The sequence below is a fragment of the Antennarius striatus genome, chromosome 20, assembly GCF_040054535.1.
Source record: "Antennarius striatus isolate MH-2024 chromosome 20, ASM4005453v1, whole genome shotgun sequence".
Taxonomy (NCBI): domain Eukaryota; kingdom Metazoa; phylum Chordata; class Actinopteri; order Lophiiformes; family Antennariidae; genus Antennarius; species Antennarius striatus.
The window spans coordinates 7,237,850-7,342,216 of NC_090795.1; the positions used below are offsets into that span (position 1 = coordinate 7,237,850).

At 40.4% G+C, this 104,367-nt stretch overlaps 5 protein-coding genes and 2 non-coding genes across 13 annotated transcripts; 2 read left to right on the top strand and 5 right to left on the bottom strand.

Annotated features, from left to right (window-relative positions):
• Window positions 1–37,779: 37,779 nt before the first annotated feature.
• Window positions 37,780–45,646, bottom strand: armc1 (armadillo repeat containing 1). The gene is made up of 7 exons (XM_068304364.1): window positions 45,355–45,646; window positions 44,481–44,689; window positions 43,684–43,775; window positions 41,012–41,204; window positions 40,510–40,626; window positions 40,290–40,364; window positions 37,780–39,782 (listed from the first exon to the last, which is right to left on the bottom strand). The coding sequence occupies exons 2-7, from the start codon at window positions 44,640–44,642 to the stop codon at window positions 39,591–39,593; spliced, it is 831 nt and encodes a 276-aa protein (XP_068160465.1). The 5' UTR covers window positions 44,643–44,689; window positions 45,355–45,646; the 3' UTR covers window positions 37,780–39,590.
• A 319-nt stretch (window positions 45,647–45,965) lies between these two features.
• mtfr1 (mitochondrial fission regulator 1) lies at window positions 45,966–51,881 on the top strand. Of its 4 annotated transcripts, none has more exons than XM_068343734.1 (8): window positions 45,966–46,024; window positions 46,874–46,968; window positions 47,213–47,311; window positions 47,941–48,074; window positions 48,183–48,418; window positions 49,649–49,895; window positions 50,152–50,332; window positions 50,485–51,881. In XM_068343734.1, exons 2-8 carry the CDS (start codon window positions 46,933–46,935, stop codon window positions 50,530–50,532), a joined length of 981 nt encoding a protein of 326 aa, XP_068199835.1. In that variant the 5' UTR covers window positions 45,966–46,024; window positions 46,874–46,932; the 3' UTR covers window positions 50,533–51,881. The 4 variants fall into 4 exon arrangements, with proteins under 4 accessions (XP_068199835.1, XP_068199834.1, XP_068199838.1 ...); XM_068343733.1 differs by having other exon boundaries at window positions 45,974–46,024; window positions 46,860–46,968; XM_068343737.1 differs by having other exon boundaries at window positions 45,976–46,028.
• A 128-nt stretch (window positions 51,882–52,009) lies between these two features.
• On the bottom strand, window positions 52,010–69,793 carry pde7a (phosphodiesterase 7A). 4 transcript variants are annotated; one of them, XR_011039036.1, is made up of 13 exons: window positions 68,714–69,793; window positions 60,039–60,099; window positions 57,065–57,154; window positions 56,302–56,465; window positions 56,125–56,188; window positions 55,086–55,282; window positions 54,795–54,926; window positions 54,605–54,696; window positions 54,357–54,501; window positions 54,168–54,264; window positions 53,986–54,066; window positions 53,125–53,904; window positions 52,010–52,979 (listed from the first exon to the last, which is right to left on the bottom strand). XR_011039036.1 is itself a non-coding variant. In XM_068343731.1 (12 exons), exons 1-12 carry the CDS (start codon window positions 68,849–68,851, stop codon window positions 53,633–53,635), a joined length of 1,530 nt encoding a protein of 509 aa, XP_068199832.1. In that variant the 5' UTR covers window positions 68,852–69,793; the 3' UTR covers window positions 52,010–53,632. The 4 variants fall into 4 exon arrangements, 3 of the variants coding, with proteins under 3 accessions (XP_068199832.1, XP_068199831.1, XP_068199833.1); XM_068343731.1 differs by having other exon boundaries at window positions 52,010–53,904; window positions 57,065–57,151; XM_068343730.1 differs by having other exon boundaries at window positions 52,010–53,904.
• A 6,332-nt stretch (window positions 69,794–76,125) lies between these two features.
• trnay-gua (transfer RNA tyrosine (anticodon GUA)) lies at window positions 76,126–76,213 on the bottom strand. Its single transcript is given in 2 exon segments — window positions 76,126–76,161; window positions 76,177–76,213. It is a non-coding gene; the product is annotated as a tRNA-Tyr (tRNA).
• Window positions 76,214–76,532: 319 nt separating this feature from the next.
• On the bottom strand, window positions 76,533–76,620 carry trnay-gua (transfer RNA tyrosine (anticodon GUA)). The gene is given in 2 exon segments: window positions 76,533–76,568; window positions 76,584–76,620. It is a non-coding gene; the product is annotated as a tRNA-Tyr (tRNA).
• Window positions 76,621–80,177: 3,557 nt separating this feature from the next.
• trim55b (tripartite motif containing 55b) lies at window positions 80,178–84,349 on the top strand. The gene is made up of 8 exons (XM_068303972.1): window positions 80,178–80,456; window positions 80,986–81,155; window positions 81,719–81,899; window positions 82,020–82,115; window positions 82,581–82,814; window positions 82,910–82,932; window positions 83,235–83,359; window positions 83,457–84,349. Exons 1-8 carry the CDS (start codon window positions 80,328–80,330, stop codon window positions 83,642–83,644), a joined length of 1,146 nt encoding a protein of 381 aa, XP_068160073.1. The 5' UTR covers window positions 80,178–80,327; the 3' UTR covers window positions 83,645–84,349.
• Window positions 84,350–85,934: 1,585 nt separating this feature from the next.
• Window positions 85,935–87,246, bottom strand: crhb (corticotropin releasing hormone b). Its single transcript, XM_068304244.1, has 2 exons — window positions 86,916–87,246; window positions 85,935–86,500 (listed from the first exon to the last, which is right to left on the bottom strand). The coding sequence occupies exon 2, from the start codon at window positions 86,478–86,480 to the stop codon at window positions 85,971–85,973; it is 510 nt and encodes a 169-aa protein (XP_068160345.1). The 5' UTR covers window positions 86,481–86,500; window positions 86,916–87,246; the 3' UTR covers window positions 85,935–85,970.
• Window positions 87,247–104,367: the final 17,121 nt, after the last annotated feature.

Sequence of the window (104,367 nt, forward strand, 5' to 3'; positions counted from 1 at the left end):
AGACAATTCATGTGACCACAAGCATATCTTAACTATTATGTGATCTAACGTGTTGTGATCCTATTAATAATCCTGTAGGATCAGCATCACTGCGCCTGCCTGGTAGAGTCAAATTAACATAATCACTGTCATCATTAGCATAATTTTTGTGCCTGTTTGTCCGTGTTATTTACTCTAATGTATAGCAGAGCGGGGACACCCAGCAGCATGCTACTCACTGCAGATAATAGCAGACCACACGTTTTCATTGACCTATGGGAGACCCACACAGTTCAGAGAATGTATGCAGGGTTACACACAACAGCTTCACATTCGCACAGCATGAAACTGGTTGCATCCTGACAGCTTCTATTTTGTTTTCACTTAAGCACTGCCCTCCTCTGACTGTCCAAGGAAATGCATACACTCAATGGCAAGAGCTCGTCATCCCTGCTGGAAGTTATTACATCTCTGTTAAGCAAAAAAAAAAAAAGACTTGAAGATTGGTTTTATTACTTGTGGAGAGTCCACAGACTGGGGATGAGAGAGCCCTCCCCATCCTCCTCCAGCCCCCATCCAGTGCCATTTGTTGTTGGACTGCACCCCTTTGGCAGAGGATAAGAATCACTTCCTCAGAACATGATGTGGGAGGTGTTCAAAGATAGACACTGACAGAAATCTGCTGTCGTTGCCAAAAGCGCTGGCATTTCTACGACACAAGCAGCGACTCTGAGATGGATGTGATTTGATCAAACAAAGTGTGACAAATGTGCGAATTTGGACAAAAAATAGCAATCGGATTAGATATATAAAAACTAGAGGTGGCTATAAACAACTTGGAAAATAATTACAGTGCGTTGCTATGTTACAGACAAAATTTATCCTCAACAGTAAAAGTATATACTCGTTGCAAGCATTGCTTTTTGGTGAAGGTTTTTTTTTTTTCTTGTATTAATTCCAAACTGGACCAGCTGGTAATTAGACGACACACAAAAGTTATTTTCTAGCCAGAAAAAAGATAAATTCTCTCTCTTTTTTTTTGACAGGCTGTGCAAACTAGTGTTGTGTGATTCAAACCACAAGTAGTGACAGCATCCAAGCAAAAAGTAATTAAACCCACGGCAGACTCTAATCAGCATCCACGACCGTCATCAGCGTCTAGTGTAATTTAGTTTAGGCCCTGTCAAGGTGATTTCTCTCTGCTCCATGGCTCTTATAACACCCCCCCCCGCACACACACACACACACACACCCACAGCAGAGTCGCTCTCCCAAATTAATACCTATCCACAAGTGAAACCATGACCTGCAGAAGGCAGCCCCGACCTGCCATCCTGGAGCTCCTCAGTGGACCCACCCACCGAGTGCAGGTCTCTGTCTGCCCCCCCCCACCCCCCTAGACGGAACAAGGACAACAGCTTGCATAGGATGAATGAGATAAACACCGACACAATATGTTCAAGTGTCAGTCTGTGTGGAAACATCTGTGTTTTGTTCGCCTTACTGGAAACAAAAAAAAACCACATGGTTGCATTTAATTGTTTATGATGGAAAAAAAAAAATCATCAGCTCTAAAAATAAAATGAACATTAAGTCAGTGAACAAATCGACACCTTCAACAAGATTGTTCACACTTGTTTTACATAATTTATCCTACATTGTTTCTGGATATGTCTGAGCTGTGAAGGATTGAAGCACAAAGAAGTGAGGAGACTCAAGGCCACAGAGACAATAACGGACCTTGTATGTTCCATCACCAAATGGTTACTGCTTGGTTAGCTGCAAGCTCCATTTTGGGACCTTTGGTTCCCATATTTAATTAAAAATCCATTATCACCTCTCAGCATAGTCAGCAGCACTTCAGCCCATACTATCCAGATCTGCAGTCTTAATTGGTCTTAAAGCTGAATTGCTTTTCATGCAATCCATCTTTGAGATCTTAAAAAGACTTAGACAAAAAAATCTAAATTGTAAATTCTCTTCTTTAAGGTGATTCTTTTCTTCTACAATGTGCATGCCATACAACCTGATTGTCACACTTTAATGCGTATAGATGCTTTTCCCCCCAAACCTTGTGGCAGACCTTGCAGAAAAACTTGTTTAGGTGGTGCATTAATATTCAAAAGGTGATGCTGCCAAAGCACCTTGAGCAGATGCACACTGGCACACATTGATGGCCTGAGCAGGGAGCTGCAGAGGAAACAGTGCGAGAGATAAAAGGGTCTACACAGAGAGAAAATTGAAGGTGAAGAAAAAGTAATAGATGAAGGAAAGAAGTACAGCAAGAACTTTAGATAAAGAATAAAAAGAAAAGAAGAGGAGGTAGAAAGATGAGCTCTCCTTCATTGTTACCTCGTCGAGTGCAGCCAGGCCCCAGCTCCCTTGGCAGAAACTAAGTGGCTTGCTGGCATATGGTGTAACCTCCATTTGAGTGCTAAAAGCTGGATATTGTTTTTGTGGAGCAGATGTTGGCGGGCATGGCGAAAGGCACAGCTGACTGGGTTGCACAGCTGGGAATGGTGTCTGTGACCCACATACAGGGGGAGCAGTAGTCAACTGAGAGCTACAACCTTAATGCAGAGACACGATGTGAAGTTAGTCCCTCTATTGTGTCTACAAACAAAGTCAAAATGAAGCTCAGCGTGTTTTCTATTGCTTCTCCTGCTGTTATGATTAGTCACTGACGTTGGGACACGTTCCAAGTCGCTCCATGACAATGCACTCTGCAGCATTTGATGTAATAATGAACTACTGATAAAGGAGTTATACTTTAAACTAATCCCCACTTATGCTGTATTACTGTGTTAAAGAGGAGCCTGAGTCTAGACACACAACCCCCAAAGCGTGAAGCACAATCAGACACAGGCTGATCAGGCTTTATTTCTCATGTAAGGTCTTCAATTCTGTCTAATCACAGTAGGCTGGAAAACAACCTCACCCCTGCGCGTGCCACCGTAAACCTCAGAACCATCACTTTTTAAATTGGAATTAAATGAGCCTTCATGCCTAGATTTGAGCTAATGAAAACTAAACGAGGACACCTAAGAGGCCTGGCCGACTTACCAAAGCCAGAAGTGTCCCGGTGCCAAAAGTGGACGAATGAAGATTATGTTGAGATTATAATAAGGATGCCAAAGCCATTATCCAGTCTACTTTGACAAATGTTGTGCCTTTCTGTGAGCAGATGGGATCTAGAGTTTGGGTGGGGAAAGTATCCTTCACCCAGCTGGCTTAAAAAGAACAGGATAAACGGCAAGTAGGGACACTGTCAAGACTCCCCGATATTATTACGTCTAATTATTACCTGACTGCTCACCTTAGTTTAATGTATCAACTTTGCCGTGCTTAGTGAAAATAGATCTGGCATCACAAAACCTAGTAGTTATTGAGTGGTTGCTTGTCGTTCGCGTGTACCCTCAAAGCGCATGGCAATGCGTCTGGAGCATCATTCCCATAAGTCAGCTGAGATAGGCTCCAGCAACCCCCATGACCCACAAAAGTGGAGGAAGCAGTAGAGAAAATGAATGAATGAATGAATAAATAAATTAAAATGACACTGCCAGTCAGTGGGGTCATGGAGAGCACAGGCATTCATTTAAAAAGTCATTTGGAGAATAAAGACCTAATAAATGCCTTGTTAGGCCTCCAAACAGAAATAAACACAATCAAACAACTGAGGCTTTGAGTCAACTGCTATCGACCACTACTTAGCTTTTTGAGTTTTTCAATCTGTAAAGCTGTAAAATGCTGATTTCTGTTTACCAGGTGTTGATTAAATATAGCAGTCAGAGGCAAGGAAAAGGGCTAGACTCAAACATCCTATGAGGTTTAGGTACAGATCTACAGTTAACATTGGATAAACACAAGCACCCCCCCCATCCACCCCTCCCCACCCCCTTGCAGACAGATGCATGTGTCAGTTTTAACTATGCAGATGTCCATTTAGAGGTTTGGCCCTGAACAGAATGGCACTGAAAAAACACCTGCAGCAATGTGTGATGACAGAGAAGAGATGAAATTAAGCTTCTCATAAAGCGATCCGGTGTTGTAATTACTGAACAACCACATCTGATTACTGCTCTACTTATTTTCCACTGAAGATATTAAGAATAATCAAGTAGTCAGGATAAAATGCTCAACACAGCTCCAGTGAAAGAAACACTTACTCTTATCGCATTATCACACGCTGCCCTGTGTTTCCTCCTCTTTCCTCCTCCAAAACGACTCTCTTCCAAAGTTCAACCTTCAGATCAAACCAATCCGCAGTTGATAAGTTAGATAACTAAGGAGGTTTGAGGCTAGACTGTTAACATTTAGGTCAAGCAGTAATATTCAGATGTATTCTCATACACGTGGCCACAATCCACATATTATGAGAAGGTCAAAGAGATTTTATCCACTGTTCTGCAGCTCTTAGGAGGCTGAAGGCTACTGCTTTGACAAAAGTTATGAATACAGATCGGACCTTATGACTGACAGGCCTCACTGATGGATGCACCGGGCCTCTGGGACCCAGCAGATGATTTGACAGGCAGATATAGAAACCTGCTTCTGCTGAACAGGTGGATGGGTGAGCAGCAGCTGTGGAGAGAGAGATGTGTAGGCAAGTGAAAACTGTCAGAGTTTCCATGATGTCAAAAAAATGCCAAAAAATAAAATAGTCTGAGATTTACGTACATTAAAAAGTCATACTATAAAAATTAAGTATTTATATCAAAATTTATATTAAGATGTGGTATTATTTCCTCTATGGGTTTCCTTGGATAAGTAGTGTTAAATTCTAAAACATTCTGGGCATCTATTTTATTTTCTAAGGTATTTAAGTGTATTTCAGTGTTTAAGAAAATTATCAAAATAAATGAGCAGCCCAAAAAAGGCCTGTTCTTCCCTAGAACATATGATGACTGAGTACTACATACGGTACTTTGTTGTTACATTGTTCCTGCTCATCACCTGATAGTTACATGCTGTATTTGTAGTTATTCTATACGGTCGGTGTGCCCTGGTGCACCGTGGTGGTGAGCTGTGCTAAGAGTGACATGCTGATTCCTGAGCTTCTGCGTGAGTCAGTCTCTACATTCCACATCACATGCAGGCCTCATATCAGCCTGACTTTGATGGACACATGCTCCCTCCGAGCCTGTCAGGATGGACTTTTGAGGAAATCCAAAAAAAGATGGCACCAGACTCATCAAACCTGCAGACTACGTCTCTCAAAAAATCAGACACGCACTCAAACTTGCGTAGATGTCAAAACATAGTGATATGCATAATACCAGTAGTGTAAGCAATTATGTTGATATCCTGTGTACACTTCCAGACTTTACCACATCGCATGGATGCTGCTGCAGTAACGTTAAAATGATTGTTCTGTTATATCAAATCATGTTTTTGGTTATTAGTTGTGAATAAAAACACGAAAAATCACCTTTTTGCAAAAAGGATCAAATGCAATGGAGAACTTTTGGTTCTGTTATGTACGGTTATCACAGTCAATCAGGTACTGATACCATGCTCATGTTCTCTTAAATATCAATTGGATAAGTTGTGAGTTCAGGACATAAATGCCAGCGAATCGCCCGCAGTGCGAAACTCTTCATAGAGTTTGTGCAGCTTGGTGTCACCCTTGACTGAATCAAGGTCTCCTCTACTGCCCACAGACAAAGAGACCTGCAGTACGTTTGTGTCTGTCGGTTCATCCCATTATATCCACTTTGCTGCTCCCAGTCATCAGCTATGACGAGCCTTCACCTGAGTTGACAGGTGACTGTCCTGAGGCAGCACACTACACAACAGGGGAGCCTTAACCTGCCAACTATCTGTCAGTCCCCCAAAACCAGCTCTGTCATGTCATCTCCTCCACGCCACTCATGGTGACAAATCAAGTTTGTGTCAGGAACCAGTGTTATGAGATTACAATCTAATACAAATGTGCCTTGAGCCAATGAGAAGAACCTGGCAATTATTGCGAGACCAAGATGATAATGTAAATGTTGGCAGGATACATGCAAATAATTACAAATAGTGGATTATTTTCTTAAAGCTTTAAATTCTGGTGTAATTGCTTGTTCTTTATAAAAGAGGGGTGAAGACTCAAGAGGGCACATTTCTGAAAAGATGACAGAATAGAATGAGGCCAAAAAGGATTTCATTAATAAAACATGTAATAAATCATGAAGGCTTGTAAATGAATCCCCTTAGTGAAATAGTGAACATGGAGGCAACTGCTTGATTTCAGAAAATAAATCTCTTAATACAGAATTTGTTATGTTAAATGTTACATGACACTGCAATTTTTATAGGTTAGTTTTTTTCCAAAAAAAAACAAAAAACGGGTTCACAATTTTGGTTGACAAAACTCACACAAACCAGCTCCAAAAACTCACAGCAATTTGAAAAGGGATCAGATCGTACAAGTTTAACACCGATTGGTTAATGTCTCAATCTACTCTCAGTGGGAAGCCAATCACTGATGTCCACATCTCACATCCTCTCAGCCTGCAGTGTCCAGACACAAAGGTAAATATTCTAATTCTTGAGGATTAAATTTGCAAGAAAGCTGCTTTTGACAGATTTTAAGAAGTCTCACAACCTGTGTTCGACCACATCATGATATTATTTTCTTATTCAGACTCTTAACACTTTTTATCTCACTGTAAAGCGGTGAGACTCATGATGTATCTGCTTCCACATGTGATAACATGAGGTGTCGTATTGCTCTACACACTAGTCTTTATAATATTCAGCAGTGTCACCACTGTCAAATATTGTAGTGTGTGCATTAACTAGAGAAAAGTTCTTTCTTGCACCATACGTTTGAATCAACATGATTACAAAATTGAATTTTAAATTCCTCTTCTCTCACCCCAGCACAGTAAGTAGCTGACGAACACAGGATGGTATTTAACAGCTGGAGAACTATATCCCACCAGCAGTGGAAGAAGTGGAAGAATAGTTCACAGAGAAAACCTGTAAGCAGAATTTTTTTCAGCTACTGTTTCAAAATTCAATAATTATCTACATTCTTACCTGTTAAGACCGAAAATACCCCCCCAAAAATGGAAAAATCAACATCTGTGTTCATTTGCATGAACTGACAGAAGCATATTGTATGTCAAGGTATGTGGCTGAAGTCAGATGTATTTTTATCCTCTAAATGCAGATTAAAGAAATATAGGTTAATTCTTTTGCTGTCCTTCCTTTCTTATTAGCCAAAGATTCATTTGTGTAGTGGTAAAGGTTGCCCTGAGCTTGGCCTGTGATCGTACATTCTTCAGTGAAAGGTGGAGGGGAGCCGTCTGTGCCATATGGCTAACGATCACAATAATACATCAGTTTCAGGCATGCTGTCATAATTTATCCTGGAAACGCTGAATTTTTCCATTCAGTTGTTTCCAGTGAGTTGTCGTGACATTCCAAGACCTCATTTTAAAAGTGGCAACGAGGCAAACAGTTCGAACAAACTGCTGGGATTTTACTTGGGACTAATCACAAAGCTCTGATTGATTGAGGCTCTGTTATCAGTGGACACCCCCCCCACACACACACACACACCCATATGTAAATGAGTAACCTTTAGGAGGGCTCCGAGTGGCAGCAGTGGCAGATGGGCAGTAACAGTAATGGGGTGGAGGTTGGCTTGAATAAATATCCCATGGTCTGGAACTTACCTAGTCTCATCAGCATCCAACTAGGCTCCATGACACAACAAAGGAAAGACATGGAGGGTAAACCGAGTCATCAATTCACAGATCAGTCAGTCAATTAACAATATAGTTTGTGATTAATCCTCCTACTCCTAAATGTGACAACTGTTAGTTTAAATGTCAGATTTCAATACCTGACTGTGATAACTGAATCTTGGATTTTTTTATTTTATTTTACTTCTGACAGCAAACTAAAAACAGAATCAAACTATAAATGAGCATTAAATTAAATTAAATTAAATTGATTATGATTAAACCTGCACAAGAGGCTGTTGTTGTCGGTCTCATACCAATCCAATGTATTTTCAAATGAATATCTAAACTTTGTTCTATAAAATTAGAATTCTAAACATGGCTTGCTGATAATCACAACCCTAAGCTATGCATCGGAGCCAACAGCGACTATTACTGCCAATTTCCTCATGTTTTACATATGGAAATTGTTTGTGATCATGCATTTAAATTCAATATATTTACTCAAAGCTATAGACAAAGAATTGTAGAAGTCTCTGTGGATTCAAGTATGCTGTTTTATTCATCTCCAGACACTTAATAGTGAAAGGCTGCAGCAGTGACATTCTTAAGTCTCTGGTATTTAATTGAAATACTTCAGATAGATGAAAGAGGAAGAGGATGACAGAGATTGAATGAGACTAAACTGTATAAATCAGTTCTAGCCCATATTCCTGAAACATTCAGAGCAAATGCAAAAAGGCAGTACAGACTCAGGCCTGTCTGTGAAGCAGAGGTGGAAATGTCCATTTCCCCTGCAGCCTTAAATTAACATGACAGCCAGTAGCTTCTTGCTACCACAAAAGTGAGTGATTAGTATTATCATTTAAATTGTAATTTGGCAGTTAATTAAAGTGACCTTGGTTTCTATTGCTGCATCCGTAAACGGGCAACCAGAGTGTCGTTCTGTCCCTCAGTCATCTGTGAGACCACCGTCACTGGGGCCCGTTACAGGATTAAGTCACCCCAGTGACAAAACCAAATTAAGCAGCTGTCACCACCTACCTGCAGCTCAGAGCTTAAGATGATCAATTTATGACCAGTCGGGGAGTGTAGCCTTTTTCTCCTTCTCCCTCCTCCCATCATCATTTTGTAATTTATGATTTGTTTCAATACATTTTTCCGGAGTGTCATTAAAAGCGAGATGTTAAGAGCACACTGCATGAAATCATTGGCAGCACGAGTTAATGTTTGATGAAAAGTCTGTGACAACGTCTTTAAAACCCAGTGGAGGGTGTTTAACAATTAGTTATGACGAATGTGGAAAATTTGTTTGCTGCATTCTCCAACTTGGACTAAAGCATGCACAATGAATAATTTAACAGAAATGCTAATGTTTGAGATTTCCAATGTATGACATTCCCTAACAATCTTGATCCTGGAGGAGAATACAGATACGGCGGGGGTAAACTGAGGTGACATGCGTAACAACCAGAGACTTTAGTCACTAAACAAACACCAACATGTTGTGGATACATGTTTCATATTGTGATGCTGCCTATAGAGTAAAAATACACACATAGTGGATATGAATTATAAACAAAAGAAACCCCCGTTAGCGATGTTTGACTTGCTCTAATCATGCATACAACATTATGTGACCTTAAAATGGCTACAGCGTGTGAATACTTCATGCTCAGTCAAACCCGACTTTACAGGTTGTGACCTCAGTTCATCAATTTAAAATGCACTGTATCCATAATGCATAACCATAACTGAGATATCTGCCTTCTTTTAACTGTACTGTAACAAGTCGGTGTGTTGCTTGACATAATCGAAAGAAAAAAACAACAACAAGCAAAGAAAAAAAAACAAGTCAGCAACAGAAATCAATACCTATTCTTATAATTGTTAGATTTTGTTGCGATCAATCGCACTTCAGGGGGAAAGGTTTCCTTTTAAAGTCAATTTATCACAACCACGCAATGATGATGTTGCCATAACAATCTTAGCTGTCAATTTAAGTAAAACTATTTAATTCATGGAAGTGTGCTCCCAGTGATCCTGTCTATTGCCATTAGTTGAGGAGGAACAAATAAAAATGTGATTTTTCCAATAGTGGCGGATCAGGATCTGTTTTTCATCTGGATGTAACTTCCTGCCTTTTGCAGACAGAAACCCATTTGAATAACACAGAATCTGCATTATCTCATCTGCATATTGATGACAGTGTCACATCTCTACCCCTATCTGTTGGGACCAAATACTACCCCCATACAAATGTGTATCTTAATCTCCTAGATCCATATTGTGATCTGGGTTCAATCAAACATGATGAAGGAGCGCCATGGGTCATCTATGCCTTGCAATTGTTCCAGTGTGCTTTACTCTTATTTGTACGATATTCACAACATATTATTTAAAAAATTCTAATGTTTTGACCCAAATCCCTCCTAGAAATGTTTTTCAAGTTGTCTTGCAGACAATCAAACATGAGCAATAAGATAAATCAACACCAAAATCATTTGTGTCAGAAGGATGTCTAATATAATACTTTCCCCTCCACAGAATGGACAGATCTTCTGCATTGTTTATTCACTTTTCTGTCATTCCCTTTCTCTTAATGTATCATTTCCAACTAAAGATCTTACCTTAAGATAACTTGCATATAAACTCATAACACTGTAAGTAAATCTAAGTAATGCAGCGCCAAATTTCTTGTAGCTTTCCAACATATGTTTGATGTTGAAACAGGTGGCGGAAGGTGTGAAGGGATGAGAACATGTCAGGCTTCAGTGGTTGGTGGAGGGCCATCACAACAAGCGGCAATGATAGAAACAGGCTCATGCAGGCTGACAGCAGGTAAATTATATGTCAGTGGGGTCTGCATTTCAATTTTTGCATATTTTGAAGTGGCACCAATGAATATCCTACCTCCATGTCTGCCTGCAAACAGATTCACCGTTAACCGTTTCTGATTAAAATGTCAGTAAAGCTGTTGGCTGTTCTCATCTCTTGGGACTCCAAGCCTGTCTCTTCAACCCCCCACCTCGCATCCTCCAAACGAGTGGGGTCCAGCTTGTGACATGGACCACCATTTATCCACTCTGAGAGTCGTGTCCTGTAATAAGCCCCGGCCCCAGAGAGCATTTAGCCTGATAGGAAAAGCCGATTGGGACAAAAGACTCCTGAATCTCATTCTGGCTCCCTCAGGGGCAGGTGACTCCAGAGGTAAACACTTTTTTTTGTGGCGCTGAAGAGGAAAGCAAGTGAAGGCATCCTTCATCATCAGTGTGGTGTTTTCAGCTGATGTTACGCTCCACTCCAGAGGAAAAGAATCCCCAAGAGGTTTTTTTGTCCCCATCATCACAAGGAAATATGCCATCAGTGGGGTAACATCATGAGGTGGACGGATGTCATTGTATACAGTATGAGAGACATGAACTGGTGTCACAAATAAAAGGTCTGTGTTTTATAACACTTGCCCAAAGCAGGCACATGAGGCTGCCGTCTTGTGTGGTTTTGTTTGTTTGAGCCTGGGAAACAGAGGAGAAAGCAGGAAACTTGGAGCGAGCAGCAGCTGTATCCACAGATGCTCAGGAAAAAACATCCTTATTCACATGTTCCCCTCCACTTGTTTGCTTTCTGCTAATTTAGCCCTTCAGCAGATGAAAGAAAAAAAAAACAGTTTTGTTTTCATACTAACAAGCCAATTAACAATCAGACATTCTACTGTGTGCTGCCTACAGGTGGATGTGGGCGACGGTTGAACCAAGTGAGCTACTATCTAATTTGTGTGTTTGAGCCCAAGTGCGTCTGTATATTTGTTTGATAAAGTACAGCTTACAAAAAGGTCAAAATCCTGGGGTGGTACTATATTAATCTGCCAGCATTTATTCCGACCCATATTCCCCTCTGTTTAAGAGTGTTTAATAGAAGTGTACATCCTGAGTGTGGGACAAGGGCATGAGGTGCAGCAGTGAGGTGGAAATTGGAGCAGACAGGACGTAGTGAGACCAAAAGAGCCGTAAACGGTGCTCCTGGCTCCCCAAGGACACTCTGTCACACTGATCATCGATGCCGCGGCTAGGATAGCGAGACGAGAGGAAGGGGAGGAAGTAGGAGGGAGTCCACCAAAAAACATGATGCGGCTACACCTAAAAAACCCACGCAGACGTGAATCTGAAGCTAAACACTGAGCGATTGGGTCATTAGAGACAGTGATAAACTAAAGATTTATGGAAAGTGCCATTAGAAGATATTGCAACATCTGACCTTTACAAACGACTGAAGTGGATGGAGGTGCAGACAATCTGGTCTGATACAGATCGTCTGTGCACACCATTAAACTTGGAATGAGTATATTATGAACGCAACTTGTTTTTTAGATTGACATTTAAAGACAATGCAGGATGTCAAAGTCTAAACAACTGCACTGGCTGCGCATCCAGGTAACTGTTCTCTCTACCACACGACGGATGTACTTCACATCCTCCAGTCTCCTCCATGTTCATGTCTCCAGCGATCTGTGACCTCATTTCCTATGCAGCTTCATCTGGCTTAGTGTAGCGTGGCCCTCGCTGAGGAGCGGTCCAACAGAGTCCCCGGGGTCAGGCCCTCTGTTTGAGGTCCATAGGGACCAACCCCCTACCCAGCATACCTGCTTCAGTTCATGTGTGTCGCTGTGGCTGCCATATGTGAAGCTGTAGGAAAGCAGATGCTGTTTTTCCATTTGTGAAATCAAGTTTTTGGACAACAGTCAGCTATTTAATGGCCAGGATCGGGGTCACTGGGTGCGAAGGGGAGAGGTTCAAATTGTAGAATGTTGAACGCTAACTCTGCAACATCTGACCATCTTTGTGAGGATATGCTGAATTTGCAAAACAGTCATGGTATGGATTGTGTGTTAGTACTTGCATAAGCCATTTGAACACAAACACACACATAAAGTCCTGATGCGAGTCTGTAGCTGAGCAGTTCCTTTGTCAGTCATCTGCTGATGCTGATAGACAATACGGGGGTGAGGATGTGTGTCAGATACAGAAAACCCCGAATGGAATGACAGACTCTCACTGGCCTCTCCTCCACTGCCACCACCTCTCCCTGTCCTTGCACATCTCACCCACGGAAGCCTGGGCAGCCATGACAAGCCTGACGCCCGTCAGTCAAGGACTCACCAATTGCATGGAGAGGATAGCAGCATACACGTCTCCACATGGCACTGCAGCACTGAACTTCATGAGTCATGCACACACACACACACACACACACGCACACACACACACACACACACACACACACACACACACACACACACACACACACACACACACACACACACACACACACACACACACACACACAGCAGGTATAGTGGTGCGGATGCTTGGTAACACGCCTGATGTAAAACCAAATTGCTTTCATCCATGTTTAGGTAACATTTTCAACAACAAGGAGACAAAACTAACAATAATTACATAATTTAAAAACATAATTTAATTATTTCTAATAGCTTAACAGCCTGAAAGCAATAGTCCATAAAGGACCTTGATGTACTGTGTTTCGAATAATAATATTATAATTAAAGTAATGCTGACATCAAGTTTGAAAGGTTAGATTTCACACAGTTAGGTGTCAAGGTGCTGAACAACTGCAGCTACCGACTCCCTCCTGGCGACAAATTTCATTAACAAACTTGATGTATACAGCACACACAGCCACAGTTCAAATGGAGGACATAAATTTCTGCCCGTGGGGTACCGCAGTCACATTACAACTAATCAACTCTCCTTACAACCTTCTGGAGAAATCTTCTTCTCTTCAGATGGGTGGGGCCCATAAACGCTTTATTTTTAATCAGCATAAATTATCAGCATCCATCAGGTGAGGCTCAAATTAAAATTCTTATCTGACAACGCAATGGGAACCGTGTGACTTGTGAATCAGTATGATCTAATCAAATCTTACGAGACCCCAAAGCTAAAAATTCCAGTCAGGATCAAGTCAACAGCCTTTTCTCTCATTTTTGTTACGAAAGTTAAAAGGAAATATTTGAGCCCAATGGTCAACCAGTTCAAATTGAGCAAAGAAATGTTAGTTATCATTTGTTTAAACCATCAAACCAACAAACTTATTGAGAGCAAGCAAGAAACAAGGTTCTGGTTCTTCTTGTTATTGGAGGAAATGCTTTGGTAAATTAATCTATAAGGTATTCTAGAAACACATTCCATCACAGCTTTGATTGACTGATATAATTAATTATTTGAGTAAAGTTATTTGAGCAATCAAGAAGTAAAATGACATGTTTTTCTTTTCTAGCAGCTTGAGATGACATAAATTTCAGTAAAAGTCATCAACCCAGAAATTCCATTTGGAAAAACTGTAGGATTCCATTCTTGCAGCTATTCTATGGTATATGTATCACTTATTTTAAAGAGCTAGATAATTAATATATGACACAAATTAAATTAGCAACACTTTTACTGAAACACAACCCAGAGTGAAAAGCCACTGTTTGGCAAACGTCATGTACTGTTTTTCTACTCTCAGTGGAAAGTCTGTAGTCAGTATTCCTGCGCTGGAAAAATATCTGGAATCAGGTTTGGTCATTTAAATGAATGCATTTACACACGCCAACATGTATGTTAGCAATCCAATATATGTGTATCTTGTGCCAGTACATTACCAAAGAGATGAGATGGATTGCAGGGACCTGCAGGAGCCATCATCCAATGAGAAAATTACTTTACGTTTTCATTCAACATTTATTAATCAGGACAATTTATCAGTAAACAGCCACCCATGAGGGTTGAATGAATGCATTACATTATGTACAAATAACAAGAATGAAACATATCTCGTTTACAGGTCTTGGATAAATAAAACCAATTCAGTGTGAGTGAATATTTTAATATTATTATGTTAACCTTAAAAGAAAGACAAGACCTGTAATGTCCTTGCAGGACGTTTGCCCAGCCTCCGGCCACAGATTTAAGAGTGGAGTCAAACAGACAGACACTACGGATATGAAACCTAAAAGCCTCTTTACAGTTTCCAGTTCAATGTGTGATACTAATTAATGTAATTGATCTAATTATTAGTTAAAGTGCACATATTTAACATTTGTAAAATGTTTAAAAGTGGATGATTAAGAGCACTTCAGGACACCTCTATAAAACATGGGAAGTAAAGAGACTACAATGGAACTTGTCCAATCAATGAAATAAGTGTGGCAATTAACTAAGTGAGTTTTTAAGGCCTCCAGCAGCAAGGAGGACAATTGATTTTCACTAAAAGTACTTAAGGCCCCACATTTCATTACATCTAAAGAGTTAAGGTGGTCAAGAGTCTGAATCCAGATATACAATATATAATAAAAGTGCCTGCAGCTGAATAATGAACAGATGAACTTGTTCATAGAGGAATGTTTAATATGATCAGAAGTTAAAAAAAAAGAAAAAAAGCAAAGGATATATGATCAACTAATTAACTTCTGGAAAGAATTTGATTGAAAATTGTCGTCCTTCAAAAAAAATACAATATCCTGATGACATCCAGAGCTGGGTTGATTTTAGACCTTGCAGCAGGGAGTTTAAATACAAGAAACACATCAAATCAGGATAGCCTTGGAAGCTACTCTCCATGCCTAGATTAGTTTTATTGAACAGATGGCGTTTCAATTTTGAACTTTTGCACTGATGCAAAAAAAAAAAAAAAAAAAAAAAGCTTGGAGAGTCAGGCTGTTTTTCTCACATCACTGACAGAAGCTGCGCATCAGATGAAGGGGATGTGTGAAATAGCATTCCCAAGCCTTTCTATCTCCATGCTCAGGACACAGACAGTCAGATACAGACACAGTGCGGAGGATGGACCATGCTGCTCCATCAGATGTTAAAACAAAAAGATTATCAAAGGGTTCTGTATGAACTCTCCAGGCAATGTATACAGCATTTATATTGTGATGATCTGTATTACATACTGTGTAACAATGAGAATCTGTATGGTTGTGTAAACGTGTAATTAAATAAACAAAGAGAAGCTAATCGCGGGGGTCCTGTCATATCAAAAATAGACCACCAGTTTGTTACTTAATGTCTCTCTGCCACCATCCGTTCCTATTGCCCCACATTAGCAGCATCATGTTCTCAATTTTTCCCCCCCAGTAGAATTGCTAGTTCTGGCAGCCAGCTCACCCACGCCGGCACGAGTCGAGAGGACAACTGGAGAAAGATCACAGTTCAGGCTCAGTCAGACGTAAAATATGGAAATCAGGCGGCGGATGGACGGACCGCTGTGTGTTCCCCCTGTTTCAGCAAGCTGCCACAGTTTGACTGACAAACTGACTTTTTGAGGGGCCCGTGCCCATTCCAGTCAGAGTTTATTGAAGGTGATTTTGATCTCCTCTATGAGGCCGCAGCAGTGGTGCTGCCATCTGTCACCTTGATTGCATGGCGGCCTCTCTAGGGGGAGCGCCATGGCTCCTGATCGTTTACAGATTGCGCTGCTTTCGCCTCCATAAGGGCCACATGCACAGGGCCAGATGGTGAGCATACACGCTTATTATGAGTCTTTATCTCTGTGCAGGAAGGAGTGGAACCATTAGGCCTCCCTCAGGATCTCCACTCCTCTCTGCAGCCATGCTGTTCCTCCACAAATACAGTCCTCTTCCTCAGCTGTCACTGGCCTACGACAACACGCGCACACATGCAAACAGAACCACTTGTCAAAAAAACAAACAGATCTCCTCAAGGCATGTGAAGGTAGTGTTAGTACATCTGCATACACATGGACACACTAACACCTGTCTGCTCCGGGATAAGAGAAAAACATGGCTTGCGTCACAACGTTAGGGAAGATAAGTGTTTGTCATTGTCTTGGTAACACACCGTCATCTAATAGAAATTATGATTTGATGTGTTGCATCAAATGTTATTGACATACACTATTCCAATCACACCTTGGCGCACTTTGTGAACAATATCCTAAAGAATCATGGTAAAGTCTGCGAAACCATGGGCCGGTTGATCCAAACTAATACATATTTCTCCATAGACATCAAGTTGTGTGTGTGTGGGGGTGTTTGGATACTGTCATAACAAGATAATCATAGCATTACATCCTGCAACAAAGTATGTGTGTGGAAATGTCCATTCATGCATGATTCTGATGCAAACAGCTTCAGCCTGGTATGAGACGCTGGCAGGAGGCTGTTGTCCCTATCCCTGACATATGTACTGCATGACCAGGAGGGTGAGGAGTATGTTCAAGCTTAAAAACTGACATGTGTAACGTCACCACGTATTTGTCATGCTTCTTTAGAACCGTAGTTCATTCACATTAATGCCGCTCACTGTTTGGTAAACTGTGTGATTTTATTGGGAGGCAAAATGGAATTCATAATTATTCAGGCATTTACGGTGTAATGCCTTAATGAGCGTTTACCAAGCTCTTCATGAGAGGTAATATCCCACTTGATCAGAGATTAACAAAGAGCATTTCAGTGCACGCCTTAATGCAAAAGGCTTAACTGCTTGAAGCATGGCTCCATTTCTCTCAATTACATCTAATCTAATGTTTGGATTCCCTCAGCAAAGATCCACTACTCAAGCGCATAGCTGACCTAATGAGTGAAGAAACACTCCCTTGCATAAATAATGTCTCAGAATTTTCACTGTAGCATAACCGTTGAATAAAAATTAACATAATTTCTTTTAACCAGTCCTGTAAATCCATCGAGTTTCTGCTTGTTTGTCGAAACACTGAGTTGATATCAGTCCAGCATGCACTCTATTGTCCTTTGCTGTCCCTGATTTTCTGTCCTGAGGCGAGGCGGCAATGTGCGCACTTTTAAGACAACAGCCGGTTATCTGCAAGGGTAAGCCCCCTCATCAGTCTCCAGCACGGTGCACAAACTGACATTCTCTACGCCAGCCTGTGGTCACGTTGCAGCTCAGGGCAAAGCTGAAATGTTCTGCAGTCGCAGTCTGTGGCAACACTTTGGTCAAACTCAAACGAGACAACCTAAAAAAACACTAGAAATACATTTATTGTCCGTTCATTTTGAAAAAAAAAAGTAACCATCCTAGTCCTGCCTAACCTTCTCAACCAATCCATTATGTCATTATCCTTTGCCATTTAACGTGAAAACGTCCCAAAGCACGGAACGCTGCAGTTATACGCTGCAAGTCGATCACGGAGACTTGACAATATCTGACCATCAAAATGACCATGCAACCCCGTAATGTTACCACAGTAACGCAAAAATAATCATTAGTGAAAGAAGGTCAACATAGCCTTCGGGGCATGTAGTACACTAAGCAGCATCTGAACTGAACCCAACCAAGAACAGATCATTGGGATATCGTGAAAAATGCTACAAGCGCTGCCCTCACCAATCCATCACAGTCTGAAGGTGTCACCCACAAAACAGCTAAGCTCAATGGGTTCAAGCAAAACTCACTCTGTAAATGCTGGTACAGTCCAGCCATGTAACAGGTCAGAGGTAGGACCCAAGTACAGCACAGACTGAGACCAGATCAGGAATAGTCCAACAGTTTATTCTGAGGTTTGCACGGAATGGCAGCAATATTCCAGAAAAACAGTCTCAGCAAACAGGAATCCCAGCTGACAGGTAGCAGACAAGGAACGAGCAGGCAGAGTAGTCAAGGACAGAAGGCTGGTCAGATTACCGGGGCAGAGACGAGGAAGACTGGTTGAAGACAGGCAGGGTCGAAACCGAGGAAGCAGTCCGGAGATCAACGTGAGAGAGCCTTGTATGATACGAAGACAATCTGGCAGAGACTGAGAGGAATGGGAATGTACTGAACAGGCAGGTGATAATCAGGTGAGGAAACATAGGTGAAGGTAGTTGCACTGAGGTGGGAGTGGCAGGCAGGTAGAGCTGGGCAGATGAGAGGAAAACCAGGAGCGCATTGTGACGAGCCAAGGCCTTTTCTGTCTCTGCCTGGTCTGCTGAAGATGAGGAGTAACCATAGTGGGACTGACAGGTTTATAAAACAATCAAGAAAACATCGCGATTGATCAGGAAATCAGACTCAGGTAATGCATGTCTAGGAGATATATTAGTGCAACACTGCAGTGTTGCTCAAGAGAACGTAAGAAGAATTCAAACAATGGCAGCGGCAAAGGTCACCTTCCAGTAATGGGGTAGCGTTTCTAACCCCCAGGCCCGACTGAGATTAAATTTCAGACATCACACATCCACTAATGGTCAATTCAAGCAAAATTAAATCTAATCAATGTGAAAAGCATACATTCACACTCTTCACAATATATCAGATACCTGTTTTGGAGGGGATTTGGTGGCCAAACCTCCATATAATTGAAGAGGCTATGCTAAACCCCACCAGAGACATACCATAGGAGCACACCAGAGCTGAGTTACTTAGAAGAGGATTCCTCTTGTTTGCCTTGGAATCAGCTCTGAGATCACGTACACACATACACACCCATCTCTGCACAGACATACACTCACTGTCAGCCTTTTTCACCCTTCTGCATCAATCTGTTCCCAAGCTGTTCCCACATTTTGGTGAATTTCCCAGGCTTATTCCTTGGCACAAGTGGAATCTGGGGCTGATTACTTTACAAGGAACCCATCAAGTCTATCCAGTGCCTGCAAAATATACACACTCAAATCCCAGCCACCTTCCTCTTGCTTCAGTGAGCTTCCTGAAGAAATCAAAATATTGCAAGTGCAAGGCTACACAACGCAACAATATGTAGTTTTGTTATTTTTTCAATAATGTGCACACACGTGTAAGGAATAATGGTCTCTTCACAGATGCACCAAGACATCAGGGCATCCACATAGAAAAAACTAGCAGCAACAAATCCAAAGCTCATTAAAGATTGCAAATTCAAAATCTATTCTGGCTCTCAATCCAGTGCAGATTTTCCCCCTCTTTCTGTCTCATAAATTACAGTTCTGGTGCACTGTGCAAATATTACCAAGCTGTAAGACAGCTGTGCCCCATTAAAATGTGTTATGGTTGCTGATTTCCTACAGCACATGGTCATCTTGCCAAATCTACAGCTAGCAATTAGCGAAGATGAAATGTTTAATTGTGCCTTAATTTTGATAAAATTTATCTGTCATCCATCCTATAATCAGGCATTATGCTCACAAATCAACGTCAGCAGATTTAGGCAGGAAGATTCACTAACCCTGGCAGACATGATTGGATGTCACTGCCCTGCTCTCTCTCTCTCTCTGCTCAGAGCCCAGGAGGAAACGGGATGGTATGCTAATGCTGATGAGAGTATGGAGTGGGTAAATCACAGTTTGATATTACTATCACAGATATTACAGAATGTATTTTATTACCGTGCATACAGCAACAATGATTTTCAGCACGCATGTCCAGCAAAATGATGGCTTTAGGTGCAGTTTGTCTCACTGTGAACAGAAAGCAAGATAGAAGTGTGTGGGCGATCCTGTCAGAATCACAAGACAACAGGAAAAAGGCGTTATGCCGCAGACAAGAGAAGGGCAATAATGGGAGATGGTCAGCAGTAGAGAGACATACAAAATTCTACATTGACTGAGAGAGACTGTATGATTTTTCAAGGTGCTAAACCATCTAGCCCATCCAAAGCACGGTCGTAGGAGCCTGAGGTCGGCTCCAGGGAAATCCAAGGTGAGGCATTGGAGACGACCTCTTAATAGCCCTGACAACAAGAGAGCAACTAAGGCTGAGGGTGATGGGTAATGCTAATATGAATTGTCAGTAATTGCATTATTAGGTACATTTTTTATTTATTATTCTTATTTCTGATGTGTTCGTTATTCTGCTTGAATTTGTCTTTACAAACTGGTTTCAGATCCTATGATTTCCAATAATGCCAAATTTCCAACACTTGGGAGTCTCATTTATTATGAAATGTATCAACTTCTGTAAATTATTTCTACTAAAATAACATATTTTTACATGAAAGCAACCTTGTTGTAAATAATGTGTGTTGGTGATATAGCATGCAATAAGGACAACGGCCGTTTTGCATATTTATGACTAATGTCATCCCTTGGAGAGGCCGCACCCTCCCCAGGGGCATTATGGGTGATAATTGTCATCTCAGTGCAGCCAGTTATTCAACAACAAGCACCGCATGAAACACATCATTGCAAAGGGCCACAACAGGAAATGAGATGTGGGGCAGGGCTCCAGGAGCAGCTCTTTCTAATCACAATAGCCAACTGTCACCCTCTGCATCCACTCGTCTGCCACGGCTCTGAGCAGTGTGGAAGGATTTCACTGCAAACTTTTGAGTGGATCTATAGTGGTAGGACATCCTGCATAACATGTGGCACCCATGATAATTACGGCAGAATTAACACAGGCGGGTTTATGGCCCTTCTGCTGCCAGGAGATGGTTGCCAGATAGACACAGGCCTTGTGTTTGATCAGCATACTTGGGTCCAGACGCCCACCCGTATCTAACACTTCTCACTACAACAACTGTTCTAGAGGAGAGGACCACTTTCAGTAGAGCTGCCTGTCAGCAGAGCTCTCATCCTCACAGCAGAGACTGAATAAATGTTTGGAATCTGGCAAATTAAAACAAGAAGAAGCCAAATGAATATTGTTAATTGTGGACTTATAAGTCGTCCTTTAAACTCGATATTTAACCTTATTGGCAACGAGAAAGTAATCCTGCTTAGTGTTCTGTCCCAATGCCAAAGCTCGTCAGGAAATATGTGGTCTTTAAAAAAATGTTCACTTTTTACGGATTAATTATGATTAGATATTTCAAATTAATTGAGTCGTCAACCTGTAAGATAATGTGGAGAGCAATGCTGTCCTCTGTACGATGTACAAAAGGCTTTCAGCTACAGATTAGATAGCATCATCCCTTTGATGCATGTTCGGGGAATGAACTTGATAACCGGGACCATCAAAGCTTTTGAGTCCCCACATATGGAAACTCCATCTATGAAGCACCATGAGGTAAACGACATCAATAGAGACAAACCAGCTACCCTCTCGTCCTTGATTTTGTGTTTTTTTGTTCTTAGATTAAAGACATTTGCGATTTGCATTTAAAATGTAATGATCAAAAATAATTACCCTCCTCCTTCTGTATTTTTCTCTCAACAAATGAATCGGATTATAGGGCTTGGTGAGCACTGGCTTCTATTGGCCTTGTTGCACTGACAATATTTGAAGTTTCCTGCAGTAACTTCATTAGGCGTATTTTGTCCAGAACTAGTGGAGCGTGCTGAAAATTGCTAATGACAGATGTTTCTCCACACTGTCACACTCCTTGTATCATTTGATTTGGAAAGCAACATACGGTGTTCTGCTCCATCAGTATGTCACAGACTGTCTGCAAACAGCTGGTCATAACTCAGTTCAGTGAAAACCATTACTTTCCAATGAAGTGCTGGACACGTTCCAAATTGGGTTTTGGCATGCCCTCAGCTGCACCCATGATGCAGTGCAGCTTAGGGTTGCAGGTACACGAGGAGAAGAGGAGGAGGGGTGAAGGGAGCAGGTGAAGAGGTTTGCTGTGAGCGCTGTGTATCTCAGCTCTACAGCAGGACAGAACACCAAAGGACGAGTACTGAGAAACACAAAAGGAACAAAGACAGAATAGATGCTGTGAGGGTACAGAGATGAGTCAGAAGTGATTACCTCCACCAAGGAGGTAATCTGTCCTGTGTATATGTGTGTTAGCAAGGTTAAAATAAAACTGCATGTACAAGTATTGTTAAGTGCATCTGAAATGAAATCCAACATGTGGGAAAAAGGAATCCTTTAGAAGCTCACTTGTGGCAGACGTTTGAGATCGGCGCACATTTATTTTTATACTGATGAAGGACACAAGTGCAATCAAAATAACGGCTTTCATTTGAGATATAATGATGATACACATTCGTTTACGCAGAGCTCTGGATCCAGATGAAGTTTACTGGGATCTTTTCTTTTCACAATTGAATTAAGATTATCAGTATTAATTTTCAGATGTTTTGTGATCATTTTGACCGCGTCTGTATTTGCAGACATTGGATCATTCACAACAAAATTTAACATTATTAACATACATTACTGATTGACATAAAATTCATGCAGCTGCCCACAGTCGAGGGTTTAAGGGTATTGTTATCTGAAATTTGTCTTCCAAATGTCTTGCAATGCACATCAAGGTAATCAAAGGTTCTTCACATCTCCAAGTCCCCACAGCTCAACTCAGTTTTTGGACACTGGTGTTTCTAAAACTGCATATATACCTAAATGTGGTCTCCATAAACCATGATTTTTTTTTTTACATGAAAAGTAAAGATTCTGGTTTTTAGGCAACAAAGCTCCGGTCAGGACGGCTGCATTGTGTGCCAGAACATCTCACAGCTCAGCTGCTGTCTGCATGCAGCAGGAGTGGCAATGACACCTTATTCCATCTTTAAAGATAAAGCAAAAAATGATGTATTTTATTCCTTGGCCTCTCAAGTCTTGGTGTTAGTCATTGTTTGGCCTGAATGCTAAAGATCAACAATAATCCATGCTAATAACAATACATTATTTTAAATTCATCACTCTAATTAATTTCATGTTTGTACAACTAGTTTGAAAGTCTAAAGGTAATATGGATGATAAAATGATGAGGACTGTGCTGGGCCACAAATCACTTTTTGGATCAATTGTCCCCTGAATTGATTCCTCCAGAACTTAATAAATACATTAAATGGGACCATCATTACACAAAGTGTTAACAGGGTCCAAAAAAACAGAAACTAAGGGAGCTTCTCAGCTAACGGGCCTCACTACAATATGAACCTCTTATATTTATTGCTTCTATTCTCCAACCTCTGCCTATATCTGGTCTTTTTATCTCTTCACTGATTGTGTAACTGTGTAACTGTTTGGTAGTAAAACTGACAAAACAGAACAGAATCGGATTAATGAAGACAAATGCGTGAACACGGTTGTGTGGTTGTGGCCTTTCTAGTCCCTTTGGATGGTATTTTTGCTGCACAGGCCTGTTCTCTCAATCATTGTAATGAGGCTGATCCCAGTCAGGGCTTTGACAGCTGGGAGACGAGGCTACCCTCCTGCTGCACGGCGCTCAGTTCAGCGCGAGACAAGACCAAAAACGACTGTACTGACAACCGCAGAACTGCTCTTACCAATGAATGTAAGAGCCGGCTTCTGTGGAGTGCAGTCGTGTTGCTGTGAAGTCATGAAGATGTGAAAAATTAAATATCATTTGTGTTTTCATGGTTGTGTAAACACAGAGTGCGTTATCCACAGAGCAATGCAAATTTAATGGGGCCGTGTTTCTGTCAAACGTAAGGAGTTGTGTCTAATTGAGCTTTACTACCTTTACACTGGTGCCATACAGCAGTTCTTATACGTTCTATAGTGAACGCTAACGTATCTACCAATGATAAATGACATTATTTTACTTTTTGTATTGTGCGGATCCTCTCTGACCCAAAACTGACAATTGTGTTAATTGAGTTTGATGAGGTTAGTTGATGTAATTTTATGTGTAACTGCTTTACAGTGAAAGGTAGAGGATATCGCCCTCAGAGTCCTCAACTCAATCAACACTAATGAGTCTAATGCTTCTATGAATTTAACACTTTTGACACACAAAGGAGGATCTGAGAAGGAACAATGAAGCGGTCGGACTGTGTGGATGTGCTCTCTTCTTCCGCTGTATCATGTTAAATCTAATTTATGGAAATTATTTCGTACTTTTTAAGTTTTCATGTGAAAAGGTTAATTATTCATCTTTTTACATTTCTTCTCTTGTATCTATTGACCTTCTCCTGGTCTCTGCTGTTGTCTCTTGTGCCTTGAGTGATCAGATTTCCATGTATAGCATCTCTCCAGTCACTCCAGCACGCGCTGAAGCACTCCTCTGATTTCACCACAAGGATTGTCTGCAAAACAAAAGACCACATTTATCTCTGTAATTGGCCTCAGCGTTTAAGTGGATAATGTGGTTATTACTGCATTCTTTGTTTCATGTCTTCCCCTCCACCGGTCCTTTCTTTCATTCCCTCTGGGTTTTTTTTTTTTTTTTTCTGACGCTGTTGAGCTGGTAAGTTCAATGCAGAGGCACGTATGCACTCTGGAAAGGTAATCTAGAAGCCAGTTGAGCCATGACAAATAGGGACAGCTGGCCTAATTGAATCATTTGAGCTAAGACAGCTCAACTTGGTTATCCCCTCTGCAGCCCACACTGATATTAGTGCGGGAATCATTAGCCATGAAATCATGTCTCTCTCTGAGTGCATCCTTTATGACATGACAGCCAACCCAGCCTGTCTCTTTCACTCTCACACCACAAAGAGCCGTTCATCATAAACAGACGGCGTTGGAGGCAACCAGGACTGATTGGGATGTCTTTTAGTTTGGACACTTGCTCTTGTGAATCTATTTCATCAAATGCGTGTACTGAGATTTGCGGTTACATGGAGGCATTACTGCACTGCTAAATCAAAAACAGGCAGTTTGATTTCATTGTGCTCAATCGGAGTTTTTATCCCATCCTCAAAATGATATTTCTTAAATTGTTGTCCGTGTATTTGTCTTTATGTGATTATCTCCCCAGGCTTTACACCATATGGTGGTTTTAAAGATCTTCCTCCTGTCCTCTTTTTCTAAAGCCCAAACATTTCCATTCCCTTCATGTCACACTTCATGGCCTTTAATAAGACACCATTACACTCATTCCTGAGGACCATTTGTGAATAATGTAATCAGGTGGTCATGATGGGCTCCGCTGAAGAATCAGGAGGATTTGTTGGTGGAGGAGTGGAGAGGTGCTACATAGTCTGAGACACCTCCTGCCTCGTGGCCTGTTCTGGTGGTGCTTCTCTGCAGGACGCCCTATCATACCAGGCGGTTGTTGACTGAGCTGAGAAGGATGGAGCAGACATTTCCACTGAGTGATATTCATTTAGTACAGGAGGGTAAGGCATAGAGGAATATTTAGCGACTACTATTTGGGGTATTTTTTTATTATTCTTTGATATCTCTTTTGTACATGACAGTTGGATGAACCCTGTTTGTTTGTTTGTTTGTATGTTTGTTGGTGTTTTTCTGCAAGATATTTTAAAAAGTTAGCAATTAAATGTGTTGAAAATGTATCCCTGGCCAGGAATGAGGAGGATATGGATGTAGAGATTTGTTCCATGTCTTTATCCATATTTGAAGAAATTAAATTTTATAGTTTTTAGAGCATCATGGAAAATAATAATGATTGACCAATTAAATTTTAAAAAGAAGCATCGACAATTCCTGGTGTTCCACCCACGTGCACAATTGGAGTCAAATCCAGATAATTATCTGAATCTGAGAGATTTGAGCATTTATTTGAAGGGGGGGGCAGTGTGTCTCAGGTTTTAATGGCTTCGGCGTTGGTGGAGATGCGTGCTCTCTGACTGCCTTCTAGTTTGTTTTATGGTTCAAATATGCCAAGGAGCAGAAAAACACTCCTTTTACAGCCACTGTGGGCTCATTACTCTCTTCTCTGGCTTTAGTGTAGTGATGTAGAGCATGAAGCACAGTGACTATGAGTTCAATGGATGATCCTTGTGCTCTGTGTAATAATGGACATCCATCCAAGAGTGAGGATGCCTCACTTAATGGAGCTCAGACTGGGGATACTGTGCAATGTTCAGGCCCATTTCCTTCTGACTCACATTCCACTTGGGTGGCATGACCTCAATGAGACGCCTGCTTTCCCCAGGTGGCAGTGAGCGATGCTCCACCACAGTGTCAGGGCAGGGGAGAGAGGACACCCTTCTTTGCCCAATGGGCTGAGCTGGAAAAACAGACGCCCACACACACTCTTCCACATCTCTCTCTCTCTCTCTCACACACACACACACACACACACACACACACACACACACACACACACTATTCTCACTTGCACTCTTCACGCCCTCAGGGTCCCAGCCCACTTTCAAGGAAATTTCAACAAGAGCAATTATGGGGGGGGTTAGGGAGTGACAGGTCTATTCCAGGTCTCAACAGGCAAACGGAAGAGAAGCGGACTGACAATCGTCTGGAATCACTGCTCCGGTTGAGGTCGGACTAAGTGAGCTGTGTGCCTTCTTCTCTCTCTCTTTTCCCTCTGGGCTTCTTAAGATAAGCGCTGTGGTTCTCCCTGGATGTTTACACATCATTAAGGTTCCCCTGTCTCATCTCTGCTTTGTCCTTTAAAGAACAGACCTGCATTGGTCTGAGGTGAAAGTGTGAGAGAAAGGAAGAGCGCTGCAGAGGAGGAAGCAGAATACTTCAGCTCATGTCAATTTTTTTTCCCCACATAAAATAATGGCAAGTCTTTTTCAAAAGAAAAAAAAAATACAGAACTACTGAAACTTTTGTTTGCAAGTCATTGAGAGAAGAGAAAGTTAAGCACGTCATTTGCAGTTTTAAGAGCTGTGCATATTAAATGATGTACAAAAGTAATCAGTGATTGTTTGCAAACATCATCAACAAACCTTTAAAAAGAACTTCTGACAGAAAGAACAGGACCAGGAAAAGTCTGTTGTGTGGCAGACACGTTAGACAACACTGGTAATGAAGCATTGGCAGAAAGTGATAATTATTTTAATTAATGATAATGGTTTTAATGATTCAACATTTTGGCTAATTGATTATGATTGATTGCACATTACTAAACAAGGAAAGTGAATCAGGGAGGTAATCAGGGAGATGACAGCACAGGTCAACACTACAGCGTGACGGAACATACACTACACATGCTAATCAGACCCAGAGACGGAAAGAGGGAAAGGGAGAGAGAGAGAGAGATGGGCAGATGGGGGACTTGAGTCAAAAGAAGTGAATGGCTTCTCTAGTAAAGAAATTAAGAAAGACAACATTAAGATATTGACGACATGATTCATCTGGTCGCTTCATTTTAACACTATTAAAAATATGCAAATGCAAAATGACTTTCAGATCAGCAGACATTTTATAGAGGAAATGTCTGTGTTTTGATGCAAACACTGGATGCTGGCTGAAGCATCAAAGCAGCAGCTTCAGAATGTTTCAAATATGCATACCAATTTACTTATCAAAGGTCTTTGTGTGCTTTAAAGCACATTATTAGTTAAAGAAACAGGCGGTTCTATGGATGCTCTGAAAAGTCTCTGTGAGTTATTTAAGCTGGATGGAAACATGAAAGGAAATAACATTTAAGAAGAAAATCATTTGCTGCAGCTTTTATTTGTCATTTTGGAGATCGTGAAAATCTTTCTGCTGTCCTTCTTCTAACTTCTCCTCCTCTTCCTCCTGGTTGTCTCCATTGTGCAGATGCTCTTGGAAAGATTTGTTTCTTCCCACCTCACCTCCATCATTAGTTGCTATTGTCCAAGCCTCTGGCTATACCCCACCCCATGCCCATGACATGCAAATCTGTCCCTTTGGTGTGACTTTAGAGCGATGGTGTGCAGTATGGTGAGCCCATCATCCCCCTCCCCTCCATCTCTCCCAGGCCACCTCACCTCCATCTCTTGCTCTTACCCTCTGGAGGGGAGCTACTCAGAGCGGACGGACCGGGTTCAGGTTTAATTAATGAAATGTATGATAATGTGATTTCTTTAATAGAATGACATAGTCTAATGGTGTTGTGTGATTATGATTAATACAGTACTTTGGTGGGAGAGGACAGCAGCCAGAGGCTAAATGAGGACCTTTTCTCTGCAGCTCCGGTCCTGGACACATTTCAGCTCTGCTTTGGACCTCTGAACGGTGCTTGTGTGTCTCTCTTAGTTTAGATACTGACTGTGGAATTCAATAATACAATGTGTAACGTGGTTTATCATAAAGCATCGCTATAAAACGAAACTTGATATGTCCAAAGGTTTTCAAGTACTTTGTTGCTAAGGATTTTTTTCCCCCCTATTATTAAATAATATGTTTACAACGTTAGAAAAGGCTGGCTTGGTTTTGAAAATAATTCCTGCTCATTCCTTTATGCTTAACACATTTTTATGTACTCACTTTGTACACTAACTAGCCACAGCTCTTGCTGGCCAACTGGAAGATATCTGTGAGCGGCAAGTTAGTTACGTTCCACAACCTCAGTCTTGTTTGTCTAAAAATATGAAAAAAACAACTCAAATAAATGTTGCCATCATACAAACACAAGCAAAAGGCATGTTGGATGTACCTCAGCACAAAAAAACCACTGCTCACTGGTGTGGCTGTTTGCCTTGTGCTAACATTACACAGTTTATTTCACTCTATATGGGACCATAAATCCCAAACTGCCCCTGATGCTGGATAGAAATGACCTGATACAAACAAATGAGACCTTAAATATTTTAAACTGAAAGGTTACAGTTTTTAAAAAAAATGAGAACAATGATATAGTCCGGTTATAATTCTCAGAGGATTTGCCGCCGAAAGGGTCACCTTCAACAAACACTGAAATGCTTGACTACCTTGAATCTTCGCTGTAAATATTTATTCTCTTTATGGAATTACAATTACTGACTTCAACCCCAAAACCTGCTCCTATTTTCACAATTGTTTTGCGAACCACAGCGCTGACCCCATATAAAGGTGCAGAAGATTAATGTCTTTGACTGATCAATGATGGCTCTATTTATCTTATGTTTGTAATGATCCCATGGGTCAAAGGTTGCTTTTCTACTTTCAGATATAGGATGGTGAAGTGGCAGTAGAGCATGAATCATATTATCCTTGAAGAAATTAATGTAGCTGACTGAAAGAAGAGGGTAATGGTGTGAACAAAGCCCACTTATTTTCCCATTATAATGGGAGTAACTACTTTGTTTTTATGAGGTGGGGTTTTTGGTTTTTTTTCATTTTCCAAATATTCAAACTGATTTTGTCAAATTGTGGGAGAATGTTTCATTACATTGTGTGAAGAAGAATGGAAGGTTAAAACCTATTAAATTTTAGCTTTTAGCTTGTGAAATAGCAGCAAAAAGCAATGAATCAATATACATCTATGTCAGCCTTCCATCATCATCCACCTGTCTGAAGGTTGCTTGGAGGACAGACGCAAAGCCATCATCTGGAGAAACAGGAGATCAGAGGGAAGTGATTTTCCACAACCGTTTGTCACTCTGATATTTGGTAAATGTGATAATTAATACTGTAATTTAACTAAACCCACTCCACAAGGTCTGTAATTAAAACTGATGTACCTACTTAGCACACCAAGCATCACAGGTGGGCCCAAATTAATCTGCAAATAGAGCTAAATTGCCTGTGCTTAGCATTTTTGTCAACGTCACTCACTTTGGGGGAAATATTGGTAATTAATTCTAATATAACAAAGTCATAAATTTGAGGTTAAATGCAGCCTTGACAACAGACGCCATGACAGCAAGAGACCTCATCTAGATGTCCCAGATGGGATCCAAGACTCTGCTTGCTCCCGAGATCTTGACTGAGACTTCCTGTGACAACTGACTGCTGATATAAAGTCTCAGAGATAGACTTGTCTTCTTTTGCATGCCCTCTCTGTCTTTTGTGTATCACAGTAAATCAAAATGTACAGGAGTAAAAGCTGACTTCCAGTCTACATAATGGAAAATTAAATGATTAGTTCTGGATGGGAAACACATGAATTAATGCATTTTTGACATTGACTTCGAATGAAATAAAGCTGCAGCTCTGTGCAGATCATTTCTGTGCTTTTAAATTGAAAGATAATATATTACAATACATTTAAAACATCAAATAATCTCTGTTAATATGTTCTTTTTACAGGTTTGTACATTTCATCCCTTTGAGGAACTTTTTTTAAGCTTTAGCCATCAAATGTCCAATCATCAACAATCATAAAGATGATGAATTAGCATACGGGTAATGTCAAAAAGCGACGTGCTGAAATTAAAGCTTTAAATAGGATCTTGCTATGAATGCACAATATTCTTCATTGTTCTCCCCTGATTTTGTGTTGTGCTTGGTGCTCAAAGCACAAACTAACATGTCACTATTGTTGACCAAAAATAATAAACTGGATCGCAGTAAAATCAAATAAATAATCACAGATTTATGAATATTTAATGTAGTCGTGGCAAATAAGGCAAGTAATTAGGAGTTTCCATAAATTAGCAAATTGTTATTTTATGTTAATGAGAGATCTTCAGTTTTTCCTATGAATAATTTATGATTCAATTGAAAAGTTTGGGAAGGAAGGAATGAAAGTCTGAACGCAGTGTTGATCACACACATGCGTGTGTGTGCTAAAACGCACAGCTTTCCTTTACTTCCTATTGTTATGTTCAGTTCGTCACTTGATATTTATAAGGCTGGACATGATGGACTTAACCAGTGGATATACAATACAGTTGGGTGTGGAGTCATTATAGAAAGAGAAATTACACTGGCATTCCACTCAGACACCTTCGCATATCCTCTTCCACCAGCTTCTATTCGAAAGGAACAAAGAAATCATGTGGAAAAGGTTTCATCAGCTGTCAAATAATAAAATGTAATTTTGGGACAGAGTAGTTAGAGGGAATATAAGGTTGAGCGTACAGTGAAGACCCCAGTTTATGGGAGACCTGGGAGGGATCCCACTAAAGGGATTGATATGAAGGAGGTGGGCTAGGAGTGGGGGGGATAGGGAGGGCAGTGAGTCAGAAAACAAGAGCAAAACAAATCTGTGATCTGGAACTCTGAGAGCAGCCACTCAGGAGGGATTAATGAGAAGTAGGAGGCTGTGAAATTATGTGGCCTTTGAGTGGGGAGAATGGCCCTACCAGAGCATGGCTCTGAAATGAGGTGAGACAAACTTCACCTGATCCACAATTAATGGCATCATGCGGATGGGTGACCTGGGGCCACAGCAGGGGAGGGCGGAAAGATGAGGGGGGGGAATATCACTATTCACTTTGTAGGAAATTATAAGCACCCTTTGAAAACAGGGCAGAAAACAGAAAGCAGGAGTTGGTGAGGAAAGGAGACGTTTTCACGGAGATGGTGATGGGGATGAGAGGAAAGCTTGTTAGAAAGATTTATGCTTAATATGTACAGACTGTATCAGGGGATGGAGACAATTAACAGTAAGGAAAAACATAAATAAAGAGTGAAAGAGTGAGAGGCAGAGGAGGAAAATGGGGTAGAGTTGATTGCACAGGGGGTGAGGAGCAATAACAGGAGCACAAATGATTAAGTGGTGTTTGGGAAGAAGAACACTTGTTTGCAAGGACAATCTTTCTGTGCTTTTGTTGTCTGCTGGCCGCCTTTATCTTTGTGTAATTCTCCGTCTGATGAAATGTGTTTAAAGAGATGAATTGGGATCGGAGGAGCCGTCCTGACATGATTATGAGGGATTCATCTGCAGCCATCTGCCACCGTTATGAAGGGGGGGGGGGGGGCGAGGGAGGGCGAGCAGAGAGATAGAGAGAATGAGAGAAAGATGGAGACAGGAAGGGTGGGAGGGAGGTATAGACCTTCTGTTCAACAACCCTGCCACAAACCCACCATTACACAGGCCTCTGGCCTGCAGTTAAACATGAAGTCCTGTTTTTTGCCTTAGAATGTGGAGGTGTGGCTTTGGGTCCGATTAAAGTGGTTCATGCAACTTATGCACTTTATTGTTTACATGTGTCAAAAGCCCATTAAAAACCTCATCTGAGAAAGAGAAAATGCTGCCTGGACGCAGAGACGCGACAGCTGTTCAAACTTTACGTCGTGTTCAGGTGTCACGAGATCAAGCTCACTCATTTTTGAAAGGATAGCTTCAGGTGCCGCTGGTATAATCCTGCAACTTGGAAACGGCGCCGACAGACTACATCATATTCACACACCAGTTGGAGGAGAGGGCACAGCAGATGGGTCCATTGCTCATCACAACGTCCACTTGTTCTAAAGGGGAAAGCGGGGGCCTCAGACAGCATGTCTTAAGTTGTGTAATAGTCTTTTAGTGTCTCAAATGAAAGTCACACATTCATTTATTTTTCTCAGGTTGTTTATTTGTCACATAATTTTTGTTGTTGTTGTTTTGAACTGAAAGATTTGTTCACACAGCTCAACATCACCGGGGATAAAAAAAAGGAATATAAATGAACTGTGTAACATAAACCATCATGATCTCGCAGGGAAGAAAAATGCAGGCAAAAAAATTCAAATCTATCAGGTTTGGCGATCTTGAAGAGTATCAGTGACGATTATCTCGCTCTCTAATCTGTCAGCTGTTGCCCTGGCAGTTGGCACAGAGTTGTTTTCCAGTTATAAAATCACAATCTGGGTGATTTGCCTCTAAAAGTTTGAGTTGAATTTTACATTGACAGTTGTCTGACTTTTTATCATCCCTTTGTTCCATGTGTGACAAATCCTCCAGCTCTCCTTTGTGTTAACAAAGCACCTTTTTCATTTTTGCCCAATATACGACGGAGCCATCACTTCATATTATAGGTCAGCGTTACGGTGCTTAATTATACGCCGGCTGCTTGGGGCTCCTAATAACCTGTCATTGAGGGGAATTTGAATGTCAGACCATATTGTTGGGCCCTAATGGCGGCAGGCAGATCCACTGATGAGCCGTTTTAGGACAATTACAGATATTCAAATCACAGGTCTGTGTGTGGTGAGGTGCGCCGCACGCAATCCGACAGGGACTGACCTGCACACACACACTTGTTGTATCTTGACCCTGAGAGGCCACCTCTCTCAACATATAAAGAAGATACCCCCCTCCCACACACACACACACAGACACACACACACACACACACACACACACACACACACACACACACACACACACACACACGCAACCACCACCGCTGAAGCAGTTTAACTGTAGCCTGATAGCTATTATTATCTGCCTAATCCAGATATCAGCGGTTTCATCAAGACGGGAAGATATGCATATCATGAATTATTTTGACACTGGGACCTTTTAATTTTCGTTGGCAATATTTCATCCCACCAATCAGTGCCTGGAGTGGTTGTCGGACGTGGCGGTGTCAGAGGACGAGGCTCCCGCCGGCAAAACCAAATCATCTGGGGGACAATAATGAGCTATGGCCACAATTATGAACTGTCTGTGTGTGCATACATCTCATCAAGGCCATCGTGCACGCTGCTGCAAGAGGGGAAGCACACACAGAGACAAGGCAACGCATTGCCAGGCATGGCACACATTTCATTTGTGATAAACAGTAAAATAATCATCTTGTAGAATTTTTACATTTAGGTGATACCACATTGTAGCCAGTGGGAGAGACAAAAACAGACCTAAATATTGCATTTATTGTTACACTATATTTTTTAAATATTTGTTGTTGTTTTTTTTACATTTTGCAGCATGTATTGGCTTCAAATTACCAACTTTAAAGTTATGTATGTGTACCCTATTATTTTTTGTTTTCTCCATCGCTGCATTTCTGATGGAATATTACACTAAAACAACAGTAGATAAGTAAAGATTCAGAGTATAAAATCTGCTTTTGATGTTGAGTGTTCCATTTTAATGAAATCTGCCACAATACAAGAAAATATTATAATTAACATCTTGATCCAACATTAAGATGTGTCACGTTACTGCATTATTCATAGTATTCAAATACTAAAACATATAATTCTGCGATAGTTGTTCTGCTCCACAATAAATGTGTGATTATTATCCTAAGATTACACGTTACTGTTACTTCCGTCGACTCACGTTAGTATTTGTGCAGGACTTTTACTTTTATTTTGGATTATTTCACATTGAACATGGCAAAAAAAAATTTTTTAAATGAATAAACTCTTCCATCAAAGGACATTTATATTTCACATAAGTATGAGAAATACCTAATTTGAAATGCAATTTAATATACAATAGTGCTTATTTGCAAGAGTACAGTAATAATTGCTCTATATTAGTCTAAAATGTATTTTGTAATATGAGTAAGAGCCATTCTGAATGATGAATACTAATGCATGAGTGATATGAATACAATTTAATTTGCAGTGTAAATTAAGAAAATTAAGGTGAAGACAAAGTTTGTTGATAATGAATTTCTTACTATCACAAAAGGAATAAGAATCTCTAATGTAATTGTTTTATGAATATGCCTATGCATTTTATTTATATATTATATCAGCTTGACCACACATGGAAAAGTGATAAAGTAAGGAAATAATGTACTTATACGATGCATGTCTCAGGAAGATTTAGTGCATGAATGAATGCATTAAGTATCATGAACTCTTATTGCTCACCACTAACAAATGTGCAAGTCACTTATTATTTGCCTGGTTCACACTAAGGCCAATCACATCATTAGTTAAGGAATGTTGATTTATGATTGCCTCACATAAAATAAACTCTAAATTGGGATTCCATTTACATTTTAGATAATTTTATATAATAAATATTACATATATATTTATTTTAAATTACATTAGATCGAACTTGAATGTTGATGCTCAGCGCTCAACAATGAAACAGTTTGGCAAAGAACCAAGGACTGACAAAGGCACTAAGATGAAATAAACAAGTTCATAAATAAATATATATGTGCCTATAAGCCTAAGGTGCCTAAGATGCCATTATCTATTTATAACAGGCATCTGCATTTATATTTGTTATGTACACATTTGGATCTGGAGATGACTGTTTAAACACCCAACTCCACATTCTGATGACGATAGCGAGCATCCACAGAAACTGAGGCGACGCAAGAATCTGAAATGAAGTTTACTGTACCTGGAGGTTTGAGACTGTTGTTGGTGTACTACTGTATGGTACACTCAGAGATTTAAGTTTTTGATAGTTGACTTTGCAAAATGTGCCAGCGTTAGCAGCCATATGGGGGACTCCTTTCCCCAATTCTTTTAGAGGGACCCATGAGGTTAGCCTCTCCTCTCATGTACTTCTGATTTTTGTTTCCTTACATACTCAAAGATGATATCCTCAGGTTGTGTTATATTCTAGTCCACCTCGTCTGTCTATGATGTGTGGAGTGTGTAACTTAATATTTTGTGTCTTTATCCAGCTCCCCGTGGAGTGGATATTATGTGAGCAAATTGGATGCTCAAACAGTCAGTCCGTGACCTTCCCTCATCCTGGATGTTGACCCCCATATAAAGAGAGACATTACATCTCGTTACACAACAACACAGCACCCGCGCTCCGCTCCAGATAAAGAAAAATGTCTCAATTAAATGTTCACAGGGGCCCCCCTGCCAAAGAATTATTACTGCCCTGGAAGCGCTGATCGCTCACTCACACACACTCAAAAGTTATTTGACATGAATTGCCGGAGTCACATCATTTCCTGCCACACTCTGAACGGGATTTACGACTGATCTCATTGACTGGAAGCTAAACCTTCGATAAAATTCCTCAAGAGCCCATGGGGCTAGGAGGCGAACCTCCAATCAGCCCCCCCCCCATGTGCAGATTAACCATGCAAATATACACAGGTGGGAGGATGATACCGACAACACATGTACGGGCTGATATGGCCATGGGGGATGGGGATTGCGCACAAGATAGGCTGAGTGTGTTTTATGTGATGGGCAGATAAAACTGCAAAAAGACGCTTATCCAAAAACCTGAAGTTGGAGTGAAAGTGAAATTATGAGGCTGATTTGAAGACGAGAGAGCCACTGTTATTCTCTCTGGAGGTTATACATTATAAAAAATACACTTATTGGAGGAGTAATATCATTACATGCGACCCCTTGAGGAAAAAATCTTTTAACACTGAAAACTTCTTTTTTCATTAGTGCGTAGGTATTATGGAGAGAGATGCACACAATATTAATGACTAAAATCAACCTTGTGGCTGGTGGTAGTTCAGCCTGCGGTGAGCATGTGGGGTCGCCGTGTGTTGATGGTGAGAATTTGTTCTCAAGCTAAAACTGACCAAATAGGAAATGGAATTAGAGACCCTAGGTCATCTAATTACAAACAAGTGTTTTCATCAGATGCTCCCAGATTAGACTCTGGGCCACACAATGTTTTCTCTTCTCGGGTCACTGTCTCTCCCTAGTGGTGATATGTGAGAAGCTTAGTGAATATTACATTACATTCAAATACCCATACACATACTCGGTCACTGTGTAGTGGTTGGTATCTATAGACGATTTCTGTGGCCCTGCAAGATGCACAAGAGACTAATTTTTAGATTTTGGTAATATTATGATGTATAAATGCAGATTACCAGTCAAATATGTGGGTGAAGAAATCTTTCAATTCAATGGAATTTTAAAACTGGAAAAATTCTTATCTAAAATTGCCTAGTAATCCCACCAATTCCATACAATCGAATTTAAGGTGAGGATTTGTAACGTTTACAGTGATAGCTGTTAATGCAGCAAACATCATGTAAACCGGCCACATTTGAGTAGAGGCAATGTAATGTCAAATTAAATTTTGACATGTTTTTTTCAGACAAATTGAAAGACAACTCGATTATAAACACTTTCATTTAACATACAAGAGAAAGGTTTTAGTGAGATTTTCATTCAGCGTGTTATTCAGCTACCTTCCATCAAAATGATCCACTGACGCAGGGAAGGCCTCCCCCTCAGGCTTGGCACAGCTCATCATTGTAGGCTGTGCAGCAGCAGGAGCAGCGGTGGCGGCGCCGGCTCCAGGGCCTCCAGCTGGAACTGGCTGCTGCCTCTGCTTGCCTACCAGCACCACGGCTGGGGGAGGTGGTGGACCGACCACTGGATTGCCCTGGGGCATCTTACTTATGCACCAGCAAAGAAAACTACATTTCCTGCTACTCTCTGCAAAGAATAGTTCCTGCTTTCAGCACTTCGATTTCATAAAGTAATGTCTGGAACAGTGAGCCCAGTGCATATGCAATATCTGGAATTTTAAACAGAGAAAGGATGGGGCAACTCCACTTCATCATATTTAGGGTAACTGTAATAAATAAAAAGCAACAGGCAAATTCTGAAATCAAGTTTATCTTCATTTGCATTAAGTGTGTGGCAATTTACAGTTTTAAGATTTGAATTACATTATATTTCAATTGATGACAGACGCATGCCTGTGCACACCAGGATACAAATTTGAATCGGTGGTTTTGTCAACTGTACAGATGAGATTAATCTATCAGTAAAGGGATTTTTTTTTATCAACACAATGACATTTCTAAGAAACACGTCCAAGTATTTCTTTGCAATGAGCTGAAACACTACATATTAAAAACGAAACTACACCATGAAATTTAAGATATTTAATCTGTGCAAAATGGACAAATAAAGAATATTAATACTGATTAGGACTGTAACTTTCAACTAATATATTTCAATTAAACTACTGTTTTGAAAGATTATGGTGATCTACATGCAATAATAAAATTAAACGCAAAAATATTGCTTTTCAGTAGAAGAGCTGCAATCATTTCGGATGATTCAGCTCATTCTACCCCTTTCCTCTATCTGTTTGACCTCAACCAACAGTGACGTCTTTGCACCATGAGAACAATGTAAGCCGCCTGGTCAGCACTGTATGTAGTAAGTCCTAATGACACTCACACAAGTCAGAAGAGATAATAGTGAGACCTGGTGTGACTCATGTGGCAGCAAGGGCTACAGAAACGAAGGAAACTCACTACGAGCATCAGCTGATTTCATTTTTCATCAAAAAAATTGAAGAGAAATTACAAAAAAGAAAAAAAATCCTTCACATGTAAGGTCTGAGATTTTAGGAAAACAGGCACACTTTACAAACTGTACACCCTTGTTCCAGTACCATTATCGCTCCTACAGCAGTAGTAGTTACTCCTCTGTGTGTGTCTGTGTGTGTGTGTGTGTGTGTGTGTGTGTGTGTGTGTGTGTGTGTGTGTGTGTTTATGAGCGTGCATGTCCATGAACACGATCTTTCCTTTAAGGACACTGCAGGCTAAACTGAAAATCGAACTGAACAGGTGGGAGATGCAAAACTAAAAATGTAAGTGGGAGTCCAGGTCACATGGGTGAGAGTTTGTGTTTTTACCTTGCAGATGGATTTTTACTAAATCTGCTGCAGAACATTATGACGTGAGTTAGAGGGCTGAAAGCAGAGGTAGCCTAAAGTGTGCAAATAACTCAAGGAGCTGTTGGTCGATGTGCTGCCACAGCAGAACTCACATCTGATTTCTCCTGCATTAAAGCATAATCAGAGGATTGACTAAAAAAACTACACATCGTGAAGAGTGGTAACATTATTCAGCCCAGAAGCTTCTAGTATGCAACAGTCAAATACTTGTGAGCCAGTGGTTAAATGGGCGGCAGCTTCATGCTGGTGATGCCCTTCCATAAACTCAAATCTGATGAAGGCCAGGCTGCCACTGCATGCCTCAGAAGTACACGTGTTACATCTGACATGATTGGAGTTGTCAAATAATTTAAATGGATCATGACAAATAATAAAGTAAGAGGTGAGCAAGGCACACACAATAATTACAGATACAGGCATCAAGCAAGATTGACACAAAGGATTAACTGCATGCTAATACAACCAGAAAGAACATTTGGGGGGAAAAAAAAAATCAGCTAATTTTAGAAAGAGCAAAGAAATTCTGGAAAAAAATATACAAGTTAAAATGGATGGTTGACAGTGATTGCAAATAGACACCAGGATGTTAAAAAAAAAATCATGCACAAGAAACTCCCAATTCAAAATCAGCCTAAGAGCAATTAAATGTGCCTGCTATCAATGCTGTAGTGCACATTTGCATAATGTTATTTGGTTTGGGCTGATTATAAGTCTTCTGTTTATGCCTTCTGAAATACATGTGCGGCTTGTATATAGTTGTGTACACACAACCAGTAGAGGGGTTTGTAGCTCAATATATACAGAAGTTTAAGTTATTGCAGGTTCCACGAGGCAGTCCAGCACCTGTTGGGTACACATGGCCAGGTTCTGTGCTTCACAGAGGGGAGATATACACTTGTCCTGTTAGTCTGGGACAAGGCTGAGAGATGCTAAGGCTGTAGCTGGATGGTACTGTAGAGAAAACTGGAAGAGCTAGAGAAACACATGTAGTGGTCACCAATAAAATGAGCGTGTCAGGAAGTTGGCGGCCGTGCTTAGCCATCCCACGCCATCCGTAATGGAGCCTACACGTGTGACGGCCTTGGCCTGGTCCTGGGATGGACTCTCTTCCTCCGGCAGGTAGTCCGGGATGTCCGTGTTCTCCTCTACCAACACTGCCGCATCCTCCTTGAATGGGACCATCAGCTGCAAAGACAAAACAAAGAAGAAACTGAAAATAGACAGAAATTTCTTTAATTATTATTCACAGGTTTAATCCAGCATAGAAGTAAAGCAGAGCCAGTGAATCGCTAGCTGGAGGCAGACTCCATGACTGAGTCAGGTCTGACCCCTGCTGGCAACATTAGATATGAATATTAGTCTAACTTCATTGCAAATTTACTGAGAAAAAAACTCTAAAATTCTTTAGATTATTGAAAAATTAAACACTCCAATAACCAATTTAGTTAATTTTACAATCTTGAGTCTGAAATTTTGGCATGGCTTTCAAATAGGAAATACAATGCTGTAAATAATGCAGCTACGACTAGTCAAGTGGCAAAACTCAAATAGCTGTCAGGGTAAGGCAGACATGTGACTAGTTAATCACATCAATGTGAGTAAGTCTCAGCTGGAAGAGTCCTAAAAACAGTCCTACAAAGAGCAATGTCAGACGGACAGCTTCTCAGTCCTCCAAGTATTCGCTGCCCTTACCTCTCCTCCATCATCTGTCTTCAACACTTGCTGAGCTGTCATTACTTTGGTGGAGTTGATTGCCGTACCCAATGCCTGTGATAAGAAAAACACGCTTTCACTTGTGATTGCTTCTGTTTCTAACTTTCGATCGAATATGAGTAGAATATTTATTGTAAATTAAAACGGGTGAAGAAGTAATTTCTAATGTTTAAAATGATTCATAATTTTTTGTTTTTACCTCAGCTTTAAGCTCAGAGCGGATCCTGACAACACATCTCTTGACAGCCATCTGGAAAGTGAAGCTGATGACCCCCCGAATCTTCAGCAAAGCCTCTTCACAAAGGCTCCGTCGAGTCTGACATCAGGCAGGAAACAGTTGCCAGGTTTGATTAGACACAAACAACAACAAAAATATCGACTAATAAATTGATTAAGGATACAAACTAGAAGCTTGGCTAGTCCAAGTTTCAGTCATTAAATATTAACCTGACAAATAACAATCATACAAGAATACACGTGTGTCTGCTGTTATGTCAGATCAGATGCAAACATCCTGCCATGCAATGCTCAGGTTCATGCTCAACATCCTGCTGTTCAATGGCTGACATTTAAAACCTGAACCCCCACCCAAGGTGAAATGACTTTGATAGTGACAGGAAGAAGCACACAATGAGATTTTTGTGCATGAACAGACATTTGGTGTGTCTTAGCGTGATGCATGGAGTGCAGCGAATACTTACGGGGTCATCTAGACCGTCAATGTGCAGCACAACCGTTTTAGCCCTCTTGTTGTTGGAGCCCAGGAAGAAATGGGCTTTACGCTTGCAGGAGGCAGCTGCTGCCTCGGCCTGGTCGGCTTCCTCTTTGTCAACCGACTGCAAAATCTCATAAATTTCAGAGGACAGCAGTTTGGTTTCCCCAGGTGATGTACTCCTTTGTTAACAGAGAAAAAACGGGAGAAAATTTACTTGCCTAAATGAATGTCATTTGTGTATAAATAGGTGGTCACAAGTGGAGTTGAAATTATCTTTCATGTTAAAGTGTTCAATGATGCTGAATGAAGGCAGGACAAAAAATAGGAGGTAAATTTAGACTTTACTTTTTGTCCATCGCACTGTGTGTGTGTGTGTGTGTGTGTGTGTGTGTGTGTGTGTGTGTGTGTGTGTGTGTGTGTGTATGAGAGAGAGAGAGAGAGAGAGAGACAGAGAGAGAGAGAGAGAACTGTAGCTATATATTTGTATTGTAAATATATACTGAAATTAGAAGACTCAAACACATTATTGCCACAAAGAGCCAGACTGACTGTCTTGGCACCACAAATTTTCAAGTACAAATCCTTGGTCATTTTACACCAATATTCTTTACACACTTTATACGTTTTGTGTACTAACAGACAACAATGCAATCCATTACTCAACATGTAAGCTCAGACTTATTTATCCTATTGTGTATGCAAGAAATCCTCTTTTTACTGTGCTTTCATCAACAACAAAATCCATATCAGTCCGTGATATTTCAGGGGGCAGCAGCTTTCGTTGAAGAAGCAACATGAGCCCTGGTAAAGTTTCTAATTTAGTGAGGTATCCTGAAATACCCACTTCGGGCTATACCGCCTTACGTGTCACTAAGTCATCACTCCTTCAATATTAACCACACCCGACATGAGCTGTCTGGCATGACTGCCCTCTGGGAGTCTGGTGCTCCCTGACACGGTGCAAAAAAATTCCTACTATGCCTCTCTGGACAACTATAAGCCTTCAGGGGAATCAAACACTTTAAACCCTAACCCCACATTGACTCATATCTTCATCACTTGTCTTTAATAAGAGTCAGCATCATCTTTAGCTTTAGATCTGACTGTGTTAAGGGGAAAATGGTATTCACACCTGTTTGGTGCAACCCCGCTGGACGCTTTCCCCTTAGCCATGTATTCCCACTCTGTCCAGCTATGAGCGACCTAAACCCAAAGTCACATCAACTGTGAGCAGGGAAAGCTGCTGCTGCAGGGCTCCTCTCGATGCCATCCTCGACAAGCTGAAGTGACGGGCTCACCTAGGGCCAGCAAGAGCTTTGCCGCAGGAAGACAAGGGAGGTAGCGGTGACAAAAATCACACAAGTTACACCCAACCCCTTCACACATAGGTCTATTCCTATCAGGGTGCTAATGATGAATAGCAGTCAGTTAATAAAACTGCTACTTTGGTAGGTCCAGCAATCTTGAGCATCTCCTCAGACGAATCTAGTGACAATGCTGTGTGTGCCACCACCAGAGTGTGGTCATCTTGTCGTCTCAGAAAAATATACGATTCATACAACGGTTCACTGCTGACATGGAAAAGCTCTATTATCTAAATAGATCACACCATATTAAAGAGAACTTGAAGACTAGTGACTGAGACCAGAAATTCATGAGGAATGTGGGATGTTTTTTTTAGTAATAAATGAATAAATGAAGCCTGATAACTTTTTCTCATAAGCTTCCATACTGTAATATATACATGTTAATAAAGAAATAAAGGATTCTGATGTTAAGATATGTTTTTGAAAACCACCTGCTGGTCATGATAAAGAATGCAGGTTTCAGGGACTTGTCGACTGAAAAAGTTCATTGACAGAAACCAATACAGAGGTCCTTTATTAATGGCGGGAGTTCTGTTCTAAAAATAACCTGCAACAGGCGAAGGAGTCAGCTTTAATTTTTAAAATTAATGTAGATATTTTAAGGCTAAAAAAACCCTCACTACACACTTTATACACATGTTTTAGACAGGCATTAACATTTTTACACTTTTCTCTGTTGTTTACACGCTCAGGATGCAGAACAAAATGCCCTAATCACAAAAAAAAGTACGCAGAATTGCAGTAAAAAAATCTGCAAAACTGTGAGGCCAGAAAAAGGTGAACCACGCTATAGTGGGGGACCACAGTATACAGATTTTTTTTATGGAACATGAAAACCTAATACCTCAAGCCAGGACATAGACTTAATCAGCACGCAAAAATGCTTTAAACATACCATGTGTGCAGAATGAGCCAACTCTGCAAAACACCCTGCTAACTCCACATTAAAATGGAAAATAAGCTCACATCAGTAAAAACACACAGCTAGTTAGATCACATAACTGCAGAAAGGTGGCGAGATGCATTAAAGTTTTGCACATGACAGCAACAGCAGTTTAATTGTCTGTATCCCAAATGTGATTCATCTTAAATCACAATCATCCTGACACAGTAAATGGAAAAACACAATGTGCTTTGAAAATTTGCAGACCAGCAAACATTGTCTGCTCAGATCAAAAGGTTTTATGTTGAAAAAATAAAAAACAGTGAGCATATGAGTGTGAATGTGTATGTGTGAGAGAGAAAGAGAGACAGACAGAAAAAGAGAAATATGGTGTAGACAGGGACTTGCTTTTGCATGACATTCTGCAAACTCAGCATCATGCCAAGCTCGCCCTTCATCTTCTCCCTGTTGGCTCGACATTCTGCCAGGTAGCGCACGGCCTGCAAGGACAAGGGCAGCTGTTATCTTGCATTAAAAGCTGACAGACTCAGCAGAGGTAGAGTGAAAATGTGTGACGGCAAAATGTTACGTAACCAATATAAATACACACGCACTGCCCCCATGTTTACACTTCATGGGTTAGCATGAAGGAGAAAGTGCTCAGTGCACTGCGCGTAAGAACTATGATAGAAGCTGAAAAGGTTGTCATCTTAGACTTTGCGTTGAGGGTACATCGCAAAAAAAGACAGTAGATATCACCACTGTAAGATATTTTTAAATTCCACCACATGTCACCTTTTGACAGTGACTGGGACATAATGGTGGGAGAAATGGCCATTATACTGTCACTGACACCTGCTGTGACAATTCTGAACCCCAGGGTGGGCAAGGAATTAGAAGGCAGAAAAAGCACCTACAGAGCATTGGAATCCACTGAACATAAAGAAAAAATACAATTTATCTCAAAAATAGATGAATATATTTAAACTACAATATTTGAATGATTAATTTTGGGGCGACAATAATTTTGTCCACAAGGACTTGGCTTGGGGACCGGAGGTTGGTTAGTTGAAAACACAATGGAACATGTGGAAGGCAGCAGCAACACAACATGGGAATCTTAACCTTTTCCTTTAAGCAACAGCAACATTCTGTGGTGTCTTAAATGTAAACACAATAAGAAAGGGTTAGTAGACGTTGCTTACCAATAGCGCAGAGTAAACAACCTGTGGGTTTGGATGGTCCAAAAATAGGATGAGACCTGGCAAACAGCCTTGATCTTCTACTATGGCTCTACGATTCAGGGGGTCTGCAGCAAGATCACGGAGCTGATTCACCACAGTCAGAGCATCCATCTCTGCACTCATGGTGCCTCTTGTGTTGACGTCACACACATCAAACCTGCCTCTTCACTCTATGGAACAAATGAAATTGTAAAATCATTTATCAAGCAAATTTTCACAATTAAATAACTGAAAAATGTCCAAGGTCACCCTAAATCTTTGTTCTTGACAACTAAAAATATTCACTTTGTAATAGTATAAAAGCCCTTGTGTTGGAACAAATACACATATTTAGAATGAACCTTGAAATTGTTAGTCTCATTTTCAAAAATTTTATGAACCATTTACCAAAATTAATGGAAATCAATTGTCACCTGAAAACTAAATAGTCAACCAAGCTTTGATAAAAGTGCATTAATCTTCAAAAGCTGTTGTAGTAATTAATTTACTAACTTTGTACAACATGACGTGGCAGCTTGACATTCTAAGTGCGTGTCAAGCATTGTTAAATTTACTACATTACTACATTTTACTGATTAAGTGGAATTTCTATGCATTTAAACAAGCAATATCCTTAAACGCAGTGCTGGCAAAGTTTCTACTTTTACTGAAATGCATTGATGGAATAGTAATAAATCAACATAAACTAACAGCTCAGTATGCTTTAATAGCTTAAAATAAAATGTATATCATTCAATTACACTATCTTGTGTTAACAGAGGTTTGTTTGTTTTTTACTTAAACCAAAATACCGATTCTTCGTTTTGCCGGAGACACGTACGACCCCCAACCTCACCTCAAATCACGCCCTGTGGTCCACAAACGACACACCAGCTAAACTGGGATAGCTAACGCTACTGAACAATCATGGGATACCTCTTGAACAGTTCTGAGTAAAGTCATGAGACAACTCCAAGCACGCCTTAGTCACAACAAATGTGAAAACAACACCTTAAAAAGAGATTGTTAAATTTAGATGTCAACTTTTTGTAAAATTGCAACCATATTACTTCAATAATGCTAACGGTAGGCCTGAGTCTCTTTCTTTACTATGCCTCTCGAGCTAGCAGCAGCTGTCCAGTGTTTGGGTTTTGTGGCACATCAATGGGTGCACTTATTTTGTTTCACTAGACATCCCGGTTTGAACGAATATCCCTTCAGTTTCTCTGAAACTCAGCCCTTCTGGGAAACGAAGAGATATAAAACGAACGTTCACGGAATTTCTGCTACATGATTGGACAAACACTAAATGATTGACTGATTTTAGATCCAATCATAATGTACTTTTTTCTGTCATGCTTATATATAGTAGGTTTATTTGTCTGTCAATCAACACAATATCCAACGAGGTTACTTCATTTTCACAACCTACAAATGCACACCGTGTAATCCAATTGGCTCAAACTGTTTTCCATAAACTTTCCAGAGTTGGTCGCAGTCTGCTGTTGATGTCCGACGACTTAAAAGTTGGTAAAAACAGTCAAAAGTTTTTCAGCTTTTGTCAGTTTCGGTAAATTTGTCACAGTCACAGCCAATGTTTGAATATGTTTGCGAATACGTTTACGTTTTCAAGTGAAATATTAGGATTGTTCGTCTCTTCGATATACTCTGAAAGTTGGATGTGGTTAGCTAGGCGGCTATATTAGCATCAGGTTTCCACTCCGGTCGTGAAAGTCAAACGTCACTCATTTAATTACATTTACCTGAGGTCATTAATCGTTAGCGTCTCGTTAGCCAACACCTGATGGGGAGTTTTTAATTTGGTTATCGTTGAGAAATTACGTGCATGTAATTCCGGTTACATGTAACCGGAATTCAAAGTCATTTTGTTAATCCCTGTGTTGAATTTCAGCCAAGTTAGTTTACAAAACATCACCTCCATGGGGGAGGTAATAACATATGGCCGCGTCATAATTGGCTGTTAATGATGACAAGAATAAGATGACTCCGTTTTGTTTTTAGAGTTTTAACTATGCGATTTACATTTCTTACCAATTTATATAAGTACTTATATAAGTACTAGTATTTATATAAGTACTTAGGAAACTAACTTTCAAGGCATATTGTGAATGCCACCTTTGATTTACTCATGTCTTTTAAATTTTTTTTACATGTACAGTAACTGAGAAACTATGTGTAGAATCTGTAATTGTCTGTTGGTAGTTGTAGTGACCAGATACTTTCATCGACTGTTAACATCCACTATAGGCTGTTAATCTGTTGTGGATAATCTGCCACAAGAATACACAGTAGGATAAAGTCATTAAGAAATAGAAATCAAATTCAATGTGAATTTTTCAGTCTTTTTCTTCCAGATGATGCCCTTAGTGTTGGGGCATGTGTCTGTCTGCCCTTGTAAAATTAATCTCCAGAAATGAGTAACGACAATGCAAAGATGGAAATGGACCCGGTATGTTAAAGTTTGTGTTACTCACAAAAAAGTGTGTGCAAATAAACAATTTCTTTGACAGATAGATGGATTGATAGATACTTGATTAATCCTGAAGGAAATTTGAGGAGTAATGGACCAACAATCAAATCTTCACTCAAATGAAGCATGTTGACTGATCTTACTCGCTTAATAAATTGAGTGAAATCAATAGAATTTGGATTTTTTTTATGTTTGTGATGTTCTTTCATTTATTGTTTTGCAGGCTTGTGGATCAGCCAAGCCTTATGGGTCCTCAAGAAGTATTGTGAGGAGAATAGCAACTAATCTTCCTCTTAAACCCTGCCCGAGGGTTCATTTTCAGGTGAGGGAGGATCACAGTAGAATGCTTGTTATTAGTTATATATTTAGAATATTTTCTTTATTGATTGTTACACCTGATAATCCGCTCTTCCTGTCTTCCTTTTAGAACTATTCACTCAGAAATCACACACCCTCTTCAACCTGCATTTACATTTTATGAACTATAAACAAGAGGAAGAGGTCATTACATTTTCTTAGCTTCAGAGCACTGGCTATGCCTTTAGTGTCAATAATTCACCAATTTAGATGCTATAATTCAGTGACATGCAAATAAAAGAAGCCTCTTCTGTTTCTTAAGCACTGTGCTTTGTCTGTTTTTCTTACTCTTGGTCTCTAGCTCCTTTCTCTAACTATGGGGAATGCAGTTTGTCTACTTTAGGTCAGTTTCTTCCAGCAACTTTCAACAACCCTGAGATGGTTTAAAACATACTGAGTTGCATTAACCTTCCTTTAGAGTATATACATGTATTTCCTCCTCACTCACTCCTAACTGCCCTTGTTTCCATATTTCATTTCATTAGTTCACTTTATTAGAAGTTTGTATGTAGTGTTGTGATGTTGCTGGGAGTGTACAATTTGCAGTACTTGAATTTATTTTAGATGATAAGCATGGTTTTTCCTTCTCTACAGCTTTATCCGTACTCTAAAGATGCTGGTATTTTGATTGGCACCAGGAGGCAAAATGGTTTGGTGGCCTCTCTTGCTGACATTGCCTGGATCGACAGGGATGAGGAGGATGACGTTGACTCCTTTGGCGGTCCCAGGTCAGAGTAATCCAGTGATCTGTCAGATTTCCTCACCGTTTCCTGTGTTAGAATTTACTTGTACCCTTGACAAGTGTCTAAAAAAGAGATTTTGTTCTATTTGAAAAGGCCAGGGATTCCGCCAGGCCTCATGCTTCGGTCATGCCAACCTCAGCTTCAGACAAAACCTTTAACCCGCCAGAGATCACTGCCAAGCTTACATGAGGGAACTCGAGACCCTCAGGGGCCCACAGTTGCCAATGATGAGGCCATTCAGAAAATCAGTGCCCTGGAGACCGAGCTTGCCAAACTCAGAGCTCAGATTGCTCAGATTGTCCTGGCACAGGAAAAGAGTGCCCAGCCAGGTATTTCTCACTGAGCCTTCAACTGTGTATTTTTTATCATGCTTGCATGTCTCTCCATTCCTGTCACTCCATTCTCATCCTCACATCATCGGAGCTAAACTTGCCAGATGAGAAAACCTCGGTTGGTCACATTTCTTCAGTGTTAAACAATGTGTTTTGCTATGATGACAAACAAAAGGGTTTGTCCACGGAAGCCCTTATTTAAGAAGCATTTCTGTCTGTCATACACTCCTTTTACACCGCTACTTCCAGTATAAACCTAGATTTGCAACAGCACAAGTTGTTCTTACAATATAATTATGAAGGTATGCATTTTTGCGTGTTTGTGACTGTTTAGTTGTCAGTAGAAAACTGAACTGATGTCAACTGTATTATCATTGTAGTTGTGTCAGTAATCTTTGTTGAACATGGTTCCTTGATAGGGATTAATGTCATTAATCAGACACAATCTTAAAACTGCATAGAAGAAGGATGTTGGTGATGAGAGGTGAATTAGATGAACGTGCTTCCTCCTTTAACAGCGACTTTTTTACAAACTGGGAAATACTGATTGTACTTTTGGGGGGGGTTCACAAGGATTTAGTATTGGAGCAAGTAAGCAAGGCAGAAACGGAGGACAGGATGTGTAGTTTTGATGATTTGAGCAACCAAGAGATTTTAAAAGCATCCAGTAACAATTAGCAGCAAAATTGAAGAAGAAAAACAGCTAAAAACGCCTTCAAATTTGGTACACAATGCTAAGCCTGGGAGCTCCTTGCCCTCAAAGCAGAGGACATGTATATAAAATGTCACACCTGACGTAGATGCTGCTATGTTAAACATCACATTGTTTTTCTGTTTGCAGAACAACAGCATGCTATCTAAAAATCACATGCTGGAGGGGCATTATGCTGCTGGTTGTTGGTTTGGTACATATAAACGAAGGTAGTGTGGAGGAGGTTCTATTTTTGAGGTTTTCAAACTCTTAAATGCCCTAGAAAAGTGTAATGAGAAATAACAGGAAAAGTAGATTAACAGTCAGGGTGTAGGGTAATGATCACTGCGTCAGGAAAAGACAAAAGATGCAATTAAACAATTTTAGACGTTTTCTGTCATTGATTTGAATTGACTGCTTCTTCTAGTGGAAGAACATCTGTTGTCCACTAGGTGGCAGCAAAGTTTCATGTTACATGTTACCTCAGCTTGCATGTTTTCATGTTTCATGTTTTTTTCCTCCTTTGTTCACTTCAGCTGCTACCACAGGACCACCTCCACCACCCCCTGTACCCTCTGGCTCCCTGCCTCCCCCTCCTCCTCCACCACCACCACCTCCACCTCCAAGTCTCCATCGGACATTTTCTGCCATTGACTTGATAAAGGAGCGCAGAGGGAAGAAGGCAGGCTCCCAGACACTTTTGGATTCAAAGCCAGTAGAAATGCCCAACATGCTTGATGTCCTGAAAGACATGAGCAAAGTCAAACTACGATCAGTCAAAAGGTAGGCCTATGCTCGAATTGGCCAATGAGAATGCATTTGGACATATTGAAAGCAAACTAAGTTAAAAACCAAGAGTTTTTGGGAGTTAAATGCATGATATAACTCAAGCTGACACTTCTTTGCCTGATATTGTATAGTGTATCTTATCCGAGTGCACCTTCAGTCCAGCAGGTGTTCAGTAGTTGCTAGAAATGGCAGGATGTGTTTTTCCCCCACACACATACAATGAAATGTGTATTTTCTAACTGTGTTGTAGTCGTCCGGTCGAAGACAATGTCAAAGTCAAGTCTGTTGAGCCGGTGGATGCCACAGCTCTAATTGCTGAGGCCTTGAAACGCAAGTTTGCCCACCGCTATCGGCATGACAGTGAGCGGGAAGACAAGGAGAATTTTAAACTTCCTGTTCAGGATGTCAAACCTCACACTGAGGCCCCTCTGGTGAGAGATGTGACTGATTCCTCACTTATTATTGCCACATAATGAACTTCTAATGGACTCTCAGAGGATCAACTGCAAATTCTGAAGTTGAAGAGTATCCCTCATTTTCATAGAGTAGTTTACTTAATTCTGATTTTTGTGTGTTTCCACAGTTTGGACAGCACATGTTGAAACAAACTGGAAGAAGGAAGTTGCTCTGAACAGCTGATCCTGAAGTCCAGGTCCAGATGTGCCTTGGACACTCTAAAGGCTTTTAATACCAGCTGCTTGTTTAAAAAGCAAGGGATTCTGCCTGAACAAGATGAGTCTGCACCAAATACGAGTCATCTAATCCGACGATCATCTGGACCATCTGTTTTTGCACTTTTCTAATTTATATTGGCTTTCTTTTTGTTTAACTGAGTGTTTATTACTTTATTTTGTTGAATAGTCTAACTCAGTGCTCATCCCAGTCCTGAGCAATAGTGTCAGAAGCACAGGCACATGTTTAAGCAACACTACAGAATGTTCTGGGTTTCTGTTCAGTCATTACATATTAATCTAAGTTTGTCAAACCTGTTACTCATAGCAGCGGGTACTTCTGATTTTATGATGTCTGTGAGAAATCAAGTCTTTCTACCATAAAAAGGAGGAACGCGTTGTTACTCCCAGAATATTTTTGCTATATTTTTATATATGTGTTGATGACCTATCGGATAATATATGACAGGGAACCTTCTATTTATGTAATGGTTAAAGCAGATGATCATGATTTTTAACACAGGTAAATGTTTGATTTGCCAGGTATTCGTGTCAGGAGAGTTATTAAGAGTTTTGTTTTTCTAGTTGGTGTCTCTGTGGTACATTTTTGTTACATGTCAATCTTTAAAGCGATTGTACATCTCTTGCTTGTCCAAGTACAAGGATCCCAGCTTTCGTTGGCATTATTTATCACTTTCTTGTGATTAAGGACCAAAGTCATTCCAGTGACGCTCTAAGAGACTGTGTTTCACTGCCAAATACTTTTTATTCGCCCAATTGTTTTGTTTCCCAGTTAGGATGACCTTTAACTGGTGACAAGCAGATTATGCAGCTGTTAAGTAAAATTCAAGGTTATTGGTAGTACATGTGGAATGTTTTGTTGCTATATCAGTACCTTTTATCATAAAACAAACTCAAAGAACTCAAGACTCACTCTCTGTTACTAAAGATATGCTGCATTGTTCTCTCAGTGTCGACAACATGTTGTGCTTGAGAGTTTGAAGTACCCCAAGGGTATGAATTAGGATTTCTGCCAGTCATCTTCATTCATGCCTCAGACTGACTGCTTAGCGGCATATAAGGTTTTAGTAGTGTTATCGATTGTAGTACATAATGAACAGAAGTGGAAAATGTTCAGTGTAGTTGCTGCTTCAAGACAACTCTACTAGTATTACCTTTACAAAACTGAAGGTGAACAAGTGTGTTGGTACTTGGATTTAAATTTATTTGAGGTTTTCAAGAAAAAAAGTATGAAAGTTGTTCATTTAATTTGTCTGATCTCTAAATAAACATTTATGGTCTGCCCAAACTGCTCTGGTATACTGTCTTTTTCTTCAAAATTGTACTTGAATCCCTTCTCCTTCCATGCTCATGTAAAGTAACGTAACACTTGACATTAGGATCAGACTGCTTTAACAAGAAGAAAATCAAAAGATGCACTTGTCAACATCGTTTATTATTCAAATTGTAACTGCAACAGGCATGTATCAAAAAGGTCAATACAGCAAAGCCTTTACAAAATCTGGCTCGACACTTAAGTCTTCCCAAAAATGGCTGTCGCAACAAATTGTAAACAGTTTTATCAACAGTCTTACAGCACTTACAGCAAAATACAAATCAGCCAAAGTAAGAAAAGCACCTTTCGAAATGTTTAAACAATTTGTGCCGCTATACAGAATCAAGGTAGACAAACCAAACAAATGGAATGTAGAAAGTCACTCAACTACTTTGTTTCCAAACAAAAACAACAAGGACAGCCAGACTTGTTCCTCACAACAAAAAGGCAAAGGGATTGGACAGTGCATTCAAAGACAAGCACACCATGCACTTGATGGAAACAGGAGCTGGTTTGGTCACTTAGCATAGTTTGTGCATAGTTATAAGGCATCAATCAAGCAGTCCTTTAGGTTGCATGTAGCTGAGAGACATTCTGCAGAGAGGGAGAGTCTCCTTCAGTAGATCCTTGTCAAAAGTAAATAATAAAAATTAAAAAAAAATCAACCATTACCCACAGTCACCTTCTCTCCCCATCTCTTGTTAAGAAACTTGCAAAACCCTGAGCGAGTCAAGTTGCGTGGAGTGGAGATCCAGGTCAGATGCATGTGCAGTGAGTAAGTGGCCTCCAGACTGGAGGGAAGCTACCAGACTTCAACCAGTGTTGGAAGAGCAAGAAATATCTGAAAGTGGCTGAATCTACAATACCTTTGCAGGGTCTCTTAGAGGAGTCATGAAAACAAAAAATGCACATCCAACACCATTACCGTTTTTGGAGTGCAAGAACACATTGTAGCACAAGTGTAGTTATTTATGGCATCTGGTGTATTTGAATAAGTTTCTGCACATGGCTTCAACAGTGGGATCTTCACATCTGTGCTTTGAAGGCAAACCGTGGAGCCGACGTGATTCACTTCAGTTCAAGGGAAAGAAACAAACGAAGAGATGCGTAAACAGTCTTCGAAGAGGCAGCAAAAGGACTGGGCTTGTCACATTTTTTTGTTGTTTTTCGTTTTACATGAGGAAGAATCTTCAATACAAATGCAACTCGGCTTTACCATTAAGTCTTAGAAGGGTTTCATGTCTGAATACTCCAGTTGTTTCAGTTGATGTAGTTCAGATCACTCTTCAAATCTTTGTTTTCCAAATGGCACTTCAAAATACCAGAAAAAAAAGTCTTTAGTTTATATACTGACTTCCCCTTAAGATTCACCAACGACAAAAAAAGTGGCATGTTGAGTCAGTAATGCCAAAAATACAGTGGACAAATAAATTAAAAAAAGAAGGAAATACAGCAGTAGCCAAATGAGGTATCTATGTATTGCTCTATGCAAACAGAAAAAGAAAACTTAAAACTTAAATAAATTAAATAAAACTGAGTGGTTTGTCAAGATGGGAGGCAAAAGCAACAACAACAACCTACAAAAAAAAAAAAAAACGTGTTAGGGTCAGGTGGGGCAGCGGCTGGGGGCTGCAGGTCGTTACATGCCCCACCCAGCCGCCAGTGTGTCGTAAGGCCCTGAGGCCAGGGTCAGGAGGTCGAGGTGAAAGGGCACACGAGGAGTGTCAGGATTCTCTGCTTCCCTGAGGTATTTCTTTGGAGCTTGTTCCCCCTGCAGTCGTGGAGTTGTTATCGTCTCTTTGAGCGCGGGCTTCTTCAGCGCCGATGCCGTTCGAGCTGGGCTCCGCCTCTTCAGAAACGGAGGTTTGTTCCTGCTGTATGGCGCCCCAGCTGGCCTTGTTCAGCCCCATGTGGCCCAGCATAGTCTGGGACAGACGCGTGTCGGAGAAGCGGGCCCACTCTGCAAAAAGCGGCTCTGCCACGTACGACATGAAGCCTGACGCAGAAGCAACAGGGATCGACAGATTAGACCCAAGATTTACTTAAAGATTAACAAACGTGAAACGCAGATACTTACCTATCTGAATTTTGCTAACAGTGTTGGTTTCTCTGTCACAAAGTGGACTGACTTCAAGCTTGTGCTTTTTCTCATTGTCTCCTGAAAGAATGGATTAACTGGTTTATGAAAAATAAAATTCACAAATAAAAAGAAACCGCAGGAGAATTACAATTTCAGAGCAGTAAAAAACAAAAGACAACCTTGCTGGAAGAACTCTTGGGTCACTTTCTCACTCCACTTTTTGCTCAGCTCCCAGGGTCTGCAGGGGTTACAGATGTCTGCGCACTTCAGCGCCATCTACACAGGGTCGAGGACGAAACAGGTTAAGGGATGGCAGTTCTTCTGGAGATGCACAAGCTGTTTTGGGAGGGATAGAGAGGGTAGCTAACCTGTAGGACGAAGTGACGGTGGTTAGCGTTACTCAAACACAGGTTTTCCTGCTCCAGGTACGTGCGAAATCTGGTCAGGTACTGATTCTGTCTGCTGATGTCCGTTGCTAGGATCAAGGAACCCAACTCCCTCTCCATGCCCAGGCTACGAGGTTGGATAAAAGACAATGATCAGACTCTGGAACTGTGCGGGGAATTTTTTTCAAGCAGTAACGTGGTGCCATTTAATCTATTTTTCGGTGTCCAACCTGTCATCAGCAGGCAAATGGGAGAACAGCCCAGTCTCTCTCAGGAGTCCCACTGCTGACTTCCAGTGGTGGTTTTCCAGAACTGAGGTATGCTGCAAATTCAAAAGGAAAAATAATACAACTTATAATGTTGTATAGAACAGATTAATGAATATTAGGTCAGGCTACTGGACTGACTGAGTGGTTTTACCCTGTAGAGCGTAGCTAGATAGTGGTCAGCTTTGATGAGGAAAGCCTGGTTGACTCCTGGGTGGTCCAGGTCATGTGTGGCGGCTGCAAGGAGTCCCAGTAGGATATCACGGGAGGTTAAAGACTTGGCAAGCTGCACTCAAACCAAGACAATGGCACAAAGATCAAGACACTATTCATTCAAACACAAATGTCTCCAATTGCATGTTTCTGGAAACTTGATACCAACACTTTTGTTTAGCAAAGAACTGACTTAAAAGCAGCTCTCAAGAGCCGTCTGTACACCACCCACCTTGGGTTCCCGCATGTAACAGTACATGGCCTGTGTGACATCTGCAGCATGAATGGCATTGTGGTAGGGGTTGCTGCTGTGGTAGTCCTCCTGGATCATGACCAGGAACCTCCAGAGTTTCACCATGTCCAGCTGGAAGAGCTCCACCAGGCCATACTGGTTTAGCAGGTGGAAGGTCAGGGTAATCAGGCTATTTCCTGGACAAGAACACAATGAGAGCAAGCAATTAGTCTTCCTCTGCTTCATTTCTCTTTTCACTGGCACCGACAAGAATGCATTGTACCAGGAGCATTTTTTTAAAATGTCAGATATCCCCTGTCTGTAAGGCTTGGTCTTTGTTTTGTAATTTCTTGTACTAACTTCACTGAATCTGAATTCATTTCAATTTCTTTTCTTCAACTTCATTGTGCATTATTCCTTCTTTTCATACATCTTCAGAGGGCGTTATCACCTGCTATTGAGTGTACATCATTCAAAGTAGGAGCATTTAAAGAACACACTCTACTCTGATTCATGCCTGTTAGTCATAAATCATGTTAGATCATTCTCTATACGTGTATGACTAAAAGACCCCCCCCCCCGTCTTTTTCTTCTCTGTTGTGCCTGTGTGGGTGTGCATCATGGTTGATTTGGCGTGGGCGTGTGTGTTACTCTGGGAGCTGATTGGCTAAACCCAGGAAGTCGCACTTATTTCATGCTGCGCCAAGACTTCCCAAAACACTGTCACAACACAACATTTTATCTAGAGAAGTACCAACAATGCAGTAGCATCAATATGCTCCCTTTACAACAGGAAGAATCGATCCAGCTGCATTGGAAAAAAAATTGTTGTGTAAAATGATATAAATGTGCTTTTCCACCCTTAAAATACAAATTATACAATCTATATTCATTCAGCAAATCATCTTATTGCCAGTATCCAATAGATGGCACCATTGTAAATGCATTGATTCTACTTGTGAATTCTCACGGTACTGCATCATTTCCATCATCATGACTTTCAAACTACTTTTAACCGGCTTCACCACGTTCCACTCACCATTTGTCAATCTATCGAAGAGGAAGATGTCAAAGTTCCAGTTGTCGACTTTTTCCAGCATGCACTGCAAGAGATCGAAAGAAGAAGCGCAGCATTAGGTAAATGGAACCCCCACACACACACACAGCAAAAACCTGTGCTATTATGAGGTTGTTATGTAAAAGGTGGGTGTTGTACTCTGGCCTGTCCAGTGTAGTCTTCATCCAGGATGTGGAGAGGGATCTGCTGGGGGATCCCCCGCAGCAGCCGGGATGAGTGCAGGTACCTCTGGAAGCTGAGCAGCCTGCGAACCCTCCCCTCAGGAGCAGAGCTCGCCGACGCGGACCCACAACCCAGCCGTGCTGTAAAAACAAGCACACATAAACCGACCTAAGTTGGACCATTTTAAGAATATACAACAACGCTTTTTTTAATTAATATTTTACAACCACAACTTCATTAGGTTCTGAGAAGCATTTGAGTTGCACCATCTCAGTGGGGACCTGACACCAACACGGAGACATACAGTCGCTGCTGACACAGCCACCCACTCGTAAGCCTTTCGTCTGGGATCACACAGCAGACATGCTTTGTCAGTGGTCTCTCTCTCTCGCACACACGCGTGCACAAAAGCACCGTGTCTGAATAAACTGCGACTGCAATCCGGAAACACGTCAGCGTGAAGTACATTACTTTTGGGTCAAAATGTCAACACATTCACACACAGACCACTTCTAAAAAAGGTTTGAAAGAGTGTGAAAGTGGCTATTATCACACGCCTATTCATAAAAAGGTTTTCTTATAAAGATGAATGTTACGACATGCATCAGCCTTTGTCATCATGTGAATGTATGAATGCAGCGCATTCAGTCTTGCTCCAGAGGGACAAACTGTGTGTAGGTACAGTCGTCTTATCACAGAGGCTGGCCAGTCAGTGTAATTAGCTGTGATTCATACTCACTGTGAAGATTTCGGAAGTCAATGCACAGGTAAGGGTGGGAGCTTCTTCGTTCCGGTTCAAATCCAACCTGACTTCTGACTCTCACATCTCCTAGAAGAAATTAGCACTTATTTCCTCAAGATTCATGCTGCTTGAAAAGACGTTGAGTGTGCTTAGCCAAGTAGTATTTACAAATGTCTGCAAGTATATTATATATATATATAGTGGAATTTATCTCCTTAAGTGCCTAAAGGATAGATTTTACCACAGCACAGTGAGAGTAACTCCACAATTAGAGTGGTTGGAATCCTACACTCTTTAAAATAAGCCTCTGTTTCATTAGCTCCAGACAGCTTTTATTTTAAGTTGTCCCTGAAAGCTGAAAGAAAGTCTGGTTTTCTACAAATACTCTTAGAATATAAAGCTCTAACTTAACTTAGTATTCCAACTTGCCTTTTTCTCCCAAGTGAAGTTTGCTTAGCTATTCATGTTTTATGAATTTAGGTTCAGTTTGCTTCCGTGTTTGCTACTGCTCTGTCTATTTCGTGCTGAACGCTTTTAATGTGAAAAATGTTTGACAATTTGAAATGTTTGAGTCAGATTAAACAACACAGTGAATAATTTGCAATAATTCCACAGCAATTAATCACTTGATTTGAAGCCAAAAAACATTTTTTGTTAAACGCTCAAGGGAGTTTTAGTTGTTGAACGTTAGACCGAGCAAATAGCAGAAAATCTAATTAAAATTATTTTTATAACTTCTCACCGACATTTTGAGCATGTCAATACTCAACCCATTTTATATTACATATATATATATAATAAAAAAGATGTATCTCCATTTTACAGTAAAAATAAAAAAAGTAGTTCAACTATTCTTATATCTTTCCAGCAAAGAAAAGTTCTAAAATAAATATTTGCTCATTAATCTTAATCAAGGTAAAAGCTTGAAAGTTGAGAATTTAGCTGAAAGCATGCCAAATTTTACTTTTCCTAAGAGTATGTGGTGCATTCTTTTCCGGTGTGTGTTCATTGGTTATAGCCTGGAGCGCTGCAGAAAAATTGGGAAATGCTTCACGTGATACAGAGCATTGACTTTTCTGTCATGAAACTGTGGTGTCGGTGACGCCTATTATTTTTGGCGCTGAAAGCAATTTAAAAGCAACTAAAGATGGAATTTTGTAAATACTATTTGACTCTGTGCTGACAAATGCTGTCCGGTCACGCACAGTCACACTTCCACATCACAGATAACATGTTTTCAACACATGAGTCAATCAAACAGCTGAACATGCAGTGTTGTATCAGAACGACCTCCTCTGTTGGTAGTCGGAGTCACAGAGAGTGACCTCTGGTCTCGGACCGCTTTTAGGAGTCAGGCGGAGAAACAGGAACAGGCCCCGAACCGGACTAAACAGATGGTGGCTGGTCTGTTTGTGGACTGCAGTCAGGAACGGTGAGAGGATAGCGAGGAGGACAGGATCGTGCTACAACACGGACGCGGTAAAATGCTAGTCTGTCGTTCCAGGCAACACCCTTTATGTGGTAGTGTGCTCATCAAGGTGTTAAACAGTGCAGTGGAATGTTTCCAGCATCACATCTCTGTCATATGTGCATCAGAATTAGAATCAAAACAGTCACACAGGTGTGCTCCCTCAACCAGTGCATTACTTACTTGCAAACTGATGTCTGAATAAAAGACAAGATCCTATCAAAATACCAAAAAACTAAGAATTACAATTCAAGGCATGACGATGCTCAACATCATTTCAGAAAGCCGTTTGGAAAGTTGCTGTGCTGGCTTCAGTCAAACTGTGTCAGTGATATTCCATGTGCAAACATGAATGATGATCAAAAGAAGTCAAACTCATGCACTCCTAGGCTGTGTGTGTGTGTGTGTGTGTGTGTGTGTGTGTGTGTGTGTGTGTGTGTGTGTGTGTGTGTGTGTGTGTGTGTGTGTGTGTGTGTGTGTGTGTGCATGCGCTCCTGTGTGATTAGTGCATTTTGAAAGTCAAAGGGTCCACGTTTCCCCTGCGGTGCATTAGTGCTGGCGCTCTGGGGTGGATGTAGGTCATGTCATTATAACTGATGCGGCAAAAGCTCAGAGTCCTGCTATTTGAAAGCACATCAGAATTAACTTGGCAGACAAACACAAGTCTACATTATCGTGCCTTTCCTCACACCATCTAATATAACACCTACAGACATCGGCACTTTATGACGTATACGACATGCCATCTTGACTTGGCCGTAGAAAGGGATTAAAAAGCTAAAAAGGACAAAAGTTAAAGCTCCTTCAGGCGGTCCGATGAAGCAGCGTAACTGTGACTAGACACACAGCAGCCGTTGACTTGTGATCATTGTGGAGAGAAGATAAACATAGGGCACAATCATGTGGAAGATGCAGCATAATCTCAACAAACACCATCAGTCATCCTGAAACTGTTGGTGATGTTTAATGTTGCTGATCAACCACAATGGATACAACTCCAGTTTCTATTTCTGTTTTCTGTTATCAATTGTTCTAACTTTACCAGGGGGAGCTCAGCTGACTTCAATGGACTGGTGTCAGGGTGCAGCCAGGTTCTACTTTCACTATTAATGTCAATAAGCTTATTACCAAGCCAGGGACGATATGCCTGCTTCCTGGATGCACTCTGATCAGTGCGCCAGGCAGAGCTAGGACGCAGACGTATGTTCATCAAGGCGAGATGCACTCCGTCGATGTGTCTTTAGGCCATTTAGGAACATTAACCCGATAAAGCTTTACTTAACAGTACAGAAAGACGCGACCTAAATCTATTCCGATGTAGAGATTACCAGAAGGATGATATGTGAGTGCTCTCTAGTGAGTTTCCATCTCTTTATAATCTCAAAATTCCTTTCGAATGAATCCCTTGAACCTGCTTTTTAGGCTTCTGCATGTTAAGATGTGGAAAAAATACTGAAGTGAGTGTTTGTGTACTGTGTGCACTAAACACGGGGAAACACTTACCTAGCATACGGATGTACAGGGCGGTCTGGTCAGAGCTGTCATATGAGATGGCCCCGCGTCGCTGCAAAAAAAACAAAACAAAAAACACTCAACACACCATCCAGGAGTAAAACCAACATGATGCAGCAAGTAAGTCATACAAACGTGTCCTACATCCTACAACGGGTTTGATGTGGGTGGTATCACAACCCTCATTTATTCCAAACACCTCAAAAACAAAAGATACAGGCAATTGTTCAACACACACACGCAAAAATGCACACGCACACACAGCTAAATTTGGGAAAGGTGGTGTAATGTTGCTACTGTTGGCTGTAATCTGCAGCGTTCATGTGCGCATGTGTGTGTGTGTGTGAGCAATCTGGTAAACTGATAAAAATGTTCCAAGTCCATATAATCAGCCTGATACCACACTTACACCAATGTTATCAGTCATGTGAGAGAGAAACACACACACGCATACACACACACTTTTACAGAAATAGAAATTATTGGTTCCTGTTGACACAAAAATGCCCCCAACTCGTGGTATTTTGAATGTTTTTCTTGAAAGATATTCATCAAAACAGTTTTTAAACTTTATGCCCTTTTAACAAAACATTCATGATTCTGTCTCTTTATTTAGAAGCACCGCATCAATAATAATCCATGTATTTTATGAGTAATTGAAAAAACATTTTAAAAAATGGCCTTGCTTTTTGCTATATTATGCCCAATCCTCCTACCAAATTTCATCAACATCTGTCCACCAGTTTACGCAGAAGAAATGGAAATGATGAACAAAAAAACAAAAAACTCAATGTTAAAAACAACATTCCTCTTTTTCCATATCTACTCAAAAATGTTTTGGTTTGCCTCTGAAATTCCCAAACCTCCCAACAAGTTTCAGTATAAAAAAAATCCTCCCAGTGGTTGTTGTGTAATCCAGACAAACACCAAACCGACACCAAAGAGCTACAACCTCCTCTGGGAGGTACGGAATTCAAATTTGTATTTTAAATTGACTTTATTGGGATGGATAACAAGGACAGATGTGGCCCACCGGACCCTGACAAGTAAATACTGCACAGTAAAACAAATTAATAATTAATTCTAAATTAAACAAGCGTGTTTGGAAACTGCAAACATCTGCCAGAGCTGAGCATTCCCTCTAAAAGGTCCCGTCTCTACACAGGCTACATTTCCATTTAAATGCAACAACAGTTTTAGGATCCTTTCACTATAAAACCATGCAGCTAGAACTCAGATCTTTTAGCATAATCAGGTGCCTCAGAAGAGTCAGTGCTTCCCTTTTAAACCAGGTCAGTTCTTCAACATTTAATAATCCATTTCTATCCCTGAGGCCATTTCTGATAAAGCAATCTGTCAATAGCATTTGTTGTTGAATGGCTGCCCTCAGGGTTCTCGCAATATTGAATGAAGCTCAAAAACAAAAACATGAATCCACCCCTTTATCTGGAGCCGATCCAAAACTTAACAGGTTGATCTCTACCACATTAACCCTCCTATCCAGTTTGATTAAAAAAAATGTAAAAAATTATTAAGTAACTAACGACAAACTGACGTTTAGCGTGATACATGAGCAAAACAAAGAACCTGAAAGTGATGCACAGACATTACGCATACTTTGTGTCCCCCAAGAGGAGATGACTTTGTAGTTTAGCAGTGTCCTGCTACAGCTTTACATCAGAAAAATGATCACATTTATCACCTAAAGAAACTATGAAGGACTTCAAACTGTTTTCAAATACAGAGATTCAGTCACTGCTTCATTTAAATATTCCTTTGCACAAACCCTTTTTAAATATCAAATGTGCACACAGGAACCCAAAAACAATGCAAATAACCCTGGAGGTGGCAATTAAGCTTGCGTCAAACGTGCGTCAAACATACGTCAAACAACGGAGAGGGGAGGTATAGCGAGCTTATTCTATTTAAAAACGCGTAAAACCAGTTGTCTTCCCTGTTGCACAGAATTTAGTCCCATCCTGTGGCGTGGGGGGTGAGGCAAGGAGCCCCATCTCTTATAATTTGAAGACATTTTTTGGTTGACCTTGTTTGGGTTAGCTGCTAACCCCTCACCCCTTTTTAGAACGACAGGCCAAAACGCAGAGGTCATTACACAACATCTGCAAAACATCCAGACTTATGTGGACTTCTGGTAGACCTTAGAGATGGAACAAGTTACCAAATAACGACGCTCATCATTATGTCTCTTAACTTGTGCGTTGCATTTCCGTGCAGTGGTAACAGGATCCCTCAGCAAGAGGCAGCTGCAGCTCGGCTGGAGCACACTGGTAGTTCGAACAGCACGACTGCGGTAACCGCATATTAGCTCTGTCGAAAGACACCTGCTCTAAGCAACACTGAGGCATTGGCTCACCTCCCTATGCACTTTATTCACCCGCCGCCACCACATCCACCCTGGGTCTACCCTCATTTAGGGTCACCTCTCCTGCAGGGAGCCTGCGTGTGGCCCGCAGACGAACGACATCCACATTCTGGGATCATTTAATGACAACCCTCAACTGAGTCGCCCTACAAAAGATAAATAGGCAAACAAGAATGTGAATGCTTGTCTACTTGTTACTTCATATGCTTAGGATTATTGTCAATCTCCTTCACACACACATAAAAACCTGACACCATCAGTCCTCTAAGCTCATGACAGCCGCCAATCTAAAGCTAATATTTTACCAACCAGCAAACAGCTTGACTCGAGGTGTGTAATTTACAAAGCTGTATTTTAGTGTCAACAGGCCTCTGTGTTTACACACAGCACCAGTGGTTAGTGTGAATATTATAGATTGTGTGTATCCAGAACCATTGGCTGTGTGTGTTCGTGTGTGTGTCTGTAGGGGCTTGCTATCGGCTGCATCGTGTGGGAACATTGTAATGCTAACTCTGGAGCTCCAATTGGTGACCAGCACTGCCAGTAGTTATCCAAACAAACCCTCTGGCCAGATTTGGTAACACACACACACACACACTCATATGGGACCCCAGTTGGCCTGTCAGAGGACACAGGCATGTGATCCAGTGAGAGCTACTAAGGAGGAGACAGCAGTGCAAACACTGTCAAAGTCACATCCCCACTGAGGGGAGGCGGGGGGGGGGGGCTGTTAACCTTAAATTTTAAACAGATGACAAAAAGAAGTAAAAAACAAGGGCCGCATCGTGCAAATCGATCATGAATGCCAGGATTGTCAGATGTGCACATTTGACTGAGATTCAATTACTTTTCAATCAATGCAAACCTAGTTCGGCTGCTTTGACCTGAAGCCAGTCGGTGCTGAAGGCTCGCCTGAACTCAGTTGTGTTTGTAACGTCCTGCTAGCACGACAGGCGGCTTATTGTGCTCCCTGCAATTCCACGTGAGCTCTTTTGCATACGCTCTGCTCCTTATCGCAGCTCATTTTCCACGCACCGAAGGTCACAACACTGAGGTCAGGAGGTCATGTCGTGTCAAAACATCTGAGTGGGTTAGTTTTACCCCACGGCTCTAAAACGTTCGTCATTCCGACTCCTACGGGTCAACAGTAGCTACCAACGTCACTAAAGGTAGACCTTTGTGGAATCCAGAGAAATGCTGCAGAGTAGAGGTGTGTTGAATAACCGCTTTTGTCCCCGTTAACAGCTACCTTATTATTGTGATGTTTGCAGAAGGCAAACACACAAATGTATTGTGTGTGTGTGAGAAAAAGTGTTTCAAGATGTCTAAATTCAAAACAGGCCGCTGGCTTTTTCAAAGTCTTCTCTTGTCATTGTGATTTAGACCCCCCTTTGGTTTGTTGGTCAATGGTTTGCTGCACAGAAATTATCATACTTCCTATGTTTCAAATTAAAATCCGCTTTCATTTCATTCGGCTTTCAAACTGTTTTCAGCTGGAGACAGTCAGTCAGACGGGGCAAAGAAAATGAGGAAGCCTGCATTATTTCTATAAACTGACAAAAACACGGCAGCATGCACACGCAAAATGTAAATTCCAGAGACAAAAGCAGCTGGACTCAGCATGTTTTCATAAACTGAAAGCTTCCTTCTGAGTTATGACCTCTTACAGCACTCTGCTGTGTGGGACGGCACATTCCAGTAACTGAGTGCTAGGCCGTAAACAGGGACAGGATTGGATCGAGTGAGTATGTGTGCGTGCATGTGTGTGTGTGTGTCTATGCACCGGCCGCTGCACACACAAAAGCCCTACATGGATTCTACCTGTTCCGCAGAGTGTTTTATGGGAACGCCGTCCACTCTGACACACTCCAGCTCTGGGAGGAGAAAGAGGAGGCCCGTTTGAGTGGAGGCCAGCGTTGACTTGGCCCGTTGCCTCCGCTGGCAAATGACCGGGGGTGGCGTTGTCACCGCCAAACAAAAGCAGCTTCACAAGCAGCCAAGTATCAGCAACAGGCATTCGATGATCTTGATTTAAGTTTACATGTGATTTTAAAAGTATTCTTAGGAGACATTTTTAGTTAAGGGAGTGGGACAAAGGGGACTCTTCATATTCTCACAGGAATTTAATACATTTTTTCCAACATCATCCTGAGGCTCTAATTGCCCCCACCCTCCTCAAAGACTTCCGTCTTGACCCTTTTGAAGACAAATAGCACGAAACCTTATTTAGTGTTTAAACCAAGAACGCGTGTGAATGAACTCTCCCTCCTCTCGTGTGTCAATAGGTCGTCAGTAAACATGATTAATATTCAGTCAGGGCCGCTGGCCCCTGACATTGTGTCAGTTAGTGAGTGGAACCACATTCTCACAACTCAAGAAAAACAAAACAAAAAGAAAAACAGAGTAGTCATGTGATAAGAGGGGCCCTTCCAGAAAGAAAAGAGGGACATTGTGTGTGTTTAAATAAAGACTGGGTATGAGGTTTGTCTATTTATTTACTAAATAACACAAACCCCTGCTTGGTAACAAATAGTCCACTCAGGGTCTTTCACACAGAAACAACAAGCTTTGGCAGGGAGAGAGTTAAAGTTTTTGTGAAAGGTTGTGAAACCCTCGGAGTCTGAGCGGCTTCTTCAGCATTCTTACCACATCCTGAAACTACGTCAATCCGATGGCACTGCGCAGAAAAAAAAAAGAAGCCTTATCGCTTCAGTTAAAATCAACAAAGTGACTCCTTCAGAAAGAAGCACTGTTGTGTATTTCCTTATCGCGCCGCGCACAGAGACATCTAGAAGGTGGATAAACCCAGCGAGGCTATCGCCCTCCCTTACGCACAAGCCTATCATCATCTCGTCTTTGGATGGCCAAAGTGAGAAGGAGCCAGTCGAGGGTCAACGGCCAACATAATATTGATGATATCACTAACTCCGATATGACGGCCTGAGCTGACAGCAGATCAGCGTTTCCTGTCCTACGCCGTTTTCCTCCCATTATCGTCCAAACGCCACATGACCGCTCAGGCTGCATCAATATTCTGTATCTGTTTATTGATTCTTGGAACTCAGCGAGATTTTTTTTTTCCTCTTTGTGAAAAAGGCTGTCGATTCCACAGCCTCATCAGAACCATATGACTGTGTGTGTGTGCGTGTGTGTGTGTGTGTGTGAGTCAATGTGTTGCCAGTACCCAATCATGACAGCCAGCCACATGGAAAAGAAACTCAGTCTTAGTCCAACATGCACAACATCTTTTAGACGTGTGCCCAACTCATCTTTATGTGCAAATAAATGTGTGAGCAAATGCATTGCTGTGTCCAACTCCTTGGCTTAAACTCCTGGTCCTTCCGTTCCCCAAATTCACTCTAATCTAACTCAGCCCTGTTTGCCCTTCACTCCAGGGAAGGCTAAGGAAGGCAGCCGGCATCCTGACATCCTCAGATTGCATCCAAGCATCAATACTATATTCTGAAAACGTGTTTAAAACAAGATACCCACATTAGATAGAACTCTAGAACAGTTCTCCAAACAGATTCTCGAGCTGAGGCTGTGAGCATCATTACACATCGGTTGGGATGTGTTAAGTTACAGTATTTTCTGCATTATAAGACGCACTGTCAGTTTTTGGGAAAATTAAAGGTTTTTAAGTGTGCCTTATAATGTGGAAAATACTGTACTTTGTCCCATACTTTTTGCCGTTGTATTAAATTAATCAATTGGAGATTAAAAATTACATCTTGACCATCTTACTATTAAATGCAAACAAATTCAAATAATTCTCCCAGTTGCTTTTAGGATCAAGCCAGCACGCAGTGTGGCTAAAACAATAGGGGTACTGTAAAATGCAAATATTCCCATTTATTTAACACCTCTTCAACTGCATCTCAATACCCATCGCAAGCATTCCTCGATAACAGAGTGACACTTATAAGACTGTCGTATCTTCAGCGAGACTCTTTCTTCCCCCTGTTTTCAAGAGGAAATGTCTTCATCTGCGAGGGAAAAGGGGGGGAGGGGGTTGGAGGAGAAAGAGAAAGAAAGAGAAGGCGCTTGTGAGTGAGCGGAACAAGATAGCCAGTGAAAGAAAAGAGCCTGAGACTTCAGCCATCTGTGAGTCTGGCTGCGAGCCAAACCACTGCCCACAGAGCCCAGGCACATGCCTAACCGAGTCCTTCTGCGATGGTAGTACGGAACGGCTTCCACAAACAACAGGCCTGTGGAACCACACACAAAAACACAGCAGCCACCAAGAACAAATGCACCGTTATTTTTTGTAAATAGGGCCAGAAACACAATATTTGAAGAAGTGGAATTGCTCGGTGACAAAGGCCGTGTGAGTGCATGCATGTTCACCAAGTTCTGCCAGCGAGAAAACAAAAAGCCAAACGACTAAGGCAGCAGGTCTTCATGTTGGATTATAGGGTCCCGTACTGTCACTGTAAAACCTTCAAATCAAAAATGTCCAGAAAAGAATCAGAAATTTTAAATCAGATTGTTATCCTTTGACCAGAAGTTTGACCAGAAGTGGACGGACTGTATCACAATCCCAATAAAGCAGCAGCGTCACGGCACGCCTGACACCTGGCACCTGAATATGAGCTCCGGCTCACTTGAGACTAACTGATGATCCCAAACAAGAGACAATATTTACTCTCTTGTCCAAGTAAGCACACGATGAATGATCTCACATTACACTGAGATGAGCTTTTTCCTGACGATTGAAGACAATCACCACTATCATTTTTTTGGGCTTCAGCCTAAAAAGTGAGGTCTAAGAATGAAATTGTAATGTGGGGGTCGGTTTTATTGCACCTCTGTGGAGTTGCTGTGACCTTTGGTCATGTATACAGTTAACAACTAATAGCAGTTAGCAGCTAGATCAAAGAATCAACCAAAAGTGTCTTGGAAATTGAAGGAAATCACATTGGAACGCCTTATATGCTCGGAGAAGTTATTTTTTCATGCTAAACCATTCTGGTCCAAACGCTACTCGACATATACGATAGACGTCACCCTCGATGCCTCCCTTTACTTTAAAGCTGGCATGAAACAGGATCACTGTTGCTCGGTGTGAACAAACAAAGAAGAGGCTTTGTTTCACAAAGTCAGTGTAAAAAAAAAAAAAAAAAAAATCAGTACAGCTGGACTGAAAGATGAATGGGCCGAAAAATCTTGTTTCAGCCAGTTAATTTCACATTTCAACACATTAAAAAAAAAAAAAAAAAAAGACCACAGAACACAAGCAACCCTGAGGGCCTTTAATAAGCAGCACAGTGAGGAAGCTGCCTGTGATGGTGAGTAAAGGTTCAAAGTGGACACACACTGGTGGTTATGTGGAGCAGCCACTCACACAAAGCAACGGACAGCCCCATTGAAGAGGACACACACAGTTGAAGAGACTTAATACTTACTTAATGTGCTGGGACATGCCATGTGACACTGTGGGAGTTTCTGCTCATGACCGGCTATTGGACATTCATGACCCAGAGAGATGAGAATGCACTCCGCTGCTTTTGTGCAGAGCCACTGAAGCAAGACTGTTTTGTTGCGTTTCATGAAGTGTAACACAGTGAGGAAAGAGTTCACCGACTCATGACTTCACGTGCAACTTTTTTCTGAGTGAAGGCTACTGCACACCTGTTGGAGTAACTTCAAGTGTGCAGCACAAAGGCCTGATGGACAGCACAACACCGGAGACACATGCTCACACACAGTGACTCAGTGCTTGACTTAATGCATTAGGAGATGCATTGAACTGCTGCGCCGGTATAACGGTGTGTACATGAGTCAAGTAAAAACGTGACCTACCTTTTCCTTTCTATCACGGAAAAGCAAAAACATAGGAGGCACATTTTCAAGAATTCAACCCTCTTGAGAAAGTAGGAAGTTCAAGTGTGACTTTATTTATGTTTCCTCTGTCAATGTGCCATAAGGTGTTAACATAAGTGACACCATGTCCCTTTTGGTATGTGTAACAAGTTTCCAGGGTTAAGTTGGTATACTTTAGCATCACACTGTGAGTGCTAAAGAGCCAAGAGGGCCTTTATCTAGGGGCCACATGCACAAACGCAAAGTGGCTACTTGGTGTGTGTTTTAGGCGTGTGAGAGATAAGGTGTGTGAGTGTCTGTGGGTTAAGGCCTAGATATCCAACAACCACCTGCAAGATTCCTGTGGATCATATACTTGTTTAAAAATGGTGCTGGTTTTAAGGCCTGTGTAATTCCCAGAAGCAGATAAAATAATTTGAAGAAACAAACAAATTAGCGTTGGTGTTTTCTGTGTATTTACCTGTGACAGCTGCCTCGGATCAGGAGCCCCGAAGAGGGAAGAGCTGGAGCTGAAACTAATGGCTCCCCTCCGGCTAAGGACATGCTTAGGAACCGGCCTGTCAAGAGGCAACACCGGCAGCTGATAACATACTTCCATTGAACAGTCAGGGCTGGATCCGGATCAAAAGTGTAAAAAAAAAAAAAAAAAACTAAATTTAAAAATAAATTTTAAAAAAATATAGAATGAAAAATGTAACAAATGTGGTAGAAAAATAGATGCCTGATGATTTAGAAAAATCTACCAAAGCCGAGAAACCTTCAAAATGTTTGGTCAGCGATTTGCTGCAAAGTGTCTCAATTCGTGAAGAGCAACTCAAAAGTTGTCCGAATCGCCTTCATGGATGCTGCGTCTGTCTACCGCCACCGTTTTACCTCCTCTGGAGTCCTTCTGTGAGGGGGGAAATCATGCTGTTGCATTCGCTCCTTCCCTTCTCATTTCAATCAGATCCGGGCCCACGGACGGCGAGACCTTCTTGCCATTTTATGGGTAAATTTTTGGAGATCGCTTCCTCATTTTCAAAAGCAGGAAAACAAAAAAAACAAAAAAACAAACAAACCGTGCGCACGTTTGCGTGTTGGTGGTCACCGCAGATCCGCAGATCACATATCCCGAAATGAAAACAAAAGGCACGACCACTTCCAAAAAATGTCATCAACATATCATTTTGTACGCAGTACCAGTACCGGCGGATGAGGTGAGGCAGTTCCAGGATGTGAGACCTTTCTCAGCCGTGATCGGGAGCTTTTCCTTCACTTACTCGGCTATAGTGGAATAAAACCAGCACGCAGGGCTTTTCCGTCTCTTTTCAGAAGCTGCATGATGAAGGAGCTGTTGTCTAACCGTGAAGCACAGTGTCTGGCTATGAGAGGGAACCCCCGACGTTCATCTCACTCACTGCCATTCCGTGGTGGTGGTGGGGGGGTCGCAAGAAACGAACCGGCACGTAACGCAAAATTAGCTACCAAAAAAAAAAAAAGACAAAAATGAATAACCTAAACTGTGTGTAATTCCCTAAAACTACCAACCTATCGTCCTAAACGTTAGCCTACTGTACGCTTTTAAAGCACACACCACCTGCCAGAGATGGTGCTGTTGGAGCGAGTGGGGGAAAAAACGCCCTTGTCTGATCTCGACCAATAGTGGTGAGGTAATGCATGTTACGTCATCTCTGATTGGACAAAAACATCTAGCGCAAATAAGACAAGTGAGAAGATTGGCTAATCGTTAGGGCGATCCCAAGACCTATATGAGCAGTCGTTCGCAGACGGCGTGTACTTTCTCAAGGGTATTCCTCCACAACGGGGCTTGCCCTGCAGCGGTCCACATCATTGCCTGTGATTACCTTCCTCTCATGACTCATACTACTTGGGAGCTGAGGCTCACCGGGAGTTTGAAATAGAAGAGGCTACAGTCTAGGAAATACAGCAAAATGTTGCAGGGCTATGGAGGCAATTTGCTCCATATGACCACTTGTGGTGACTCAAAATTCATTCATATTGCACAGAAAAGTAGTACTGACTTGTTCTCATCTAATTCTGTGCGTGCATTGTTTAACTGTAAGGTTCTGCAGCAATAATACCGGACCAATGCTACACTATGTAATAGAGATGGTGCTGGAGAGGAGATTTGTTTTAAATACAGTATTTTACACACTATAAGGCGCACCTAAAAGCCTAAAGGTGACAGTGCGCCTCATAGTCCAGTGCTCCTTTTAGCACAGGAAATACTGTACTCTGAAATTCTTTTAGGAGCATTTAATGACCAAGTCATCAACAGTTTCACTTGATGTCTCTGTTCAGTGCCCTTGTGCAAGGGTACAACGGCAATGCCATAGCAACAGTCAGGCCCTGTGCCAATGGAGGCCACAATCACACCCCCCACAAAGAGGTCCTGCATCTTTTCCAGACAACTAAGGCAACACTTGAAAACACAACAAATGAATGGTAGACAGTGACAGGGATGGAAAGAGGAATAGAATACCTAGTAGTACACAAAAAGTTTAATAATGTTATTATTATTTCTGAATAACGCTTAATGCATTTTTAAAAAAAACATCATATAATGGACAGTTTGAATGACTAATTTAGGAATTCATTTTTAAAGAACTGCACAAAAATGAAAAATTAGGTTTGTACAAATGAAAATGTTTAATTATTAAATATCAATCTGAAAGAAAGTAGAGAGGGAAACGTGTCAAAACTTATAACGTGCAAGCAAATAATTTGTGTACCGTAATCATATCAACCATTGGTCTTTTGTCTTATTTGATCATATGTCTTTTTGTCTCGGCTTTGTCACTCATTTGACCACTGCTCTGACCATTAGAATGTGCCAGTGCTCTGGTTTGAGCTGCCTGACTTTTGATTGCAGTTCTGACACAAATCTAACGTGGGTGGCTTTAATTGCAGGGTGCATCCATTGTCTAATGAGTTTTTGAGTTACTGCACAGAGCCCCAGATGTTCATAAGTGCAGTAAGTGCACGGTATGGCAGTGTTGGGCATTCAGTGGCCACACAATATCTACTATAGTCCTGAAGTGTAAGCATTAATCAGCCACCATTAATCACAAGTGTCGTCTGCGCTGTACTAATAATTTATTTTCATGTGTTAAGTATAAACAAAGCATAAATCATTACTGTCTTTAATGTTGAATAAGTTCTTATTCATAACAACTACTTAGCAAAATAGCCTAACTCATTTGTCAGGTACTGTATATTAAGTACTGCTGGTTATAGAAAAGTTCTGCTGATGAACCCAAAGATTCTTTGACATGTTTCTAACTGGTCCTGAAAAGAATCAAGATAATAACAGTGTATATTTTCATATAAGAAACCATTGTGAGAGAGAACTTAATTTTTGAAAAACTGTAAATTTCTGGAAATTTCAATTGGATATGAATAAATAAACTATGGTCACAATTCACACTAACCTCCAACTGTTTTATTGCAAATTAGTGATTATGAAGCTGAAAAATATGAATGGGAATTATGAATTCTGTCTTTTACTTTATGCAGAAATAAATGGCAAAGTAGTCATATGTGGAGATTTGAAGCATCTAAGATAAATTAATATTGATTGTTAGTGTGATGGTTAAATAATGCTGGGGACAGTTGTGATTGATTGAGCGATAACTTGAGGCTAGAGTACAAGAGAACTGTTGGGACAACAGGTCACCTTCCAGCCAATAGGAGCTGGGGAGCATCAGGGTGTCGAAGTATTTCCCAACCAGCATATGGACTTAGTTAAGCTGTTACAGATATTTCTCGTTCTTTTTAGGTTAATCTGTCACCTATTTGGGTGGCTAAACTCTTAGCCACTAGCTACAGGCATCTGAGACTTAAACAGAATGACTGAAACTCAATCAAGTTAACTTTTTCAGTCTTTCTTGAACGTCTTTTGCTTGGACAATTTATAAAATAACCTCACTCTGGTTATTTTTTCTTGGTTTTATTTTGTGTGGGTATGTTAGATTAAATATGATACAGCAATTCTTTTTTTTTTTTGTGCTTTAGGTAGGGAAAGGGGTGTGTTTAAAATCTTCTTTCTTGGAAGTGCTTGAGTGACCAAAACAACAGCAATGCTGGATTTCATCAAGGTCACTAGTCTTTTGTGTACATGGTATTAATTATTATAATTATTCATTTTAACATCCACACCAGGACCATTCTTGATAAGTAAATTAGTGGATTAAACAGTTATGACCTTTCTGGATGTCAATAGAAAAGTGGTATTTATTAACCTATCATTATTCTATTGATGTTGGAGCTGTTTCTTTAGGCACATATTAGTGGAACATCAAACTGGTTCAGTTGGTACCTCCGTTGTCCTTTGGTTTAGCTACAATATACAGTAGGTATGAGCCTTTCACACAGGTGTTATTGGGCTGACACCCATAAATATGTTTTTGTCTGACATGTGAGGTGGAGGCTGTGCTGGATTCTTGTAACACGTGAAGAACATGAACATAAGCATTAATTATTTAAACAAAGAGGAGAGGATGTTGAACTCTGTTATTTCCCCAGACACTAGTAGTCACTTCTGTACTATTGTAGCCTGTGTCTGCAGCCATCTTTAGGCATAGAGTTTAGACTTTGCTGATGCAGAACATATTTAAATAACATTTTGTCTTTTCTGTATTCATCTTAATAACTTAAAAGTTGTTTGTGAGATGCTGATGAAAAATGCTGAATAACTAGGTTGTCACTTTTTGTTTCTTAAATATATTTGCTGGAAATGGAGCAGATAAATTCATCCACATGCACTGTTTTTACATTCACAGTTTACAAATCCATTGTTGCACAACTACTCTGAAAAAGCATTACCTGGCATATGATTAAGTCAATGGCACATCCTGCACACGGAATCCTCTAAGTGTACACCAGGGCAAAAGATTTGTGAGGTGTTTCTCCTAATTAATTTCTGCCTTAAAAAGCAGATGAGCATACCTGCTGATCCCTCTCTGTAGAGTTAAAGCCCCTGAGAGCCCCAATCTCTGGGGGCAAAATGTAATCTGCCCCCACTGGTCCTAATTGATTTACCTGCAACCCCGTGACAACACTGAGAATCACAGACGTCATTATCCATTCTTCATTGCCCACACAGCAGTTTTACACCTATTGTGCTCTTTGACACGTAGATTCCATGTGTACATGTGTAAACAAGCACAACAGAATTGACTAATTAATTATGCTTTCATAAGAATTTCAAAATGAAATTTCACACATGATCTTACATTTACTTAATCAGTTGTATTATAATTAAGCTTTTATTAGAAAAAATATACAATTTTATACTGTGTTATTTCTGTATGGCCACCTCTGACTGACAAAGGTTTTGCTGTGTGTACAGACTGCCACCGTGTGGAGAAAATATTCATCACATTCATCACAAAATAACATACAGTCAGCCTTGATTACATTACTGATCTGAGCATATATCAGATGATCTGTTGGGTTTAAATCCTGGTCTTTGCGTAAAGAGTTTGTATCTTCTACCTTCTGATGGGTGAGTGATCAGATTCCTGTAAACATATAATAATTGTGACTCTTTTTTTCCCCCCGTATGTGAATGTCTGTTTCCCACAGTAGGAAATAAATTGGATATATCATTTATATTCTTAATTTCCCAAATATATTTGTGATTTGCTTGAATGAAAGCTTCTCCTTGAGTGTTCTGTAACTACATCCTCATCAGAAAGTATGAGTAGTTGCTACAGGTGTTATTAGTTACTGTGGACTTACCATTAAATGCTTTACCTGAGCTCTGATCAAATAAAGATATACCTTCATTTATAGATCAGCTTTGTGTCTGTATGTGTGGATGTGTACTACATTGTGGGAATCTTTATTTCTGAGTTTTTTTCTCAGGTGAAGGTTACATTGACTATGTGTGTTAGGAGAAACCTTGCGTGTATATATCAACCTTCTTGCTTTCATATGAACAGTGTGAATGTTGTTTGGTAGGTGGGATGTGCACTCATAAATATATATATTTGTACATCTTTTTACCTTACTTTGTTTCAAATTGCTGCAAATGTTTGCTTTAAGTATGTGGATTTTTTTTTAAAATAAAGTACATTCAGTCTTTTTGTTATGAAATATGCTCTATAAATAAAGCTGCCTTGCTTATCCAGACAAGTACATGAAGAGAAAGCCTGCCAAAAGCAAACATGGTGCAAACCTATCACATATTCTGTGTTGTAACACTTGATGAGAGCTGGCACTGTGGTTCTTGGCTGTAAGAATACACAGTTCTGATGCAAAAATAATAAACCCAGCAGTCACTCTGTCCTCTAGATTGCCTAGTTTGTTATTCACTGGAGTGATCATTTTATTTTTTTTAATTTTAATTTTATACACTGTTACAAACCCCGAATGGAAATTAAGAGAAATTAAGAGAATTAATAAGAGAATTAAATGCCAGGTTTTGTATACACAGCTTTAATACAAAACTGAAAGTCTGACTTTTAAGAGCACAAACTAAGCTGTTTTTGGTGATAATTATGATGCTGTAGTAAACGACTAGACATTGGACACCCTTTTACTACCACTAGATAGCACTCTTTTTCTTCGGGAATCACAATCACAGCTTGTTAGCTTTAAGTAGAATATATTTCTTTTTTTTAAATCAGCATTAACATTCAGATCGCACAAAAGGAAATACAATTAAAATATGGTGGCAGCATCAATTTAAATTCTTAAAGCTCATAATGGGGTGTCCATCAGAGGATATTTGTTGCAGTAAATCTTCATTCTGTGCAAAAATTAAAACATAAATAAAATCACTTGATACTAGTCCATGTATTTGATCTAAATAGAAAATTTATTTTTATGATGGAAAAGTCTACTACTTGCTTCTGGGACACACAGAAGCACGTTTACTTCACATGGTGAGCACATAAGGGTGTATGTTTTCTGATGGATAATCTTCCTCTTTTAGTGTAAAAAAACACCCACCTAGTGGATGTTGATCGTGCCCTGTTTTACTACACTTTGACTCATGGATGAAACAGTGTGGATTGCGTTTCTCTTGATGCAGGCGGTATGGCAGATAAACCAAGACAAGAAAAGCTCATGTTTCTTGAGACTGTTCTCTGCATTGGTCTCTGCTGGAACACAATGCTATGTATTTTATGTCATTACATGAGAAAGGATGTTACATAAACGTCAATGTGGAAACCTTGTTAGATTTCATCTTTCTTATCATCAAATGACTATATTTCCAACAAGATGAAAGGCGTTTGCGAATTTGTGGACCCACATTACATTATCATGCATATCACTGATCAGTAACCCTACTTAATATATATACTATTTTAGCCCAGACACACAGTGCTAGATTATGATAATGGAAACTGCTTGTCATCAGATTTTACATCATAATTCTGTTTCAACTATCTGTTGATTTTACAATTGTAAGATTTCCCTTGGTGTTGATGTCAGTGTTTCCTCAGAGATCTTTACTACGTTAAAAAAAAATTAAAAAATTGTGTGTCTGTAACAGGATTGTGGGGTAACATGTCCTTAATCCGCAACACACCATCCGTTCATCCATCCATTCATCCATCCGTCTTCCACCGCTCAGCTGCAAACCTGACCAGTGAGTGCTACAGGTCACAGGCCGATGACGCAAACAGGACCACATCATCTGCAGAAAGCAGCGATGCAATTCTCAGCCCACCAAACTGTAATACAGTATATTGCAATATACCACTGGATGACAAATCCATAATGTCATTATAAATAGTAGTTAACTCCTTCAAAGAAGTGTATTTAATACTAAATAAAGTAACATACAGAACCAGATTTGTATTTGATGACAGCATATTCAGGTATAGGAATCAGAACAATGGAAATGAATTTAAAAATATCTCCTTCGAGCCGGATTCGAACCAGCGACCTAAGGATGTCTACACTGTCTCTCTACAGTCCTCCGCTCTACCAACTGAGCTATCGAAGGGATGCTCATGGGGGGTCGATTCATATGATCGAATCCTGAGCCCTCCTTTTTGTTATATTTTCCATCCTCTCATCTTCCTGGGCTAATATTTCGGGAATTAGCACTCGTGGTAGATCGTTCGCTTAGCATGTCTGAGGCAGAACGTCGATGAATGCATTCATTCATTTTCCCGATTTAGTGTTTGGAAATCCATGTTTTGATCATCGGATATTGAAACGGCAAACGAGGAGGAATGTAGATTACTGAGACGCTGTAGGTCAAAAATAAAATATGCCATGCGACTGTTGATTCGCACTAACGAAAAAAACAAAAGTCATTCTCCTTCGAGCCGGATTCGAACCAGCGACCTAAGGATGTCTACAGTGTCTCTCTACAGTCCTCCGCTCTACCAACTGAGCTATCGAAGGGAACTGGCATCTGGAAGGTTATTCACTCATATAAGACATTGTCGACGCGAGAAATGACCATATGTATTTTTGGTGTGGGGTGATGTCCCCACTTCTTAAAATTACCAATGTTCGTCTTCGTCTTTTTGTCTCTTTTCTATTCGAGACTCAAAAAGGTCAAACATTAGCCGAAGAGAACGAGTCTAACCTGATCAGCTAACAAACCACCTCTAGACGTCGCTGCTCCAAACTGGTATGTTTTCTATTCTAACTTATTTTTTGCTGTATTTTTTAGTTGGACATATGTAAAACCGACCTGCACACATATAATGCTTGATGTAATAATCTAAATAATGACAATGCAGGGTCATTGTAAAATGTTTTAGTCATTATAGATTTTCTTTTTATTATTCAGCTGTGGGTGATCTGGTCATTTAGAAAAAAAGCAATTTTTCAGTTTAGTTTCATTCTATTGAGCAGGGATTTGGTCATTATATGTGAATATCTCTCACCTCAAATGTGCCACACGTACAGAAACACAAATATACCAACATATAAACCAAAAACAAAGATTTAAAATGACTCACTTTTAACCAAAATTTCTATTAAACTTGTTTTTCCTTTTTCCTTCAGCTCCTGATGAAGAAGAATTTTTGTTGTTGTTGCAAAAACACTTTAATCACATTCAAACATTTTACAATTTTTCATTAGATGAAATAACTAAAGTGCTTCAAAAACACTAAAAACCAATTAAATGAAAATAAATACACTTTAAAAATTAGTGCATTATATCAGGAAGTTTGCAAAAGTGAGTTGATCATCAACTAAAGTGCATAGGACATTTTTGTGACACCAGATGTTCCTAAAGTTATTTAGGTCTTTTGTCATTTTATAGAAACCAAAGTCGCTTAAAACCAGTTTTAAGCGACATCTGATGTTACAGCAAAAAAAACAGTAGCTGCTTCTTGAACAGTACTGTTTTCAATTCTCCTCTTCCTGGTCACATAAATTGCGAGTTTTGCCTCTCCAGAGATAAAATTTAAAAGCTGCCACTTTCTTTGATTCGATTTATTGTACCCAGCAGGCCTTGACAGGCCTACATGCTTTTCTACATCAAGGTAGTGAATCAAGTACAAAGAAATTTTAATATACTTTTGAAGTTTGAAATATTTTTTTAAAATTTCCATCAATACAGACACATGCTTTAGGATTTCACTCTTGAAATTTATGAAATGAAATTTATTAAATCCACACCAAAACTGTAGTAAAAAGCAACTTTTATTTTTCTGTATATTTTGTTTTTTTGGGAATGAGGCACAAGCACATGGCTCTCCCCCATCCCAGGCCACTTGCCCTGAGAACATCAGTCCTGTTGCCAGGAAACGTCAGCTCCAGCTCCTCTGCCGAAACCGTGTCCGAACTACCGTCTGTGCTCTCAGAGCGCTCCACAATGAGCTTTTCACCTGCACATCCTGCTCTGAGAGCCCAAAAGGACATTATGGTGGCTTTATCAACCCTGTATGATTTTTCGAAGGTGTCCGTATGAAAGATCCACTGAAGGAGCTGCAGGAATTAGACAAGAGTCTACGGAGGAAAACCTGACTCAGAGTCAATCACGACCACACCACCCTTTCCAAGGCCAAGGAGGGCATGCAGCACAAAAACAGACACATCTACCATGATGAGTCTTTTCAACGGTTGGAGGATGAGGAGAGGTCAGCTACTAAAAGGTAAGGATTTTGTCATACAGTATGATACATTTTAGAGTTACAAACATTTATTTAAATATTAAAATAAAGACATCAAATAAAAACATAAAATTTTTAAAATGATCACAGACCCAATACACATCACGCAAAGGTAAGGACTCACATGAGGAAAAATACAGAAGAAGAATGAAAGAAGCCCAGAAAACTATCGGTCCTGTTGGTGGGTGGTCCAAAGACGACAGACAAGGTAACAGAGACGACATCTGAGACAAGTTTGTGTTCAGGTGCTGAGCGAAGCTTTAGGGACAAAGATATGGAGCTGGTTCAGATGAAAGCTACCATCACAACACCACAGAGGATTAAAGACTGATATACAGCATCGTCTATAAAAGGCGCCATACGTTCTGTACATTACAACTAGTTTAGCAAGGCTAAATGTGCACATTTGGCAATATTGCACCAGCCGTATACATTTAGTTGTTTGTTCGTTCGCTCCTTGCTTGTTTGTTCATTTGTTTTTTCGTTCTTTCATTTATTTATATATTTATGCTGGTATTTTGTGTAATATCCATCATGTCTGTGTGTGTAGTCTCAGTGTTTGTTTATCTCTAAAAGATCTGGGACACATAGTGTGTTTGCAAGACTTGTCATTCTATTATTGTGGCAATGCAACATCTAACTCCTGGATGTGATGCGGGGCATCACTTACCCTACTACAATTTACATAAACGAGAGGTGGGAGTAAGTCACAACATGTGTTCGAGTCTCTAACAAGTCTTGAGTCCTTTTTGTGAGAGTCAATTCAAGTCGAGTCAAGTTGTAGCTTTGATCAAGTAAGTCATAATTCATGTCATACAGTTATAATAAGCTGGAATACAGCTGTCTTAAGCGCTGGACTTTTATTTGTAACAAAGTCATTATTTGAAAGCCTTTTACAATGCAGTGTATTTGGAAAAATATCTAATTTGACAGAACTTTGTCGCTCAGTTCCGAGCATTGGGGTTGCAATATTATCCAAACAGGAAGAAGAACCCCCATCTCCAACCCGACAGGGAAGATAATTTCCCCTATGAGGGACAATAAAGTAAATTTCATTTCATTCATTTCATTTAATTTAGAATTCTTTACATTTTATTAACTAAAACTAATACATACCTTTTATCACCATCAGCAGAGCGTCCTTAGTGCTGTCAGGGGCTAAAACATCATGCGTTAACTACATTCCATTCCATCCACTTTCACAAAGACTCCTCTAAAAACGTTTCAACCAGTTCAATATTCATTTTTCTTTATTTTCTGTAAGGTTATTTCAAAATGAAATGAGTTTTTCTTCATGTTTAGATTCAGAATATAATGTGCAGTGTTCCCAATGGAGATATATAAAAACTACTGTCAGGATTTTGAGCTTTTGTCAGATGTCAGGGTTTTAAACACACTGCTATTATTTTGAACACAACTGGAGATAACAAACTACATTGAGCAGCAAGCCAAAACTGATCTGTAAACTGAATCATGGCATATTTTCGTCATATTGTCTGTTATTCAAGAAATTGTACTGATTTAGAACTAAATCGTCAATATGGCTCAAACTCAATGTGGTCTGTAATGCAAACACTAAACTCATGTCATTTTTGACAACTCCTGAACGCAGATTAAGTGGCATCTTAAGTCTGACTCAAGTCAGACTTCCAATTCTGACATTAACTGCACGGACACCCATCCGCCTCTGACAGCAGTGTAGAGGAGGACAGCTGCTCTGTGCTGCCTTGCTCCCTTTCAAATATGGGCAGGGTAAAAATGGCAACCTTTGGCATGACGGCTACAGCTGCTAAAAACAGAACTGACACAAGATTAGAGCCCACACTCGCTGTGAGAAGAGCAGCAGGCCTACTCTTCATCCTGACTCTGGCCCACTGAGGATTTCTGTCATAAACGGACTCTACCAACTCTACTAGCTTTAGCGATCTTATTTATTTACTTTTAGTTGTTTTTGTGTATTATTCAAAGCGTTTGGCAACCATGAATAACACAGGCAACTTGGAGAAACAGTTGATTTGTCCCATTTGTCTAGAGATGTTTACAAAGCCTGTGGTTATTTTACCCTGCCAGCACAACCTCTGCAGAAAATGTGCCAATGATATTTTCCAGGTAAGCAACTGAAGAAAATGTCATTTATTTCTGATATTAGGTGGAAAGTATAGTAAAGTTAAGGAACACTGGTGTTTTTTGCCTAAGCATCTAAAAAGCTACGTCAATGGAATCATGATAATTTTATGAGTTTGTCCTTGGATTCTTGCAAACACCAAACCAGTCACTGTTTGGATGACAGGTGTGTGATATTCTCTGTAAAAAATAGATGATTTTCAGACAGTAAATCATAATTTCCTTGCGTCACTGTTGGCTGTGTTTACCAGCATGACTAATGTAGTTACCAGCATTAGAAACATTCACAGTATGTGGAATTCAAGATTTAGTTGGACATTCATGCTATCGGTCTTCTCATTTCAGGCTGATAACAAAGCATCTTGATATTCTGGTCATGGGTCTACTTTTTTTTAATTGTGAACTGATACACTAATGATGAATGAGTACTTAATTTTTTTATAAGTGAGAGGAATTCTCTCTTGAAACTGTCCATCCAACCACCTTTACGTTTTGTCCTCATTCATTTTTGCAGGCCTCAAATCCGTACCTTCCGACTAGAGGGGGCTCGTTGACGTCCGGCGGCCGTTTTCGATGTCCGTCTTGCAGACACGAGGTGGTTTTGGACAGGCATGGTGTTTATGGCCTACAGAGAAACCTGCTGGTTGAGAACATCATTGATATGTTCAAACAGGAGTCCAGCAGGTAAGACAGCCCTCATTTGTACAGTATGTCCATTCTGTATTTAACTTTTAAACTGAGGACAAAGAATAAAGATGGTAAATGAGAATAATTATAATCTGATGGTGTCATGGCAGGAAGCAGCTGTTAGTGCCAGTGGCCTCTGATTCAGAGGGGTTTACGTGGATGACAGCAGGTTTCTAGTTTTAGTCATCCACACACATGATTTCCCCGATCTGAGATATAGTGTGGCGACAACAGGCGAAAGACCCCAACACAAAGTTAATAAGAGGAGTTATTTTAAATAAAACTGATTGCTATCTTGACAAATTCTTGGATAAACTCTGAGTTAGCCATAAATAACTGAAATGAATAAAAAAAATCATATATAGAGCTATGCAGTTGCCTCCACAGCTGTGAGGTCATATGCTGCACGATGTTATGGTAATGTATTGATTAAAGTGCATTACTTTGTGCATGTAAATGTGTGCCTGTGACATTATCAATCTGACATTACAAGTCGCATCGATACGCACTAGAATGTAAAGGGCGGGGCAGGAGGATACCTCTGTTTTATTAATTTTCAGCAGTGGCAAACCAGCACCAGACAGAAAGGAAGAGACCCCCATGTGCGACGTTCACGACGATGAAAAGATCAACATTTATTGCGTCACCCATGGCGTGCCCACATGCTCTTTGTGTAAGATATTTGGGGCACATAAAGACTGTGAAGTGGCTCCCATCACCAGCATCTACCAGACAAAGAAGGTCAAGTCATAAACACTAATGAGAGTATCATTTTTTTTCTACTGAAAATTAAAATCTCTGTACATATTTAATAATGCACTTCGGTCTTTTATTTCCCCACTATGTCCTTGTCCCCCCCAGATGGAGCTGAGTGACGGGATTGCAATGATGGTTGGTAACAACGACAGGATGCAAGGAATCATTAGTCAGCTAGAGGAGGCCTGTCGTTCTATAGAGGTCAGCGTCCTTCTGCTGCAGTGATTGGCCACTCACTCACCCTGCAAGCACTCCTTCTGCACACAAACAATAATGAACCTGCGCTCACCTGCACCAGCATTCAATCAGATGTAATGTGTCTTTGTCTGCTTGCCATGTTTCTGCTTTTATCTGTGAAATTTAGAGAGATAGAGGAAGGAAATATAATTTTCTGATGCCTCGGCCTCCCTCTCTCATTTCAACATATTCGTCTGCATGCACATAGAGGGGGAATCCATTTTGCTGTGGGCTTTTGATAGTAAATAATGAGTAGTGTAACTGATAGAGGGAGGACACACAACTTTCCTGTGGTTCTTGTAGTTGGACACAGTAAGGAGGATCCTGGAGAGGCTCCAGGACCCCATGTGTCACTCAGAATGGCTCTGCCTCCACATGTAGCAGTACTTGGATGGTCAGAGGTTTGATGAATGACTCATACGTCTACAGGAGAACGGTCGGAGGCAGAAGACTCTGTGCTGCGAGAAGTTTGATCAGCTGTACGCCATTCTGGAGGAGAAGAAGAGAGAAATGAGCCAGAAGGTGACGGCCGAACAGGAAGAAAAAGTTAACTACATCCGCGGTCTGACCAGGAAGTACGGAGACCATCTAGAGGAGAGCTGTAAGATCGTGGAGCTGGGAATTCAGACAATGGAGGAGTCAGAAATGGCTTTATTTCTACTGGTTAGTGTTGATATGTCGACTCTGCATGAAATAAATATAATTATAAATGTTTTTGTATAAGTTCCATCTTTTTTTTTCTCTCTTGTTCTCTTTAGAACTCAAAACCTCTCCTCAAGACGTAAGTGCATGTTTTAACACTTTAATAATTCCAGTGAATAAAAGTCTGTGGAAAAACAGTGAGTTTGGTATAAAAAAAAGATGAGGGTAAACATGTAAGACTACATGTAGAACCACCATCCTCATGCAGTGATATCACACCAGCTGTCAAGAATAATCCTGTGAACTGCAACAAATCACTACCTTCAGCATCCTGAAATAACTTGTGGATTGGAGTGTCTCATTAATCACAGATGGATGAACCATAAAAAGGTGTCACTTTGGCTGTTTGAGGGTGGTAATTTTCCACTTCGATGCTGTCAGGATTGCAGATGCATCCAGTACAACACACTTGGACAAAATTGAGCACGGCTATGAAAATATGGATCATTATAAAGTTGAGTTCAAGAAAGAGGGCAGGGCCCTGCGCAACGTCGACTTCATCCAAGGTAGATGAGAGAGACTTCACAATGTCAGCAGTTCTTAACTCATGACTCAAGTCGCCTTGTGTGAGGTTGATGTCAATTTTCCTTTTCACACTTAAAGGTGATGAAGACGAGGATGAAGAGGGTGAAGATGGTGAAACGATCACTGAGGAAGGAGAGGGAGCCCAGACTGTGTCAGGAGGCAGTGCTGCTCCAGCCCTCTCCATTCAGCACTCTGCCCCCCAGCAGTTGAACTCCTCCCCAAGTAAAGCCAAGAGCACCGCTCAGCCGTCAGCCGGTGGCCTATAGACAACACATAAAACAAGAGCGGGAAAAGTTTTGCTTCTAGATGTTGATTTCAGGTCAGTTGTTATAATTTTTCTCCCAGATCAGGGAACAGCAAGACAGAATTAGATCGCTGCCAAAGGGGGAGTCTGAGTTGTAGAGGTAGATCTAAAGCAAGAGGCAGAAGTTTCAATTCCCTCCTCTCTCTTTTATTGTGATTATGCATCCCTGCAAACTGACTGATCTTAACATGATTCTGTTGAATTAATTACACATTCTGGTATTTCCTTTAGTTATTTTTTTTATATCTGAATGACAGATTGATGACTGGCTGTTTCCAGAATTTATTTTCATGTATTTTTTTAATGTAGCTGACCTTTTGCGACTCTGTTTCAATCGTATCATTAGAAAGAAGGCTGAGGAGGCTTCAGGGTTTCCTTCATATTGTATACTTTTTTATGACCAATATAACTTTATCAGAAGGTGACAGAGTACAAAGCTATTACTGTGACATTTCAGTATTTCCTACCTGTGACACCTTGTATTATGTGCCATGTTCTTTGTTATCTTTCAGGTGTTTTTGTAGGACAAAGCATTTTCATCTTGTATGGGTTATTTGGTTATTTTACTGTCAGTGTCATTAGGACAACTGAAAGAGAAACACCTGAAGGATACCATATGTCAAATCTGTGTTGATATCACATAATAAATATAAGTTATAAGTTCTGAGTTTCATCTCAATTTCATCCATTTTGGTCATTTTGAGTGTGGAGTGTAACTTAAAGATTTTTTTATGACTTCAAACAAATTATTTAAATTAATCAACCAAATTCTGGAATGGTAACTTTTACAATTGAAATTTTTACGGTTTTTATTTTTACGAAGTGGCGCAGCTCGTTTTTCTAAACTGTCAATTATTTCAACAAATTCTGCACATCTTCCAGCAATGATGCAAACTGCATTTTTTTGTTAATTTAAAATTTTTATTTTTATTTTGGCAGGATCTCCAGAGAAGGTAGGGTTACTTTAATTTAACTTTGTAGACTAAACTTACTATTTCTTTAACCGAGTGGTCCTCCGGCCCCTGGTTCTCTACCTGTTGCCCTGCTATGGTCTCACCTAGCTGCGGCTCCACTATTGAGGTAGCCCATCCAATTATTGTCTGAGGGACTTGAATCCCTTACAAATGGGCTCGATGCGGCACTAAGCCCCAAGTTGCTGTGTGCCAAACAATAGGATGACTCACATCCACAGCTCTTGTTTGGTTTACCCTGACACTGTGGGTCAAGGATCAGCACAGCACGCACATGCATGCGCGTGTACACACACACACGCACACACTACACGCATACACACCACACATACACACACACACTCACAAGTGTATTTTACACTCATTAGCTGTCAGTGGTGCATCTTTCAGCTCTGTGAAGTTGCCTTTTGCTGGTATAATTAGAATGGCTTTTTGGGGATTAAGGATTTAGGAGAATGGATGCAGTGTTCTTCACCTGCATGACTGCAGATACTCTGACAGTGACATTATAAACCTCTGGTGAAGGTTTTGTTAAAACAGCTCTTTTTCTGCGTGTTAGAGACGAGGCAGTGTTAACCCACGACTTGGCTCCAGAGAAGTACCACGATTATAACATATAAGATTTATATAAAAATCTCTAACAATCAATATTTGTGTAGGCAAGACTCAAACTGCTGTGTCCACTTGTGATCTCTCCAATTGGTTGCTTATGACAAATAAATAAAGATCTGATTTTACATTTAAATTGTATGTATATGCAATTTCTGCAATGTGAGATAACTAACTTTTTTTTTTAAATTAATCAAATCAATAAATAGGAAAAGTTACTTTTCATTAAGGTTATTTTAACGCATATGTAAGGATATCAACAAAGAAGTGTGAGTGTTACTTTTAATTTTTTATTAAAATATATAGATATAAGACGTTGTCTTGCACAACGAAAAATACTGGTTGCACATAAGTTTATTAACAAACAAGAATGTCATAAATACAGTGACGCATAATTAAGACAAAATGCCAATGCATTATTTCATTTCTAACCAAAAAGAATTTCATTTCAGTTATGAAGTGTAATTCCACAGATTTGACATCGACATGAAAATGGCAAGGTACAATCGGATCTTTTGAACTGAAGCTCGTTAGGCTCCGTCGTTTGAGGTTAAAGCTATAAATAATAGAGTGATAAAGCAGCACTATCTTGTACAGAGCATGTTTTGTGCTGATGGCAAAAATGTACAAAGAACATAAAAAAGAGAAAGAAAAAAGAAAAAGAAAGGGAAAGAAAAGGGAGATCTTTGGCGGACTGGAAAGAGGTCTTCATTTCCCGAAGAGCTCCATCATTCTTCTGTTATTTTGCGCTTGCTGGGCCAGCTGTTCCGCCCTGGACATCTCCATCATCTCCCGCAGCAGGTGGAAGGTCAGATCCAGGGATATTGGCGGGTCCTCGGACCTCCTTCCACGCTCCATCGACTCTTCCCCGCGGTCTCCGAAGCCGCTAATGAGCGCCCTGATGTTCCCAACTTTTCCTTGTAAAAGACGCCGCGTCAGCTGGAGCTGCAGCGCTCTGTTGTAGATGGCAGGTGATCCACCGGGATACATGGACGATGATGGGAAAGAGTTAGAGTCCCTGTTGCCCAGTCGGATGAAATACTCCTCTCCAAGCCGCTCCAGGATGGGACCAGACAGAGACTGTTGCTGCTCGGAGTTTTGGATTTGGGGAGCTGGGACGCGTAGCGCATCGCCAGGGCTCTCAATAGCCCGACATTCGTAGCGGGGTAAGAAGGCAACTATCAGAATCACGGTGGTACCAAGTAAATTGAGCTTCATGTCAGGATATCAGCAGGAATCTGACAAGAAAAATAGTTATCTCCATTAGTTTCGTGTCTGGTCCATCCTTTCTATCCCATTCTAGAATAAAAGTGTGATGCGTAACGAGGAATTTACGCACGGAAAACAGTCACAGAATTTAAGTAATGAGGAATATTTTCCGCACAAAGACAACATATTTGGCACAAAAATGGACTAACTGTCAACATTTGTGTAATATTGTCAGATATTCATCCATTTTTCTTTTCTCTTCAATACTATAATGCAAAATCAAGTTTGAAACACTTGATGAAAATCCCGCGTTTTTGAAACGCTCTTTAAGACTTTAAGGCGCAGGATCTATTAATTTGGAGTTAAGTAAAGTGAAAATGATGTAAAAAAGAATACGTGCAGGCAGTTTCAAACATTGCATTAAATAAATATTACTTTTCATACCTTCAATCTTTAGAGGACGTCCAGTACAGCCGTCTAAGGTTGCCAGGTGCTGTAGTTGGCGAGATGCCGCCCTCCTTCACCTCTTTGAAGAAACAAGTATATTGTTACTTAAAGAGAAGATGTTGAATGGGCTTATATAGCCAACCTCACTATAAGCGTGGCGCTCCAAGATGAGATTGAGTCTGCGCGTACTTGTACGGGGGTAACGTGAATGAACACCCCTAACAAAGTGCTTTGGTTTAGATGAGATGAGTCATATGTGAGTGTGCGTGCGCGTGCACCAGAGACTACCCTTGTGTTTTCCAAATCGACCTGTATAGGTGCCGCACCTGCTGGCATTTTCATTTGAATGAGTTAGCTCACAGTAATTACGGAGATTGTTATGTTGCAGGAGGAAAATAAAGAAAAGTTGCAACCTTGACTGTTGACTATCAAGTCAAGATAACTTTGGAAAATTACGCTTCTTTGTCTTGCTTATTAGTCACATCTGCTTTTCACAGTAACGTGTCTATAATGACTTTTCAAAATGCTCTTCATGATAAAAGAATTCCTTAATAAATATAAGGATTCAATATAATAATAATAACGAACAATTAAGAGAACACTGGAAATGTATCTCTTAGTTGCAGGTGAAATAGGTTTACTATTTTGCATTCTGTAGGATTAGCTTTGTTTCTTTCTATCTATCTATCTATCTATCTATCTATCTATCTATCTATCTATCTATCTATCTATCTATCTATCTATCTATCTATCTATCTATCTATCTATCTATCTATCTATCTATCTATCTATCTATCTATCTATCTATCTGCATTTTGCACCACACTGAATGTGAATCTGCAAACAGCACAAGTTGTGGGAGTTTCGTTGTCTCTCGGTGATTCATTGCTGTTGCACATATATTCGTCATTACCCCTGCCACCAGGCGCTTGGGCCACCTCGATCCAGGTCGGCCCATCACCAAGAAATGCTTTCAAGACAGAGCCTAATCCAATATCAGAGAAGCCATTAGAATTTTAAAATGTTTGATGATGAAAAAAAGTGAAACTCTCATCTGTGTCTCTCTCTTCCACACTTTCACACATGCTGAATGCGAGTCAGTGGAATAACTAGTACTAATGGGTATTCATATAAGGTAAAATAAGTGATGTGCAAAAGCTGGCACTTTTCCTTTAAGCATTTACTCCACATATCTGTTAAATCATCATTCCTAGAGCTGTAAAAACCTTCCAATTCATCCTTAACAACAAATCCATTTCAACTACAGCTCACCTTAGGAAAAATCTTCCAGACGTGCAGTATACACAAAGGTCAAGAAGATTTAGCCCAAATTGAGCACCTAAGTCAAAAACAACCAATTTAAGAGGGAGCAGAAAATGTAGCCATGAGTGCAAAGTGGATGTTTCTCCAGAACATCTGCCACCTTTTCAAAAATTCACTTATAATCTGTATGTATTCTGGTGATTAAGCATCGGAGTGTAATTTACAGCTGGTGTGAAATTGCCTGCTTTATACCATTTCCATTTTGTTGCTCCTCATGCTGCTCCGGGGAGGGTGTCAGGTCCCATCATGAGAAACACATGTTGGCTGACACAAATAGAAAACATCGCCAGATGAGAGAGTCACTGCTTGTGGTCAACTTATGTCACCCTGATTTCAAATCACTGTCTCTCCACAGATCACTGGGAGAGAAATCCTTTCCCGTGGAGCCACATCAGAAAAAACTCAGGATTAAAATATTAACCCTTTGTTTCCTCATTTAGAAGAAAGTCTTTAAGGTGATTCAAATAGATTCAGATTAGATGAAATTTTGAATAATTCTTTCAATGGAACTGGAATGGTGCGACTTAATATGGCTCCTAGCTTTTGTGTCTGACCTCTCTCTGCAGTTTGACACTATAAAACAAAAGTGATCACATTATAACTTGAACTTCATAGGAATGAGTTGAATCCCTAAAGCAGAGGATGCTTCTGCGAGATGAACTGCTGTCAGGGGAACAAAATCTCTGGCAAAAGATTCTTTCACTTGATCATTTGACTTTATAATTGTGATCTCTACAAGGTAGGACAAGTGCTTGCTACATACCTCTTCTGAAATGAATGAATATCTTTCCTCAGTAGAATGAGGTTTTTGTTTTTTTGTAATTCTTATTAAGGTCTTCCTGGGGTTAACACTGGCTCTGGCACTGATTGCTGGGACTGCAGACCCAAGGGCTTCTTCCTTAGAAACCACTTGACCTCAGAGGTGTAACTCAGGTGTCCCTCTGTTTTATAGTCCAGTATAACTTGTTATAAGAACACCTTTCTCATAGGAGCGAGAGCTTGGCTTCTCATCTTGAGGAAATGGATGTAGAAATTTTTACAGAAGTGACATTTCTCATTTTTTATTGACCACAAAATCGCACAACAATTTCATGCAACCTGTTCACTTGATGTTTAAGTCATAAATGTGTGAAAATGGGGCTAAACAGGCCCATTAATTATTCAGAGTGAGAGCTGGTGTTTCTTTCTACTTCCCTCATGGTTGCGAAGTTTTCAGTGCAACTCAGCTGCTTTTAAAAATGAGCTGTTTTCAATTTGGCTTGGTTTCTAAATAATACAGCAATTGAAAATTCTCCTCAAATCATTCTCTTGAAAAATTAAATGTGAGACAGCTGGCATTCAAGGCCTGTCCTATAGTTTGCATGCAATAGCATATATATTGCCTGCATGAGAACATGTGAAGCAAAGCTTTCCATAATGCAGTGAAACCCTCAAGGGTTGTTCTGTCTATATGAATCTAACATGTAGCTATGACACTGTTAAACCAGAGGCTCGCTTAATATTTGTTCCCATAATGGATGGGATTCTCCTTTCTAGGCGTTTATGTAGGGAAAGAAATGTTTTTCCATGGTATATTTTATTTCATTTTCAATTTTTGATCAAAATATTTAATTTAATAAAACTTATCTTTATACTAGACAGTGCATCCTTAGGTCTAACCTTTTATCTCTAGATATTGTATCAAATAAATGACATTAAAGGTGTCTGTCTGGTGTTTTTATATATTTTCTTATTAACAGAATCCTGTGGAAACATCAAAAACAAAATGCTAGACCCTCTTTTACTGTCCTCTGACACCTATTAATGTCTGTGACACTCAGTCACCAGACTATTTGTTCTTATAACAGTGTAAACCTTTGTGAATCTGTAACAATTATATGATTTTATTTCTATTAAAGCCTGACTTATTTCCTAGCTGCAGCTTTTATTAAAGGTTACTCTAGAAGGAGTACACTGCATTTGTTTAATACCATATATTGTTTCTAAGTCTGCTGGAAATAATATCAAAGCACACCCAATGCTTTGATATACACATGTGTTTAGCTGTTAAGTTTCTTTTTTTTTTGGGACTAGATAAGATATTGTTGTACCATTCACTTTATCTCATCTTCTTCTGATGTGGAAAAGAATGAAAGGAACAGAACTATATATGCTCCTATTTACATCTAACTGGTCCACACGAGTATTAAATTTATTCTAATGGAATATATAGCCGTGGACAGTTGAAGAAAATTGCTGCAATTCTACCAGAAATTAAATATATGTTATTGAACACTGACAAAGGATGCCTGACATGTCTCACTATAGCCCTAATGGACTATCATTACAGGTTGCCATTGTACATCATCCTTATTATATATATTCATTCATTCATCTTCCGGACTGCAAGAGTAGGAAGAAGTCTGTTTTCGTTATTTTATCCATAAATTCTTTCAATGAAACATATAGTATATGTAAATCTTCAGCTCTAGGAAGTGTTAAACGTTCTGCTTCCATGCATGCTTTTGTGTTATCAGATGTGTTTTATTTGCCCTTCTTGAATACATTTAGACTCTGTGTGTGTGACTGCTTCACAAGGTGCCAACAAAAACCTGCCTTCTCAAAGGAAATCTAGGCCAAAGCATTCTGCAAAAACTGTAACCCAGTTGTTGTTTTTTTATAAACACACTTTGACCATAATTGGCCATAATCTGAACACATAACAATAACAGTGTCATCTTTGTGTAGTCTCATGGCTAAGTCTTAAACCTTTGGAAACTCAGTGTTTCCGTCAATAATAATGGGTCTGTCATTTCTTTATGTGCATAAAATAGGAGAACAAAGTAACTCCAGGCTGACTGACTGTCAAACTGCTAATGCATATATGACAATATCAGCGGACAATCTGAGAACAGAAACATCAAATGTCTTTCTGTAGACTGGTTTCTGAGGGTTAACCTTAAAAATCCTTCTTTTGCTTTCGGCACAGCTGCCCTCATTCCATTAACATTTAGAGGGTGAAAGGGTGAAATGATTGAATGCATTTCTTCATGTCTCTGTGGATATGTGTAACTTAGTATGTGTCACAGCTTGGACACGTTTATACACACTTGTCATATCTGAAACAAGTTCATCAGACCAAGAAAAGCTGTCAATATGTAGATTGAAAATGCTTATATAACAGGTTTTTTTTAAATGTATTATTTTTATGTCTGTGGCTTAGGGTTAGAATCCTTCCTGGTTACATGCTTCGCAAATTTGATAAATATCAAATACATTTATTTTGAAGTGGAGTGTAAGTGGAGGCATTGAGTACATTTTCCCATTATAAACAAAATTAGTCAAGATTGCATGCTTAATATTTTTCTAGAAGCAGGTACACATGTTTTTCTTTCATTCTTAGTTATAACTGCTTTATTTAGTTGACCTAAAGTTGCCTTGCCTGCACATGCACAAACCATTTTGAGTACAGCAGGCTTCCTGACCCTTCTTGAAGCCCTGTGCACAAAACTTCTCAGATGGCTGCACTGGGCATCTGCACATAGCACACATAATGGATGTCCTCCGCCACGTTAGACAGGAGGGAAGTCAGTGAAGATGTAGTGAAATCAGCTGTGTTTCTTTTCAAAAAGTGCATGAAAAATAGTCTAATGAGAATGACAATCAGTCTAGTCCATGAGGGAGAAATATTCTGAGAGCTGTTGTGCAAGAATGGGACTAATCTGACATCACAAACATATTCCTGTTTTTGGTTTTATCACATTATAAGATAATTATGAGAGAATTTGTCCTACAGTTAACATGCTGTACATAATCAGCCTCGTTATCTGTGCTTGTTTTACCCCTGTGAAAGCAGAGTGACTCATTCTTTCTTTTCCTCCTCTTTTTCACTGGTGAAGGACAGGCGGTAAGGGAAGGTTTTCATCACTAAGTTGCAAAGCATTCCTTATCTCTAACTGTTTGTGTAACTGTGTGCTGTGTGTTCCCACCTTCCTCCCTCTCTGATCATCAGTGGGGATCAAATAACCCCTGATCACAAATTGGAACCATCATCATAAAACAAGATGGTGCCATAAGAAAAGAAAAGTATAAGGAAGAAGACAGTGGAACACATGAAGCTATGTAGAGAAAAAAATATTTGGCTTTTTTTCCTGTAGATTGGAAAATATAATTTTAGTAAACAAAACTGCATTGAAGGCATAAATTGTGTCAGAGATACATCGTTGGCCTGAATCATCCCTATGATTAATTCTACTGAGTGGTTGTAATTTAAAAGCTTCTGGAGCAGGAATCAGTCAGTTGAACAAGTCAAATAAAACTAATGTAATGAATCAATCAGCAAAGACACACACACACACACATTAATCTGCTCTTCTGTCAGAGGCCTTTCAACACCAGGCTTAACCCACGAGAGAGGGAGAATGAATAAACAGCCCAGAGGCTTATGATCAGAGCTACACAAAACTCATAAGAGGAGGCGGCGAGGAGGAAGATGAAGGCACAGACTGACAGGATGGACCCACAAGACGGTTTGTCTCTAAAAGTCAATGGCAGAAGTGATTGTACAACTCCTGAATGGCATCACTTCTTGGGATGAACAGCATTGAGAGGCAGCTGTCACATAGAGGAGGGATGGAGCTTCCCATCCATTACTGCGCCCTGTTTATGCAGTGGTGATTGGACAAATATTTACTAATGTTGAAAATATTTGAGTTACATGAGACTTTTTTTTAATGTTTGAAGAAAGGTACCAATTACAAGGGAAGAAACAGGTTTGGCTAAAAAGTTCAACCCTTGAGTCAAAAGTGTTCTGTAGGTTTTCCATTTGAAGTCATATTCTGCTTCAGGACCAAACTGACATTTTGCATGGTGTTATTGTACAATGACACAGTGATGTCATCATCACAGCTCGTGGGACCTGATGTATTGTAAACATCCAAAGTTTGAAAACCCCTTCTTTTAAAATGTTCTTTAACTTTTCTGCACATCAACATCTAAGTGTTTATTACATAAACCTATCTATTATGGTCATATGTTATTGCAAAATTTTGCAGGATCTACATTGAGTGACGACAGCGATGATGGTGGAACCTATGTCTGACTTTTCAAGTTAATAAAGTGCAGCAATCTAACTTTTTCCTAGTCAAGCTGTTACATAAAATCTTAACTCTGCAGCCTTTCTACCCTCTGTGACTTATTTTGTTAATCTGGTTTCCCTAGCTGCCACTTGTCCGCCTGATATTGGATTTTGCATCCTTGTCCTCATCGGATTTGTCTGCCCTCTATGGTTTTGACCCTTGCCTGCTTCAACGCCATATAAACCGTCGTCCCTCCTTTTTTGCTGCTATTAAATCACTGTCTGCCTCTGTCATCTCTGCTATCCTTGCCCTGTGGGCTTGTTCCCTTGCACATCAGCCATTACTGTTGCAAACTTGGGTGGGAGCAGAATTAATCTACTTTTTACCTTTTAAATACAATCCTCAATGTTTCACACTGGGCAAACTCAGCAATATATTGTTGCAAATGCTCAAAAATAAGGGCAGAAAATGTTGACATTTTGATGGATGTTTTATTACTATAAAAGCAATAGTAAACCTGAAATTATAGTCGTTCTGAATGTATTAACTCTTCACCGGAAAGTAAAAAGCTTCACTTTCATTCTACCTATAGCTGATTTAGTGACTAATGTGCTGCTCAGGGCAGAACTATTAGTCACTTCTTATATATTCCCTATTGCATGTGTTATTATGCTGACAGGCAGAGTGACCTTGCATAAGACTTGGGAATGTGTCTGAGTCCAGAGTTTATGTGTTCGCCTTCGTACAACCATCACCTTACCTTCTGAGGCGTACTTCACAGGATGCTGATGATTTAATCCATCTGCTTTAGGTTCATCCAATGTCTCTCCTTCACAGTTTGGCAGACCTCATCCTGCTGGTGTTGCACCGACGCTACAATCACTTGCCTGTTTTGCTTTGTGTTGTTTCAGACAGGATTATTTGTCTTGAGAGCGAGACCTCAGCAACCCTGTTGTGTCTTCTTTTGTTTGAGGCACTGCAGCTTGCTGTTCATCAACCTCCTTCAGGGCCCATTTGATCTCCTTTTTCTAGCTTCTCCTTGCATCAGTTTTTGCACTTTTGATTTCCCTGTTAGAATGAAATATCCACTATCTGTACATTTAAGAGTTTGTGAGCCTGGCTTCTGTATGTATCGAAGCTGCTTACGACATTCTGCATCAGCTCCTGTATCCATTTGTTGTTAGATTGACATACCATCTTCTTAATCTTTACGCCTGCCACGCAGTGAATATTTCTACCTGAACAATCCTTCCCATTTGCAAATCTCTGGTCATGACAGTTCAATCAAGAAGAGCTGAGATAAACATCGGCGGTCTTGATATCTGTACGTCCAACAAATATGACGTAGGGCAGAGGTGTTTCAGATACAGCTCAAAATAAATATGTTGATCTCACCAAATAATGGGCCTCCATAAACCCTTCCTATGGTTAATATGCTGCAGGTAAACAAATTTTATAAGAGACAGCACACACGTTTTTGATGGAAATACAAAATTAAACATTACCTGGCAAACATTCGTTTTTCTTTCGAGAGAGCAATTTATTCTATCGTCATGATACCTCGCAATTAAACTACGGCAAATTAAAGAAACTCACTAAGTGTGATTGCTTTAGGAGCTGGGGGGGAACTGTAAACAGAAAAAAAAAAAATCTCACGTTTGAGTGCTTCCATACCTAATTTTTATTTGCACTTTTACTAATCTCAACAAGCTCTCCAACAACTTGTTTTCTAATTAGATTGTGTTACTTTTGCCTCTCAATCCCAGGTGATGTGTCCAGTTCACTGGGCTGTGCACGCAACGCCCACACAGGCGATTGTCAACTCAGGTGGGCTTCCCCAAGCTCCTTGACTCCTCTCCACATTGCCAAGCATTAGCAGTTATGTAAGCATTAATTAGACGAGGGATTTCCAGTCTCAAGCTGTAATCCATCGCTCTTCGGTGATTTTTATGTAAGGACTGGTTTGTGTTGCTATCATAGTCCGGACAGTGCACACACAAATAAAAACCTCCCAGTACAAAGCGAGCGGAGCTGAGATGGAGTGTTTGTCGTCATCTACTAGCTGGAGTCATGTGATACAATGCTGAGCCTGGGGGGTGGATGTAGGTTAGTTTAACTTGAGTTGGCAATGACTTTCAAACAGGGCAGAAGGAAGAGGAAGCTAACAAACTACAAGTAGGTTGTAGATAGCCTGAGGTGCTTCATGTAATTACAGTCAAGATTATTCTTTGCACGCCTGTGATGGCATGTAAAGAATCATAAAACGGATAAGCCATCCGTTATCTATTCTAAATCATCGGTGACACTGAGTCATCATGTTTTCTTTGGGAGGACATATAGAGTTGAGGCCTCCCGGCTGTCACTCCTCATTATTCTCCGCTGACACCATATAGGCGTACTTAAGCAAGAAGCATGACAATAATAGTGTCATGCTTGAGTGAGTGTAAATTGTCAATGAATCTGTTCTATGGTTTAAAAGTCTTAAATAACTTAAAATAAACATGAGAATCAGCGGCGCAGTAGCGATGTTTGGTGTCATTTTGAGGTGTATGTTTCAAAAAGTGGATATGTGAGCATGTGTGTGATATTCATACAACAGAGGATATGATGTTTTTTCGTTTTTTTACACAGAATTATTTATTTCTATTTTGATCACACAGCTCTTTTTTACGTTTTGAAAAGTGAGTGCCACTTTTCAAAACGTAAGCAACTGTGGACAAAATAACGGAAACACCGAATAATATGAAGAAGCTAGTCGAGGAGCAGAACCACACTTTGCTTTAAAAACAGATTTAAGCTTTCTTTAGAAAGCTGACACAGTCTGGATCTGTGTTTATTGAGCAGAAAAAAATCCCCACCAAAGAATGAAGGTGGTAGAAATCTGCTTTCCATGCAGAGATCCAAAACTTCCCAGGAAGCTTCATTGATGTTGGGATCCTTTCATTTCTCAGTGGTGCAGGATTTAGGCTCCTTACACCAGGTTTTCCATCTTTGTGCACAGAAATTAGATGAAAATGATTTTCTGAAAGGCAGAGCTGCCATACATTCAAGCTTTGTATTCCCAAGGTCAAAAACCTACAGATCCTTCCTGATAATGAGTGACACAGGTGGCACTGAAATTTAGTGGCTATTTTTGAGACTGTATGAGGCACTTAACATTTTAAAGAGACCTTCTGCATCAGAGCTCTTCTTGGTTGAGGGGCTTTGTCTGTGTCCAGCTTTGATTGCTGGTATCTGCCTTGTGTCGCTTTGCTAAAACTGACACATTCTTCCAATGGGAAATTAACATATGAATGACTCTGTAAGCGGAATGGGAATTCAATTTCTCACGTGATGTTTTGTAGACCATTTCAAAGACCCAAAAATTGCTTTTAATTGCAAACCAGACAGTTTGTCCTTGGGTTGTCACATAAATATCATCTTTAGCACTGAAATCATGATTGTAATCCATAAATTTGAAGACTAATCATCTTCTTTGACTTTTTCTGATTACAAATGATAACGAATAAGATCTTTGGCTTTTACGGTGAAAATCTCTGTTGTTAACCATTTTAAGGTGCCTGAGTATTCACAATCTTGTGAAATTCTTCTAAATTGTTTCACTGAGTCAAACTCTGGGGCATGTGGGGTGGGGGGGGAAGCAGGCATTAAATTTACATATCAAAGTGATCATACCGGTGCTCGAGGGTCCCTGCAAAGATGTATGTGATCCATATTATTTATAGCTCAGGAGCGACTCCAGGGATCCTGATACTGTTTGGCGTCTGTCATGCTACAAGTGAGGACAGTTGGGTGCATGTAGTTTGCAATTAGCGACTGCTGCATCAAGGCAGGCCAAAGGGTCGCATAAAGCGTGACCAACATTTAATCACAGCATTGATCTGATAACTTTTGTTCCTAACAAAAGAAGAACAGAGCAAACTGCATGATAGGAGTCACTTTGAGCAACAAATAGAGGAGGGCTGCATATAACCATTGCCGATTCTCTGCTTTGTCATGAATCAGGTCATACAGGCATGATTGTTATGCTAGCAACATAATGACACTCCGTTACTGATAAGTGACAGTGTCACTGAGAATGAATGGAGCAAGGTGACTTCTGCCCTTTTGTTAATGAGCAGCATTCTGACTGATTCAACCCCAGTGACGGATACTCTCAGTGAATGGAGCGGTATTCCCAGATGATTACCTTAGAATTTCAGTATCATACAAAAGAGCATGCTGCAGATGAAAGGTAGAAAAAAAATGAACAATTTTCCTGTCAGATAGATGAAAAAAATGAATGAAGACGTTCATAATGACCGACAGACCAACTAGACCGCTTTGAAAAATGATGGAAAGTTTTTTTAAAAAGCCAAAAATCAAGTTCATCTCTAATCTCACCCTGTGTGCCCATGATTGCAATTATCCTTTTCATCCCGACGAGTGTTCCCCAGTCAACACTCTCTAATTAAAGAGCTGTTCAGGTTTAATTCACAGATAAGATATCCGAGTCCCTACACAAATCCTTGAAGGTTTACATGAATCGCAACCCTCAAGGGAGACAGCAGCACTTCCACTGTGTCGTCAATGTATCTCTGAATGCCTCCATTCATGACCTGTCAGAATGCTTTGTTTTTTTACATACGCCAACCCTAGTGGTCCACTGGGTGAACTCCATCTGTTATTGATAGAGTGAGGATGCAGCATCACATTTCTTGTCTCCAAATTGAGTAATCAGTGCTAATTACATTGAATTAAGTGCTTTATATTAATTTACATACTTCTGTTTGCCTTTGGGCATTATAAGCATGCATTCCCCTAAATGCCTGTCTGATTGACCAAATCCAACATTCTTGGTGCAGCGAGCAGTTTCCCCAGAGGAATTAATGGTTGTCTGAATTCATTAAACTCAAGATAATAATGCGCCATTGTGCACCTACAGACTAATTAACGGTAGATCAATAAGGGCCCTGAATGCCCCTCACACAAGGGCCCGGTCCTCAGCCTCCTCATTATTGGAGCTGCACTGAAGCTTCAAAGAGGATTTCTCAGGCTCTGCCTGAGGATCTGGATGACACATTAGACTGCACAGGTTTGGCTAAACTTGGTGTTTCCATCTCTCTCTGAGTCTGTGTGTGTTGTTGGATCTGATTTTAATAGCACACACACACACACAAAAAACACACCACAGGCTCGAAAAGAAGATGTCAGGATATTTAAAGACATCCAACAAGTCCTGAGAACCGGTGGAGAGAATTAATATGATTATGAGGTGAAAGACTGGAGACACTTTTAACTTGACTGCATCTTAATGGCTCATCCAGCCATGAAAATATTAAGAGCACTTTCAATGTCTGTCTGCTAAATATGAAGCTATTGTCATTAGCTTAGCATAGAAAAAAAAAGACTGGAAATGTGAGGAACGATGTAACAGCCAAAAGGTGTAACAAAATCCAAAAGATGTTAGATTTTAGTTTTTCAATTCATGTCTTACTAAAAAAAACAACGAAATGTTGCCTGCTTCCATCAGTTTTCACCATTTCTGGCACCATTATCTGGTATTTCCATCAAATATCATCTATAGTGTAGATCCACATTATGATAAAGTTCTTGATCCAGTTCCACATAGCGCACAGCTTGCAGTGCTGCAGAAAGTGAAAAAGGTGATCTACAATCCACATCTGTTCCTGGATCCACCTAAACATATTATCCACTCATCTTTTATCAAAAGATCAACATCCATAACTCCATAGAAAGTCTTCCACATGCATATTTAGCTTTATGACTTTAATTGCTTCAGGTAAAATTTAAACTTTGTAATCCCAACCACAGATCAGATACAGTCAAGATTTAACTACAGTATTTTTCCACATTTCAGGTCTTGTAGCTCTTACAGTCATCTATCTTGTTTCTAAGTACATGAGGAGAGAATTTTTTGCCATCTTGTTGACAGAATAAAAGAGGTTAATTCTTGGTGTCGTTCTTGAAGCCTCTGTACCCCATCATATTGTCAAATACTATCACTCCCTAACAGGCAACAGCGATTGTCGCGTGATAATTTGTGTGCTAAGCTTTACGTTTAAATATAGACTGGCTGGTGGCCACCGTGAGCCATCATTCACAAAGGACAGAAAATGGACACTCATTCATACAAAAACTGGCCCTGGGCCTAAAACTTCCTCCTGCATCCAAAAATGTAAACAGTTTGCATCACAGAGGAGGTGAGAATGCCTGAAGGCCAGATATAGAAGGAAGGCAAAATAATCTCATCAGCACCATCCGGGCGTAAATCAGACTTGATTAGCTGCTGACAGTTTGCACGTGTATTTATAGTCATTATATTATTACGTATGATCCATTGAGTGGAGGACATGCTTTAGGATACGATGAAGTTTGTTTTTCTACAGGGAAAAAACAGATGATGGAGATGGACTTGTTCCATAGAGGCACATGGAGGCCTTAATATATTCCCCAAACATGCGGTGAATTATGCATCCATCGCTGTGGTAAATATCATATAAACACATTTTCTATGTTAACCTTGAGCTGCTCATGCAAGACCAAAAAATCCACATGACTGAGTTGTTACCTGATAGGCTTAGGCACTTTTGTAGATTACATTCACTGCTTCCTGTTTCCACCGAATGAGTGGAATGGGTGTCTGCTGGTGAACAGTGTTCAGTTGGCAGACAGTGGAGGTCAGAGCCTGTATTGATCTGCTATGGTTGGGACAGAAACACCATTTGGCCCTGTGCAATGCCTCACAGCTGCCTGAAGCTGCAAACTGCAACAAGCTCTGTGTGGCGTCCCTCGCTTTGAGAAGGACGAGCAAGAAGATAAACTTCAAGGACTTCATCTATAAACTCTTATTTCTAACACCTCAATAGGTGTACCTACGTGAAGACCCCTCATTACGGACGGTATCGCACGCCTCTCATCCTCAAACCTGGCTGGTTTCCTGATAGGGTGGAGCGAGGTGTCCTTGAGATATCATTCCAGCTCCATCGCCAGTGTCTGCGAGGGGGTACGCCATCAAGCAAGCCGAGTGCATGATGTATGCATTCGTGTGTCTGTTGTGTGCTGTGGTGGCAGACCTGGTTCGCACCTGGTGTCATGACAACGTAGAGGTCGACCATCAGTTTGGTATTCAGCAGCACCGTAGGGGCTCAGTGCAGTGACATCATCCAGGACAACCTGTACTCTATTTAAGCAAGGGCCAATGTCAAGAGAAATGACCAAAGGTTGTTTTTGTCTATTTTAACAATGGCAAGCACTCGTTTCTCATCAAATCAAGGCATATAAAAATGACCCACTTTTATTTTTAGACCTTTCTGTGGAACCGTTTTCTTTATTTTAGTATTCTGTGAACATCTCTGTATTTGTGGAGCATTTTTCATGTCAGTCCTCAACAGATGAGGGTTTGATCACACTTGACCAGTGATTTTGTGACTCTTGAGAAGGAGAAGACAATTTTATACTACAGTTACTGATATTTTCACAAAAAAAACCTAAAAGAACTAAGAACGAGAACAAATTCTCTTCTTTTGTTCAAACTTAGTGGGATTGAGATAGAAACACACTTTTGTTGATTTAAATTTTTTATACACATCTCCAGAGATAATCCTAGAGCGCTGTAGATTAAAGATGGATTTCAGACCATCAGTTAACACACAAACTCTCATGCATACCAATGATGGATGGTGATGATGATGATGATGATGATGATGATGATGATGATGATGATGATGATGATGATGATGATGATGATGATGATGATGAGATTGGGTTTTTTTTCTAGCTGTAGCTGGACAGTTAATTAAAACAGAATAAATTCTGTTTGGGTTTAAAATTTCCTTCAAATTTTCAAAGAGAATTTCTCTTTAATGAGATTTTACTCAGGGTGTTGTCATTAAGAATAATTTTGATGTACTAATTTCTGCATTCCAATTTTTTTTCCAGTAAGTTTTTAAAGCTTGGGTGACTTTGCAGTTTCAAATTGTGAGACAAATATTATCCCAGCTACAATCCATCGAAGAAAAATTATTTCCAAATGTTAAAAATGTGCAGTCATTACTTCTGCTTTTGGAAATTCACGTGTATTTTGGTGCTGATACTTATGATGATGTCTGTAATAGAGCATTTCTGCACTTGCGCCATTGGTGTGCATTGTCCTCTGTATTCAACATGACTGTGGGACTCAGCTGCACAGTATCAGATTAAAACTGTCATTTTTTTCAGGAAAGTAGAAAAAGGGATAAAGAGGACTGAGCTTCTTTGGCTGAAAGGAACAAATAGAAGAAATGGAAACCTGCAAGGAGGGCTTCCACATGAAAGCTGCTATGTGTCATGGAGTGAACTATTTCTAAATCTTATCCTTTAAGCACATTTAAGAGCTGTGAAGATGCAGACACAGAGTGTGAGTGACGTCGCTCCGTGGTTTCAGCTCATAGAGAACTTTATCCAGCATGCGATGTGTATCCTACCATAAAACACCGTGGAAAAGTAATCCTGTTGGGATGAATTCATCCTGGATCAAAAGTCAGCTCGAAACCTTCAGCCTATGGAGAGACACTGGGTGACACGGACAACTAGACCAGCAGCTAAAAGAGTAGCCTGTGGGTGGTTTTCTATGATATACATTCACGTCACAGAGGACCTTATAGCCTTCTCTAAATCAGGACGGGGACTTTGGGCCACTCATTACGCATTTTCTCCTCACATCTCCAAACACAGCATCACTTGTGACCTTATCTCTGTGCCTGTCAGAGCATTAGCATTCGCATAGCAAGTGTGGTGGTGAATGTAATTACTGAAGCCCAAAATAATAACAGCATCGTTAAGCAGCAGTCAGTCAATTGTAATAGCCCCTCCAACCCCACCACCACCCTATCGCCAGGAATAAAAATAGTGTTATTAGGGGCCTGGATCTATGGGAGCATCATGTACGAAATAAATTACAGAGAAGGAGGATATTATTACTTGTATTACTGTAATTCGGTATCTCAAGACAACACTTCAAGTAACTCTATTATGAAGTTTACCTCAAGTTGAGAACTTTAAAATGGTATGTAAACATGATTAAAGGTCACTCTTGAAACCATATACTCCTAAACAAATGCTACAAGTCTCTCTGTATTTCATTTATTTCTAATTTATTAATAAATCTCTAATTTAGCACTTTAACTTTTTGAGACTGATGTATTTTTTGTATTTGGTGTTTGGACCTCTTTCACATGTCATCACCCTGTGACAGTTTGTGCACTGTAGTTACTCAGCATAACTTTTTAAATTGTTCTCTTTCATTTCTTTCATTTTTAACAGTGATATAAATGCACTGGCATTCCGGGTTATCTCTATTCAATTCACTGACTGCTGACTCCTTAAAATTCGAGTAAGCACCATGTGGATAAATGGTGCATTTTAAATGACAAAGGAATAACAGTCAGAATTAATACTAAATCAGATATTATAAAGATAAATCTTGACCTCGCAAAGAGCAGTTTATGAATTGTGCATTAAATAATTTGTGACATTAGTAGCTTGAAGCCAGCCTTTGGTCCGCTGTGATCTTGTACATCATGATGCAGAAGCACCGCTGTACAGAGAACAAGCCTCCAAGTGAAGTATAGCCTTGTGTTGAATTGTCCTGATCTTTAAAATCTTCAAGATTACTGAATCTCCCACGCCCACACATGGGGGGTATCATGAATCTTTCCTGCCTAAGGGTGACCTGCTCTTGGAATCTGCAGGAGTCAATCTTCCAGTTTGAAGGACTTCTATCACCACTGGAATCACGTCTGCATTCACCTTTTCCTGCTAGATCAGCTCTTTCCTCAGTCCCTGGTGCTTCTTGATCTTTTCTTAGTCCTTCTTCCTGATTACATCTATTGTTACTGACTCCTCTATTCTTTGTCAACCAGCATTGTGCCTAAATGGATCTTGGCTCTGCTGTTGTCAGTCGCTTACAATGGTGCTTTCTGCTGGGACTTGGGGACTTCTGATCCATACTCGACACAGATGTTCCTGTACTCTATCCGTGCTACTTGGCTAATCCTCTCTGTTTGCTGTAACAGCAGACACTCTCAGGGCATCTTTCCACAACCTGCACTGAGCTTCATGTCCGCTGCGGTATACATTAGCCTCTTAGGATCGGGTGCTCTGTGCCAGTTCTTGTGCTGCCATGATCAGTCTCTGTGGCATCCTTCAGGTGGCCCTTTCCCAGCTCCTGGTATGATTTTGTGATGTAAGACACTTCCGCTATCTGCAAATAATCCATCCCATGAGGGAATTGGTCTTTCACAATACATCATCATCTTCCTCTTTACCCTCTGTCTTCTGCTGCCTGAGGCAGTCTCTTCATCCCAGGGGGCTCTTCGTGACGTATTCATAGATGCTTATTGTTTCATCTTGAATCATGGCTGTCACACATCTACCAATCATCGTCCTCCATCTTTGTAGTGAAACCATCAGTGTATTGTCAGGAACTTTGTGTCTTAACGTCATTGGCATTTATGTACTCAGAGGCAGGTCAGGATACCAGCTGGGCGACTGGCAGGATGTACATGGTATGGGTTTGGTTTCCAACACCGAGCTGGCAACTTGGGGCCTGTCTTACTTTCTGAGGGTATTGGGATACTTCCATGTATCCTCATCATGGTTACCACTGGCCTCTGTTGCGATCCCTTACAGTCCTGACTGCCTTCTGCCTCTTTGCCACTGTACAATGTACAATTATTGATGTGGATCAATCACATCAACCATGTATAGTGGCTGAAGGCCACTCCACTTTTGGGGGCTTTAATCACATCCATAGCTTAGTACTGGTATGTGCAGAATTCCTATTGATTTGTGCAGTGGCATTAGAGTTGGTCTTGGGGTTTTTTCAAGGCTATACAAATATATATCAAATGTCTTGCTTTTTAAATCTATCATTACTATTGTTGCTGTTGCTTTAAATCTTATTTAATTTAATTAATTAATTAATTAATTATTCATTTATCTTCAGTACCCAATTCTTCCACTGTTGTGGGTCACTGGAGCTCACCGAGCGTACTTGGGGTATAAGGAAGGGTACACTCTGGGCATGA

Bases quoted from the DNA above. Each gene is read 5' to 3' on its own strand.
- armc1 (XM_068304364.1), bottom strand. From the start codon at position 44,642: ATGAGTGCAGAGATGGATGCTCTGACTGTGGTGAATCAGCTCCGTGAT. The intron at 43,776-44,480 runs GTAAGCAACGTC...TTGTCCTTGCAG, and splicing joins TTGTTTACTCTGCGCTATTG to GCCGTGCGCTACCTGGCAGA. The intron at 40,627-41,011 runs GTAAGTATTCGC...GCCTGATGTCAG, and splicing joins TTGACGGTCTAGATGACCCC to ACTCGACGGAGCCTTTGTGA.
- mtfr1 (XM_068343734.1), top strand. From the start codon at position 46,933: ATGAGTAACGACAATGCAAAGATGGAAATGGACCCG. The intron at 49,896-50,151 runs GTAGGCCTATGC...ACTGTGTTGTAG, and splicing joins AAACTACGATCAGTCAAAAG to TCGTCCGGTCGAAGACAATG. The intron at 50,333-50,484 runs GTGAGAGATGTG...GTGTTTCCACAG, and splicing joins CTCACACTGAGGCCCCTCTG to TTTGGACAGCACATGTTGAA.
- pde7a (XM_068343730.1), bottom strand. From the start codon at position 68,851: ATGGAAGTATGTTATCAGCTGCCGGTGTTGCCTCTTGACAGGCCGGTT. The intron at 56,466-57,064 runs GTGAGTATGAAT...TTGTTTTTACAG, and splicing joins TGACTTCCGAAATCTTCACA to CACGGCTGGGTTGTGGGTCC. The intron at 53,905-53,985 runs GTAAGTATCTGC...CTTCTGCGTCAG, and splicing joins TGTTAGCAAAATTCAGATAG to GCTTCATGTCGTACGTGGCA.
- trim55b (XM_068303972.1), top strand. From the start codon at position 80,328: ATGAATAACACAGGCAACTTGGAGAAACAGTTGATTTGTCCCATTTGT. The intron at 80,457-80,985 runs GTAAGCAACTGA...TCATTTTTGCAG, and splicing joins GTGCCAATGATATTTTCCAG to GCCTCAAATCCGTACCTTCC. The intron at 81,156-81,718 runs GTAAGACAGCCC...ATTAATTTTCAG, and splicing joins TTCAAACAGGAGTCCAGCAG to CAGTGGCAAACCAGCACCAG.
- crhb (XM_068304244.1), bottom strand. From the start codon at position 86,480: ATGAAGCTCAATTTACTTGGTACCACCGTGATTCTGATAGTTGCCTTC.